This window comes from Peromyscus californicus, unplaced genomic scaffold (genome assembly GCF_007827085.1).
Source record: "Peromyscus californicus insignis strain IS unplaced genomic scaffold, ASM782708v3 Scaffold_12__1_contigs__length_115047231, whole genome shotgun sequence".
In the NCBI taxonomy this organism is placed as follows: domain Eukaryota; kingdom Metazoa; phylum Chordata; class Mammalia; order Rodentia; family Cricetidae; genus Peromyscus; species Peromyscus californicus.
The window spans coordinates 19,637,582-19,781,760 of NW_026294413.1; the positions used below are offsets into that span (position 1 = coordinate 19,637,582).

Consider the following 144,179-nt stretch of genomic DNA (forward strand, 5'->3'; position numbering starts at 1 on the left):
CCATTGATGGAGTGTCTGTCCCCCTAATCATCTTTTTTTCTGTGTTTAAAGAAACTCATTCTACTTGTTTTTGAGGAGGCTGTTGCTGTGTTTGTCATAAACTATAGTGTATGGGATTACGAAGAGGCGGGTGCAGAGAACAAAGCATTTCTTTCTTCTGCATGTAGCAGCTACCACATTTCCCCCGAGTAGCTCATATGCCAACTAGCTAATCACAATTACGTACCAGCCCGTTGAAGGATTTGTTGTTGTTGTTCTTTCTTTTTAATTGACTTCAAGGTATAGAAATGTGGCAAACTTAGATTTCACTTCAATAGAAGCATTGTTTGATTTTCTGCTGGAAGCATTCCCTCGGAGTCAGAGCTTGGCCTAAGCAAAACCTAGAATTTCTGAGACAGGAGGCAAAATCTCTATAAGTGAATTCATTATTAGGCACAATATTAAGAAAACTCACTCCCAAATCTATTCCTTGATTTCTGTTACCAAATGTTATGGGGGGGGGCGGGGGAAGATACCTCCAAGCCCATAGAGCATACACTATGCTCTGTAAGACAGAACCTCATATCTTCACCATACACACACACACACACACACACACACACACACACACACACACACACACACACAACTGGCACCATAATTATGCTTTCAGTATGCTATGTACTATTTAACTAGGTCAGCAACTACCATGCCTTTGGTTTCATTTTTTTTTTATAGAGAGGATTTTGATGCTTACTTTTTAGGCAGATAATGAAAATGGTTTAGTTTCCATTATCCACATGAAACAAGAGGATCATGACACACTTGTGAAACATGTAGGGAACTATAAATTAGATGCCAGCTTGGATGAGAGAATGGTTAAACATCCATTCCCAGCACATTCAGAGGTCAGTGTTGCCTGGAGAAACATACCCAGATTATTGCAGCACCCACATGATGGCTCACAACTGCCTGTAACCCTGGTTTCATAGGATCCACCACCCATCCTGACCTCTGTGGGTACTAGACACTCATGTGGTATTCCTAAGTTTGTGCAGGTGCTCACACTACGGTGTATAATTTATCTGTAAAAAATGAGTTTTTAGGACCAGCAATATTGTGACTTAGTAGGTAAAAGCATTCACTTCCAAGCCTGATGGCCTGAGCTTAATCCCTGGGACCCACATGATGGAAAGAAAACCCACTCCCAAAAGATGTCCTCTGCCCTTCACACATGTGACATATGCATGAGTGCATACATGCACATGCTCACATAAGTGCACACACACACACAAATAAAAGTGTACTGAAATACAGATGATTTTTAACAAATTGCCTGAGACAACTAAGTTGCTTTTGGAAAAAGATAAACTTAGATTTCCATCTTACATCATACACAAAAATAACTTCTAAGTTGACTCTGAATCTTAGAAGAAAATATCAACGAATTCTTCTTTAACCTTGATATTTTGAAGGAGTTCTAATTATGCCTCAAAATCTAGGGGTACTAATAATGAATTTGACTATATAAAAGCTAAATTTTTTTCATGATCAACAAACCCTATACCACCAGCAAAGTCAAAGTATACTTCCAAACTAGGAGTACATGTACTGATGATGCATGATACAGAGTCTGAAAGTCTAATATACAGCAAACTTTAAAGTTAAAACGGTGCTTACTGGGATATTTACAACATCAAATATTTATGTTAGTAAGGAAGAAATGTCTCAAATCAATAATGTTAGCTTCCACTTCAGGAACAAACTAAGGAAGAGGAAAATAACCCAGAGCAAGAAGAATGAAGGCAAATAGTGAAGATTAGAGCAGAAATGGAGTTTTGAAAACAAATAACAGTGAGAGTTAAGGAAACAAAAAGGCAATTCATTGGAGGAAATCAAGTAAAATTGATGACCCCCAGCGAGGCTGGCTAAAGAATAGAGCAGGACACAAAGTAGCAACATCAGAAACAGAAGCAGGGAAACCGGAAATGTAGAAGGCAAGCCTAACACTTGGGAGGCATAAGCAGGAGGATCAGGCGTTCAAGGCCAGCAGGAACAAGAAACAAACCAAAAGCAGTGAAAGAGAACATAGCACTACAGACCGCACAGACAATACAGACATCATAACTATGGACTTAACATTTAAAAACCTTTTGTAAACATGAATTCCTTAAAAACCACACGCTACTGAAAACCATTTAAGTTGAAATAGGCAACCTGAATACTCCCACAACCACTTAAGAAATTGGATTCACAGCTTAAAAATCTTCTGGAAAAAAAAAAAATCTAGGCACAGAGTATTTCACAAGATAATTCATTTCCAGTGTTTAAAGAAGTGACTGTTAATTTATGCAATCTCTTGGAAACACAGAAATCCTCAACACACTGGGACACCTAATGTACCAACTGGACTGACCAGCGCATTCCCCTCCCAAAACCTCACCTCAGCACCCAGTTTTACGGTACCACTCCTGGTATACCGGCCTATACCGGCACCCTGCCCAGTGCTCTGGCCCGGTAGCTCTCTCTTGCCCCCCTGCTTCCTCTCTCCCTCCCACCCTCCTTCTCTCCCTACCTCCTTCTTAAGCTTGCACCTACAAACCTGTAATATCCTCAGCAAAGTATTAGAAAATAAGATCCGACAAAATAAATAACAAATACACCGAGACCAAGTGAGACACGTTGGGAATTTAAAATTTCAATCATAGTAATTTAGTGCATTAACAAGCCTAAGGAAGAAACGACGTATGTTTATTATCAATTGATTTAGAAAAAACCTCTGACAACATCCAACATCTATTCATGATAAAAACTCAATACATGTATAAAGGAGAACTTCTTCCACTTGTAAAGAGTTTCTACACAAAGCCTACCAACTGTGTACATGTATGTACATATCTTACAGCATGCACATTGCACAAAGATAGTCACATTGCACAAAGTTGATAAAAGTGATAAGATGCTCATATTTTATAAAACTGAAATAAAGCTTTTTGTGCTGAGTAGATGGTGTGGATCAGACATTTGCATAAAATGACAATGCTCTCTTCTTCCTTTCTTCAAGAAATAGATGCTATGATATTATCTTCTAACAATCATATTTTTGGTTAAAAAAAGATGTCAAGTTCCAAACTATAGTCTGTTCTACTTTTAAAAATCTTTTCTTGCCAGGCGGCAGTGGCACACACCTTTAATCCCTGCACTCAGGAGGCAGAGCCAGGCAAATCTCTGTGACTTCAAGGCCAGCCTGGTCTACAGAGCAAAATCTAGGACAGGCACCAGAACTACACAGAGAAACCCTGTCTTGAAAAAACAAAAAACAACAACAACAAAAAATCTTTTCTCTAGTTACAAAATAAAAGTTTCTCATTTAAATGGCATTGCTCTAAATGTAGTTCCCACAAATAAAAGTAATGTTATAGAAAATTGCTCCAGAATTTTCCTCACTGATGTCACATTCAAAGTAATTTTGTAACTTAATGAGTATACTGAAAAGATAATATAGTTGTCACTTGTTTATGAAATAAAACGTGTATTTTAGACATGTGTCTTCTTCATTAGATGGGTGTCAATGAAAAGGCTGCACTTACTTCAATCAAAGAATTCTATATTTGCTCCTGTGGAAAGTTTGGGGGATGGAAGTTCAGTTCCTCTCATCAGCCTCTGTTAATACAGTTTACAGCAATTACTACATTGCCATTAGAACACAAAAATTTCCAAACCAATGATGAGAAAAAAAAATGCTTTTATTTTCGTATCTCTTATTTTAAAAGACTTAAGTACTTTTATATTTTCTTTCTGAATATAAACTTAATAAGAGCCAAAATTCTAAGAACAATATGAAGGAGTTATTGATTCAGTTTTGTCCCCTCTGAAGATTTCAATGTTGAAGCCCTAATCCTTATCTTAAAGTGGGATTGTAGAGATGGGGTGTGTCTTGTTTTGTTTTGGACACAATTTCAGTATGTAGCCCAGCCTACTCAGAATCCACCTGCTGATATTATATGCATATATCATATGTGTGCCATCTCTCATACTCCTGAGATAGAGCCTTTAAAAAGTATGTTTCTATTGCTGTGAAGAGACACCATGACCATGGGTAACTCTTACAAGGGAAAACATTTAATTGGGTGGCTTACATTTTCAGAGGTTTAGTCCATGATCATCATGGTGGGACATGACAGCATGCAGGCAGACACGTACCAGAGAGGTTGGTTAGAGTTCTCCATCTTGATCTGCAGGCAACAGGAAGTGAACTGGGCATAGCTTGAGCATATATGAGACCTCAAAGTCCACCTCCACAGTGACATACTTCCTCCATCAAGGCCACACCCACTCCAACAAAGCCACACCTCCCAATAGTGTTACTCCCTATGATTTTACTGGCGCCAATTACATTCAAACTACCACAATAAGGTTATATGGGTGAAACCTAATTAAATATGATGGTGTTCTTATAAAAAGGAAATTTGAAAACAGACATGGGGGTACACAGAAGAAAGTCAAGGTGTAATCACATGTTTTGTTTATGACAGCCATCACTATAGAATGCAAGGAGTTTTCCACTTTATCTTCAGTGAGGATTAAAAAATGCTTAAAGTATGCTAGAAATTATGGAGAAGACAGACATTTAAATATTTGTTTCATTTTTTAGAATACTCAAAATTAGGCCAGATATGATGATACACTTATAATCCCAGAACATGGGAGATGGAGGTAGGAGAATCAGGAATCAAGCTCATCCTTAACAATACAGTGATTGAAGGCCTGCCAGACTGCAGAGACTTTGTATAAATAAATAAATAAATAGATAGATAGATAGATAGATAGATAGATAGATAAATAAATAAATAAATAAATAAATAAATAAATAAATAAATAAATAAATAGAATTCATGTTAAGGTGCAGTGGCACACTCCTTTAATCCTAGCACTCAGGAGGCAGAAGGGGGCAGATCTCTAAAGTTCAAGGCCAGCTTGATCTACAGAATTAAGAAGGTTGAAGACTGGGTTTATAATAAACAGAAAATGAATATAGACCTATATTTTCATGAATTCTTTATTAAACAAAAGAAAACTGAGTTTTCATTTCATATGTCTAAAATGATTCACAATGTCTGCTTGAACTATATTCAAGAGGTCAATGTTTACTTTCAGGGAAGGTATTAATGGAAACTAATTTTTCTAGCTCAACTGCACAAGAATCATGAGAAATGCAGAAGTAAACGTTTTGAAACGGATACAACATTTAATTGGAATGTTCCAATAATCTCCAAACAGGTGATCATTATCCATTGAAAACTTAGAACCTGAAGCCAGGGAACTGGTATCTACAGTTGAATGGAGAACAGAGTCACAACACCGAAGGACCTAACACCCTCTCTGTTACACACAGACTGTCATCGCTTTGCAAAACAAGATTCCTCTTGCACTTATAATTGTTTTGGGGAGTCATATCAGAAAACTTCTTTCCATTAAAAAGTTTTGAAAGTTGCACAATTTCTTTCCATTTTAAAAGTATCCAAGTAATTTAAAAGAAGAAATGTTAATAAATCCAAGTTTTGCCTGATCTTTGTGGGTCTGGTACAAACTGTATAGTGTGTTCCAACCCACTCATCTGCATTACTCATCTCTGTTACTGAATAATTGAAAGTCAGCCTCACATTTGAGCACTTCCTACATTGTCTTCTCATACATTCTTAATATGGTGTCACTATTAAGTTGATAATGTACCACCCTGAAGTTAGAAATAAATAATGAACCTGAGGTGCTGGACGCTGGTAATATGAGCCATCAGTCTCTTTGAGTTCACATCTCTGATCACTTTGGCCAGTGGTTGGGATTAGCTTATCCTCTGATGAACATCCCATAAGCATTTTGATAAAGCTTCTTCCAGAAATGAATTAACTTAATCAGAGAGGAACAAGAGCAGATTTACAGACATATTTGTAGTATATACTAAGAAATATCTCTAACATATAGTTATTATTGAAAACTCCATGAAGCCTTCTCAGGCTGTTTATACATTATATGCTTCATAATTACATAGACTATATTTCTTCATTTATCCGGTCACTTCTTAAGATTTACTGAATACATACTATAAGACAGCACTTATTGGGGCTGGAGAGATGGCTCAGTGGTTAAGATCACTTGTTGCTCTTAGAGAGGACCACAGCTTAATTCCTAGCATTCACATGGTGGCTCACAACCATTCACAAACCTAGTTCCAGTAGATCTGATGCCCTCTTCTGACTTCCACAGGCACCAAGAATAGACATGGTGCACATACATACATGCAGACAAAACACCAATATGCATAAAATTAGTTAATTAATTAAATTTTGTTTTTAAAGGAAGAAAGATAGTGCTTACCAACTAACATGACCAAGTCTGGGTGAAGGGCTGAGGTAGACTTCTTGCTGAAATGATTAGCTGAGCATGTACTCTCAGAAGGAGGAGGGAGGAAGAAACAGGAGCTCTTAGCAGAATACTGTCTCATGCGGTTCTATGTTCAGTACAGCTTAACGGAAAACTGGTTTCCTTAGGGGAAAGGGTGAAGCCAGTTATTGAATGGCAGCTGTAACTCTCAAGGGTGTGGCTGGTTTGATTTTTCTGTTGTATTGAGAATAAGAGAGCAATGTTTCTGGAATGAGAACATCTTTTTTTAAAAAGTGGAGGGGAGTTGCCTGTGCCCCAGGGCACATATGGAAGTCAGAGGACAATTTACAGGAGTCAGCTCTCTCTTCCACCATGGGGGTCCCAGAGATTGAACTTTGTGGCAAGTGCCTTTACTACAACAAAGTTCCCAAACAGCTATGAGATGGCCAAACCAGCCATGCCAGTGACGCAGGGCACCAACAATGTCCACAGCTTCCCTGGATGCCTGTGTGAGACAGTCAAGACTGCCTGGGCTTTTAGGAGTATGAAGCAGCTTCCAGATAGCATAAGACCTCACCATTCACTTTCCACGTAGGGGTCGGAAATACAATAGTAGTGGAACCTAATTTGAACTAAATCACAGATGTGGCATCCAACAAGTACAATTTTATTATGCCCTAATTCCTATTTACTTGCAGACACTTAGCTTTCGGCTAGTGTATAAGTAGCAGAAACCTTCTCTCTAGTCTCCATGCCCTCCCCCATATTAAAAGAGAAGTAACAATCTGATAACACGTTTGGGTTCAAAGTATTATAATAGAAAATAGTTAACTACTCAAAAATAGGTAACGGGATGAATTCATCTTGCAGTAAATTTCAGAAGAAATCAATACCAAAATTTAGATGAGAATGCAAAAAGAAAGGAAAAAAGGCTATAAACTAGAAATAACAAATGAGAAATGAGAAATCAATTTCTTCCTACTATAAACGATGAGGCAGGAAAACCCCAGGTTGGAAAAATGCCCAGAAACAAGAGCGCTAGAGAGCAGGGGAGCTGTTTCATCACCATCTTTTTTAAAGCAGCACTAAATATACACATTTTATAGGAAAGAGTCTTGAAGGATACAGAATTGTGATTCTCTTTTCAAATCATTAGAGCTGACATACCAAACCAGAAATTCCCCCTTTCTCTTCAGTGGCTTTTCATGTGTATTTACTCTGTCATAGGGTTCTGTATTAATATCAGGTACAGAATGTGAGAGTCAGAAGTTCTGTTTAAGAAGCTCTTACCCTGGAGTTCCTAAACAAATTCAGAAGACCTTTGAACTTGATTGGATGAAAATATTGCATCGTTGTTTTCAGTAACATTTAACTGAAATTTAGATACTCCTTTAAGTATGAATATTAGCAAGTATCTTGGTCTCTGACCAAGAAATCACAGATATTTTCATATCACAGTGAAGGTGCTGTAGATATCTCAAAGTATTATTTATTCCTGTCATTCAGTCACAAACACTGGACTTAATCTTACCCTTCTGTCTATAGACACACTCACTGTCCCCAGGGTGACTAACGAGGAACACAGCGCCACCAAATGGTGATGCTGCAGAACTTCATAATAAAATTTTACCTTAAACCGATCTGGGGGATTTGGGTATTTTCAAAGGACTAAATGTCTGTGTCTCCTGCCACCAAACCCTTATGTGACATCCTGCTCCCTGAAGTGAGGCTGTTAGGAGAAGAGTAAGTCAGCAGGGTAAAGCTCACAGAAATGTGATTCCTGCCTGAGAAACGACACAAAAGGGCCAGTGAGATGGCTGAGCTGGTTAAGTGCTCGGCATGGATGGTGGTTTGAATAAGATTGACCCCCATAGACTCATACATTTGAACGCTTAGATACCAGGGAGTCAGACTGTTTGAAAGGATTAGATCGATTAGAGGTGTGGCCTTGATGGAGGAAGTGAGTCACTGGGGGTGGGCTTTCAGGTTTCAAAAACCCAAGCCAGCCCTCCACCCCCACCACCTCCCCTCCTCTCTCCTCTCTCTCAGCTACTGCTCCAGTGCCATGCTCCCTGCCATGAAATGGACTAAACCTCTGAATCTGTAAGCAAACCTTCAATTAAATTTTTTTTTCATAAGAATTGCTCAACTATGTTCATATCCAGAACCTGGAAAAAACCTAGATGCCCCTCAACCAAAGAATGGATAAAGAAAATGTGGTCCATATACACGATGGAGTATTACTCAGCGATTAAAAAAAAAATGACATCATGAAATTTGCAGGCAAATGGATGGGACTAGAAAAACCATCCTGAGTGAGGTAACCCAAACCCAGAAAGACAAAAATGGTATATACTCACTCGTAAGTAGATATGAGATGTAAAGCAAAGGATAACCATGCTACAATCCACAACCCCAGAGAAGGTAGGTAACGAGGAGGACCCTGTTAGCATTTAGGAATCTGTACTAGCCTGCCCTTAGGGTCCTGACAGGATACATCCTCAGCTGCAGCCACTAAGAGCACAAGGCGGGCCTTGCCCATCTCCGTCTTTTTTCTTTTTCTCTTCCTTTGATCTAGTCCCCAGGGACCAGTCTCTGCCCCCTTCTCTGCTCTTCCCACAATAAACCTCCCATGTGAGCCCTGTTGTATGGTGTGACTCCTTGGCGCTTTTAAATTACAACAGACCCTAAGAGGGACATGCATGGATCCCCCTAGGACAGGGAAATAAATAGATAAGCTCTCCTGGGGGAGAGGGAGAGCAATGAAAGAGGCGTCTTGATAGGGCCATTACAGGTTAGGGAGAAACCTGGTGCTAGGGATATTCCCAGGAATCCACAAGACCCCAGCTAAGACTCCAGGCAATAGTGGAGAGGGTGCCTGCACTGGCCTTCCCCTGTAATCAGATTGGTGACTGACTACCCTAATTGTCATCACAGAACCTTCATCCAGTGAATGATGGAAGCAGATGCAGAGACCCACAGCCGAGCACTGGGCCTAGCTCCTACAGTCCAGTCAAGAGAAGGAGAAGGGATTGTATGAGCAAGGGGGTCAAGATCACGATGGGAAAACCCAAAGTGAGCTGACCTGAGCTAGTGGGAGCTCACCGACTCTGGACTGACATCTGGGGAACCTGCATAAGACCAAACTAGGCCCTCTGAATGTGGGTGTGTTATGCGGGGGACCCCCCAAAAGACCACCACGGAGCCCGAATCCCGTATGTAAAAGCAAAGAGCCTTTATTTTCAAGCTTGGGGCTTGGGCTCTCTGTCCGAAGCAGTGATGAGGGCAGAGAGCCTGGAGCCCAGGCAGGGTGGGGTTTTATCATAGCAGAGGTTGAGGTGAGGGGATTTCCAGGTTCAGGACCCTGATTGGCTGACATTTGTCGAGGGTTATAGGGAATGTTTGGAATGTCAGGTATTTCCTTTTCCTGGGTCCAAGTGTTGCCTGCCAGAAGCTGTGTTTGGGCTTCTAAGCCTGTCATGGCTATGTGGCCAAGCTGTTTTGGGCCCACCCACAGGTGACAGTTGTGTGGCTTGGGCAGTTTGTGGGGCCCCTGGCAGTGGGACTAGGATTTATCTCTAGTGTATGAACTGGGCTGTTGGAGCCCATTCCCTGTGGAGGGATACCTTGCTCAGCCTTGATGCAAGGGGGAGGGACTTGGTCCTGCCTCAACTTGATGTGTCAGACTTTGGTGACTCTCCATGGGAGGCCTCACCCTCTCTGAGGAGTGGATGGGCGTGGGGTTGGGGGAGGGGTGGGAGGAGGGGAGGGAAGGAGAAATGAGATTGGTATGTAAAATGAAAAAAAAACACAAACTTTTAAATTAAAAAAAAAAATGAAAAAAAAAAAAAAAGAATTGCCTTGGCCTTGGTGTCTCTTCACAGCAATGGAACAGTGACCCGAGTTTAATCCCCAGAGTCCACAGTAGGAGGAGAGACCTGACTCCCACAGGTTGTCCTCTGAGCTCTGCACACTTTTACCTACACACGCACACACACACACACACATACACACACAATTTTTAAAGACACAAGTGAGTTTTCTTTCTCTCTCCCCACAATATGAACACATATCAACGTATCAGAAATGTATATCCTGGCAAAAGGTTCTTACTGTAGCAATTTGGTCTTCTGACATCCTGATCTTGGAGTTCCAACCTCTAAAAATAAGTGAGGAATACTGTTAGTTTTAAACATCACTCAGCATAGGTTAATTTCTTATGACTTCCCAAACTAACTCAGCTATATTATTTGAGAGAATTTATCCATTTCTTGTTCAGTAAGCTATGCAAACTTTAACTACATCTATGGTAATATAGAATCTAGATTATCAGTTTATGAATTATGGTTTAAGAATCTAGATTATCAGTAGATCATAGATTATGGTTTAAGAATCTAGATTATCAGTCCTTACAAACAAGCAAGCAAACAAAAACTAGACCTCCACTAAAAGTCTTACATGATGTGTACATTGACCTGTCAAATGTATTGCTCTTGTTCATACTAAATGATAGTAGCCTTCATACAGATAAACTGCAAAAAATAAGCTTTTATAATGACTTGACATAAATTTAAATCTGCTGTCATTTAGCATATTTTAAAGTCTCATGCATTATTGTATTAAATGAATATAGTTTTCTTTTTTGTTGTTTTGAGACAGGATCTCACTATGTAGTTCTGGCTGTCCTAGAATTCACTGTGTAGACTAGGCTGGTCTCGAACTCACAGAGATCTTCCTGTTTCTGACTCCCAAGTGCTGGGATTAAAAGTGTGCACCACCAGGCTAGGCCCAAGAATTATTCTTTTTTTTTTTTTTTAAAGATTTATTTATTTATTATGTATACAGAAGAGGGTTGCCAGATCTCATTACAGATGGCTGTGAGCCACCATGTGGGTGCTGGGAATTGAACTCAGGACCTCTGGACCTCTCGAAGAGCAGTCGGTGCTCTTAACCTCTGAGCCATCTCTCCAGCCCCCCCAAGAATTATTCTTAAAGAGGATCACAGACTTTATCATACTGCTAAATGTGCTCATTCTATAAAAATGTTAAGAAACCCTGGTTTTGGTGTAAATGCTTGTTATTTATGTAATCTTGATTTCTGGCCATTTTTGTGTTCTCACTCGGATCAATCTATTATTTCCATAAACTAATTTTCCTACTTTTTTTACCTTTAACAAGATATATCCTACTTCATATGTCTAAAATTTACCATTTCTCATATAAAATTCCATAATTTTTAAAATTGCCATCAAATGCTACCGTCATCAATTTCCACTCCCCCTTTAAGATCCCTCATGTAAGGATTCTGTCCTTATTATGTCATCAGCCTGCAACAGAGTCCCAGCCCAGAAAGTGGACGTGCTTTCCCATGCTCTCTCTTTGTACTCTCTCTGTCTCTCTCTACATCTTTTTGGCGCTCTCTCTCTCTCTCTCTCTCTCTCTCTCTCTGTCTCTCTCTCTCCTAATAAAGCTCTAAAAGGTACCATGGCTCCTGATTCCTCCATTCTCTTCTTAAAATAGATTTTGAAAACGAGTGCACATGATCTTGAATTTCTTTTTCTGTATTTGCCACTTTCAGAACCATCAGCAAAATCTGAAGAAAAGCTTCCATTATGTGGCAGTACTGTATCAGTGCTGATCCCATCATTTTTATAATTATGACGTAGTTACCTACAAAGCTACCCTTGGTTTTAACAAATATACACTGGGCTAGGGATCAGGGGAAAAGGCATCATAGCTACAACTGACTCTTAAATTGTGTGTATATGTGTGTGTGTGTGTGTGTGTGTGTGTGTGTGTGTGTGTGTGTGTGTGTGTGTACAGGTACACAAAGAAAGAAACAGGAAAATGAATGAACAGGAGATAACAAACATAACAAGAGTCAGCACTGGGAATCTGGGTGGAAGCTATTCTGAATTCTTTGTCCTGCTTTTAACATTTCATAAACACAAAATTGTATTAAAGGGGAAATATGGTGCTTGGTCTTAAATCTCCTCACTGTCACACCAAACACCGAAGGCTCTCACACTCAAATTCATACACCACAGTTAGTTTTTAGCTCCTGGTAAATATCCTATATAGACTTTTTTTTTTTTTTTTTTTTTTTACCGAGTCCCTCTTCCTCACTTCAGAATCTGCGCTTCTCTTCTCCCTAATCTGTTATTCCCCAGGGCAGAGGGTGCTCATTTTTAAACATATGGTGATTCTCACTTTCTGCCAATCACTTACAAAAATACAACAAATTAGACCAGTCCTTTGCAGTATGCTAAAATAAGATATGGAAATGGAAAACAGTATGAGTCATGGAGTGTAGGAGTCAGCAGCTTTGGTTGGTCACTGATTGAATTCATGACCTTGGGTGGCATGGGGGGAACACATGACTTGTTTTGTGTCCTGTTCTCCTCAGAATCTGTTCCAACGAGCTCCTGTTACAGTGCAGAAAGGATCGATTTGTGAGTGTGCGTCTCTTTGAATCTCCGTGATTTAAGTATTAAGGAAGTCACCCCAAATAAGCATCCTTATAAATAGTGCTCTTCTGCAAATCCCCCTCCTGGTATGTTGCTTACCATTTTAGAACTGCACATACTTTTCACAAAGCTCAAAACAGGATGAGCATCGGCCTTCTGTGTGCATTCTCTCTGTGGACAGTGCCAATAAATGTTATTAAAGAAAGTTTGGTATTACAAAAGGGGTTTGTTGAATCTTCAGTATTTTCCCTTTACATTTCTAGGCTGGAAATACACACACACACACACACACACACACACACACACACACACACACAAACACACACATTTTTTTTTTTCCTTTCAAGTTTTTACCTTCTCTACCAAATATACTGTTTCTATCTGCTTGGTATTTGTTATTTTCTGGCACCATCAAGCAAGTTTCCTTCAGGAAACTGCTTCCCTCAGCTTAATCCATCAGACTTTGCTCTTTCACACTGTGAAGATCTGCCACTCAAATTGGTTTAATAAAATGCTGATTGACCAATAGCCAGGCAGGAAGTATAGGAGGGGCGACAAGACTAGGAGAATTCTGGGAAGAGAAGGGTGGAGTCAGGAATCACCTGCCAGATGCAAAGGAAGCAAGACGAGAATGTCAAACTGAGTAAAGGTACTAAGCCACGTGGCTAAACATAGATAAGAATTATGGGTTAATTTAAGTGTAAGAGCTAGTTAGTTAGTGATAAGCCTGAGCTACTAGCCAAGCATTTATAAGTAATATTAAGCCTCTGAGTCAATTATCTGGGAAGCAGCTGCTGGATATTTGGGGGTTGCTGGCAGGACTGAAACTCTGTTTATAGATCTTACTTGGAGCTGACCTCAGAGGATGAGGTTCATGAAGTAATACAAGCAGTCTGAGCAGCATTTGTCAAGTCTACAGTGATTGATTCAGGAATGGGCATGTAATACCAATGACCACAGTGCCTTTCACAACTCATAGTAAAATTACTAAAAAAATAGGTGACTTCTTCCCACTGAGCTTGCTAACTCGGGAGAAAGCAAGCTTGATTTTCCTACAGCTTTCTTGCTCATCAGAGGAGAGAGCATTTTAAGGTGTATTTCCATCCCAAATAAATGGCAGAACAGAGAGAAAAGGGAGGCAGTTTCCAAATAACCATTTAATCACCAAAATTGGGTGTGCCTGCAAAGACATACCTGATACTTATAAATGTAGTTTAAGTAAAAATAAAACATTTTAATGTTAACATAGTAAAACTACATACAACAAAAATAGTTATCAGTAAGAGTCACATTTACAATATTCAGTCCATTTGTATTTAACAAACTCAGAGAAAATACTCCATTATCTATCTTAGTGATTTTAAAGTTGTATACCTAATTTACTTTCTATCATAACTAAGGAAAACTGTAACTAATAATTTAGTCTCTAACTCTATCAAAGACCCCAGAAGAATGTAATATTATCTAACAACAGAGACATTTGGTTGCATGGACATCACCCAAAGTTCCTCTGCAAAGTTGGTGCATCTATCTTCAGCCTACAGGCCTAGAATATCCGGTAGACTTTCCAGTGAAGCAGGAAATTTGAAGGACTGTTTTGCCTTATCTTGGCAAAGTTCAGAGTCACTTTCCTGTGAGTCTTGAGTGTCTAGTTTGTACAACATATTGTCAGCAGTCAAAGGCAAGAGCAGTTTCTTTGCCCAGTGGCTGACCTTACCACAGTGGAAGCAAACTCCATATGGAGTTTCTTCAATTCCCATTGCCCTTCTATGAAGTAAATTGGAGCTGCCAGGAGCAGATGTGTCTCATTGTCATGAAAAATCTTGAGTTATTAAATATCTTAAATGTGTTTGAATCTTTGAAGTGTTTGAAAATCATCTGTCAAAATATACCTGTTTAACCTTGAAAAAATTCCTAATGTGACTACAAGTTTTATTATTATAGATTAACTACTAACCTCATTTTTTATTTATGCATTGCATTTTTAAATGAGCTGCATAAGCACAATACCCCAAACAAGTGTAGAAATATACATACAGTATAACAAAAATAACTTTAAATTTGTATCAATATACCAAAATCCATGCCAAAGCAAAATACCTGAAATTAATAGTTGTCTTTTTATCCTATATTCCTGTATTCTCCTAAATGATAACAAACATCAGTAACCCATCAAATAACCAAAGACCACCCACCCCACTTCTTAGGATGTAAGTGTCTTGTTCTCTATTTTGCTTCCTGTTGTCTGTGGATGAAGACATCTTTAGGTGTACCTGAGAAAAAAATGAGGTAATAGCCAAGTCCCGGGAAGACCAGCTGTAACCTTTGTTGATATATATTACCTGTCAAGATTCAGGAGGTCTCCCTTGATCAAACCTGATCCATATTTTTTTTTTTTTTTTTTTGGTTTTTCGAGACAGGGTTTCTCTGTGTAGCTTTGCACCTTTCCTGGAACTCGCTTTGGAGACCAGGCTGGCCTCGAACTCACAGAGATCCGCCTGGCTCTGCCTCCCGAGTGCTGGGATTAAAGGCATGCGCCACCACCGCCCGGCCCAAACCTGATCCATACTAACCTGGAATGAATCCACAGCCTCTTGTTTCCTGTGGAAACAAAAGCAAAACCACTTCTCCTCCCATATCTCTTAGCAGATGTTGTTTGCTTATCAGTATTCAAAAAAATTCAAAATCAACCCAGAACTATATTAGATACAGACTCCCTGTGTGTTTCCCATATTATGTAGATTTTTCTTTTATATTATTTTTACTCTTTCTTTAAATACTTCACTATTATTTCTTAAACCGTTTCCTTCTATGACTGTCTATACCCACATTCTTTCTTTCTTAAGCCTATTCACATTGTAGAACCCACTGGAACCTGTGTAGAGGTCTTTGCATTTGGAACTCTTTTACTGCATATCCTTTAGACTTTTTTTGACTGCATGAGCAAACTTTAGACTGTTAAGCTACACCTGGATCCTCCGAACTGCTCAACTGACTCTGCCTGCTTCTTGGTTCATGAGAGCCAAGCCTAAAGCTAGCAGCCCAGTTGGAGGTGCATGACCTGGAGTTGCATTTGATCTTCCTAACTGTAGAAAGCCTGGACCTGCACTGCCAGAAGCATTTTTTTTAAAGATTTATTTATTTATTACATACACAGAAGAGGGTGCCAGATCTCATTACAGATGGTTGAGAGCCACCATGTGGGTGCTGGGAATTGAACTCAAGACCTCTGGAAGAGCAATCGGTGCTCTTAACCTCTGAGCCATCTCTCCAGCCCAGAAGCATTTTTTTTTTTTTACTTAGCTTGCTGTTTCTATTTAGTGCTGCCAGCTGAATAGCAGTGCCTCTTAACAGAGCTGTGTCCTTCTTCTTCTTCTTCTTCCTCTATTTTTTTTAAAATTTTCCTCATTTTATTTTTTATTTTATGTGTATTGGTGTTTTGCCTGCATGTATGTCTGTGTGAAGGTGTCAGATCTTGGAGTTACAAACAGTTGTGAACAGTTGTGAGCTGCCATATGGGTGCTGGGAATTGAACTCAGGACTTCTGGAAGAGCAGTCAATGCTCTTAACTGCTGGGCCATCTTTCCAGCCCCTTCTATTTTTTTTTTTTTTTTAATCCAGCTTTCTCAGGCCCTAGGGATATTTGAGCCCCACATTGGGCAGCAAAATGTAGTTTTTGTTTTTCATTTTTTGGGTTTTTTTTACTCTTTACTCTTTACTCTTTAACTCTTTGTTCTTTGCTCTTTTCGGGGGCCCACCACCTTGCTCCCAAATAAACACATATGGAAGCTTATTTTTTCTCATGAATGCCCGACCTTAGCTTGGCTTGTTTCTAGCCAGCTTTTCTTAAATTATCCCATCTGAACTTTTACCTTTCTCTGCTTCTGTATATGTTTTCTTTACTTCTTACTCTGTGGCTTGCTGTGTAGCTGGATGGTTGGTCCCTGGAGTCCTCTTCCTTCCCTTGCTCCTTGATCTCTCTCTCCCCTGATTTCTCCTCCTATTCATTCCCTCTGCCCACCAGCCTGCCTATTCTTTCTCCTGCCTTGCTATTGGCCATTCAGCTCTTTATTAGACCAATCAAGTGGTTTAGACAGGCAAAGTAACACAGCTTTACAGAGTTAAACAAATGCAACATAAAAGAATGCAACACATCTTTGCGTCATTAGACAAATGCTCCACAGCATAAACACAGGTAACACGTGTCAAAACATCTACAACAATGTGGGTCACTATGCTTCCTCTCCTTCCCCCTTTCGTCTTTTCCCCTTCCCACTTCTTTCCTTAAGTTGGTTGAGAAGGCTGTAAGTCATTTGGAGTATGTGGCAGACAGCAGGATGCTTATTTTATGTCCATTTTTATCTTCATTCTATTTAACGTATTTTTTTATTTATTCAATTTATTCAAGGTCCAATGCTCCCACCTTAAAATATGCACTTCTCGTCTTTTGTATACATAGAAATGTCTGCACAACGGACCAAGGAGGTACAGGCAAAGTATATAGGATGCATTTCCTTGTTTGTTTTTGGTTTTTATTTTTATCTTTATTTATTTTTTTTTTAAGAAGAGTCTCTCTATGTACCCTTTTGCTGTTCTGGAACTCACTGTATAGACTAGGCTGGTCTCAAACTCACAGAGATCCATCTGCCTCTGCCTTCCAAGTGCTGGAATTAAAGGTGTGTGCTACCATACTCAGCTGGCTATTTCTATTAATGGAGAGCTTATATGAGTTCATCTGTTCCCTGCCTTCCTGGTTGTTTTTGCTCGGAATAGACACATGATGGCCATAATCATAATGGTCGTCTTGTAACCTTGAAGCTGGAACCCATGTATTAATACCAAATTTTCAGCCCTGAAAACACATACACATAAACAACACACACACACACACACACACACACACACACACACACACACACATACGTAACAACAATTAAAAAAAGAAACCTCAAATTTGAATGAAAGTAAAGAAGTACATTGGAAGGGTTGGAAAGAAGAAAGGGAATGGGGAAATTATGTAATCATAATATAAAAATTTGAAATTATGACAAAAAAGAAATGTGCTATTGGCTGGGCATGGTGGTACTCACTTTTAATCCTAGCACTCTGGAAGCAGAGGCAGGCAGATCTCTATGACTTCAAAAGCAGCCTATCTCCACAGTGAGCTCCAGGACAGCTACATAATGAGACCCTATTTCAATACGCACCCAAAACACACACACACACACACACACACACACACACACACACACACACATGACATGTTTAAGGTATTTGACCAGAACTACCTGCATAGGCAGACAATGCTGCTTCCGAAAAGCACAGGTTAATGAATGAAAATCTCATTGTCAAGTACTGGATACTTCCTTACAAGCTATTCATCAGGGAGACCCCAGAGCACCCAAAGAAACATGAATGTCTTAGTTAGGGCTCTATCACTGCAACAAAACATAATAATAATAATAATAATAATAATAATAATAATAATAATAATAATAAAGCAACTTGGTGACGAAAGGGCTATTTCAGCTTGTAACTCTCAGGTCACATGCCATTACTGAGAAAAGTCAGTACAGAACTCAAGGCAGGATCTAATCCAGGGGCCATGGAGGAGTGCTGCTTACTGACTTGCTCCCCATGGCTTGCTCAGCCTGCTTTCTCATAGAATCCAGGACCACCAGCCCAGGGGTGGCTCCACCCATAGTGCCCCCCCCCCCCACGTTGCCCTATCAATCACTAATTAAGAAATTGCACCACAAGTTTGCACACAGGCCAATCTGGCCCAGGCATTTTTTTTTCAGGTCAAGTTCTGTAACATTAATTGCTAAATGGTCTTATTAATAAAACCCGGAGCCAGGTATTGGAGTGAAAGCTGAAAGATCAGAGAGCAAGCCAGCCATGTCTTCCTCAGCCCAAGAGAGAGCTACCTCCTGTATACTCATGACTATATACCTTTCTGTGCCCTGCCATCTTACTTCCTCTCTCCACCCATACATCACTTTTCTCTTTCCACCCAGTTCAATTTCTTCCTGTCTGTCTGTACAGACCTCCAGTCCTCTATGGTTAACTAGTGCTGGGATTAAAGGTGTGTGCCACCATGCCTGGCACTGTTTCCAGTGTGGCCTTGATCTGGATGAATCTCTGCCTCCTGAATGCTAGGATTAAAGGAGTGTGCTACCCCTGCCTGACCTCTATGTTTAATATAGTGACTGGCTTTTTCCTTTGATCCCCAGGCAAGCTTTATTTGTTGGAACACAAATAAAATATAACCACAAAGTTCCCTCTTTTTAAATCACGATAGCTTGTATAAAGTTGACATAAATTAGCCAGCACTAAAGGCTATTGCCATTGTGTTTGGTTGCCCACCATGACTAGATGGTAAAGACTTACTACTAAAGTCTGTTGACTAAGTATTTGCATTTAAGCTGGGCGACAGTGGCGCATGCCTTTAATCCCAGCACTTGGGAGGCAGAGGCAGGTGGATCTCTGTAAGTTTGAGGCCAGCCTGTTCTACAAAGCAAGTTCCAGGAAAGGCACAAAGCTACACAGAGAAACCCTGTCTCGAAAAACCAAAAAAAAAAGTATTTGCATTTATATCTGTCTTTTTGTGTTGCTGTCACCTTTGGTCAGAGTAGCTCCTTCTTCCAGTGAGTAGTGGTTAGTGCAGGATATCCTGATTTGTCAAAATGCCAGTGTAAGTGCTTACGTGACTTCTGAAGTTGACATGGCTGCTGCACACAGCAACTCACAGCAGCTGTAGTTACCTGCACAGCATCAAGCCAGTCCAAATGCATGAGGTCCCATACTTAATAGAGGAGCTATTGTTAGTTGGTGGCTGCAGAAGAAGGGAGTCACCACTGCATGCTCCAGTAGATCACCACCACATGCTCCTTTTCTCACCTTCTTCCCACACTGAAGAATGTTTGGATGGGTCAACTGCAGCAGTTCAGAATCACAAGGCTTTGCCAGTGTGTGTGTGTGTGTGTGTGTGTGTGTGTGTGTGTGTGTGTGTGTGTAGGTAGTAGTCTCAGCTTTTTGCCTTCTCTCTATTCTTACTGTCATGCTCCATTTTAGGCCATTGTCAATCTACTCCTTGGAGCTTCACGTATTCTATTTTGGGTCATTGAATCCAGGTTTCCACACTGGTATCATAAAAATAATTTGTTATATACTCAGGATTGAAACAGCAACAATGATAGCTACCTAAATTAACTAAAGAGTAACCAAAATCTGCGAAGACACTGCAGTGGTTTGAATGAGAACGCCCCCTGTAGGCTCTTGTGTTTGAACACTTGGACCCCAGTTGGTGGTAGTGTTTGGGGAAAGTTAGGAGATGCGACTTTGCCTGGGGAAATTTGTCTCTAGGGGTGGATTTTGAGGTTCCAAAGCCTGGTGTCATTCCCAGTCCTCTCTCGCCTTCTCCACTCTCCTTTCCTCTTCCATCCCCCCACCTCTCCTCTATGTCTGTCTGTCTGTCTCTGTCTGTTTCTCCCTCCCTGTCTCTCTGTCTCTCTCTGTTCTTGGTATTTGTCATTCAAGATGTGTGTTTCAGCATCCTGCTCCAGCTTCCATGCTTGCCTGCTACCTCTGTTCTGACATTATGGACACTCACCCTCTGGAAGAGTAAAGCAAAATCAACCCATTCTTCTAGGAGTTGTCTTAGTCAGGGAAAAGTAATTAATACAGCAGGCAACTCTTAAAGGAAAATAATAGTAACAGATGAGAAGTAAGGTTGTAAAGAAATGAGCTGTAGAGTCCAGGGTGTCGATGGGCATGAGACACAGGGCCTTTGCATGATAGGCAAGAACTTTATCAATACCATTGGCCCTTAAATGCATATTGCTCATGAAGAGAAACTAATATGAAGGGACTAATATTCTATACTTAGCACTATATGGCATCTTGGAAAAGGCAAAGTTACGGAGTCAGTAAAAATGTTTAAATGAATGTGATTAATTTTACATGTAAGATTTAAATTTAAAATAACTTGTTTATTATATGTTGTCCAGTATGTTTTTTGCTTGTAGCTGGAAGTATCTTTTTGTGCACTCTGTAAAACTAGTAATTGAAGCATATATATGTATGAAAATATATATATGAAAATATATTGAAAGTAATTTTAAAACCATGTCTAAATAAAAATAAATAACATTAATATCTTTTTACACTGCAATAATTTTTATTTTAACCAACAGTATGATGGTTTTTGTTTACTACTGTACTTTTAGTGTATCAACAATAATGACATTCTAAATTCAGTAGCTTTTAAAGGAGGAAATTTTCTTTACTAACTTAACAAAAATGTGTGAGCTCCCTCTACTGGATCTGTAGTAGCATAACCAAATGTACATTTGTGTGCGTGTGAGTGTGTGTGTGTGCGCGCGCGCGCGCATGTGTATACAAACAGGCACATGATTCACTTTGCTAATATACAAACAATTTTAATTGTTTTTTCATGATCTTACAAATGTTAAATTATTATATATGATATTGGAAACATTAACATTTCAATATAAATGTTGAAGTTTTATTTGAATTATGATTAAAGGATGTGATACTTCCCCCAAAGTAGTATCACATAAGTGTATTTTTCATAGGAAGTTTCTCTCCATGTATTCAATATGTACAAGAGAGTTTTAGTTTTTTAATTTATTGTGGCTTTCAAATTTCAGGAAACAGAAAGCCTATATGTTGTATTCATATGTTGGCAGTTCATTGACAAAATACATCAATGCATCTATGGAAGCAAAGAGGAATATAAAATATTTGTATAGTTAATCAATGGCTCCTATAACTCTGAGTATTGTGAATGAAAGTTCATGGAGAGATGTTATACCTTATTGAATCTTCCATAATGATAATTAACTTATTAGAACTTCAGGGATCATGGAGAGGTTGGAAATATGCAGGTTTAGAGCCCAATTGCAATTTATCTTGGGCTACCTTAGCCCCTTAGTAGGCGTTCCTTCTCTACCTCTTTGCTTGTCCTAATATCATCATGGTGATCAGATGAAACCTTTTATATTGTACTAACTTAGACTATGAGAATCAACCAAACCAAAAGCTAAGAATATTGTCAGATACCATCTGAGGCCTACAGCGGAGTTCCCTGCTTTGCTGTAACTCATCTCGCCAGAGATTGGGATTCCATGGTCATTGGTCATTCTCTTACAGCCAAGGTGACAGATAATAAAGATTAACCATCACAGAAAACAAGCAGTTGACGGAGTTCAGGAAATACTCCCAAATGTGATACCTTTAGGAGGACTGTTGCAGTTCAAATGAAAATGGCCCTATAAGCTCATAAGGACTGGCCCTATTGGAAGTGTGGCCTTGTTGGAGTAGGTATGGGCCTATTAAGTTTGTCACTGGAGGCAGACTTTGAGGTCTTAGATGCTCAAGCCATGCCCAGTGCGGCATTCTGTTCCTGCTGCCTATAGATCCAGATGTAGAATTCTCAGCTCCTTCTCCAGCATCATGTCTGCCTGCATGCCACCATGCTTCCTGCCATTATGATAATGAACTAAACCCCTGAAACTGTAAGCTGGCCTCATTAAAATGTTTCCTTTGTAAGAGCTGCTGTGGTCATGGTGTCTCTTCACAGCAATAGAAAACCCTGACTGAAACAAAGACCTGCGAGGTCTCCAAAAGAATGCAGGCTATTGCCATTGCTCTTGATTACCAACCATAAGCACATGGTTAGGTCCTATTGCTAAGACACTACACACTTTAGGTGCAGGACATGAAAAACCCCATTTAAAACCATTTTGAACCTCCTCCTTGCTGGCTAGTTTTCATGGTGTTTGAAAGTACTAGTCAAACTCCTAGGTGATAAAAGTTATCTAGTACAAGAGTTGAATCCTGTATGTTATTAAGACCAACTTGTCTGGCAAGATGTGCCCACTTGTAGAATAGTGGCATGGCTGTTATGGGGTAGCAAATTGCTTTCTAACTGGATTTGTGGTCTGCCCCACGGGAAGGAATTCAGGAATGGTAATGTAAACCTGGTCAAAAGCCCCATGCTGAGAAATACATAAGTCCTAAAGTGGGATCAACTATTGTTATTTTGATAAACAGTCATATATTCAAATTATCTTATGAATACTTATGTTTATACCCTTAGACCTGGGCTGATCTGAGATGCTTCTTTTTTGCAGTGGGCAGCAGTCAAGTGATCCAAGTATTGAGAATATGTGACTGTGAGTGCTCAATCTTTAATGGAATATCTTTATCAACTCCTGTCACAACCCCCTCTCTGGCCAAACCAAGGCTCAAGGAACTTTATGGAAGAGGAGGCAGAATGAATGTAAGAAGAGCTGAGGTGGACAGGGGTGCTTTGAAATGCCGTCTTCTGGAAATGACATGACTACTGCACTCATAAACTCCCAGCAGCTGTGGTGACCTGCATATGATCTGCACAAGACCAAGCCAACTAAAATTCTAGCATGGATGGGGGAGAAGCTCATGAAGCCTTATCTCAAACTGAGGAGCTATTAACAGTTGATAGCTGCTAGAGGAAAAAGAATCATTGTATTGGGGGGGTGGCCACTGGATAGCCCCACATCATGAACATGTATATGGCCATCACTAATTGGACTTGGGTTATTAAAAAAAATAAGAACAAGCCATAAAGTTTGGAGGGGGTGCATTGGGTGGCATTCAGAGGGGGCTAGAGAGAGACAATTAAGGGTGGACATTGTGGTGGTTTAAATGAGAATGGTCCCCATAGGCTCATATGTTTGAATGCTTGGTCCCAGTTAGTGGAACTGTTTGGAAAGGACTAGTAGGTGTGGCCTCATTGGAGGAGTTGAGTGACTGGGGGTGGGCTTTGAGGTTTCAAAGTCCACACCAGACCCAGTCTCTCAGTTTCTGCCTGCAACTTGCTGATCAGATATGAGCTATCAGTGCCGTGCTGGGTTGCCTGACATCTTCACTTCCTGCCGTGGTGTTCATGAACTAACCTTCTGAAACTGTAAGAAAGCCCTCAACTAAATGCTTTCTCTAATAAGAATTGTCTTGGTCATGGTGTCTTTTCACAGCAATAGAACAGCGGCGAAGACAAACATGATCATATTTTGTTGTCTACATGCATAAAATTATCAAAGAATAAATTTAAAGCTGGCACTTGGAATTGAGAGTACTCTGGGAACAATAGATGCAGGCAGAAGTTATCTGTGAGCTTCCCTTATGTGCTTAAAAGTGGATCCTTTAAAAGGAACACAACTGTAGTGGATCCTTTCACCAGAGGAACCTGCTAGTGAAAATTAATTTGGGTCACAGAAGAGACTAGAGTTCCTCATGTTGTGGTGACTCTCAACCCTAAAATTATTCTCGCTGCTACTGCATAACTGTAATTTTGCTATTGTTATGAATCATAATGCAAGTATCTGGATATTGGATATGCGACCCCCGTGAAAGGGTTGTTTGACCTCCAAAGGGGTCACAACCCACAGAACTGCTGGACTAGAGGTTGGTGCCCTGCAGGCACAGTCACTTATTCTTCTAAAGGTTGTTGAGCAAGAGTTTTTATTACCTGAGTGACCTTTTACAATCTAACAAGACACCTTTTATTCTCCATGATTTTCCTTTTTCATCCTTATGTAACGTGTGCTGCTGCCACCACCAGGATTTCCTCCTGTGATTCAGGATGCTGTGGAAGCTTTAGTCATCTGTAAGTCTGTGGGATGCCTATGCATACGCACAAAAATCTTGTTTTCCTGCTAATGCATACTATGTTAACCAAAGGATTTTGGAGGTCACAGTGTGTTTTAAAGTTAGTGCTTGGCATGGTTCACACTACTTTAACCACAGTGTAAGTGCTAAGTGGCCATACATTTTTGGCGGCTATGACAGTAGACCGGGCAGCTTTCAATCCTTATGGACAATGTCTCAGGAGAGCATTTAATTCGGCCAATGCACGTTCTCTGTTACTGCTTTCTTCTCTTCATGTTCTGGTCTTCAAAATAATGGCCTTGAATACCAAAAGCTTTGATTTAGGTTCTACATCATTACCTTCGCAGCAGACAGTTCTGTCCCAAGGCATTACGGAAACCAAGAATAACATGCAGAGGTGGACGGACTTCAAAAGAATATTTAATCAGTTCTCCCACTCAAATTAGAAAGGAAGGAAGTGGAACGAGAACACTGGGTAAAAGACACTTTAGTTTTTCAACTGATTTTGGCTTAAAGCACGGAGGTACTGCACCATAACTAGTTGTTGAAAAGAGTAAAGAAAGGATGCGACAGAGTCCCTAGAAGCAACTCTGTAGAGATCATGTGTGTGCCAGCCTGAGAATGGCTCCTTGTCGTGGGATCCCAAGACAGAAGTTTGTGTTTGGCTTCCCTTGGGGAACAGAACTTTTCTTTTTTGAGGGATTCTTCCTTTTTTTTCTCCCCCTAAAAACAGGCTCACCATGTAGCTTGGAACTCCTTTTGCAATCAATGGTGGCCTCATTCGAGATCCTGGCTATACTTCCCAAGGGCTGGGGTTACAGGCTCAAACCACCATGCAGGGCTGAAGTATTTAAGACATACAATAGGGCTGGGCGGTGGTGGCACACACCTTTAATCCCAGCACTTGGGAGGCAGAGCCAGGAGGATCTCTGTGAGTTCGAGGCCAGCCTGGTCTACAGAGCGAGTTCCAGGAAAGGTGCAAAGCTACACAGAGAAACCCTGTCTCGCAAAACCAAAAAAAAAAAAAAAAAAAAACCGCTCAGCAGTTAAGAGTGCCCCCTGCTTTCCAAAGACCCCCAGTTAGGATCCCAGTACCCAACCCAGGCAGCTCACAGCTGCCTGTTAACTTTAGTTCCAGGAGATCCGATGTCTCTGGTCTCTGAAGCCCTTGTACCCACATGCACATATCCACAACACATACACAATTTAAAAAATAAATTGAAAAAACATATTATGAGGGTTGGCGAGATGGCTCAGAGGGTAAAGGCACTTGCCTAGCAACGCTGATAATCTGAGTTTGATTTCAAAATCCCACAGTGGAAGGAGAGAACTAATTCCTGAAAGTTATCCTTTGATCTTTACATGTATGTCATGACATATGTGCCTACATTGTCATACACAATAATAGTTTAAACATATAGGTAATGGACTGTCAGATGTGATATGGTAGAGGGGTGGACCCTGGGATATGCTTCCTACTCCAAACGACCAGATTCTCTCACAAAGTCCAAGTTTTACTCTCTAGCATTCGTTCACTTAGTACACAGTGAGAGCCTACTATGTGTTATGCACATTTCCCAGGACTGAAGACACAGTAGTCATCCAGTAGGCCAAGTCTCTGCTCTCAAGGGCCTCTCACCCCAGCCTTCTTAGAAGTCTGCTTGTTTCTTGGGTCTCTCTTCCTTAACAAAACATGTAAAAGCCTTTCTTATTATGGAACCTTCAAATATATTTAAAATCTGAAAGAAACATAATCTTTCCTCATCATCCAGTTTCAACAATAATGGATTCATGACCACTCTTGTCTCACTGATATTCTACTCTTTTTACTTGTATTCTTTCAAATGATGTTGACAACACAGATATTGTATCACTTCACTGACAGATGCTTTTAAATACCACTGTATTTTCTCCCCTGGTTACTAAGATTTATACTTCTCTGGCATCATTGTAAAAGTTTGTACACTAGACGATTGTGTAATGATTGTGAAATGTACATATGTATGCATCCATGCCCTTTTTACGTTATTGCTACCCACCATAAAGGATAGTAGCTCCATGACACTTTCTGAATTAGAGAAGTAGTTATTAAAATTTCCTATGGCAGGAAGAGAATGTCCACTGAAGGGCTGATGGATGCCTCTCAATCCTCTTATACTGGAAGCACCATAGTCCTGTGGGGGGAAATGACAGTCTGCCTTCTGATTCCAGCTTACATCAGCAGCAGGTTGTGAAGCCCTTTCTTTTACATCACTTATGCTTGCCACAGAAAACATTATTTTTCTTTGCTGGCTAGCAGCAGTCAGTCTGGTTAAGAAAATATATTCCCATATGCATATACATATACATGCACATGCACATGCACATATACATATATGTGTGCAATGACAGTGAAAAAGAGGCCATGAATTTGAAGGAGAACAGGGAGAAATATATGGAAGGGTATGTAGGGAAGAAAGGGAAGAGAGAAATATTTCAATTAAATTATAATCTAAAAAATAAAGTGAGAAGAAAAAGAAAAATACAATCCATTCATAAATATGATATTAACATTATTTCTGGGTAAACAAAAACTCTGGCATTGTTATACTAAAGAACAGTTGCCTGTTCTCAGATTTCAGCGCTGAGAAGTAGGTGCAGGTGTTCTCTTGACTTTAATTTGCCCTGCGATGTTGAACACTCTTCAATAGCCTCTCACCATAGCCTAGTCCACAGAAATCTTATTTCCCTTTTCAACCTCAAAATGACCCAGAGCCATTCTCCTCCTCCACCCAACTTCATATTTCCCTACTTCTTACACCTTTTCAAAGATTTTGGCTCTAGAGCCAGGCAGTGGTGGTGCACATCTTTAATCCCAGCACTTGGGAGGCAGAGGCAGGTGGATCTCTGTGAGTTCAAGACCAGCCTGGTCTAAAGAGCAAGTTCCAGGACAGCCTGGGCTGTTACACAGAGAAACCTTGTCTCGAAAAACAAAACAGAAGAAAACAAAACAAAACAAAAAAACTCCAAACAAACAAAAAGATCTTGGCTTTTATTTGTATCAGGAACATTCTACACACTGTTACATAAACCTGAAATGTTCTGGTATGAACTTCGTTTCACATGGCTAGTTTCTTTTACTAGTTATCTTTCTTAATCATTAAAATTTTCCTATCCTTAAAGAACCTAGGCATGATCCTTCCTCATCTGTATCGCTGTAATGATATACATTTTCTTTCTATGCCTGATGTCTAAATATTTGGAAGATTAAAGATTAAAGATCATTTAGCCAGGTTTAAGCTGAAAAAGAAGCACAGAGAAGAGGTATTAGCACAACAGAAATCAGACAACACAGTACTGGTATAGTCATAACAAATTGACCAAAAGAATTGGAAACCATAGCCTCAGTCATGTGTAAATGGGAATATAATGTATGATAAGTAACATTTCCCATCGATGTGAAAATAATAGACTCCTGAGGGGCACAGTAGAGAAAAACCAGTTCAGCTCTAGAGCAAAAAAGGATGCTGACAGCAATTTTCTAGAGAGAATGAAGAGCTGTAAGACAAAATTGAAGAAAATACAGAATATCTTTTGGATCTTGAAATGCAGACTGGGTTTTTTTTTCTTGTGTGTGGGTTTTTGTTTGTTTGTTTGTTTTCGTTTTTTTCCAAGACAGGGTTTCTTTATGTAACAGTTTCTGGCTGTCCTGGAACTCACTCTGTAGACCAGGCTGGCCTCAAACTCAGAGATCTGCCTGTTTCTGCCTCCCGAGTGCTGGGATTAAAGGTGTGTGCCACCACTGCCCATTGAAGACTGAGGTTTTAAACAAGGCTCTAAAAGCACCATTGAGAGTGACAAGAAGTAATAAGACTATATTCACCAACTATGTGAGAAAACTGAAAGAATTAAGAAGTTAAGTCTGCTAACTCCTGGGGAGGGGGTTGGGGAAATGGAAAGACAACTCATGACGAAAGAGCATGGAAGGATACAAACCTGTAGAAAAATGTATCATTGTTACGACTAGCTGAAACAGTTTCTTACTTCTGCTTCTTTCCGACTTAAAGTGGAGCAAATGTCCTTTAACCATTTTTTTGTTGTTTCAGATATTATGCTAAGTCAAGAAGCATAAAAGGGAATTAATTTGATGCTCAGCATATTTGAAGGCGAGAACGATTAGAAAACTAAATAACAAACTTTAACTTTTATTCTACATCTGGGAACCAAAAGGCTATTAAAAACCATTATCTAGGCTGTCATCGAGGAAATGGAATGTGAGCAATGAGGAATACTATTCCGTGCAAAAGGAACAACATTAACAGTGACTGGGTCTTGAAAGACCAATATATGTTGGTAAATGTGAAGTCACAAATGCTGGGTTCTAAAATGTCCATGCTGGTGGTTAGTGCTCTCTGAGTAGCACCGGTTACTGCACTAGCCAAACTCTACCTTTGAAAAGAGGTCTAAAGAAAATGAAGTAATGAAGTGATACAGACTGAAGGAAAGAAAGCATGGCAGCAGCGGTGGCTAACTGCAGGGTGGGACTCCAGTGTACCATGGAAGGGAAGGAACTGCTGTCACTCTCAGTGGGGAAGGAAAGTTTCTTGGAAGTATAGGGCTTCATTTTGCAGTGGACATTTGTGGTCAAAGGCTGAGTGGTTAAAAATTCAGGTTCAATGATATGTATGTTCTCAGTGAGGTTGGACAAAGAGACATTGTTAATGTTCTGATCTGCCCCTTGGAATCCCACCCCCTGGCGCCCTGCGTCCTCACATAAAAGCCTCATTCTAAGGAAAAACTCCTCCCCTTCCTCTCTTTCTCTTCCGATCTTCCTCCCATGAGGTGCACTCCTTCTCTCTCTCTCTCTCTCTCTCTCTCTCTCTCTCTCTCTCTCTCTCTCTCTCTCTCTCTTCTTCTACTCCTCCTCCTCTTCCTCTCCCCTCCTCTGTCTCTCTCTTTCCTATCTTTCTTTTAATCTCTCTGTTATAATAAACTCTCCATGTGCATCTGGGTTGTGAATTACTGGCTGCCGTCGCCTCTGCCATGCCCACATGTCGTGCATCTGCCCATCATGTTTCCCTGCACACAGGGGATACCTTCGGGGATTTCCGCCCCCCCCCCCCCACGTAATAATTCATAACTGACATCCTGCCTCCTTTTTACAGTTCACACAATGGAAACAAGGACCTATTTTGTGATCTATTTGGTGCCATGTTTTATTTCCTTCATTTATGAGCTTTTTGCTGATGATTTCATTGTTTAAAATGCCCCTGTACTCTATAGGCAATAATGAGATACTCTCCATGGTCCCTAAAAAGAAGCCGCTCTGCCGGGTGGTGGTGGCGCACGCCTTTAATCCCAGCACTCGGGAGGCAGAGCCAGGCGGATCTCTGTGAGTTCGAGGCCAGCCTGGACTACCAAGTGAGTTCCAGGAAAGGCGCAAAGCTACACAGAGAAACCCTGTCTCGAAAAAACCAAAAAAAAAAAAAAAAAAAAAAAAAAGCCGCTCGGAGGTGTTACAGCCCTGCGGTGGTGGCACAAGCCTTTAATCTTTAATCTCAGCACGTGGGAGGCAGAGGAAGGCAGTTCTCGGTGAGTTCGAGGCCAGCCTGGTCCATAGAGTGAGTTCTAGGACAGCTAGGGCTGTTACACATAGAAACCCTGTCTCAAGAAAACCAAAACCAAAAAAAAAAAAAAAGGATGTGATGTATTTTACACAGAAAAGTACATGAATTATAAGAGCTTTGTTTAAACATGTGTTACGGTGCCAGTGAACAGGAGTTCAATATTGATTAATCAACAATACATATAGTGACTTTAAACAGAAACATGATTCTCAGCAATACAGTATTTATAAATTTTATATGTGACACAAAGTTCACCATTTTAATAATTGTATGTGTACAACTTTATGGCATTAGATATAGTCAAACTGTTCAGCCATCGACACCATCCATCCCAGAACTCTATTATCACTCCAAACCGAAACTCTGTACCACTGAGATGTATTTCCCAAGTTCCCTTTCCTTTGCCTCCCATTCCACCTCTCACTCCTGGCGACCAGTCTGCATTCTTTCTCTCTCCCTTGCTCCTCTAACAACCTCGATAAAGACATACTTACCTTTTCATATCTGGCTTGTTTCACTTAGTTAAATCACTTTAATCAATACCTTGGGTATCCATTAGTTTGATTATGATTAAGATACTTTATTTTAGAGCAAACGTCTAGCTTTGTATTGTGTAATCTCAGTTAATTCTTAAAGGACACTCCACTCCAGCAAATTATAAATTCTGTCTCATCAAGAATTTTTTAATGGTTCGCCGTGTGTTTAGATCGTGAAGTATTTTCATTCCATTTGTAGTCTATGGACTTTAGAGTCTTTGCTAGTTAGTCTCTTAATAACATTATATAATAGAATCAAACTTGTTGGACCACCCATGATATATAGGATGCTGATTTGCAAGCTCTGCTTTTAGTACATTGTAATTTCTTGGAGAAAGTGTTGAGTCTTTTCTAAATGAAGAGAATTTAAAACGTAACAAAACTGTCTTTAGCTAGGTTGGAAATCATGAAGGTTAACTCCTGTTTGGGGGGCATCCATAGGCCCCTAGACCTTTGTCAAAAAGTCATGTACTTTTGGATAAGGACACTAATCCTCTGGAGGTCTCAGTGGGTATCAGAGCAGTCTGTCTTTATCCATCGCGTGCACAGGGCAGCACACACAGAATATCGTACTGGGGAGGTGCTGAGGTAACTAAGGCAGGCTGCACAGCGCAGGACACCTGCAAACTGCGGGCCGCCGCCTCAAGAAGCCCTTTCATCTTGCCCGTTCATTCATGCCGACACGAGCACAATCCTCCCCGAGGAAAATGTCTGGGAGTCAAGTGGCCTTTCCATCCTTGTGAAAGAAGACGGCGGCGCTTGTGGTTATTCATTCCGAGGACCGAGGGCGTGAAAAGGAGCTAAGGCCTCGGCCCACGCAAACACAAAACACACGACTACTGCATTCGCTCGGCGTACAGTCCGCCGAATTTGCGTCTCTTCCCGGCATGCTCTGGGACTCGCCGCGAGACTTCAGAGCATCCTCGCGAGATTTACCGGCAGCCATCTTCTTGGGGGTGCTGGAAGCCGGGAAGACCCCCCGAACCGTTCCCATTGAGCCGCCCTTCGTTGTCGCTCCTCTTCACCTCTGCTCCGCCGCGTTGCCAACAAGCACCTAATCCCGGGGCTGAGAGAAAGGCCTGGGTCTCAGCGCGTTTCGGCTGTCCTTCGGGAAGATTCACTGGGGAGCAGGGCGAGGGGGAGGGCCCGCGTAAACCGTTGCTGCCTCCGCCTGGGGCCGGGGTCCGCAGAGGGGCAGCTCCCGGTAGCAGGTGGGCGCGTGGCCTGCGGCGGCGGCCCCGCCGAGCTGCTCGCCCAGCGCGGCTCGCGGGAACCTGCCACCGGCACCTCCCACCGCGGCCCACGCGGACGGCGCGCGGAGGAGGGGGCGGCGGCGGCGGCGGCGCGGCGGCGGCGGCTGCTGCGACCTGGGCCAGCGCAGGCGTGTGACCGGCCTCCTCGGGGCCGCGGTGGATGGTCTCTAAGATGATCATTGAAAACTTCGAGGCACTCAAGTCCTGGCTCAGCAAGACCCTCGAGCCCATGTGAGTACCCCGGGGAGCTGTCCTTGCAGGGATGCCGCTGGGGGACCGGCGGACGCACCGATCGGTGCCGTTTCCTCGAAGTGCCTGTGGTGGAGGCCCAGAGCGAAAAGCAGGGGTCCTAGGGCTCTGTTTCCCTCCCTCCACCTTCGCGTCCAGATTCGAGATAGCAAAAGCTGGAACTGTGCTTTTTTATCGTTGAACTGATCTTTGAACCGGTGTCTACTGCTTTTGTTTTCCCGTTACATGTAGAGTGATACCAAACTTCCCCATACACCTGTGTTTGCTGAGGGCCTTCAAATGGGTTTCTTTGCTTTTCATGAATGCTCGCAATATCATCCTGGTCATAGATTATTTTACATTGTTTCTTTAAACGAAATGAATGACTTTTATTAGGGATTAGGGCAGTTCGAGTTTAAACTTCAGGTTTCACTTACAGTCCCTTAAAGAAAGGCCACGTCTTCCATGTGGTGTCTGGTTCATACGCACCTCTCTTAACTGATTGGAGATGTAACAGGTGCTAATGTGCCTAGTGAACCCCCTCTTTTGCACTCACACCCTACTCACTTGGAGAAGGAAAAAAAAATAAAGTTTCTCTATATGTGGGATATTTAGCAGTTTAAGGAGGAATTCAGTAGTTCCTGCAACCGTTGAAATGTCTTAGGCTGAAAATTTTTAGGAATTTTTTATGGATTTATTCAATGCAAAACATCATAGGTAAATTTCTTTTCAGTATGGTTGATTTACAATAACAAGATGCAGCGGCAGATAATTCACCTATTTAATACATGTATTAGGATTTTACAGTGTGCTGAGGGAAGCTTTGGGGCTAGAATTTAAAATTCCCAGGTTAACAAGATGCAATAAGAATCTATTTCAGCCTTGACCAGTTATGGCCATTGAAATAGTAGAGGATCATGTAAAGGTGGTTAGGATGGGGGCTGCTGGAGCACTTGTTGGAAGCTGTCTGAGCAGGTAATACTTAACAAAATTAAAGAGGAGAAGAACCCTTCTGTGTGATAGTCTGAGGAAAGAAGTATTTGCAGAATGAAGAGTAGATGGAAAAGCTTGGTAGAAGACATGATCCTTGATTTGTGTAGAGAAGAGAGGAAGACAATGAAGTTAACAAGTAGGCAGGGCCCAAATCCTATGGGAGCTTTAGGTCACGGTGAGGAATTAAGATTTTATTTAACATGCACTAGAAAGATAGCTTATTTAAAGCAGACCAGGACTGACTGGACTATAAATATGCCTGTTTTGTGGAGACAGACAAGGAGGAAGAGTGAAATGAAGGGAGGCTATTTTGAAGGTATTGTAGAAAGAGACTGTATTGGATGATAGTGGAGACAGAACCAAATGCACTTCACAAATAGATCTGATAAAACTTGCGATAGAGCAGGTGTGGAAGAAAGGGAAAGAACAATCAAGTATGATGGCCCAAAGTTTGTTTTTACAGCTGGATGGATGATGTAGGAGACTGGAGTGGGGGTTATAAGGTGACCAGCCCTTGGTCTTAGCAGTTTAGTTGACTGGAATGGGATAGAGAGAAGTTCTATTTCAGAGAGCTGGAGGGGATAGCCTAGTGGTGACATATGCAGTGTGCAGAGCCATAGATGAAATCTTCAGTACCCTCCACCTCCAAATAAACAAAAAAGACCTTTGCTTTCAGTGGATTGGAGAGTAACATGTATAGCAGGTGAGAGGGAGGACCCCAGAGCCTGAGGACTAGCCTTGAACTGTGCCACTGCCTCTCACCTATAAGTTGTATAGTATTGGATAAGTTGCTTAACTCAATGTGTGTTTCCATCTTGGAAGAGGGAAAAATAGTGAATATATATAAAGAAAATCTTAGAATACTGCCCAGTTTGTAATTAGCACGTTTCAGATCAACTTTATTGCATCTCATGGTTTTTCACTAACCTACAACATATATACTTATTGTGTATGCTTCTAATTTTTTTTTTAATTAAAACAACAGCATGCTTATTGTAGCAGCTACTCAGATGTCTGTTACTTTCCATGATTACAATAAACAGTTTCTGCTAGTAGAGTCTACACAGTGGTCCTTTCTAATGTACATTGTTGTACAGTAATTTAGTTCGTATTCTTGTTCTTTTAATTTCCATGTGTTCTCTATTCTAGGTGATGATCTATGAAAGCTTAATTATTTACCGTCATGGTTTCTAATGTTTATTTCTTTCTTTCTTTTTTTTTTTTTTATTTTTTAGACAAGGTTTATCTGTGTAATAGAATAGCTCTGGCTGACCTGTAATTTGCTTTGTAGACCAGGCTGGCCATGAACTCAAAGAGATCTGCCTGCCTCTTTCTCCTGAGTGCTGGGATCAAAGGTTTGCACCACCACTGCTAGGCAAATGTCTGTTTGTTTGTTGTTTATTTTGTTTTTTTATGTAAAGAGTTTTTTTGCTTAGTGTTGACGTGTAATTATAAAATACATACTGTTTGAGAAAGTATTATATGAAGGAACATTATATAGTTTTTAGCTATTCATGACACTTTTTTTTTTTTTTTTTTTTTTTGGTTTTTTGAGACAGTTTCTCTGTGTAGCTTTGGAGCCTGTCCTGGAACTCACTCTGTAGCCCATGCTGATCTCGAACTCACAGAGATCCGCCTGGCTCTGCCTCCCGAGTGCTGGGATTAAGGGCTTGCGCCACCACCGCCTGGCGACACTTTTTTTTTTTTTTTTGACAAACCTGAATTTTGAATGTATTAGCAAATTTTTGAGTACTTACTCTGTACTAATCAGAGTGGAAAATAGTATGTGGCAAGGTATGAAATAGCTGTTTTCATTTGTTAGGGAAGACAGATGCTGAACAAGTAATTATAATACTGTGTGGTAAAGAAGTCCAAAGTGCTTTGGAAATACATTAGGTAGATGTCAAGAAAGGGGGAAAATTGTTTGGAAGAAATGAATGAAATTGAAAGAGCAGAGGGAGAATAGAAATGGTTAGGGACAGGAGAGGAGCCAGATCACACAGGACTTTGTTGAGTCGCGTTAATAATTTTGTGGTTATTAAAGCTTTTTTAGGAAGCCTGGGTTAGGGTAGGTGAGTTTGGAGAGTGATGGAGAGTGAGGTATGCTGGGAAGCTTGGCTGCATTTCTAGCCTGAGTGACAGATGTGTGCATCTGTTTATTCCATTATAAGTTCTATAGTAGCAGAGTTCTGTTCTTTTTTCACAAGTCATTGAGAATTTAGATATTAAAATTTCCTCTTGAAGTATTTAGAATTGATGTCTTTTGATTTCAGCCATCTGCTTAGTCAGTCCTTCCTCCACTATTAATGTCTTTTTGGTAATGTGAAATCCTAACTCCCTTCCTTCCCCCCAAAATATGATCTTTGTCATGGTGATTGGACCTTAAAGTTAGCATATAAAGTAATGGGCTTTATTATGGCGCGCGCGCGCGTGTGTGTGTGTGTGTGTGTGTGTGTGTGTCTTTGTTCTTTGTGTTTATTACTCCTCTCTAACTGGCCTTGACCCCACTCTCCCATGTTGCATTCTCCTTTTCTCCTCTCAGATCGTCTTCCTGTCAATGTATATATCATGTGTTCCTTTACTCTCTGTTCTCACCCTCTCCCTGCCTAAGATCTCTCTCACATCCTCACTTGGCCTCTGTCTCTTATACACATACACACTTAACACTTAGAGTCTGACGATGAGAGAAAATAAGTAGTCTTTTTCATTCTGAATCTGGCCTGGTTCACTAAATATAGTGATCATGATTTTATACTTTATGGATGAAAAAAATTGCTCTCTGTAAATGTACCACATTTCTTTATCCATTTATCTGTTGGATATTTCGCTGGTTCTGTTTCTTAGGTATTCCTAATAGTGAAACAATAAATCTGGATGTACAAATGTCTCTGTGTTATGTTGAGTTAAAGTCCTTCTGGTGTATACCTAAGTGTGGTATAGCTGGGTCATAACCATTAAGCTTTTGAGGAACTTCATTCACACTTTCTTCCATAGGGGCTGTGCCAGTTTACATTCCCACCACTGTAAATGACTTGTTACCTTACATGGTCACCAGCATTTGTTGCCATTTGTTTTCTTTATTTATGTATTATATGTGTATGGGTTCTCCATTTGCTGTATGCCTGTATGATAGAAGAGGGGATCAGACAGAAGAAGGCATCATATCCCATCATATCCCAGGTTGTGAGCCACCACGTGGTTGCCGGGAATTGAACTCAACCTCTAGAAGAGCAGCCAGAGCTCTAAACCACTGAGCCACCTCTCCAGCCTGCCTCCTTTCCTCTCCTCTCGCTCTCCTCTCCTCTCCTCTCCTCTCCTCTCCTCTCCTCTCCTCTCCTCTCCTCTCCTCTCCTCTCCTCTCCTCTCCTCTCCTCCCCGTCCCCTCCCCCTCCCCTCCCCTCCCCTCCCCTCCCCTCCCCTCCCCTCCCCTCCCCTCCCCTCCCCTCCCCTCCCCTCCCCTCCCCTCCCCTCCCCTCCCCTCCCCTCCCCTCCCCTTTATCCTTTTTCTTTTCTTTTTTCCTTTCCTTCTTTCTCTCTCTCTCTGTCTGGCGTCCTAGGATTCACATTGTAGCCTGTGCTGACCTCGAACTGCTGCCTTCTGAGCATTGGGATTAAAGGCATTCACCACCACTGCCTGGCTGTCCTTTGTTTTCTTGATCCTGGCCATTCTGCTTGGGGTGAACCAGAATCTTGAAGCCAGTAGTCCTTATCAAGTATTTTTCCTACTGCTGTACACTTTGTATTTTGAGACAAAGTCTCTCATTAACTTGGAGCTCCTTGATTTGGCTAGGGTTAGCTGACCAATGAGCTCTAGGGTCTACCTGTTTACCACCCCAAACCCAAACTCTAATTTTTTGTTTGTTTGTTTGTTTTTTGTTTTTTGAGACAGTTTCTCTGTATTTTGTTGCCTGTCTCTGTAGACCAGGCTGGCCTTGTGGACCTCATAGATCAGTGTTCTCATGTCTGCCATTCAGTTAGCTTAGGGATCTAGGCAAGTGAGCCTCCCTTTTCTTTACTGATAGAATTGGGGAGAATTGTTTCCTTGTACAGTTAGAAGAGAATGAGACACATCTAAGAGTCTGCTGTCTTCCCTCCTTCCGTCAATACTGCTTGATGAACACACATAGCTTACAGGACTCCTACTGCTCCCACTAACGTTTGCATGCATTGCCGGTGTCTTATTCCCTTTGTTTGAGAGTGTTCTCTCTGTTTTTGCAGGTGATGAGACAATGAGGCACTGAAGTTGAAGTTAAGATACTAGCTCACAGTCAGTTAAATTCAAGCCTTATTTATACTCTAGAGCAGCAGTTTTCAACCTGTGGGTCTTGACCCTTTTGGGGGTCGAATGACTCTTTGACAGGTGTTGCTTAAAACTATTGGAAAACAGATATTTACATTATAATTCATAACAGTAGCAAAATTGCAGCTATGAAGTATCAGTGAAAATAATTTAATGGTTGGGGTCATCACAAATTGAGGAATTTATGACTGTATTAAAAATTAAGATTAAAAATTATGACTGTATTAAAGGGTCATAACCTTAGGAAGATTGAGAACTGCTTGATTGAGCAGAACATGCACAGCTCCCAAGCCGTGCATGTAGTATGCTACTGCTGCATGGTAGTGGGGATGATATTTTCTTTCCATTTATGGTATACTTTTCTTCTCCTCGTCCTCCTCCTCCTCCTTCTTTTTTTCCCCCTTTTTCCTGAGACAGGGTTTCTCTGTGTAACAGCCCTGGCTGTCTGGAACTTGATTTGTAGACCAGGTTGGCCTCGAATCACAGAGATCCACCTGACTATGCCTCTCGAGTGCTGGGATTAAAGGCATGCGCCACCACACCTGGCATTACTTTTCTTTTTTAAACTATTAGACTGTCATTCACAGTAACCCCTTTGAAAAGGAACAAGGTTCTAAAAGCATTACATACAGTTTGAGAGATACTCTCATGGAGTTTTTGTAGTACTTTTTTCTTTGCATATGTTTGCTATTAATAAGTACTTTTTAAAAAAACTCATTAAAATTTTTTTTTATCTTGAATTATGGAAAAATTGTTATTTTGCATTTGCACAATGATCTTTTTAGCCTAAACCTTGATTAGATTTTCTTCTTAATTTTTCCTCTATTGCTGAGTAGCTTCTTTGGCATAGTAAGTTAGTTTGCACATTAAGGAAGAAAGACTAAGCAAAAATAGCAAAAAAATAGAAAAGTATACCCATACTTTTCTTACAATTGCATTCTTGCTAGTTTCCACTTGCTTCCTGTTTTTTATGAGCATCTAATTTCTACAAAACTAAACTTCCTTTGTGATTCTCTATCACATTGGCTTATATTCGCCCCTTTTCTCCAATTTTTAAATAGTAAAAATTCATTGACAGTTTATTCTATGCTGATCATTTTGCCTTTATTGAATGTGAACTGGGTTCTGTTAAAGATGACAAAGTGAACTCTTAGGACTATTTAGTAGTACACCTTACTGGCTATGCATATACTTTCCTATCTCCTTTTGATAAATGGCTCTCAAGGTCATATTCTATTGCAGCAGTCTGTTGCTTGAAATCTATGTGGTCTTTCGATAAAAATCCCAGAGCCACATATTGGGGTAAATGCTGAGAGATCAGAGTAACAAAGGAACAAGCCACTGCCACGTCCCACCTTGCCAACTCCACGAATCCTCTGACTGAAATCCTGACCTGAAAGGGGTCCAGCCGAAAAGAGGCTCTCAGCCAAAAAGCTTTTCAACTGAAAAGGCCTTTAGCCAAAAGGGCTTTAGTTCCTGCCTCACACTTGATATACCTTTCCCCGCCCAGCTAGATTACTTTCTTCCTAGTGCTGGGATTAAAGGCATGTGCAGCTACTGTCTGGCCTCTGTGTTTAATCTAGTCCTCTGGTCTTCAGGCAAATTTTATTAGGGTATACAATATATCACCACAGCGGTCCTATGTGAATATAGCCATTAAATGATGGTGCCATTTTGATTCTGAAGCTTTGTATGGTGGTGCTTCTTGACTTTAGATCTTTTATATGTATGTGTTGTATGTCAGTACTAAAATAGAGATCTGATGTGATCTGTTTTTCCCAGAACTTATCTGGGATCTATCTAGTTGGGGATTGACTCTTTCCAACATAACTCTTTAATCACTCTTGCATAACTTATGCCATGCATCACATGCTACATACATGTTTAGTAGTTAACTGTTACTTGTTTTAGCATCATTGTTGGAATCTGGCAGGTGAAAACCAACTTTGCCTCTTACAGTTTGTCTTCTTGTTCTAGACACCTAGAACAATGTGTGTGACATAGACTTCAGTATTAAATGTATTAATTTAAATTTCTTTGTTGACTGAAAATCTGAATGACAAGCTCGTTTGTATAAAATTAAACACTGTGTTACCTTTTAGAGTAGCTGACATGAGCAGCATTAAAAATACATTCTTTGGGTCTATTTCTCTTTTTATTTCAATATTTTAAACATCTATTTGCTTGTGTGTGTGATCAGGCACCGGCACATGGTGGCCGTTAGAAGACAGACTGAAGGAGTGGATTCTTTACTTCCTTGTGGATTCTGGGGATTGAACTCAGGTCATCCAGCTGGGTGGCAAGCACCTTTAGCTGCCTAGCAATCTTACCAGAACCCTCTTTATTTCATAGTACCTTCAGAATTAAGATTTTTTTTTTTCCATTTTGTTTTTTCCTAGCAGGCTGGTCTTATTCTTACCCAAATCTGGAATTTGCCACTATGCCAGGCTAAGATTAGAAGTTTAAAGCTTACAGTTAGTTAAAATAGTTTAGTAATTTTTTTTTTTTTTGGACATAGAGCACTGATGAGTTCAGTTTTACTAAAGAAAATGTTGAGTGTTTCTGTGCAAGGCAGCTCTGTTCATGGAGCTAGACAAAAGTAATAATTCTAATTATATATTAATTTTGATTAGTGGAAGAGTTAATACTGTGTAACTAATTATTGGCCATGATACTCATGTCCATTACTTATTTTATTTCCTTACCTTGATAAATGCTTCTCAAGACCATATTTTATTGCTGAATCCTATTTGAATTTTCCCTTCGAATTTTGAGTTTACTAAATTTAGTGGGGTTTTTTTTGTGTGTGTGTTTTAGCACTTTGACTGCCTTATGGTACTTCTCAAATAAAATTACTTAACATCCATAAACCACAAGATAGGGAAAGTATTGGGAGCAAAATGGATATATTACCTTGTTTGGTGTATACATGTTGAAAATGGCTAAGTCAAGCTTGAACAAATTTCCCAGCTTTCCTTCCTCCTTTCTTTCCAAAGAGAATGAATGAGATGAAGTGGGTGATGATAAACCTTTCTTACCAAATTTATTACCCTCTTACTACCGTCTTTTTGTGAGAAAAAATTATTTTTCGTGTATGCCTTAGTGAGGGTTACAGTTGCTGTGATGACACTTTATGATGCAGCACAGCTTGAGAGGAAAGGGTTATCTGGCTTGTGCGTCCTGTATTACAGTCACAGTTGGGAAACCAAGGCAGGCACTCCAGCCAGGGGGGCCTGGAGGCAGGAGCTGATGCAGAGGCCGGGGAGGAGTGCTGCTTCCTGGATAGCTCCACCTGCTTTCTTGTAGAACCCCGGGCCTCCAGCCCAGGGAAGTCCCCACCTACAAGGGTTTGGGCCCGCCCTCATTAATCACTAATTAAGAAAATACGCTAAGGCTGGCCTGCTTTCACCCAGTTTTGCAGTTGAGGTTCCTTCCTTCAGATGACTAGCTTGTGTCAAGTTAACATAAGACTAGCCAGGACAATGTTCAAATAATCACTTGTACCAAGAAAAAAATTACTTTTAATTTGATTTCTGTTTGTAAACAGTGTAGTAAGTTTGAGATTTCCTAGTGCACCTTTCTGAAATATTTTACTCACATATAAGCAATATTTTATAGTTTTCACTCGTGAGGTTTTACAAAAAAAAAAGATTTTTTCCATGTCTTATAATTAGCATTTAAAGATTTTCATTTTGCATCTGTTAATAGTATCTAGAACTATAGTTGATATCTATATATTATTAACCCATTTTTCTGAAACATTTGGCTTGCTTCAGATTTGCTAAGATTGCTTTTTAGTGGGAGGTCTTCAGGCCACTACAGATGTGAACTCAAAGGGGATAGTGGGAACTCAACTCCTTTTCTTCTTTCTTGTTCACTTCTCAGCTGTGAGTAAGTGAGCACTTTCTGTTTGCCATGTAGTCTCACCTTGATGTGCTAGCCTGCCATAGGACAAAAAGCTGCTTTTGCAATTGTGTGGGTCCCATCTTAAGATACTCACCTAATCCTTAATTACTTCTCACAGGCCTACCTGGTTCCACTTCATAATACCTCACAGTGAGGATTAATTTCCACTTTAAGTAGAGACACCTAAGCCATAACAGGTGAATAATATTTAAGAAAAATTAGACAGTTCCTTACATTTTTTAAGTTAATCACTGTACAGTAAGAATGAGAACTTTCTTGAATTCTTTAGAATGAAAAGCAAAGTGCCTTTTCACATTTTGTCCTTGCACATTCAGTACCTACATAGTTTTTCTACTTTTTTTTTTTTTGGTTTTTCGAGACAGGGTTTCTCTGTGTAGCTTTGCACCTTTCCTGGATCTCACTCTGTAGACCAGGCTGGCCTCGAACTCACAGAGATCCGCCTGGCTCTGCCTCCCGAGTGCTGGGATTAAAGGCGTGCGCCACCCACCGCCCGGCAGTTTTTTCTACTTTTTAAAATGACCAAAATCCAGTTTACTATCCCATGGTTTATGTCACCATTTTGTTCTTATCTTTAGGTTGTTTTCTATATTTTGTTTATATAAATAACTCTGCAATGGACATTTTCTCCTATGTAGTTTCCATGTGGGTACATATTTTATTAGGAATTGACTAATACTGCTTTTGAAAACTTTATTAAGAAGTAGATACTTGAGCAGGGTGTGGTGGCACATGCCTTTAAAATCCCAGCACTTGGGAGGCAGAGGCAGGTGCATCTCTGAGTTTGAGGCCAGCCTGGTCTACAAATCAAATTCCAGGGCAGCTAGAGCTGTTACACAGAGAAACCCTTTCTCGAAAAACCAAAAAAAGAAGATGCTTGAAAACTGGGCCAGGTACTTTGTTGGCTCTTAAGTATAGCAGTTTGGGTAAACTTATTTTATAATGTTATGCATTTTATCATGGTCACCAAGTTCTCTTGTCTTCTTATAGCAGTCCATTTTTGTAAGAAGTGAAAGGTGATAATGTATCAATATAAATTATAGCCTGGTTTGAGTTTCCAAAAAATTTCTGCATCCTGCCATTCCTGCACTCCCCCTGCTATTTTCAAGTTACTTTCTTCAAATATTGCTATGAAAAATTACTAAATTTTAAGTGGAGTCATTCATTACAAATGAAAAAATGGGTGATTAAAAATCTAACAAGCATAGATATGCAGTTCAGCAGATAAATTTATGTTCCTTATAACAACTCTTCTAAATGTCATAGCATACATCTTGAGATTTGCTGTGTGTGATTTTTAAAGATTGTAAGTGTGCTGGCCTTGGTGGCTCACATTTTTAATCATAGCAGTCTTGGGGGTGGGTTGGGGTACAGAGGCTTGCCTGATCAACAGTGAGTTCCAAAATTCGAGGTCATGGCGAGTGGCAAGGAGGAGGAAGGGGAGGGAATAGGTGAGGAAGAGAGACAGGCGCAGGCATACACTGCCTGCCTGACTGCTATAGTTTGGATCTGGAATGTCTCTGAAGGCTCATGTGAAGGCTTGATTCCGAAAGAAGGAAGATGCTGACCCAGGAGTACATTACTAGTGAATAAAGTAGAAATAACCCCAGACAAGGACCTTAACATCCCAGTTATTTTGGGGTTCATTCTGCTGCTGCTGCTGTTGTTCCTTCTCTTCCTCTTCCTCTTCCTTCTCCTCCCCTCCACTACCACTAGACTGCTTCAAGGAAAGACCAACAATAGAGTTAGTACTGAGTGGGCTAGAATGGATAGAGTATTTAAAAGACAACAAACAGATTTTTTAATCATAGCTCGCTTATTCTCTGGCAATTTCTAAATTATTATTATTGTCACTATTATTATTATTATTATTTTGGCTTTTTTGAGACAGGGTTTCTTTGTGTAGCCCTGGCCATCATGGTACTAGTTCTGTAGAGCAGGCCGGCCCTGAACGCAGAGATCCACCTTCCCTTGCTTCTGGAGTGCTGGGATTAAAGACATGCACCACCACTGCCGTGCTGATAATTTCTAGATATTTTTTACTGTACTTGACAAGTTAATCAAATGCCTTCTTGTAATTTGACTTGTAATTCCAATTTGGCAGGACATCTGTTTTCTTAGAAGAATCTAAAGATTAATATCCTTGAGACTTTTTTATTTGACTGAAAAATACCTAGAGTTTTTAAGTTAAATTAAAAAACATTACATATACAGATGCTTTGCCTGCATTTATGTCTTTGCACCATGTGTGTGCATCGGCATTGGAGGCCAGAAGAGGGACCTGGAGTTATAGATTCCTGTGATAGGATGTGGTTACTATGAATCGAACCCTCATCTTCTGGAAGAATAGCAAGTGCTCCTAACTGCTAAGTCATTTCTCTAGCCCTCAAAACAAAACTTTTATTACATCGTGTGTGTGTGTGTGTTTGTGAAAAAAGGACGTTATAAAACACAATTATATAGAGCAATTTTAGATACATATAAAAATCTGTTTATTTGATTTATAGTGGGTTTGTCTATACATTTGTAATGAACAAATGAAGAAATCACCAGCTGATGGATGAGTGGCAAAGGAATTGTCTTCTAGTGACATTGCTCGTTTTCTATTTTACAGTAGTTTTTTAGATTTACATATTATTATATTTTGTTCTGTTTTTTTTTTTTTTTTTAAATAACGTAATTCTTTATTGATTCTTCGGGAATTTCCCATCATGTACCGAAATCCCACTTACCTCCCAGTTCTTCCATATTTGCCCTGACACTAGGCTTCTTGAATGCTAGGCAAACACGCTGCATTCTGAGCTTTACCTCCAGCCCTTGCCTTTATATTTTGGTCTATGGAACCATTTCCCTTGGATAGTTTTGCCTTTTCTTCTTGACATGACTTTTAGTTCCTGAAAAAAATGGATTACCTTAGTTTCTTTTGTAGTGAAGTAGAGTGTAAGGAAACTGGTGGTCAATGGGAAACACTCTTCTTCATTTGTGAATCGGGATTAAAAACTAATATGCACCTAGATGTTGAGTTTTGCTTTGGGCTTTGTAGTGGTTTAAAGGATTAGGAGGTGTGGCCTTGTTGGAAGGGGTGCGTTAATGAGGGTAGGCTTTATATGCTTATTATATGCTTATTATAGTTACAAGAATTATGATTACAAGAATTGTGATAAGCTTTGGCAGTGGGTGGATTTAGTGAAAACTGTAAAACACTAAATGTAAGTTGAGAAAGACAATAGAAGATAAAAAGTACTTGTGTTTACAGATGAACCATATTATTGCAAAAATAGTACATTACCAAAAGTAATCTACAGATTTAGTCCAATAGCCATCAAAATTCCATTGACATTTCTTGCAGAACTAAAAGAAAAATCCCACAAAATCATTTGGAAGCAAAAAAGATAATGAAAAGTCAGAGCAACCTGAGATAAAGGGGAAAATGGAGGTATAACAATAACTGATTTATAATTATACTCAGAGCCACAGTCAACCAACAGTATTGTACCTACAGAGGTTAGCCTGCACAGCTATGGCCTTCTTATTCCTAACAAAGGTGTTAAATTTTTTTTTTTTTTGGTTAAAAAATGACACCTTTTCAATGTATGGAAAACTGATTAGCCACATGAATAAAACTAGATCCCCCCTTTATTATGTGGCATAAAAAAAATAAGTGAAAAACAAAAAGACCCAATATAAGAGCTGAGACTTAGACATACTAGAGGAAAACAGGGAAAATATTTCAAGATCTAGTCGTGGGCAACAATTTTCTGAGGATAAGCTTGGAATAACAAGAATTGACGAATTGGGTGACATGAAATAAAAAATCTTCTGTATAGCAAAGGGAACAATAGAGTGAAGAAACAGCCCAGAGGAGGAAAAATTGCTGCCATTTGTATATCTGGTGGGATTAATATACCTAATATATAAAGAACTCAGACCACCAAACACCAGAAGAATAATGTAACACGAATTCTAAAATGGTCTTTTAATAAAAAAGCCCCAGAGCCAGATATTGGGGTAAATGCTGAAAGATCAGAGAGACAAAGGGACAAGTCACTGCTACATTTTACCTCTAGGACTCCTCAGCCTGAAAAGCTCTCTAGCCGAAAAAAACTCTAATTCCTGTCTCCTCACTCACGCCTTATATACCTTTCTCCGTTCTGCTATATTACTTCCTTCTTAGTACCGGGATTAAAGTCCTGTGTGCTTCCCAAGCAAAGGCATGAGATCTCAAGTGCTGGCATTAAAGATGTGTGATTCTGGGGCTGGAGAGATGGCTCAGAGGTTAAGAGCACTGGCTGGCTGCTCTTCCACAGGTCCTGAGTTCCATTCCCAGCAACCACATGCTGGCTCACAACCATCTGTAATAAGAGCTGGTGCCCTCTTCTGACTTGCAGGGATACCCGCAGGCAGAACACTGTATACATAATAAATAAAAAAAAGTTAATTTTTAGGCCGGGCGGTGGTGGTGTGCGCCTTTAATCCCAGCACTTGGGAGGCAGAGCCAGGTGGGTCTCTGTGAGTTCGAGGCCAACCTGGGCTACAGAGTGAGTTCCAGGAAAGGTGCAAAGCTACACAGAGAAACCCTGTCTCGAAAAACCAAAAAAAAAAAAAAAAAAAAGAAGACGTGTGATTCCCAAGTACTGGGAGTAAAGATATGTGCTACCATTGTCTGGTCTCTATATTTAATCTAGTGGCTTGTTCTGTCCTCTGATCTTCAGGCAAATTTTATTAGGGTGCACAACGTATCACCACAGAATAAATAATCCAGCCAGTAAATGAGCAAGTGAATTGAATAGTTCATAAAAGAAGTTCAGACTTCTTGATCTACTGAGATCTTAGCAAGCAGCTGCTGCCTGCTTTTGCTGCCACAGTGTTGTCTACCACCATACCTTCCCCACCATGGGAGACTGTGTCCTTTAAACCAGGAGCCAGAATTAGCATCTGCTTTAAATTGCTTCTTTTCAGAAATTTAGTCACAGGATCAAGGAAATAACTAATGTAGAAAAATCAGTTTCAAGACGTGGGACTGTTGCTGCAAAAAACCTGATCATGTGCTTTGTAAGCCTTATGTACTGGTTTATTGAAAGAATGCAGAACAGTTTGGAACTGCAGGCTAGTGAAGCTGCAGAATGCTGTAAGCAGTGCTTGATGGGCCTTTCTGGTTGGGTTCAGAAGTTTAGAATGCCAAGAGACTTGGGCAGTGAAAACTAGGGGGAATTAGGCTAGGGATTGTATTGCAGCCTTAAGAGAACCAGCTCTAGGGCCACACACAGGGCTTGCAAAGAATCCACAGCGTCGCAAAGCTAAGACTTTTTATCCGAGGGGTTTTTAGAGAATAGGGAAAAAACTCATATGCATTTTGAAGGTTACTTTCTCTCATGTTACATTCTCTTTCTTTGTTCTACACAGCTATAATATCTATCAGAAACTTTCATGTTGATATAGGCATTACATTTAAGGTCATATTTTATTTGATAAGAAACGGAGTCATCCTGACAACATACATGTAATAAATCTTAGCTTCCTAATTGGTGGGCTCTAATCTCACAGCTGCAGCTTCAAAGAAAGAACCAGTCATAGTTATCTATTTAGAGAGATAGCTTTGTAAAACTAAACTACTGAGGAGTCTAAGAAAAATAAGGAATTTGTTCATATATTCTATATTTCTAAGTATAGTAATAACATTTTAAACTAACGTTTTGTGATGAGCAGAAATGCCAGGCTTTCTCGGACTTTCTGTCATAAATGCTTTAGTTGGAGCTCAGGTTTACCTTAAATCTCCTAATATAAGCCCTCTTGGCATTTTCCAAGGCACAATGACATTGAAAGCGTTTTAAATCTTAAAATATATTTTTCTGTCCTGCGTGTAACTTCTAATTATCTAAAAACATCTGTAACCCTCACTAGGGGTTACACAGTCAAGTTATTTTCTGTAGCCTTGACTAGTCAGAATATAGTTTCACAAATTGAGGTCAGGAGTGGGTGCAAGGACTAAATCATTTGCCAACTAGCAATAATTGGATTTTTTGTGTTTACGACCTAGCCAGATAGCTCAGTATGTCCTTGTGAACTAGACTGCTTTTCCTGGGAAATGTTTATCTTAAAACCCATTAGCAAGGCATCTGATCTAATCTGAAGTTATTTTGAAGCTTTAAATACAGCTGTCTTAAAAGCTGGAAGTACAACTATTTTCCTACGTCCGCCTGAGCTATGATATAAAACAGGTCTTAAGTATCTCACAGTCCTTATGGAACAATAAGCCTAGTTATGAAAAATACCCTAGTATTATTTTTATTCATTAAAATTATAAAGTTTGGGAAGAAATCATCTTCCTGACCATCCACAGATATAAATGTGCCTAGTAGATGGAATATATTCCTGAGATGAACACATTACAATACAGGCTTTGGGGAAATTCCCATAACTGTTTAGTGAAAAATTGTAATAGCACATGAAAAATTACAGACAGAAGCAAACTATTCCATAGTCTGTGGCCCCACAGCCATGCTTGATGAGGTTCCCCCATCAGAGAATTATTCATCTGGTGGGTTGGCACCTTGAATATTAGTTTCCATCTGCTGTATTATGCCATGGCTCTTGCAAGGCTGTTTGGATTATGACAATGGCTACATTCTGCTTGTGTACTGAAAACTTGAGTAAAGCTGGTTTCAAAAATAATCCCTAATTACGTAGCTCTCACCCCTAACTACAGACACTTCTTTTTGCAACAGAGACCATTTCAGTAAACTACAATTTCTAAAAAATGCGGAGAACTAATTGTGGGGTGCTCAGCCCCAATGGTTACACTACAACACAACTCCTGCGCCTAAGGTTCAGGGAACATCTTGGAAGAGGGGATGGAAGGGTTGTAAGAGCCAGAGAGTCCCGAAAGCTGCTCTGAGATTGTCTCCTAGAAATGACAGCAAAGCCTCAACCATGATGCTTCAACAGTTTGGCTAAACAGGGACTGAACTAGGAACAACACTAGACAGGCTAAAGTGGAAAGGGGAAATATCATGGGACCCTACCCCTAGACAAAGAATGATAGAGGAATGCTGAGAGCAGGAGAATTAGGCTTTCCTGGAGGATGAATCTCTTAGTTGGTTATTCAGTATCAGGCGGTCAGTCCTGAAATCATATATGTACAACTAATATTAAATGGACTCATTAGGTTGTATTTGTAATATTAATGTGTTTATATATGTGTGTGTAGCAGTAAAGAAAAAGGGGCACACGGAGGAACTGGAGGGAGCAAAGGGAAGGGGGAAGTGATGTAATTATATTTTAATTAAAAAATATGATGGAGAGTAATCAGAGATGACACCCGATATTGACCCCTCTACTTCACATACCTGAACTAATTGCAGATTTACACCACAAAAAGAAATGCTGGCTCTGATGATTGGGATAGGGTAAAGAAGGAATATGTATTATTAGTCTTGCCATTATGGAAGTCAGTATGGAACATCTTCAGAAAACTAAAATAATACCTACTGTCTGATCTTTCTGTATAACTCCTGGGTATACCATCACAATCAGTAGAGAGACTTGCATTGCCCCTGTTACTGGAAATACTCACTGTAGCCAAATTACAGGATCAGCCTATATGTTCATTAGTGGATAAATAGATGATTTGGTATTTATGTAAAGTAGTAAGTTAGTCAACAATAAAGGTAAGCAAAATTATATCATTTGTAGGACAATGGGTAGAACTGAAGACTGTATGTTAAGTGAAGTAAACTGGACTCATAAAGGAATTATTACTGGTTTCCCATTTTAATTAGAATCTATATTTAAAAAGCAAGCCTGTGAAAGTATCTGGTAAAAGGAAGGAGACTAGAAAGTCTATCGAGGGAGGGAAATGGAGTGAATATGATCAGATTATATATACATTATGCATATGTGAAAATGTCACTGAAATCTACAATTAATATATCTAAAAATGGATTTTGATGGTTATGTTAAGAGTCTATATAAATGTTTTTTTTTTTTTTTTTTTTTTTTTTTTTTTTTTTTTGGTTTTTCGAGACAGGGTTTCTCTGTGTAGCTTTGCGCCTGTCCTGGAACTCACTTGGTAGCCCAGGCTGGCCTCGAACTCACAGAGATCCTCCTGGCTCTGCCTCCCGAGTGCTGGGATTAAAGGCGTGCGCCACCACCGCCCGGCTTAAGAGTCTATATAAATGTTTTATAGTCTTATTTTGCAATGCAGGTGCTTCATAATTTTTAATAGCCTTTATTGTAAGTGAATTAATTATATGCAAATATTTCTACTTTATTTATTAGAATGAAGCAGTATAATAATGAAGCTATAGTAATTAAATTTCATATTCCATGTATTATGTCTTTTGCAATGAAATTTGTTTTTTCTTTGTTTGGTTGTATTTTTTTTTTTTTTTTTTTTGAGACAAGAGTTTCTTGGCTGTCCTGGAACTTGCTCTATAGACCAGGCTGGCCTCAGACTCACAGAGAGTGTTGAGATTAAGGCGAGGGTCAACCACCCAGTTTAAAATTGCAGTTTTTGAAAGAGTAATCCTAAGTATAGAATATAGAATTATGACTTGGATGCAAATTAGGTATTTTCATGAACATAAAAATAAAAAATTGCTGGCCATTGGTGGCACACGCCTTTAATCCCAGCACTCGGGAGGCAGAGGCAGGCCTCTGTGAGTTCGAGGCCAGCCTGGGCTACAGATTGAGTTCCAGGAAAGGTGCAAAGCTACACAGAGAAACCCTGTCTTGATAAAGCAAAAAAAAAAAAAAAAAAAAAAAAAATTGGTCAGAACAGATGTGGGTTTATATCTGTGTTCTAAAGCTATTGAGATAATACATTTAAATTTTAATTCCTACCCCAGGTAACCTCCAGCTCCTCTCTTTGAAGATTATTGAAAATGGAAGCTTGGGTTAAATTCTATCAGTTATCTTCCACTGAAATTTTAAAAAGTTCAGAATAATTGAACAGGACAAATATCTGTAACTGGAGTATTCCTGTGTCCACCTAGCTCCTGTAGCTGCTCAGGCCCAACCAAACACACAGACTTATATTATTTACAAACTTTATGACCTAATGGCTCAGGCTTCTTGCTAACTGTTCTTATATCTTAAATTAACCCATTTCTATTAATCTGTAAGTTGCCACGTGGCTCGTGGCTTACTGCTATCTTTACATCTTGCTTCTCATCACAGCGGCCAGTGTCTCTCTGCCTCAGCATTCCACCTCCCAGAATTCTCCTATGTCTTTGTCCCGCCTACACTATCCTTCCTGCCTGGCTAATGGCCAATCAGCGTTTTATTTATCAATCAATCATAGCAACATATATTCACAGCATACAGGACATCCTGCAGCAAATATCTTTTTTAAAAATACTGTAGTGGAAGCTGGGTGATGGTGGCGCATGCCTTTCATCCAACAGCTCTCTGAGTTTGAGGTCAGCCTGGTCTACAGCATGAGTTCCAGGACAGCCAGGGAGAAACTATAGTGGAATGCCAGTGTTTTCTGTACTGTCGTTACAATTTTGACATTAAGTTAAAATACAAATATGATAAGCATGCTAGACAATTGCTTGCAGCTTTTTTTTTTTTAGGCTCAGTCTGATTCTAGTTTAAATTATTATTAAGTCAGTTTAATTATTTTCAAGAATTTTATTGACTTTCTCCATTTCTTTTAATTTCATCATTTAATATGTACAATTTCCTCCTTATCTAGAAGAGACTAATGCTCTTAATAGCTACTCCTATGATTTCTTTTTACATTATTCAAAATGTTTCTCTTTTGTGTGTATGTACATGGGCATGTTTGCCTTTGTGTGTGTGTGGCAGTCAGAAGACCACTTGTTGGATTACCTTTATGCACTGAACCCTCTCACTGCCCCATTCCTGTGCTTCCAGGGGTAGGAAGCTGGACCTTTACAACTCCACAAGGTTTAAAACTAAAAATATATTCTTACTAGTTGTACTAAGGTTTATTAAGATATTGATGAAGTTTTAGTCTTAGGCTTTTAAGTAATTTTGTGAATGACTATTAATCTGGATAATTTGTCAAAAGTCACTGAAGCTGTTAATTTGGTGGGAAATTCAGATGTTTTATGTTCATTTTGCTCCTTTTTGCTGGAATCTTTCTTTGGTGTCAACTCTTCTCCCACCTTGGGTTCTTTGTGTTGAGTTCTGCTTGCCTGGGCTGCCCTTTTTCCAGTCATGAAGTGAGTGCGCTTGCAGTCACTGCTGATCCTTGTAAGAATTCAGCCACCGAGTAGGTGATAGGAAGCCATCTTGTTACCTCTGGAAGAATATCCAGTGCTCTTAACCACTGAGTCATTTCTCTAGTCCAAAGTACATTTTGAAAAGAAATTTTCATGAAATTTCTCATGTACTATTAAAATGCCCCCCCATTTTGATTATAACTAACTTCAAGTGTTGGTTAAAAATGGAAGTAGAATTATGAGAAAAATTGATTTATAGTTACTGAGTAACAAGTTACCCGGGCACTTAGCAACAAAGCAGGCATTTATGATCTTTAAGCTTTTATATGTCAGGTTAGTTGATATTTCTATCTCTCGTGGGATTGTGGTCAGATTGTTGGAAATAAAATTTGGGTTCTCTTTGGACTTCAGAATCTGCTTCAAGGCTTATTTACATGTACTGTTTGCAAGTTCCCTGCTAGCCATTGCCTTGCATCCTCATTTCATTGCCCTGGCATAGTCTCCATGATGCTGCTTTGCTCTTGGGCCTTGAATATGATTAAAAAGGTGACAGAGACAAAGCAAGGGAGATGCCACAATGCCATTTTCACCCCAGCCCAGAAGAAAGACCTGCCATAAAACCTGCCATGCTCAGTTCATCAGCAGGCCTTCACACTGATGTATTACTCAAGTGGGGAGAGAATTCGGTGGTAACTCTTTGAAGGGAGGAATGAAGAACTGGTGGACGTTATTTTAAAATTACCACAATGGTATAGACTGAGAAGTCTTACATTCCTTACAGTACAGGTAATAAATGTTTTTGTTCTTTATATGAGTGTGTACACATTGCATGTGGAGGCTGTAGGTCTATGTTGATGGTCTCACTCCACCTTACTTTTTATTTTATTTTATTTTTATTTTTTGAGACAGGATCTCTCCCTAAACCTGGAGCTCATTGATTTAGTTAGGTTGGCTAGCTGGCCACAGCTACAGGAGTCTGCCTGTGCCTGTGCCTACAGTGCTGGAGTCCTGAATATGCCACAGCAACATTTTGTTTTGTTTTTATTTATGTATTCATTTTTATGTGAGTGCTAGATATCTGAACTCGGGTCTTCATGCTTGTGCAGCAGGCACTTTGTGGACTGAGCCATCTCCCTAGCGTTTGTGTTTTTATTTTGTTCTGTTTTGAGATAGGGGTCTCTCTATGCAGTCTTGTCTGTCCTGGAACTTGCTATGTAGTCTAGGCTGACCTTGAATGCAGAAATCCACCTGCCTTTGCCTCCTGAGCGCTGTGATCAAAGGTGCGCAATGCCATGCCTAGCTGATCTTTGTTACTTTGATCCCTTACTATCATATATATTTAAAAGTTACTGTTAAATTTCTGTATCATCAGTATCTTTAAGGAAAATCTTTTTTATTTACGTTGTTGGTATGAATTAAGTAGTTGTTTTTGTGCTAAGCCTTCACTTTAAATTTAAGCTAGGTATCTGTTTCTGAGTTAGGATTTCATTGAATGGATATTAGAAGGATCCTGAAAGCAAAGGCATGGGTGTGGGAATTTGGGGAATTTAGAGGCTTTGTGAAATAGTGGTCTTTGAAAAATAAGCTGGGAAGGATAGAGTTCAGAATGTGAACTGAACTGGGTTGCAACTAAGGCCATTGAGAGGTTAAAAAAAAGCTGTGGTGGAGTTTTACAGAAAATAATATGGAAAGTGGATAAAAGTTTGTGGTTGTAACACCAGGCATTTAGAGAAATGACGAGTTGATTATCTGGTTTCTGGACATTTCATTGTGAAGGGGGAGTCCTCTACAGTGGTTAGAAAGAAGTGTGAACTTTCGAGTAGAATATTTTAGTTTTAAATAATGGCTCATTTACTTACTTGTTTAGCAGTCTTGGGAAACCTGCTTAGCTCCACCACCCGCCCTCAGGTTTTTCAGTAAAGTGAGAGCCTTCCATGTATGTAATAGTAGAGCTAGCCTAGTTTATGGAACAGAATGAATTCAGTAAAGGTAGCTATTGCTATTATTTTGTTGTTTAATTTGTAACGTGATTCTTAAATAACACATTTTATTTAGTTTAAGAATTCCTTGCTTTTTTGAATTGGATAAACATGATTTAGGCATCAGAAAATTCCTTTCTGACCTGGTCTCTCTTTTACTTGGAACCTGCTAAGGCTTCCTCACACAAGTAACCATAATTATTAGTTTATACTTATGCATATGTATTATTTATCTGTAACAATCCATGTATATAACCTCTTTCTTTGCGAATGGTAGCATTTTGTTTACACTTTTCTTTCTTCTTCCTTTTTTTTTTTTTTTTTTTTGGTTTTTTGAGACAATGTTTCTCTGTGTAGTTTTTGGTGCCTGTCCTGGAACTTGCTCTGTAGACCAGGTTGGCCCCCAACTCACAGAGATCCACCTGCCTCTGCCTCCCAAGTGCTGGGATTAAAGGTGTGCCACCACAGCCCAACTGTTTACACTTTTCTGTACCTTACTTTTAATATTTAAAACGTTGCTTTTTCTAAGTCTATTCTTTTTGATATTTTGTTGCTTGTCATTTCCATATGTGAATTGAAGTAATTAATGTTTCCAGTTCTCTTCCTTCCCACCCTCCTGCCTCTGTTACGTAGTTGGTCTTAATTATGGAAACTTAGTGCTAGAGGAACTTATCTTTTTGCTTTAACTCATCAGTTTTCAACTTGTGGGTCATGATCCCTCTGAAAACACAAATATTTAATTACGATTTATAACAGTGGCAAAGTTACAGTTGTGAAGTAGCAACAAAATAATTTTATGGTTGGGGAACCACATGAGGAACTGCATTAAAGGGTTACAACATTAGGAAGATTGAGAACCACTGTTTTAATTATTCAACTTTTAGTCCTGTTTTTCTTGACTCTTCATTCTGAAGATTGTGTTTGTATACAGTGGTATTACTACTCTTTCCTGACAAGAATTTGGTGTTGTAATATGACTCAGGTTTTTTCTCTAATGTTAGTAATTGTCTGTAGTGGGTTCATGTTTTTAGTTTCATATTTAATGTGATATTTTTTAATCTAACTTACTTTTAAAAAAAAGATTTATTTATTTATCATGTGTACAGTGTTCTGCCTGCATGTGTGACTGCAGGCCAGAAGAGGACACCAGATCTCATTATAGATGGCTGTGAGCCACCATGTGGTTGCTGGGAACCAAACTCAGGACGTCTGGAAGAACAGACAGTGCTCTTAACCTCTGAGCCATCTCTCTAGCTCCCCCCTCCCCCAACTTAGTTTTTAAAGATAGTTACCAAATTGAATACCACTGGTGCATAAATTCCTTTCCTTGTTTACTTGAATGCTATTTTTATAAAAATCTAAATTCCTAATGCATTTGATTCAATTTCTAGACTTCCTTTTTTGTAGTTTTACATATTGTCAGGGGTGATTTATTTATTTGTGCGTGTGTGTGTGTTTTATGTGCAGAGTGTTTTGTCTACATTTGTGTATATGTGTGTGTACCACACCTTGGAGATCAGAAGAGGGCATTCCATCCTCTTGAGTGGAGTTACAGATGGTTTTGAGCCTCCGTGTGAATTCTGGGAAGTGAACTGGGGACTGCAAGAGCAAGTGCTCTTAACCACTAATCCATCTCTCCAGCTCCAGTGACATGCTTTTAAGAAATTACGTTTTTAAGGCTGGGCGCACACCTTTAATCCCAGCACTCGGGAGGCAGAGCCAGGTGGAACTCTGTGAGTTTGAGGCCAGCCTGGTCTACAGGGTGAGATCCAGGACAGGCACCAAAACTACATGGAGAAACCCTGTTTTGAAAAACCAAAAAAAAAAATTATGTTTTCAAGAAGTGATGCAGCATATAAAATATATTAACATAAGGAAAATATTCATTCAGGGCCTTTCATGAGCCTAGTGTTTTTACATATATTAACTCAATTATATGTCATATTTTGTGAGTTTTAACTTAGTTATAGACGTGAAGTCATTTATGGCTAAGTTTCTTTCAGCATTATTATTATTATTTTTTTTTCTTCAGCTGTGATGCCGATCCATCAGCCCTAGCAAAATATGTTTTAGCTCTGGTAAAGAAAGACAAAAGTGAGAAGGAATTAAAGGCATTATGCATTGATCAGCTCGATGTATTTCTTCAGAAAGGTAATACCTTTGGTTTTAAAATACCATTTGAGTAAGTTATTTAAAATAGTATTATGTGCATAATAGTAAAGGAATTTAGCCCCTGGTTGTGTGAGCTATAACAGCGTTGAATACACATAAGACTGTTTTTATATTTATGGTTTCTTTCCTCAATATCTTTTATACTTACTTTGTTACATAGATTAACATATTAAGAAAACAACTGCCTATTTTAGACAATACTAAAGAAACTTCTTGAAATATTTAGAGCATATTTTTCTACTTTGTTGTACTTTTCCCACATCTAGATAATGGCTAGTTTTGGAGTCTATGTATTGGATGTGCTACATGTCAAAGAATAGTCATGGATGGGAGCAGCTGGCCAAGAGGCTTTTGTCATTCTAGTCTTGAAACTTGAATGAATCATTGTCAGGGAACTTGTACCAGTATACACTGCTTGGAAAGCTATTGGTCAGGATGTTAAGAAACTTGATGTGTAGAACTGGGGAATTAAAGTCTTAATAAATATCTTTTGTTCTGTGAATTTTTTGGTTTTATTTCTAGAGACACAAATATTTGTGGAAAAACTTTTTGATGCTGTGAACACAAAGAGTTATCTACCTCCTCCAGAGCAGCCATCGTCAGGAAGCCTGAAGGTAGACTTTCTTCAGCACCAAGAAAAAGATATAAAAAAAGAAGAGGTGAGAATTCATTGTATTGTGTTGGTTCCTTAAGTTCACAGAAGGAATAATCAGTTGAGTTTTCTTTTCTACATTTTTGTATTGAGTGTCCTAAATACCTGTTCCTCAGTTCAGGGACTTCTCCAGGAGTATTTAATGAACTTAGAATTTAGTTGTAATCATGACTGTGGTTTAGTTAATGCAAAAGAATTAAAAGTTAGCAAAGAAAAACAGTTTGAGAGGAAGTTGGTGGAAAACAAGTGTGAGCATCTGCACTCTGGGGTCACATGGAATGTGCTAGACACGAGTTGTAGCAGCAGCATATATTGTAAGGAAGAAGTCAGAGACTTACTGCTCACTCTTTTGAATTAAAAAAAATTATTCTGTTTATGGGTGTTTTGCCTGGGTGTCTGTGTACCCTGTGTGTACCTAGTGTGTATAAGCCAAAAGAGGGTCTCAGAGTGCCTGGAACTGGAGGTGTAGATGGTTGTGAGCCACCATGTAGGTGCTGGGAGTTGAACCCAAGTCCTCTGGAAGAACAGCAATGCTCAGTTTTTATTTGGATTATTCACCTTCTACCTAACATATAACAGAATTCCAGACTGCCAAGAGAAAAGCAAGTGTTGGTGTAAACTATTGTATTTTCACAAACAAGTACAGTGAGCCATTCTTAAAAGGAAATGATGGAGACACTGTAGATCCCAAAGTTTTCAGAAGGTAGCTGAAGACCAGTCTTCTAAGTAGGCCCTTTTAAAGCTTAGCATTTTGGGTCTGCTCTGCACTCTTCTGTACCATCTGTGGTCATGGAGTCTTAGAGTTTGTGTTCTGTGAATCTCATTAGGATGACTGGAAATTTGTTTGTGTCTGCCCTTCACACGTTTACTCAGAGGTAGTCAAACAGGAACTTTTACAAAGCAATAGAGATGACTTCATACTTAAATTTTTGGAAGTTTTAAATTGCATTTTATAATTTGTATTTACATTTGCTTAATAACCTGAATAATTTAGATTTTTTTTCAGTTTGATAAAAATTAACATGACCTAGGGTGGTTGTGCCAGAGAAAACAATGGCTGACCTTCTTCTTCATACTGTGATGTTTTTTGTATTCAGCTGGTTTTAGTTTGGTTTTCTTGGGACAGGGCCTATGTATTCCTAGCTTGACTGAAAATTGAAGTGTATACTAAGATGATCTCCAGTTCATTGACAATTCCCTTGGCTCTGCCTTCTCCTGTCACCACACTTGACCCAGCCTTTAAACATTTTATTTTTAATGATATTCATGCTTTTGTGTCTGTGTGTAGGTATTGGCACGTGAGTGCCAGTGCCCCCAATCGGATCGCCTGAAGTTTTAGGTGGCTCTGAGTTGTCTGGCATGGGTGTTGGGAACCAGCCTAAGGTCCTCTACAAGTGCAGCATAGCCCCTACATACCAATTTTGCTAAAATTTTGGCTCTCTGTATATGTACTCCATGATGTTGAAAACGTTCATTTCCTGGAACTTAGTTTCATTTAGCTGTGAAATAGAGGTGTTACAGGGTTACAGTGAGGGACAAGTAAAATAGTGTCTATACAGCAGTTGGTATACTGCTTGGCACATGGCAAGTTCTTAGTAAATGCTAGTGCCGTTACTGTTGGGAGATTCTTCTGGTCTTTTTCCTTCCTCCTAATCTGTTCTCAGATTATATAAGTAATAGAGTTTATTGTATAATGATAGATACATGTTAATGTGTAATAATTCTCAAAATTATTTTTAATCTCTGTACCTGAGTATATATATTTTTATACACATGCACACACATGGTCCAATTAGTTTTAGCTGCAGGAGAGGATCATAACGTACTTCTATAACTGTCTTGTAATACCTGACAGCATAGTGGATACAATGTAAGCAGGACACCATTGTACTGATCATTACTTCTTCCATATGGAGACATAAAATTATGAAACTTGCCCGCTGGCAGAAGTTTGGGTTGCTTGCAGTTAATTGTGTGTGTGTGTGTGTACTCAAATGCCCACAATTACATACACACATAACATATGGGAAGGGAGAGTGTGTGTGAGGGTAAGATCAAGCAGTACCTGACACCGGTGACATTTTGTGTCAGCTTCTGAAATATCTGGAAATACAGGTGCATGTTACTATATCTAGCTTTAAATTCTATTTGAATTCTCAAGAACTCTTGAGTTAACTCTGGGTCCTTGTCCCAATGCATGATGATAACAAAGGCTTAGTATCCTATCTGTTGCTAAAGTTGGTATTTTTAATATTTTTCTTGACCAGTTGTGGAAGGTTTTTGTAGATGAGCTTTTAGAATTACTAAAATGCCACATGGTGTGGAAACACCAAAATTTTCTGGTTGGGCATGTATTATAGGATATTGCTCTGTGTGTGCATGTGCGCATGCAAAATGTGTTGCTGTGTATGTTTGTAGGATGGAGTGTTAACTTGTTTTGCTTGAAAACAAATAGAAGGCAGAAGTGCACCAGGTGATCTGGATATCCTTGGGCTTATACTACCCACACTTGAGGCTGAGAGAGAAGGTTTTTAAGTTTCAGGCCAGCCTTGGGTACACAGTGCATACAAGTCTTAAATAAAACTGCATCAGATAGATTTTGTTAATATTTGGTTTTTGTATGAATTGGCAAGAGAATTTGAAGTGGGTAGGAAGAGAAAAACAATTGATGGGGGTGCAAATTGTTGAAAGTGCATTTCTCCAAGTTAGATTGTTTTTTTTTTTTTTTAAGATTTATTTATATATTATGTATACAGAGTTCTGCCTGCATGCATGCTTGCAGGCCAGAAGAGGGCACCAGATCTCATTACGGATGGTTGTGAGCCACCATGTGGTTGCTAGGAATTGAACTCAGGACCTCTGGAAGAACAACCAGTGCTCTTAACTGCTGAGCCATCTCTCCAGCCCCCCAAGTTAGGTTTTTTGATAGGTTTCTATTTAATTAATTCATGTGGCAAACATTCCATACTAGTGGGCTTTTTTTTGTTTTAAGTATAACCTAGAGGGATGCTGGGAAGGCTGACATAAACTTGGATATATGTACTCATAGATTGTCTGCATCAGAATTTCTTTATGTCCCTACTTAAAATACACAATCTTCAAAGCCCTGGAATATTTACAGAATCTATTATTAATATTCTGAATTTTTCTAACTTCTAAATTTTTTCTAATCACATACTAGTGTCCTATGGAATCAGTGTTGTGAGAAGTACAATTTGGATAGTGTAGTAATGACTAAAGGCATATTCCTTTCTAGTAGCTATAAAATTGAGGCCTCCTGTAGGAAACAGTAATATATAGCTGACATGATGCTCTAAAATGATTGTTTCATTTTGTATTATTTGTATATCTTACTAAAACTTTCATTTTGTATATTATTTTCTTGTGTACTTTTTTTATGACTTGTTTAGTACTAATGTGTTCTCTGTTGTATGATGTGAAACCAAGTCCACCAAACAGAAGCATGAATGTATTTTAGACTTTTGATATAAGGAAGAAATTGGCTTTCATATGTTAAAATGAAGACATTTGCTTAAAGTATTTTTTGCCACTGTTATCTAAAGTAAGGGTTTATGACTTTATTATTCAGTTTATATTTTGGCAGACAGTTATAAGTTACAGGTTAAGGGTTGTATTTGATAAAGTAATTTTCCTTGAATATTTGTAAAAATTTTGTTTCTGTTACATAAATTAAGCTTAATATTAAGTCATTGAAATAGTAACATGGCAAAGAATTTCTGTTGATAAAATTGTCCAATTTTTTTTATTAGCTCACAAAGGAGGAAGAGCGAGAGAAGAAGTTTTCCAGAAGGCTGAATCATAGTCCTCCCCAGTCAAGCTCCCGATACAGAGACAATAGGTGATTTGTCGAGACATTCTTAATGTTTAGATTTTATTTTTTATTATTTAGATTGGTTATACTTTACACAGGGACAAGTAACATTTACATTTTCTGTGTTCTTTTGGAATTTTCTTGTTTTGAGATAGGACCTTGCCAATTAGGTGGGTATGACTCAGCAGTCTTACCTCTGCCTCCTGAGTGCTGGGATTACACTGCAGGCATGTGCCGCCATCACCCAGCACTGCTGCTCTTTTAGTGGTTCAGCAAAGTAAAACTAGGTCCTTTTCTACCAAGAACGTCTAGGTCCACTGTATGTGCGGGGAGTGAGATTTAGTTGTTTTGGATATTGCTCTTCCTAACTTCAGATCCAGTGACTCTTAATGAGGGATTTTATTTGGGGCTTATTTTTTTTTTTAGATTTCTTTTGTGGGGTGGGGTGGGGTGGGTGGGGGTTGAAGATTCCCTTTAGTGTGATTAAATTATTTTGCCTATTGTGGCTTCAAAAGCATTAAGACTGATACAAGTGATACTTGCAAATGTGATTGTATGTATATAAGATGCATGTAGATGTCTGTCTGTAGATACATAATTGAATAGATATTGTACAAAAGACTAAGAATTAAGGGATGAGTTGATTTTCTTTTAAAAAGCTTTTAGAATAAGTAATCTGAGTTTTCAGTTTTTGAAGTTGCCTTGGTTTGTATCATGATAATGACACAAGTTACATATTTGGAGGTTTTTTTTCCCCGTACATTTACTTCAGCATTATTCACATAAAAGTAACGATACATTTTTTAGAAGCCGTGATGAGAGGAAAAAAGACGATCGTTCTCGAAAAAGAGATTATGATCGAAACCCTCCTCGAAGAGATTCATACAGAGACCGGTATAACAGAAGGCGAGGGAGAAGTCGCAGTTACAGCAGGAGTCGGAGTCGAAGTTGGAGTAAAGAGAGGCTTCGTGACAGGGATAGAGATAGAAGCAGGACGAGGAGCAGAAGCAGGACACGAAGCCGGGGTTAGTAATCCATGTGTTTGTGATTTGGTTGTAGTTCTTTACTGCAAGAATCCTCCCGTGCTGCCCACTGTACTGTCTTTTATCTTTCCTATCTGCCTGCTCTGCTTCCCAATGCTGGGATTAAAGGCGTGCACCACCGCCTAGCTTCCTACTATGATTTTTAGAATGCCTCTTTCTTTCTTTCTCTTTTTTTTTCTTTCTTTCTTTTTTTTGTTTTTTGTTTTTTGTTTTTGTTTTTTTGAGACAGGGTTTCTCCATGTAGTTTTGGTGCCTGTCATTGATCTCGCTCTGTAGACTTCAAGGGTTTGCCTTATCATGTCCGGAAGACATTATTTTACACCAGTTTTCCGGCTCTTAACAACCTCTACAATCTTTCTGGCTCCTTCTCAGATATTTGGGAAAGGCTGTGACATAGCCGTCCCATGTAGGATTGAGCACTCCAGTCACCTATTTTCTGTACTTTGACCAGTGAGTTATTAAGTAACTTTTAAAAGGAGAACATTTGTGCAAAGTTTGAACTGTGTTATATATTTAGCAAAAACTATCACTGTGGTTTTAAGATCTGGGATTTTTTTTTAATGTGATTTTACAAGTTATTTATATCTTATTTCAGAAAGGGATCTGGTGAAACCTAAATATGACCTGGACAGAACAGATCCACTAGAAAATAATTATACACCAGTCTCTTCAGTATCTAATATTTCATCTGGCCACTATCCTGTACCGACTTTGAGCAGCACCATTACTGTAATCGCTCCTACTCATCATGGTAATAATACTACCGAAAGTTGGTCTGAATTTCATGAAGACCAGGTAGATCACAACTCTTACGTAAGGCCACCAATGCCAAAGAAGCGGTGTAGAGATTATGATGGTGAGTTTGTATTTTTGCCTAATTTCTTTTGTGTATTTTATAGGCAGAAATTTGTATTTCTGTCTAAATTATTTGTTTAGATTGTATAATAATTCAAAGGGAGTTATCTATGATATAAATAGGACAGATTAGCTTTTATCAGTTTATGAATTCCGTTTCATCTTCCATTAGTTCACTGTTATTAACAATTTTGATTGTTTATAATATTGTTGGAATATACCAAAAAAGAGTAAATACCATTTGAGTTACTTTTCAAGAAATCTGCTCACTTGAACATTTTTGGTCAAATCATTCTTTAGAAATCAATGATTATTGGAATATGTAGGACATAAAGTAAACACATCCCATGAAAGATTTTTTTCAAAGCGATTCAAAGACTTATAAGAATTTAAGATTATGTTTAGTATTGAAAGCATAGTTACAATATGGTTTTAGTGTAAAATGAGAGATTTAAGTAATAGATGTATTAACTAATGATAAATATTTGCCAGAAGTTACATGTAAGTTTATATTGTTTTACTTAGTATCCTTATTTAAATTTTATTTTTTATTTTGTATGTTAGGCATGTTATTAGTTGATAATTGCTTATATTATTAGGAATGAAGAGAGCTCTTTTGAAAGTGTAAATTATCATTTTGCTCAATACTAAAAATACTCATACACTGTGTGTTAGCTAGAGATAATTTGTATTTCCAGAGCTTTTCGCATTTATTTCTAATAATCCTTTAATTACAGAAAAGGGGTTTTGTATGAGAGGAGACATGTGCCCTTTTGATCATGGAAGTGACCCAGTGGTGGTAGAAGATGTGAACCTGCCTGGGATGTTGCCTTTCCCAGCACAGCCACCTGTTGTGGAAGGACCACCTCCTCCTGGACTTCCTCCACCTCCTCCAATTCTTACACCCCCACCTGTGAATCTTAGACCCCCAGTGCCACCTCCAGGTCCATTACCACCCAGTCTGCCACCTGTCACAGGTCAGTAGATTAACGTATTTCCTAGTATTTATAGTTGCTCACTTAATCGTCTTTTATGAAATTAATAATTTCATGTTCGTTTTGTTAACAATTTCTAGAGTAAGCCCATACATACCTGGTAGAAACCAAGCATACTCTCATTTGGAATATCATGCACAGTTCAGCCTTTAATAAACTAGTCACTACTGTGATTTGTAAAAGCCTATGACTTACATACATTATGATAATACTGCCTCTGCTTTATAATCCTTAATAGTTTATAGCAAACCTATTTTAGAATAGATTAAAAAGAATATTTACCATTAAAAAGCTAACTTACTTGTAAGAGCTTATTCTTTATAGAAAAACATTTCAGTTGACAAAAGAGAATATTAGGTTTGAATGTATAATAATTTATTTCATTTGTTTGCTTTCAGATGATATTTCTTATTCTTTGGTTTTGACAGGACCACCTCCTCCACTTCCTCCTTTACAGCCATCTGGCATGGATGCGCCACCCAACTCTGCAACCAGCTCTGTTCCTACTGTAGTAACAACTGGCATTCATCACCAGCCTCCTCCTGCTCCACCCTCTCTTTTTACTGCAGGTGCAGTTTTGGTCCCTTCTAAATTCATGATGTAATACAGTTTTAAAGCAGAGTTTTAAAAATACCTAGTGAGTTTAAAATACGGGACAGAATTTCTCACTAAAATTGCACAGTGCAAAGTGGACTTGCATTAATCTTAAATTACTCCATTAAGATTTTTTAGAAGACTTCTATTGGTAACATTTTTTGTTTTTATAGAACTATCATATATTTAAAACACATTAGTTTTATGTTGTTTATTAATGATAAATTATGTTTAAAAGTTACCAAATTTTTTTTTTTTATAATTGTTGTTTAATTACAGTTTTTGTGTTACCAGATACATATGACACCGATGGCTACAATCCTGAAGCACCAAGCATAACAAACACTTCCAGACCGATGTATAGACACAGAGTGCATGCACAAAGGCCTAACTTGATAGGACTAACATCAGGGGATATGGATTTACCACCTAGAGGTATTATGATCAGTCTTTCTTATTTCACAGTGTTAATAGTGGGAAAGCAGGATGGGGTGCAGCATAGTAGCAGGATGCTTGTATATCATGCACAGGGCCCTGCTTGCTCTCTAGCCAAACAAGCAAATGACAGAGAAAGGTGGAAAACATCAGAAGGGATGGTGATGGTTTGCTCACTTGGGTCTCTGGTCTGTCATAAGTTCCATATTTATGAAATTCCCCCAAAGTATGTATTTCTCAGGTAACTTGTTTGTTTCTTACACTTTGTTTCATTTGTAGTCTTTCTGGTTCACTTAAACCAGAGAGCCTCAACCTGTGGGTTGCGACCCCTTTGACAAACCTCTGTCTCCAAAAGTATTTACATTATAATTCATAACAGTAGCAAAATCATAGCTATGAAATAGCAAAGAAAATAATTTTATGGTTAGGGGTCACCACAACAAGAGTCACAGCATTAGGAAGATTGAGAACCACTGATTAGAGTAAGATAGAATACTTAAGTCTGTCCTGTAGCATGAATCTTAAAGGGTCTTATTAATAAAATACTCAGAGTCAGGTATTGGGGTGAATGCTGAAAGATCAGAGAAGCAGAACAAGCCACAGCTAACCTCATCTGGCCAACTTCTCAGCTGATCTTATTTCCTCAAACTGGAAGCCTCTGAGTCCTCATCTGAATGGATCTCAGCTGAACTGCTGCTAAAAGTCTAAAAGCTTAACAAGGCTCTAGTTCCTGGTCCTCACGCCTTATATGCCTTTCTGCATCCTGCCATCAGTTCCTGGGATTAAAGGCATATATCACCATGCCTGGCTGTTTCCAGTGTGGCTTTGAGTTCACAGAGATCTGAATGGATTAAAGGCATATATCACCATGCCTGGCTGTTTCCAGTGTGGCTTTGAGTTCACAGAGATCTGAATGGATCTCTGCCTCCAGAATGCTAAGATTAAAGATGTGTGTGCCACCATTTTCTGGCCTCTATGTTTATCTAGTGGCTGTTCTGTTCTCTGACCCCAGATAAGTTTATTAGGGTGCACAATATATTGGGGAACACAATATCACCACACTGTCCTAGTTTAGATAATGAAATTGTCTAAAACTTGTGCTTCATATGCAGTTTTTTTGTACACTTGACATGTTAAAATTTGACACATTTTTTAGCAAAAGGAAATATGGAGTAGCAGTTAACTCATCTTTTAAATTCTGAGACAGATCTTTAAGCTAAATTATTAAAAACTAGAGTTTAGACTGAGCCAGGCCAGCAAAAGTTCTTTACTAGCTTCAAACTGTGGCAATGGTTCAGTTTGAAACAGTGTAGCAGTTACAAATAACATGATAAAGGAGATGAGAGATTGTTAGACAAAATATTATGGAGGTAGGAATAGGTCTTTTTTCTTAATGATGGCATTTGAAAATTACATTCCAATTTCTTTCTTGCTTTCTTAAGTAGAATAATAATATCAAAACTTCCCAATTGCATATAAATGTTCAACTTAAATAACAGTACCTATGTGGAATAGAAAATTTAGGATTACTTATAATTTGAGGTTTTGTTATATATTGGAATCTATCAGATTCTGAATACCTTCTTTCTATATTGGAAAAGCCTATTGTGGCAGGATATGAGGAACATTCTAATTCACATTTATATTCCCTGAGGTATCACAGAATCTGTCCATGTGTTTACCCTCTTTGAGAGCCTTAATGTGCATGTTTCTCTTTAATACCCTGTTAAATTCTTCCTAACGTAATCAATGGTAGCAGGAAAAAAGTTTTCTTTTTTAGTTGCTTCTATATGTGAGACATACACATATAATGGAAAAGTAACCCCTTAAGATTATTGTTGTTTGTAATGTTTAGTCATCCTGTGAATTTCTCTCCCACTCTGGTTAGTTTACAGAAATTTTCTTTCTTTAGGTCAGCTTAGCACTTAAAAAGGAAAAATATTTATTTTTAATTACTGTGTATGGGTGTGTATGTGAATGGAGGTGCCCAAATAGTCCAGCAGAAGATGTTTCCTCTGGTGCTAGAGTTGCAGGTAGTTGTGAGCTGCCCAACATGGGTGCTAGGTGCTGAACTCAGGTCATCTGCAAGAGTAATTAATATTCCCTTTTAACTGCTGAGCTCTCTTTCCAGCCCTATATTTTCATTAAAAGTCATATCAACATTCCCTGCTTTTACTGGTAACTCCTACTTCACTCATGTTTTGCTTCTTTGCATTGGCATAAATGTATGCTGCTACTGTGTAATAATATTTCCAAACCCTGGTTAGTGCCAAATTAATTTCTAGTTTTTATTGAGAGAAGGAAGAAAGATCCAATCCTTTACATGTAAATTTTTACCACATAGCCATTGGTATTATGGTAATTTCAACTCTTTGTGACTAATGTTGCAAGACACATAAGGTGCTCTTTTTGAGAGATAAATATACACTTAGGAATTTGAATGCTTTTTTTTATAGAATTATAATTGTGTAACAATTATTTTAATACTACTTGTGTTCATCATATGTATTTTTATGCAATAGTTTAAAAATGCATTTTGTATACTAACTTTGCTTTTAATTTGTCAGCTGATTTAGTAACCCATTTAAATTGAGAGTTTGTATGAATGCTCTGTCTTTTTTTCAGTCATTTCTTTTTATCTCAATTTATGTTCTTATCAACCTCCTTTTTAGGTTTCAGATTTCTTGGTCTGGATTGTGACAGTTTCATAAAAAGCTTGTAGTAATACTGTTTAATTATTATGCATTTCTGGTAGCCTGAACTGTGGCATTAGTTTGTCATGGGATATTGTTTGATAATTAGACTTAGGTTTCATACTTTCAATTTTGGTATGGGGTAATCATTAAATAAAACATTTTGGGCCCTTTTGATGCTATGGAATTCTAATATAAGAATGACTTATTTGCCCTCAAAATTCTGCTTATATTTCTAAGGACGAGAACTGGATAGATGTTCCCACAGGTTGATATAGGCAGGAAGAAGAGTTTAATAGATTAAGGCAACTGTCCAGTGCTGTCAGTTTTAACCAGAAAAACAATATGGAACCGATAAAATTGGTGGGAAATGGTATGTGTAGATTATTAGATACATTGCTAATTGCGTATTATAAGGCACTTCTTTGTTTTTAATACTTACTTTGAAGTAAATCTTAGTGAAGGTGAATCTGAAAGAGAAAATAGGTGTAGCAAACACATCAGTTACTGGATGAAAAACATTTTATTGTGTTTCTTAGCTTTCAGATAACAGAAGTATGTTAAAGTGGAAAAGGATATCGGATAGCTTAGAGATTCTCTAAAAGAGCCAGTGAGCTAAGTGTGGGATACAGGACTAAGTCCTGTTGGAGAGAGAGCTGGTCACGTGAGTGTACTAATACACACAGAAACCACAGCTGGCACTTCGATCACCACTAATGCCGACACCATCTTTTCCCACTGAGATCAATATGGCATGGCATTCGTACAAACAGTTCATACAGTACACTGATAAGTTACTCAGCCAGAGAAGGTGACAGTTAAAGTATACCTAGCTTATACTTCTCAAAAAGGAAGGAGGAGGGGTGGAAGTTCACAGGACAGTGAAGACATTGGAAGAATTTTAAAACAGGTGACAGCTGCTCCAGGGTAGCAACAGTGGGAACTGAGAAGATTTATATTTAATAGAGAAAATTGACAACATGGTTTACTAAATGTGGCGCTTAGAAGAGTAATGTAAAGGCTGAAATCAAATACCAGTTTCTGTGTTGGTAATTAGCAAAGTGATAATGCCATTTATTACAAAAACATATTGGTAGAAAAATAAATTTAATTTTGTTAGTGTTTAGTTGTTATCCCTGTAAGTCATCTGATTAGAAATACCCAAATTTAAAGTCTGAGTTCCATGAACATTGCTGATTAGAAATTACTTATTTTGGAATCATAAATATGGAGGTAAAGAATGATAGAATGATCCGCACTGAGTCCTGCATGGTTGACTCACATAGGAACAGACAGCCTTCTTTTGTTTATTTTCAAGTCCTCCCTCATATTCCCCCGAATTCCTGAGAAACACTGGGAAGGAAAGATGAATGAGAGTAGATGAAGAAGGACATTAGGGAGATAGGTAATGGAGTGAGATGAGGGAGCCAAGCTTCCATGGGGAACTGAAAACAATGAAGCCAAAGACCAAACAAAAGGGATGCCTGAAAATCCAGAACTGGTGATATCTAAGAGGGGAAGTAGTCAACAACAGCAAATGTCTCTTGGAGGCCAGTTAAAAACTGAGAAGAAGGACTGGACAGCTGATTAAGATGTTCAAAGCACTTGCTGCTCTTGCAAAAGACCAGGGTTTGATTCCAGTAGCTCACATCTGCTGCCTCCTTCTCTGCAGGCACCAGGCATATCTATGGTGTACATACATGCAGGCAAAGTACACATACATAAATAAATACTGAAAGAACCCCTGACTATTCATAATCTTTAAGTATCAAATAGTGACTTCAGTTATTTATTTTTCTTCCATGAAGAAGTTTAAGTGTAGAAATGCGAGCAGCTGCCAATTTTCAGAGGACCTGTGAATGATTGAGTGTGGTAAGGAAGAAGAGATAGTCGAATGTAGAAATCTCTTAGGGACTCGCTGTAGGATATGTAGAGAGAAACTAGAGTAGTGAAAGGAGAAACTTCCCCAGATTTCCTTTGTAAATATGGTGTAATGTGAATGTAGGAGAATGTGAGCTGTAATAGCCAGTGTTGATGGGATGTTCCAGTATCATAGGAGAACTAGAAAATGGAAGAAAGCAGCAGGGCTCTGGGACATAGATTGGAACCTTTGTCTTTATATTTAAATAGTTGACCAGAGAAATCTGGAAGTAGAGGCCAGTTAAGACAACAGGCTACATAAAAAGTAAGACAAGCTTATACTAAGATTGCTTTAGCAGAATGTTTGTAAAATATTGGTTAATAGATGTTTGTAATTCTCTAGCACTACATTCAGTCTTGAATATTTCTTTTAAAATATATTTTCAATTATGTTAATATGTTGCAATTTAAGCAGTATAATTACAATTTGCTAATTTGCAAAGGTAGTTTGATTGTTATGTTTGAGTTTATAATGTGCCTTTGATTTTAAGACTCTGAACTTAAAGTCTCAAGGTGACTTATTTATATACTTACGTTTGGTTTGTGATGAGAGTGATGACAAAGTGGAGGAGTGGCATGAATTTTGCCTTTAAAGAAGTAGTCTACAGAATCACATTGGGCATGTGAACTTTATTGAGTCTTAGAGCTAGTGTGAAATAAAAACATCTGAAATAGACTACAGCTCCCTTGGACTACTGTATTTGAATGTGTATTTATTTACCCTTTTGCTTTTAAAATATATTCTTTTGGATAGAAAGCCTAAACACTTTCATAGGAGAAGTAGCTGAGATAAACAAAAAACTATTAAGGTCTACTTTCTTTTGTTTTGACACAGAAAAGCCTCCTAATAAAAGCAGCATGAGGATAGTAGTGGATTCAGAATCAAGGAAAAGAACTATTGGGTCTGGAGAACCTGGAGTTTCTACAAAGAAGACATGGTTTGACAAGTAAGCTGACAGAATATTGAAAAATTTGGTTGTACATTGATTATTGCTGTATTATTATGACCATGTAATATTTTCTCTTAAAAAAATTAAGTTATAATGATCCGTAGGCTGTCCTCAGCTACAGTTTTGGTTGTTTTTTAGAAGTTTATGAGTTTGGTTTGGCACTACAAAGCTATTTCCTTAGAAAAGTGGTGTGATAATGTAGGACACATTTTTTACTGTCTCCTCTTCCACCTAAAAAAAGAAATAACCCCTTATACATGTTAGACGTATTATTGAGTAGAAGCTGTGCACAGGATAGTTATGAGCCCAGCATCATAGGAGAAAGGATGTAGAAGATTTGGGTGGAGACTTCAGCACGTAGGCACTTCTGTTAAGATCTGCAAAGGGCTTTTGGGGGGTGGAGAGTCTGAAGAGGCACTGAGTAGATCAGGAAAGAACTTAGAAGAGAGTTAGAAAGCCAGAATATTGTAGGATGTGATGTTACATTTATACATTTTCATTCATGAAGGGAGATTAGGGCCACACTTAATAGTTCAGAAGGAGTAGTTTTTAGATCTGGTTTTGTGATTAAATCTGTGATTTAAGGTAAAAGGGAAAGGGTAGTTTCATTGGATCACAGACACTACTTTTTCATATGGCAAAAGTGTCATGTATATTTCCAATAATTTTATTTCTTCTTAAACTGGAAACAGGTTCAGGTGTCATCTTTATATCAAAAATTAAAATTAAAGAAGTCTTAAAATGACATACCTTTCAGTAAGCTAATTTGCAGAGTAGAAAAAGATTTGTATGTATATTTTGACTAATGTAGGTAGTAGTATCTTTTTTGGTAAAAATAATTTAACAAGATTAAAAGGGGTATGGCGAACCTTCTCAGATGACTTCCATAAAAGATACCAACACCACTAATTTGGAAACTGTTGCTTGAAAGAAAACTTGAAATTTCCTTATCAACTAGTACTTCCTGTTTTGGAGAAAAATTGATTGAGAACATCTATTTTACTTGTAAAAATTTATTCCTTTCTAGTAGTTGGGAGTCAGCATTTATAAACATTGATCCACTTGATTTTTGCTTACAGACCAAATTTTAATAGGACAAACAGCCCCGGTTTCCAGAAGAAGGTTCAGTTTGGAAACGAAAATACTAAACTTGAACTTAGGAAAGTTCCTCCAGAATTAAATAATATCAGCAAACTTAATGAACATTTTAGTCGATTTGGAACGTTGGTTAACTTACAGGTAAGAGGTGTTGAGTTATATTATTGTCGGTAATTATTTAAAGAACTTAAGAAAATTTTTATAGAGAAATTTAGAAAATTGGTTCAAATGATCTTATCTGTCACTATAGTAAAATACCTGAAGAGGGCTAACTTAATAAAGAAAGGAGGTATTATTGTAAGATGAAGTGATGCTGTTGGTTTGGTCTCTGATGAGGCATAGATAGAGGTGGGTCAGAGGGATTCAGTGCTCAGACTCACCCCTGCACAGCTTTTCTTTGTGAGAGCTCAAGGATCCCTGAGAGCTGTGTCTTAGTTAAGATTACTGTTGCCGTGATGAAACACCATGACCAAAGCATCTTGGGGAGGAAACAGTTTATTCAGCTTATGCGTCCACATCACCCTTTGTCATCAAAGGAGGTCAGGACGAGAACTCAAGCAGGGCAAGAACCTGTAGGCAGCAGCTTGTTGCAGAGGCCATAGAGGACTGTCTTACTGGCTGGCTCAGCCTGCTTTCATATAGAACTTGGACCACCAGCCCAGGGAGGGCTCCACCCACAGTGACCTGGGCCCTCCCCCATCAGTCACTGGTTTAAGAAAATGCCCTACAGGCTTGCGCACAGCCTAGGAGGCATTTCTTAATTCCTTCCTCTGAGATGATTTTAGCATGTGTCAAGTTGACATCAAACTATGCAGCACAGCTTGTAAGGGCAGCTCCTCTGTATGATCTGATGACTTCTTCAAAGATTCACACCACTTACCAGAACTGTTGGCACTAATAACTTGCTTTGACCTGTCTTTGTTCTTTAAAACTAAAAAATGTATGAAACTGTTTCCACATTGACATCTAAATCTGTCTTTCCAGGTCATGGTTACTCAGATCTGGCCCCAAAATAAGCTTTTCTCCTGCTCCCTTTAATAAACAAGTAAATAAACAAATAAAAACAAAGAACTTTCTTGTGCTCTTTGGAATAACTGTGAGAGTGACAAAGTTGGTGTGCTGTATAGATAGCATAGGTGTACGGAGCTGTGACGATAATCTCTTACTTGGACGGTCCAGCATTTCACATCTTGAGACATTGACTGTCTAAAGCCATATATTCCTTTAGAAGTAAATTGTCCTCATTATGTTAAATCTTAGGTTGCCTATAATGGTGATCCTGAAGGTGCACTTATCCAATTTGCAACATATGAAGAAGCAAAGAAAGCAATCTCAAGTACAGAAGCAGTATTAAATAACCGCTTTATTAAGGTTTACTGGCACAGAGAAGGAACTACTCAGCAGTTACAGACCACTTCACCAAAGGTAAGAGAGAAATTTGTGTGAAGGCTACTGTTTTCTTGGGTCTTAACAGTGCCTAAGCAGAGGCTTTTGACTCATGTGACACTTGGCTTTACTACTTCAGAGACTTGAGAAAGTTAACTTCTCCAAACTATTCTTTCATTAGAGAAGTAGAAGATGGTGTGTGTAAAGCATCTAGAAGAGTTCCTGGGAAGTAATTCACTCATTAAGTGATGGCTATATATTTTATAAGTCTAAACTACACAGTCATCTTTGGAATTCTTTTTCTTTCTCTTCCTTCCACTCCCCCCCCCCCCCCCCCCCCCCCCCCCCCGAGATATTATAGAATAGTCTGGATGATTTAATTATTTTTCTGTACTTTTATATTCATTTCTTACGAAGATAATTTATACACATTGAGAAGAATTGAAAGATAGTTAAATTTGATTATAAGCTACATTTTAAACTTTCTTTATATGGGTGCATGAGTACAGAATCACCCTGCTTGGATTTTCTCTTCCTTTACTAACTAGCTTGTTTGAATTGTTCCTCTTGTTCTGAGGTACTACAGCCGTTAGTCCAGCAGCCTATTTTACCTGTTGTGAAACAGTCCGTCAAAGAGCGGTTGGGTCCTGTACCTTCAAGTACTGTTGAACCGGCAGAAGCCCAGAGTGCTACTTCCGAGCTTCCCCAGGTAAATAGGTTTTATCAACAGGTCTGCCAAGTAGGTGCTCAGTCAATTAATTTTCCTTGGTGACTAGAATTGGAGTAAACGATGTATGTTCTACACAGAAATATGGTATTTATAAGTTTTACCATAACATTTTCACTATCTTCTGCAAGAGAGTTTAATCTTAAATTCTTTTTCCTAGTTAATACTTAAGAGAAAGGCCTCTTTTTCACTTTGTGGAGATGTATTTAAACAAATTTTCCTGAGAGTGAATTTCAGTATACTAAATCTTACTTTTTCTATTATCTTTTTACTTAGAGTTCTATCTCCTGATAATTATGCAGTAGAGTGAACAGAAAACATTTGAGAAAGGAAGACTTAAGCCATCAGGTTACATGTATTTGATGATATATTGTTTTAAGAACTCACTTGCCCTGCTTAGAACTTTGCATCACTTACTGCTAACTGGGATTCTCTTCTCCATGTCGTTTCTTTCCCAATTCCATATTTGAGTGGCAATTTCTTGTTTCTCCACTCTCAGTCTCAGAAATTTACTTTCCTTTTTCTCCAGCTGTTTCAAGATGTGCCATACCAAATTGGGTTCAGATGTAGTGTCCTACTAACTAATAGATGCCATAGAGTAAGATAATGAGATTCTATATGAAGGTTCACAATGCAGATTGATGAACTGTTACTTTTAAATTATATCTAAGTAATCATTAAACATAGTGTGTTTAATTATAAACATTTTAGGAATGAATGACACTTATTTTTAAGCTTATGAAGCAGGCTTATACTTTAAATGTTCCAATCTATTTTAAAATTTGCAGACTTTCTGCATGTTAATGTACACTTCCAGGAAGGGACTTTAGGAGCTAACTACTTGAGGACAGATGATACATTGTAATTTTTTATGGTTAATATTAAAGACTGTTTTTTGTTATCAACACATACTTCCTCCTTGTTCTTTCTTTTCCTTTCCCCTTTCTCTAATTTTTCCTTGTTTCTCTTTCCCATTTTTTTTTAAGGCCCAAGTTTCTGTGGCTAGTATTGTTATGCACAAACTCAGTATATATTAGTAGAATCAGGATGTTCAAAATCCCAACAGACTTAATATATGTTTGGGGAAACACTGAATATGTCCGTTTTAATCTTTTTAGAATGTAACTAAGTTATCTGTGAAGGACAGGTTGGGTTTTGTATCAAAGCCATCTGTTTCAGCAACTGAAAAGGTAAGAATAGCATGATGTGTTTGTCTTGGCTTCATAAATGTTTGCCAGGTGGCATCTTCATTTGTAATTTTTTTTCATAGCTCCAAACTCCTGCTTCTTAATAGTATTGGTAGCTCTTACTCTTATTTGCTGGAAAAAAAATTACCCTAGCTACCTCCTTTTTTACATCACATTTTAATACTCGCTTCTCTTACTTCTGTGTGCTTCATTCTTTGTTTTCTTTTATGTTTATTTTCTAAAGAGACATTGTGCATTTTAGTTTGAAAACTCTGGTAGTGTAATAGAAAAGGTCATGAGCTAGGAATGTTATCAGAATTTGATCCCCAGCTCTTTGTTTACTAACTGCATGATAATTGGCAGTGCATTTAACGTTTCTGAATCTTTACTTATTGGTAGGCTGGTGATGGTAATATGTGTCTTGCCTTATTTACTATTTATTAAGTAGTCTGTAAGTGGGAAGGATGACAATTATTTTATTTTTGGCAGTTTAAAGTTATTGCTGACATATATTTATATAAGGCTTTACAGTACACTCCCCCCCCCCTTTTTTTTTAGAAATAAGAGGGTAAATACAGATTGTTAAGGCTGTTTATGGATCTTTCTTCTGAATGTTGTTTTCATGTATATTGTTTTCATGTTGCGGTGTTAGGGACTGCCCTGATAACATTGTTTTGTTTGAAATATATGAAACTATAGGATATTAGAATTGAATGATATAAGACTATGTATAGCAAAGCCCCACAAAATGTGTGTTTCTCTGATTTATAGTCCATGTTCTTTCTAGTCTGGAGATTACAGAGGAAGTTCACGGTAAAATGAATCAAGCATCTAGCTGACCTGCCATCTGTTTGTTCTTAGAGTACTGTTTTGTTTATTATTTATTTTGGTGAACTTTGGCATTTCTAGAAATTTGAAACTCAGTCTGCATCAGACCTTCCTCTTGGGCATGTCAGTGCCTAAAATGAATTATTTTCCATATAGAAGTTCATTTTAATTTCTAGTCCTTACTTCTAGAAATGGTTGTCTAAGTAGTATAGTCTTAAAGCCTTAAGGGCACGGTACTTGTATTTATAGTCTACTACTTTTTCTCTACTGCCTTTAGTTTTCTGGCTTTGGGTGCCTTTTCTTAGCTGGTGTCTTGTCCTTCTCCTTTTTAAATTTTACTTTGTTGCCATTCTTTCAGTACTATTCTAATGTTTATTATAGAAAATTTGAATGTATTAGCTACCATTACTTTGTTTAGTTCACAGTTCGTAGCCCACCCCCACCCCCAAGTCCCCCTAGTAGTGTTCTTACTTATTTTTGCTGTGCAGTATATGTTATCTGCCATGCGGGAACTTTCTGTGTGTTGTCTTGTGTCCTCCAACCCAAGGTTTCTGTCTTGTTCTCATCCAGTTTCTTTTCTAGCTCACCCTTTTTCTCTTTGTTGATGTTGCTCTGTCTCAGTCTAGTTCTAGCTTCTTTGTGGTACTTCTCCTGGAGTGCATTTACCCTGCCATTCAAATGTCCTGGTATCTATATACCAGCTTTAGATACTAAATTCGTCATAGGATGTTCATTTTCAAATTTTATTTTAATTTTTTTTTATTTTGGGTATTTTTGAGACAGGGTTTCTCTGTGTAGTCCTGGATGTCCTGGAACTCACTCTGTAGACCATGCTGGCCTCAAACTCAGAGATCCTCCTGCCTTTGTCTCCCGAGTGCTTGGATTAAAGGTGTACCACCACCACCTGGCTTAATGTATTTTTTAAATCTGAGATATGAAAGTTAACATTTGTATTTGGAATTTTTTTTTTTTTTTTTTAAAAGATTTATTTATTTATTATGTATACAGTGTTCTGTCTGCACATATCCCTGCAGGCCAGAAGAGGGCACCAGATCTCATTATAGATGGTTGTGAGCCACCATGTGGTTGCTGGGAATTGAACTCAGGACCTTTGGAAGAACAAGCAGTGCTCTTAACCTCTGAGCCATCTCTCCAGCCCCCTGGAATTTTTTTAAATGGGAAGTTGTGTGATATAATTGAGCTACATTTCATATAGACACTTCAGTTTTTCATTTAGCCATTGGAAATGACGTTAAACAAATTCTCTTGACTATAAAATAGAGATGCTCATAGCCTTTGATTTTAAATTTTGATTTGATGTACAGTTTTGCTAATATAAATCCAAAGATTGGTAGAATACAGGAAGCTTTTCTCATTATTTGTTATCTTAATTTTTTAGTACATTGTCCTCTGTGAAGACTTTCTTGGGTTATTTATTACAGGAAAATTTGACTTATTTAAAAGATTGGCTGCACTTTCTAGGATCTAGAGTTTTTAGCAAAATTGATTATGGATTGTAAATAGTTTTCCTTTTAGCAAAATTGATTATGGATTGTAAATAGTTTTTCTTTGATGTTTGTTTAAAATGTTTCTCTGTAAGATCATTAATTCCTTTATCATATATGGAAGATTAAAATTCGAACTCATGGAGCAGAGTAAATGATGGTTACTAGGGCTCCAGGGCAAGGAAGTTATGAAGATAATGGCTAATGGTTGTAAAATGATTTCAGAACATAGTACAACAAGGTGACCTCAGTTAATAACCATGGCTTTAAGTGTTCTTTCAACCAAAATATGAGGCAGTGCAAGTATTAGTTCAGTTGAACCATTTTACAAGAGATACACACATGCACACAATGTATTATGCATGGCAGACAAAATTTGTTACTATTGGTTAAGGCAAGTTCTTAAGAAGTACCTAATATTGTTGAGAAGAATCTTCAAAATACTTTATAAATGAAACTTTAAATCTTGTTCTTCTCACCAGAATTCTTCACTTGGCCAGTGTTGTAGAATGCATTATCTATGTGCTGTTAAATAGTATTGTAAATAAACATTCCATTTTACTGACTAGATACATACTTAATCAAAAACATTGAGCATATTAATCTTCCTCAGTGCCCCAGATACTTTTAGAATTAAGCTGTTTCTCTTTTCTGCTTTAAAAATATAATACCTGCTAGAGCTACTTACTTTAACATATCTGCATCCTTTTCTGTTAAATTTCAGTTTGAGCATTAGTTATTTTAAAAATGAAGCTTAGATGACTTAAATAATCCTAAATAGTAAATAATTTTATTTTTTACAGCATAGTCTTTTCCTCCCATCCTTAGCAAGAAAATGTTTGGTTTTTACACTTACTAATACTAGGTATGGATGGGAATGTTATACATAAGAAATAGAGATGTGAGAACTAGAGAAATGTCTCAGCTGTTGAGAGTACTTGTTGCTCTTGTAGAGGACCCAGGTTCGTTTCCCAAAACCTACATGGTACTTTACAACCATCCTAACTTCAGAAGGTCCAGGGGATCCAGTGCCCTCTTCTGACCTTCTTGGACACCAGACATGCACATGGTGCATATATGTAAAATACAGGCAAAGCACTAATACATATAAAATAAATCTAAATTGCTGTGGGATGGTCTGTATGTCAAATGTGTTGCTGATTGGTCAATGAATAAATCACTGATTGGCAGTGGCAAGGCAGGAAGTGTAGGCGGGACAAGGAGGAGAATAGAGCTGGGAAGTGAAAGGCTGAGTCAGGGAGACACTGCCAGCCGCCATCAGGATAAGAAAGATGTAAAGTACCGGTAAGCCACAAGCCACGTGGCAAGGTATAGATTAATAGAAATGGATTAATTTAAGCTGTAAGAACAGTTAGCAAGAAGCCTGCCACGGCCATACAGTTTGAAACCAATATAAGTCTCTGTGTTTATTTGATCGGGTTTAAGCGGCTTGGGACTGGCGGGTGAGAGAGATTTGTCCTGACTGTGGGCCAGGCAGGAAAACTCTAGCAACACTAAATGAAAAAGAAAGAAAAATGTATTATTGGAGTATAACCTCTTAACAGTTTAGAGAATTGATTTTTGTTTTGGTCATAGGAGATATTAATAAAAGCATAGCAAATTACAGACCTTTTAACTCATCTTCTGGGTTTATATTTGTTACCAAAACCTGGCGAAGGATATTATAAGAAAGGAAAATTGCAGGCTAACATAGGCATAAATAGTCCAAATAAAATACTAGTAATTTCCAGTGTATGTAAAGTACGTACTATATCATAGTCAGGAAAGATTTAGTCAAGAAACTCAAGATGATTTAACATCAGGAAATGTGTTTAATTGACCACATTAGCATTGTAAGGGAAAAATGAAAACCTTGCATGACTTCTTGGGAGAAGAACATTTGGTGAAATATTTAACACTCTTGCAAAGTAGGAATAGACAGAGACTTCCTACCTTGATGAAGAATGTTTGCACCCCACCCACCAGAACTAACATTAAACTTAATGGTGAAACATATTGACTGTCCCCCATCTGTCAAGTTCAGGAATGAGACAAAGATGTCCACTCTAATCACTTTCAGTTTTTTCTGTAGGGTTTAACCAATATAGTAAAGTTATAAAATGAAATAGTCATTTTAAGGATTTGAAAGGAGGAAATAAAACTGTTTATATATAGGTGACATAATTATTATTTGTGTAGAAAATCCAAAATAAACTTTCAAGCAGTTGAGACAATGGGTGATTACATTGTAGTAAGATCGTCACTAGTTAAGCTAGTATTATGTCACCATATAAAATTACAATACATGAAAAAAAAATTGAAAAATAAACATATTGTGTTTACTTGTAAAGGCCGTGGTTTGTATTCTTAGGAATTGTAACTTAGTCTTGTCTGTTGGATTTGTCGGCTTTTCTTCACTGTTTGCATTTTAGATGTATTTATTAATTTCTTTATTGATAGTGCTAGAGGTCGAACCCAGGGCTTTGAGCATGGTAGTACTGTACTGGAAGCCTTCAATTTCATATGTAGTTCTAAGGCTGGCTTTTACTGTGCTTCCAGCTCCCAAGTGCTGGATTTACAAGCATTTGCCACCAGGTCTGGATACATTTATCTTGAAAAATGTGGATATTCTTTACTATTCTAGTACCTAAACTCTAGAACTAAATAGATTCAAATAAAAAGCAGTATTTGTAGTCCTACAGTTCATTATATCCAAGACATTTTAATCTTACGTCTTGGCACCTTTGGCCCATGTTTCACCATTGTTGAAAATAAAGTTATACATGTAAGCTCTTTGCTGTTTTTTGTTTATTGTTTAATTTTAAATAGGAGCCCTTGAGATTGAGGTTTTGTGGAACAGTTTATCATATATCCTATTTTTGCAGAAGGAAATCACTGGATAGGAATATGGATGTGGTTATAAGACAGCTTGTAGAAACAAAGAAGTGGTCTATTTTCATCAGATACAAACTTTGAGCCAGCACACCTAAGTCTGATATGAAATGCCAAGATGGTTTTAAAAGCTATGTTCCTTACCACTGTAGTGAGAAAATGCTAATGGTTAAACAGATTATTTTATTTTTTATATATGTGTGTGTGTGTGTGTATGTGCGTGTGTGTCTGTGTGTCTGTGTGTGTGTCTGTATATGATACTAGAAAATATAGTTGTGATACTCACATTTCCAAGTTATTTGAGTGTGGAAAATTTTTTCTACTCATAGCTGTTTAACTTGTTAGGGAATTCATATGAAGAAACATTATATTTAAAGTACTTAAAACAGTGAGACTGTTTTATGTTTCTCATTAAGTTTTCTCTCCTTTGTATAATCATTCAGTTTAGCATTTGTCACATGGTAAACTTGCATCAAAGAAATTCTCCAGAATTACTCACAATAGTCACTAAAGTTAGACTATAAACTAAATCTGTATTTTGTATTCTAATGAATGCAGGTACTTCATAGTTACTGTTTCATGTTTATTAGTGATATGTGACAGTCTTTAACCTTGAAGAAAGTTACACATGAAATTTTGATATATGTATTTATTTTCTTTTACCTTTTAAACATCAGGTGTGCTCTCTGTAGGTAGAATAGTGACAGTTTTTATTTCATTTAGATTTTGAGACATTCATAGGTGCTTGGAAGAGTAATGAGTTGCCCATGTTTTTTTCCTCTAATTTCATGATGGAAGATTAGAAAGTGGTCTCCAGATTGCTGTATTTATGCTATACCGGATGTTAACATAGTTAAAAATTAGGGTAATATTTCTCATTTATACTTTTACATCTTTTGTATCATGCTCTAGCCCAGGAACGCTTAAGGCAATAGAAGCAATACTATTTTCTCTGGAAAACCATGGTGTTTGGTTACTAGTTTAGATTTTATAGAATATGTTGATACTATCTTTTCTAAGAACCCATCACCTCATGGAACTTAGTGAAGGAAATAAGTTGCCTGTCAGAACTGCCCCCCCTTTTTTAAAAAATTAAACCTGTGTTTTAAAGGGTATTCAATCTATAATCATTTAATTTGGTGTGAAAATATTTATTATTATTATTATTTATTATGTGTGATTGTACTGTTTTAGATACTAACAGTATAGTGATAAACCAAGTGAAGAAATAATGTCTGCTCATTGCGTTTGTATTTTAGATACTATCAAGATGAACCTCCCAGTTTTATAGATGAGCACACTGAGATTACCCCACCTCTCAAGTTTACTTTAACCAAAGTCACATAATTCTGTGTTAATAAGTCTTATATTCAAGAATCGCAAAGAAGAGAAAGACTAGGTTTTTGTTTCAAGGGCCTTGCAGTGTAGATAGGAAGGAAGACATCACTATCAGGTTTTGTTTGTTTGTTTGTTTGTTTTTATTAAATAGTTGATGTTACCTAACAATATTTAATGGTATTTTTATATCATGGCTTAAGGAATAAAAATCTGTAAGTATTGGACAGAAAAGAAAAATGATTAGTGCTTTGGCTTGTACTGCATCTGAACTTGGCTTAAGAGGTTAAGATCACTCCAAGCAGGAAGAATGTGGCCTGCAGGGAATGGGGAATGATTGCTGCATTTATTTTGGAACAATAAATTATAGTGATCATACTAAAGTATTTGTAGGATGACATTCAGTTTTTCTCTTGTGCTTTTCTTTGTTTTTCTGGGTTTTTTTTTGCTTCATTATATTCACAAATATTTTCTGAGAAATACAGTAATAGCAGTCTTTTTTCCCCTTTGATTTCATGGTTTACATGTTCCACTTTGCTTTTTTGTTATAGATATTAAGTCACCAGGAATTTTTGTTTGTTTTAGTGCTTATTATCAGTCATATCATTCAAGTCATGAAATATGATTTAGTTATTGTAACTATATAATACATTTAATTCAACATGCTAATTTTAGGCAGAAATGCTTTAAAGTTTGAATTTCTGAGAAAGCGAGACTTAAATTATGAATGATTACACTTTTTCCTAAGAAATTGAATTTGTGTTGGTAGGTGTTGTCTACATCTACTGGCCTTACAAAAACGGTGTATAATCCAGCTGCTTTGAAGGCTGCACAAAAAACCTTACTAGTTTCTACCCCTGCAGTTGATAATAATGAAGCACAGAAAAAGAAACAGGTAAGCAGAGGTGGTGTAACATATAAAATCTGCACACAAGAAGACCCTTACGATCAGGGTGTGTGTGTGTGTGTGTGTGTGTGTGTGTGTGTGTGCGCGCATGCACGCAAGTGTGTGTGTTAAGGCACTTATCCCAGGGTAAGACTAGATGGATTGATCTGTGTGTAGCAATAAATACTCTCCCCCACCCCCTTTTTCTGTGAAGGGAAATTTCTTGTGTTTGGTTGTTCACAGCATACATATTCTAAGCTTTACAGATAGAAACTTAGTTTATTGCTTTTGTTGCCATACTTGTTCAATTAAAACTTCCTTTCTTCTCTTGTATTGCTTTATCTATCTTTAGATATCTTAGATATCACTCAAATGATATTTTGATTCTTCTAGGAGGCACTGAAACTTCAGCAGGATGTAAGAAAAAGGAAGCAGGAAATTTTAGAAAAGCACATTGAAACACAGAAGGTAAAACAGTGAAGTATTTGGCAAAATTACCAATGTTCTTATTTTTACTAAATTTAACCTATTTTATTCATAGTGAAAAGCAGATTTACTGTACTTGGTAGTGGTAAAAGTGAAAAACTTAGTGTGTCATTGTTATATATTAATTTATTAGCATTGAGGTTAAAGAAACTTATGAAGTGTGGATGTAGTTTATATGGAACTGGTTATCAACATGAATTGAAAAATTTCATTTGGCTCTATTACTATATAATAGTTTGATCAGCAAATAATGAAATCTTTTTCTCATTGTTGATAAGTTCTTCATTAATTTGGGATTCTCTACTCCTGTGTTATACAATAGAGTAGTCAAAAGCCACATCTTACTGATAGAATTTGTCTAGTTTAAATTGAGGTGAAAATGATAATTGCATACCAAATTTCAAAGATGTAGTGTTGTAGTTAGAAGTTTCTCTGGTCCTGGCTGGGCCCTGCAGTCCTGTGGCCTGCTTATAAAATAATCACACAGAGGTTTAATATTATTTATAACTGTTTGGACATTAGCTCAGGCTAACTACTGACTAGCTCTTACACTTAAACTCAGCCCATTTCTGTTAATCTATATATCGCCACGTGTTCCGTGGCTTTACCTGTGTGCCATTACATGCTGCTCCCTGGACAGCCGGCTGGCATCTCCTCACTCAGCCTTCCTTTTCCCAGAATTCTCCTTGTCTGCTTATCCCACTTATACTTCCTGCCTGGCTAGTGGCCAGTGTTTTATTAAACCAGTGTACAAAGCATTATCCCACAGCATAGTATGAAGGGGGAAAAAAAAAATCTCAGAAATTTTTTTTTGTTGAAATGTGAATTTACACTAGGCTAAATTAATGAATTAATTTGACTTTTTCCCTTTTTATCTTTTTAATGTGATTGATAAAACAATCAAATTATATGTGGACATGGAGAGATGGCTCAGTGGTTAAGAGTATTTACTACTACTATTCCAGAGGACCAAGTTTGGGTTCCTACACCAGTATCAGGTGGCTCATAATTGCATGTAACTCTAGCTGCAAGATACCAGACCCTCTTTTCTGGCCTCCATGGGCATCTGCACGCATATGGCACAGGCACACACACATCAATTATAAAGTAAATCTTTAAAACTTACTTAATGTGGCTGGTATTTCTTGGATGACATTTTTGGGAGCAGATTGCTCTAATTTATGATATTTAATTAGAAATTAGTTCTTGATGTATTCTGTAATGAATGTTAGTAGTAGAAAAATGTAAAATTACAGAAACAATGTTTTGTTGGGGCACAGTGGTGCATTACTGTGAACTTGGCCCCTGGAGAGGCTGAGGCTATCAAATTGCTTAGTTTGAGGCCAGTTTAGGCTACAAATTAAGACTGTCTGAAAAACTTACATTAAGACTAGAAATACGGCCTTTTCTTATTTTGGATATACTTCATTGAAGTGAATCACAATGCTTTATATAGAAAACTGAAGCCATCTTAACTCAGAGAACATAATTCCATGTAATCTCCCACCTCCCTTATCTTGTTCAAATCTTGTGTTCTAAGAGAACCAACTAATAGTAAAGTTCTTTGCAAAGTAAACTGGTTGTAATTACGCTACTGTTAGCAACCAAGTCTGCTCTTCTATCTTTATACACTTAGACTGTCAGCTTTGTCATGAACAGTCAACTAAAAATAGTATTTGTTTTAACTGTTTTGCTCTATTTGTTTGGTTACAAGTAGTAGGAGTAAGTCTCTTACACTTCTGCTTTAAAATTTGCCAGATGCTTATTTCAAAACTGGAGAAAAACAAAACAATGAAGTCTGAAGATAAAGCAGAAATAATGAAAACATTAGAGGTTTTGACAAAAAATATTACCAAGTTGAAAGATGAGGTCAAAGCTACATCTCCTGGACGCTGCCTTCCAAAAAGTATAAAAACGAAGACTCAGGTATTCTGTTTTGTTATCCATATGACTACTTATTAAGACTATCAAGCATGGGTCTGGAGAGATGGCATAGTGGTTAAGTGTACTTGTTTCTCTCCTAGAGAAACTCAACTCACTCACTTGGCAGCTAACAATTGTCTGTAACTCCAGTTCCAGAGGATCTCACGCCTTCTTTTGGGCCACATGTGCACTGAATGCACATAGTGCACAGATATATGTGCAGGCAAAACATCCCTACATAATAAATACAAATAGTCTTTAGAAAAAGAGAGCTTTAAAATAAAAAGATCAAACACTATTTTTAAGGGTTTTTTTTGGCTGTATACTTTGTTCAGAATCTGACTATTCATAACTCTCCTACTTCTAACACTTGTGAAATCTGCTATCAGAAAATAATTATGGATAATTTTGGAAGGGTAGTTAGGGACAAAGTGCTATGGGTACTTGATTGTATGGTCAAGAAGTTTGAGCTATGTATTGTAACTAGTTAGTGATATAAAGGTTAATGACAGGAAGTAACCTAGTATCACTGTCTGAAGATTTTGCAAAGGGAAAAAATGAGGTATACTATTCTGAATGATCCAAACAAATGAGCAAGATGTTTTCCAATGGTAACAAACGATAAAATACAGGTGGTGCAGTATTTATACTTCGTGTATGTGTGCGTGTGTAACCACACCGATAGTTCTAATTTTCATCTAAATCACATGCTTATTCTTTTTTAAAATTCATATTCTACTGCCAATTTCGATAACGACAACTTGGTCTCATAACATCAGTTTATTCATTCAAATAGACCTACAATCCATTCAGAATAGTTCCAAAATTGCTTCAGTACTGATTTTAACAATTAAGTTGGATTCATATTTTATTTGTATTCTTTACAAACTAATTGCCATTAAAGATTAGGTCAGACTGTGATGTTGGTTTTCTTCTAGTTCTTTTTGTAAATGCTGCTAATTAGATAAAGTTAGGTCTATTTCTGTTACTTTTCAGTTTTTCTGGTTTTTACTGGTTTAAGTTTTTTTTTTTTTTAAGTAACTATTATCAACATGGTTCAGAAGTACATAAAAAGATACACATAAGAGACTTCTCTCCCACCTCACCCCTGATACACTATACACCACTCCTTGTTTGTAACCTTCATTATTAGTTTGTATTTTATCCTCAAATCTAAGATATATGCATTTACCTTCATAAAGACCTATTAACACTACATATTGCTTGTTAGCCCTTTTTTCCCCCAGAACTTACTACATTATTAGTTCGTAGAAATCATACCTTGGCTGTGGTATAGACAAGAATTTTAGGGAAATCAATGAGAATAAGAATTAGGATACTTTTACTATAGTAGTATATCACATACTAGATAAGAAATGTTGGTTCACATGGTGACACATACCTGTAGCCCTGACATTTGTGAGGCCAACACAGGAGAATCTTGACTGTGTAACTAGCCCCTGCCAAAAACAACAGAAAAAAAAAAATGATGTAAGTGAATATGAGAAAAAATATCTTATAAAAATTTTATAGAAGTTCAGAATATTAATTGTTATTTGAAACATTAATGACTTTTTCAGATGCAGAAAGAATTGCTTGACACGGAATTGGATTTATATAAGAAGATGCAGGCTGGAGAAGAAGTCACTGAACTTAGGAGAAAGTATACAGAATTACAGCTGGAGGTAGGTTTTATTACAGCTACACAGTTCTCTTGAAAGGAGCAGATACAATCATGGTTAACATGAAAATGGTTTTTTGGATCCTGTTAACAATTACTACCATGTGTGGTTTTGTGTGTGTGAGTGTGTTGGGATAGGTGCGAGGAAAGAGAATAATTGATTTTACAAAACTACTAGAGAAAATTAAAAAAGAAAACAATTTTACATTTGCTTGTTAGTTATTCCTTTGCATATGGATGTCAGAGGACATTTGTAGGTTGTGTAAGGGCCTTGAACTCAGTGCTTTGACCCTGAGACATCTTGCTGGCCTGAAAAGCCTACTGCTTCTCCCTCTACCCCCTGTTGTCTCCATTTCTAGTAAATTTTAGTTCTTTTTTGTTTTTGTTTTCTTTTGCTTCTTGAGTTAAAGGCTTTTTAGATATTTTTATGGAAATAGTCTTTATATGTGTGAAGTCATATAGGCATATTGTGTTGAATTGCTAAAGAACAGACTTAGAGTTCTAAATGTTTAAGTGCATGCTTTTTAAAGTTTTGCCTATAGATGGTGCTGTGGGTGTTTTAACAGAGAAAATAAACTGCCTTATAATTTAGTTACATGGTTGTATGAGAAGCTCCTAGTGAAATTGATCTCTATTATAAAACATGGATGCTTAATAGTTACTAAAATGTTTAAAAAATAACATTTTAGATTATTTTGATTAATTTGAGTATACTTTCTTAAAAGTTTGTTGACACTTTTTTTTTCTCGCCTTATAATGCAGTAGAACTCTGTTTAGTGCTTTGCAAGTGTTAAAGATTTAAGTTTTGGCATCTACTAGACATATCCTAGGCTACGTCTTACCCGAGAGTTCGAAAAAGCTATGAAATGTCCTAACATGTATATACTTGCATTCCCTTGAAACATGATCCGGTTTGCCTATATGTTCTATCCTAAACAATAGGTTTCTTATATTAATTTTAAAATTGTTTTTTTCATGTGACTATTTCATGCCATTAGTGATATATAAAGCAAAATATCATTGTGAATTTCTGACATGATTTTAGTAAATAAATAGGACAAAAATTTACTTTTCCATGTTTTGCTTGTTGTAATTTAGCCAAAGGTTAAATAATGTTTTCTGGTCTTTTATGATGACTCAGCTTTGTTTTTTCAGTAATGTTCATATATGCAGTATTATAGTAGATGCCAGAATGTGCTCATCATAGTAATTCTGTTATTGTTAATAGAGACTTGTGAGCAAAGATTGGAGATCAAATACATTTTGAAAAGCATTGGATATGCTGTTTCACTATAGGATTTCTTGGAGTCTTTTAGTTTGAATCTCCAAATTATAAGCTTGCTGAAGCTTAATTTTCAGGGAGTATCTGTGTGTCATTAAATACTCTGCAAGGCATACTTTGGATATGTTTAATCTTAATAACCTTTCTCCTTTAAAGGTTATTGTTTATTTTAATATTTTTTTAATTGACTAGTTAAGAATTGTATATGTATATGGTATATAACGTGATGTTTCAATATATGTATGCATGGAATGAGTTATCAAAGTAATCTATTCATCACCTCACATATTCAAATTCTTATGAAAATATATCTAAAAATTTTCTTCCCTAGCTCTTTTCAAGTGTATCATCTGCTATCATCAATTGTACTTACCATGCTTTACAACAGATGGTAGAATTTATCCCATTGTACATTTTGACCAGCATTTCCCCATTCTCCATACCAGCACAGTCCTTGGTAATAGCCATTCTTCTGTTTCTATGAGATTGCTGTTGTAGATTCTGTGTGTAAATGAAATCTTACAGTAGCTGTCTTTCTGTGCCTGGTTTATTTCATTTAGCATTATTATTTGATTTTATATGTTTACTTTTTGGTAGTCAGAATTTTATGTTTTTAGTTGGATGTCAGATATCCTTATCAGCATGTTCATCATTGTGCTTGTCCTGCTTCTAAAGTATGTATTTATAGTTACTCAAATTAGAAATATGGAAGGAGTCTTGATTGATTTCACCCTTTGTTCAACCTCTGTATTCACTTAATTACCTTATTTTAGATTAGTTGTTCCCAAATTTTATTTTACTTTATTTTTGAATAAGTGTTTGCCTGCATATATGTGTGTATGTGTGTCACATGCGTGGATAGTGCCCATGGAGGCCAGAAGAGGATGTTGTATCTCCTGGAACTGTCAAGCACCATGTAGGTGCTTGAAACTGAACCTAAATCCTGTTTAAGAACCTATGTCAGTAATTTACCTGTCTAGAAATTGAGCTTGTGTATGTGGTTTCTATGTATTTGTTTACGTTCCATGTGTGCACAGGTGCTAATGCATGTACGGAGGCTAGAAGCCAAAAGTTAATGTTGGATGTCTTCCCCAAGCTCCACTGTCCTTTTTTGTTGTTGTTCTTTTTGTTGTTTTTTTGAGACAAGAATTCACTGAGCCTGGAGCTCACTGATTAGGCCCACCAAGAAAGCCCAGGGATCTGCCTGTCTGTGTCTCCGTGATGCTGAGATTACATATGTACACTATGATGTTAGCGTTCTGTGAAGAGACACCATAACCACAGCAACTCTTACAAAGGAAATCATTTAACTGGGACTGGCTCACAGTTCAGAGGTTTAGTTCATTGTCATCGTGGAGGGAACCTTAGTGACATGCAGGCAGACATGGTGCTGCAGAGGTAGCTGAGAGTTCTACATCAGGATCAGCAGACAGCAGGAAGACACAGTGACACACTGGGCCTGGCTTGAGCATCTTGGACCTCAAAGCTCATCCCCAATGACACATTTCCTCCAACAATCCCACACCTACTCCCACAAGGCCAAAGCTCCTCATAGTGCCACTCCCTATGAGCCTATGAGAGTCATTTTCTTTTCAACCACTACAGATGCCCTTGTTACGTAGGGTGCTGGGGGTTGGACTTAGATTCTCATGCTTACGTGGTAAGTACTTTAATGACTGTGACAACTGTACAACCTGTAATTGCACTTGAGGTTAAGGACTGCCAACGTAGGAGTTGATGAAATATTTGTGTAATGAAGTAATAGTGATCCACGTGAAAGAAATGGTATGGTATAATGTTAATAGTCTGTATTCTATGGTGTGATCAAAATAATGCATTTGAGGAAACATACTAAACCAGTGGAGTCAGCAGACAATGAAATAGGAGCATTTATTTGAAAATTATATAAAGCTTGAAAGGTTAGAGTATATAGTTCAGGGTAAAAATGTGTTTATTATTGATGTAGGTCATGCTGCAGTCTGTGTTAACTAGACTTTTCAGGGAACCAGTCTTCTTGTTCTTGTTGGCTTACAGCATGAACTTAGTTGGGCGGAAGAAGGGTGACTTAATACAGGTGTATTCCTAATTTGCTCAACAAATAAAGCCAATGGAAATATATCAAAATCTGAAACTCTACACTCAGAAACACAGAGTTAAGCATTTCAAATTAGAGGCCTAAATGCCTAATTACCTTATGTGTAACTTCTGCATCTTCTTTTTTCTAGGCTGCTAAAAGAGGAATTCTTTCATCGGGCCGAGGTAGAGGGATTCATACAAGAGGTCGAGGTGCATCTCATGGCCGGGGCAGGGGTAGAGGTCGAGGACGAGGTGTGCCTGGACATGCTGTGGTGGATCACCGACCCAGAGCATTGGAGATTTCTGCATTTACAGAGAGTGATAGAGAAGATCTTCTTCCTCATTTTGCGGTACTTTCTTCATCACCTAGCAAAATAATACTAATAATTGTTACTCAGGTTAATAGATAAAGTTATGAAATTGATATGTAGGGCTTCCTTAATATGTAGTAGTCTTTTATTATTAGTTATAAAATAGAAACAGGGTCTTTTTGTTTGTTTGGGAGAAATTTTATTATTCTTTTTATTGTTTTCCTCCAGACAGGGTTTCACTGTGTAGCTCTGGCTATCCTGGAACTCTCTCTGTAGACCAGCCTGGTCTCAGACTCAGAGATCTTCCTGCCTCTGCCTCTCAAGTGCTGGGATTAAAGGTGTGGGGTTACCACCAACCAGCTAAAATCTTATAATTCTTAAATTAGATATGCCTTTAAATACTATAAGGTTAGTGATTTAAGCCTGTTTCAGAGAGAGACCGTATGAGTAGATTTATGTTGATGATTTAAAGAAAAATTGGCATTTTATATAGGCCATTTAGATTTTTAAATATGAAATTAAATATTAAGCTCTTGATAGTGCTGACTAGAACTGAAGCAAGATACATTTTTGATGTATGATTTAAAAGTTGCCTTATTCAGATCAAGGGTGTAAGTTAAGAGAGTTTATCTAATGATAGAATGGCTTAAAAGAGAAGGAGATTCTAGCCTCTGTCTGTTCATCCATTGTTTATTTGGACTTCCTGGGATTCATTAGGCTAATATGCAGAATGGAGATTATACCCACCTTACTCTTTCATCTTAACTATTTCAGTTTTTAGTGTTATCCAGAACTGAAGTTACTAAACATCAGTATTACCCTGAATAGTCTGGTAATGATATCAGAGAGAGGAAGAATTGTCAGCTCTTTACTCACAGAGCTTTTGGATACATTGGTTTGACAGAGATCAGTTGAAATAAACTACAGCTTATTAAACACTTACACACCTCAGTGATTTGGAGGGACATGTTTGACCCTGGCGTGTGATGAAGAGATCAGTGGAGGAAAGTTTGACTGAAGCTGAGAACTAGAATTTCTGTTAGGAATTTATATCTCTGTGTTTGGCACTCATATTCCGAGCTTACTGTTCTGAATGTAAGGAAGTTTGAAAAGAAACACTTGGTGTCTATGAAATAACTAAAGTGGTGCATATTCAAGGCTGAGGAGTCTGGAGCACACTGTGCTAATGGATTCAGAGGCTTAAAGAAAGAGAACTAGGGGGTTGGGGATTTAGCTCAGTGGTAGAGCTCTTGCTTAGCACTGGGTTCGGGAAAAGAAAAAGAAAAAGAGAACTAGAAAGGTGCTTTAGAGATACAGCTCAGCTCTTCCCTGCTTTGTGTCCCACTTCCACAGAGGAAAGGAGATCCAGATCATTTAAGTGTCTTGTGTATAGTTACTGAGCTAATTAGGGACTAGCAATCAATATGCTGAAATAATCCAGTTTGTAATAATTGTATTTTGCTGAGACTAAGACGTTGAGAAATAAATATTCAAACACTTAGAGTGGAAATTGTTTCATAAACTTGGAGATTTTGAGCAAGTTAGTAGTGGTAATTAACACATGAAAAACACTATTGTTAGGCAAGAGTAGACATTTCAAAGTTTAGCTTTTTTATCTCTGAGCATAAGAGAGGAAGAGAGAAAAGATCATTGATAATTAGAACAGTTGTGGTTAGCAAATGCTTTTTAAATTTATCTAGTTAAACCAGTAATAATAGTAATAAAAATAGCTGAAACTTAAAGGGAATGTTAGGAATTCTTTGAATCACTACTGATTTAGTTAGGGTTCTCTAGAGGAACAGAACTTATAGAATGACTCTTATGTTATTAGAATGGCTTACAGGTTGTGGTCCAGCTAGTCTGAGACTGGTTGTCTGTACCAACGGAAGGTCTAGGAATCCAGTAGTTGATGAGTTCACAAGGCTAGATGTCTGAGCTGATCACCAAAAGTAAATCATTAATGCCAGAGAAGGAATGGACTTGCTAGTGAGAGTGATAGCAAGTAGGCAGAGAGCCAGCTTCCGTCTTCCTTATTTTTTATGTAGGCTGCCAGCAGAAAGTGTGGTCCAGATTTAAGGTTTATTTTCCTATGTCAAAATACCTGGGTTAAAGGTGTATTTTCCCACCTCAAAGATCTGTATTAGAAGTTGGTTGTCCCACTACAAATGATTTAATTAAAAACAAAAATCAAGAACGAAAAAACCTTACAGGTGTGCCTCATCCTTCAGTTTTAGTTAATTCCAGATGTAGTCAAGTTGACACCAAGATAATGTCCATTGGGGGTGGGGAGAGATTAAGTAACTTGTTCAAGTTTAAATAAAGTTCACAAAAAGTTGTAATTAAGGAGTTTGTCTGTAGTTTTATTTGGGGTAGGAGGAATATGTTAATATACAGCAAACTAATCTTTGTGTGGTAAAATTGCTGAAATTGCTGTTTAGAAAAAATCTTCCTTTATGTGGGAAAAATGCAACAAACGCCAGTCAGTGATAGTATAATATGCTTAATATTTAAGTATTCTAAATGGTGTAGCCATAATGGAATGCATAGTAAGTGAACCCATGCTCAGTTAATGTTAAACTTGCAGTCAAAAGGCCTGGACCTTCATCTTGATAATTTGCTTGACTGCTTGGAAAAATTGCTTAAATTCTCTGAATCTTTCCTCCCTTTTATTGGAAATGATACTAGAATTTCATAGTTCTGGTGATTCAGTATGGTATTTAAGAATAAATTTACCTTGTCCTGAGGTTGGAGTAATAAAGAAGGTTGGTAAGCAAGCTCAGGCTTTGACCATTGTTTATTCATTATTTCTCAAGTAGAGCATAATGTCACTGATTCTGGGAAGTATAGGATTAGAGCTGAGATCGAAGATAGGACTAAATGAAGTAAATTATTTGTCTGTTAATCTGTATGAATGATTATATATTCTGGGTTATGCTTATTACTTCTAATGCTGTTGGGGGTTTTAGATGTTTCAAAACACTTATTTTGAGGAAATAATTTGTTAATTTACAGCAATATGGGGAAATTGAGGATTGTCAAATTGACGACTCTTCACTTCATGCGATAATTACATTCAAGACAAGAGCAGAAGCAGAAGCTGTAAGTGTTAAAATAATTAAAACTTCAGATTTAAATGATTATTATTTCCTTAAGATTTTATATAAGTTATTTTTCAGGTTTACTGAGTTAATACTTTGACAGAAGGTAGAATATTTGAAGTGCAAGTTTGTGTTCACAAAAAGTCTTTATTTTCTTAGGAAATCTGTATGTAATATAATATAATGTAGTATAATAAATATAATATAGTGTGTATAAATTAGACACCAAGTTGAATTTAAGATTGCGTTTACTTGAAGATGTCATAAGTCTTTTTACAGTTAGGGCCACCACTCTTCCCACAGTTTACTGTTTTGTCTGGTCCAGAACAAAGTCGATATTGGTAGAATGAATGGTAAGAGTTATCTAAGGTAGATGCAGAGAAAGTATAATTCTGTTGCCCACCCTTTTTATTTAGCCTTTACCTACTAGTTCCGGGTCCTGGCAGGATGAGTTCTAGAGAAGCATCTCTAGTTCAGCATGCACCTGAATAGACTGCTGCTGTTTGTCCAAGAGATGATGTGTGACTCTAGCTTTTAGAGTCCTTGTAATATAGTTACCTTAATCTATGTGCTTTGAATTGTCTTTGTTGTTGTTGTTGTTTTATTTTTTTTGAAACGGAATCTTTATGGCTGTGTAGCTCTGGCCATCCTAGAATGCACTGTGTTGTTCAGGCTGGCCTTGAACTCACAGAGATTAACCTGCCTCTGCCTCCCAAGTGCTGGGATTAAAGGCTTGCACCCCGCCATGCCCCTGCCCTGCTCCTTTCGTCTTTCAAAAGACAACCCAGAAGTAACTTCAACTTATGTCTGTGTGTGCATGTTTACATTGTGTGATCACACATTTGCGGGTGTGCCTGCATGTGTGTTCATGGGCTTGTAGAGACAGATCGATGTCTGATGTCTCTAAAACAAGGCAACAAACTGTCTTGTTTTAAGACAGTTCATCAAACAGGTCTTTAGCTCCCTGTGTAACTAAGGATGATCTGCAGTCTTTGGTCCCCCTCCATCTCCCGAGTGCTGGGATTCCCGCAGTGTACCACCGTGTCTGGCTTATGTCGTGATGGGGACCAAACCCTAGGCCTGGCTTGTAGGGTAGGCAGTCTAGGAACTGAGCTAGCCATGATTTTAAAAATTAAAATTGGTTCTAAATGAAGGATTTCTCCCACATATTAATAATACTTTTTATAAAACATAATTAGAAATTTCCATGTTTTTTATACTTTGAAATAATTTGAGTACTTTTTCTTTTCTTTTTTTAAATAGAGCTGAGGACTGAACCAGGGCTGGACTAAATCCCCAACCCAGAGTAATTTTTCTTTTACCTATGAATTATTTAAAAAAAATGTTTTCTCCCTGAAGGCTGGGCTTGGTAGCACATACTTCTAATCTCACTATTCAGGGCCATCATAGTTAATTTGAAACTAGCTAGGGCTGCATAACAGAACTGTCTCAAAGCAACAACAATAACAAAAGCCAAACCAAACAAAAACAATTTTTCTGGATGAATCTTGATAATTTGAAGATTTTGAAAACAGTGGATTTTTACCTGTGTTTGCACTTAGATGGGGTTATTCTTGCTTTGTGCTTTTTTTAATATTTAGTCCTACTCCTATTAGCATTACTACACTACTTTCCTTGAGTATCTTATAAAAAAAAAGTACATGTAAAAATACTTGTACAATGCTTGTTAACATTTTAAAAATGTCTGTGAAGTTCTCTCTAAAATGTAAATTTCTGTGAGTGCTTGCAGACCTCTTGCGGCTCTTAGTACACTGTATAAAAACAGTGCTAAAGCTCACAGTTTATCATTAACTGACACCTGTTAAAGATCTTGTGGTGCTGCACTTGGCCATAGGTTTCTAAAGGTCACAAGTAAGAATAACATCAGTTAATGACAGTTATTGTATAAATTAGTCAAGAATGGATTTAATTCATTATAAATTATAAATTATAATAGATGTAGGAAATAGAACAAAGTGGAATTCAGAAATAGGTATGTGTATGTGTGTGTATTGTGCATATTTATGGATTTTAAAGGATCATAAAAGAGCTGTTTAAAAGCACAAAATAAAACATTGAGTAAATGAAGTATTACCTTAATGCAGCGAGGGCTTTTTAAGTAATGGCATGATATTTACAAAGGAAAAAGCTGATAAGTTCTGATAATAAAAATTTAAGGCTTTCTGTTCAAATCAAAGAATAACTACTTTCTAGAAATATAATAAAAAAAATCGAACTCTCTGGGAAAAATATATTCCCATGATTATGATACAATTGTGTTGTGTTAGAAAAATCCAAGCAGGCTACATTGTTTAAAATGTTAAAGAGGGGCTGGAGAGGTAGGTGGCTTGGTGGTTAAAAATGACTACTGCTCTTGCAGAGGACCCCAGTTGAGTTTCCGGCCCTCAGACAGCTCACAACACCTGTGACTCTAGCTCCCAGGGACCCGTGTCCTCCTCTGACTTCCACCAGCACTGTCCTCTGTCCCAGGTTATTTGTACAGTGGTGGCTGTCTCTTAGTCTCAGGATAATGACATCATGAGTAATAATTTTTTATACTGTGTGGCTTAAAATTTGAATATTTTAAAAAATATAAAATGAAGCTGGATGTGGTGGTACACACCTTTAATCCCAGAACTAGATGGGTAGAGGCAGGCAGATCTGAATTTGCGGCCAGCTTCATCTGCAGAGCAAGTTCCAGGATAGCCAGGGTTACACAGAGAAACCCTGCCTTGAAAAAACTAACTAAACAAATAAGTAAACAAACAAACAGAAACTAGTTTTGAAAAACCAAGATAAATTAGATAGATAGATAGATAGATAGATAGATAGATAGATAGATAGATAGATAGATGGATAGATGGATAGATAGACAGATAAAATGGATGAGTTACAGAAAGAATTGTTCATGTTTTAAATTATCTGAAATACTTAAAGGTTTTACTACAATGGAAATAATTGAAACTTAATGTTTCTTATAAGAAAAGCTTACGTTTCTTGAATTCAATTTTCATCTTCAGGGAACAAAAAATTCAAAGTTATTTCACAGATTTATATAGCCTGAATTGTTAAAAGTTTCTAACAAAATTCATTAAGATTAAAAATTAAAAACATCTAGTTTTTAAAAACGTCCAGTAACAAAGAGCAATGGTAATAGTGGTTTTGGAGACCACTGGGTCCTCCATCCAGTTAAAAAAAATTAAAACTATATAAAGTTAAAAGTTAACCTGACAGCCGGGCGGTGGTGGCGCACGCCTTTAATCCCAGCACTCGGGAGGCAGAGGCAGGCGGATCTCTGTGAGTTCGAGGCCAGCCTGGTCTCCAAAGCGAGTACCAGGAAAGGCGCAAAGCTACACAGAGAAACCCTGTCTTGATAAAGCAAAAAAAAAAAAAAAAAAAAAAAAGTTAACCTGACAAATTTGAAATGCGTGTTGAATATAGAGATGGATAAAATGAAGGTAGTTAGAAATATTTGTCGCCGGGCGGTGGTGGCTGGTGCACGCCTTTAATCTCCCAGCACTTGGGAGGCAGAGGCAGGTGAATCTCTGTGAGTTCAAGGCCAGCCTGGGCTACAGAGTGAGTTCTAGGACAGGCTCCAAAGCTACACAGAGAAACCCTCTGTCTCGAAAAACCAAAAAAGAAAAAAATATTTGTCAGTAACTTATTGTACAAGGTGTAGTGTTACAAACTATATTGATTCCTGAGTAGGAGGCTGAGCAGGAGGATTGTGAGTTCAAGACTAGGTAGAGTTACACAGCAAAGACCTTTTTTCTGAAGCAAAAACAATTCCATACCCAGAATTTACTGTAAATATGGCCGATCATAATTTTCTACTTTTCTTACTTCTGTTTTTTGGCTAAATAGAAAAAAATGTTTCATAGGTATTTTGCATGTGGCATTTGTCATTCCTAATAGTAATCTGATATACTTTATATAATGATTTCAGCTTCAATTTTCAGTTTTTTCGGAACTAAAAAATTCATACGTATCTATTTAAAATTTGTATGGGGGGGACATTAATATCACATACAACATATTCAGATACGTTGAATATGTAATTGTTGCTACACTTCATATTATTCTATACTTTCAGTCTGTGCTATAAATCTTTGTGACCATGTGTTACTTTACAATGTTGCTAACACTGATTTATGTTCATTCTTGTTACTTTAAATGTGGTGTTTCCATACCAGCTACTGACATAGCAGGAGTGTAGACCTGAACGTTGAGGTGCAGCTGTCATCCCCAGCAGTTACAAAGTGTTTTCTAGGAAATGCTGTGCTTTTCTGTAGATGAGTTGAGAGCTGGGATGTTCAGTTCTGAAGGCGTTTCTAGTTTGCCTTAGTTAGGCATCATTTTACAGATATTTTGATCAGTTTTGTTAAAGGTTTCTAGTTAATAGTTACTCTATATATATCAGTTACAAATTAACATTAACTTTAACAGTGATGTAAAATTCATTTAGTCTGTTGATTTTAAAATAGACATTGATTTAGAAGCTAGAACCAAAATCTTGATGTACATTTGGGATTGTTGTCTAGATAGTAGTTATCATTGTACTGTAAACTGGCAGACATTGTTTTCTACTCAGATTTTGGCCAGGAGTGAAATAGTGCTTGCTTATGAGAAAGTGTTGTTTGCTTTAAAAATATTTTCCATCACTAGTATGATTTTATAATAGTAAGTTGAAGGATAAGTGACCAAACAGCAAATGAATAAGCAGCTGTCTGAGTTTAGCTCTTTAGATATGAGATGTTAAAAAATTTTTTTCTTCAGAAATGGTTAATGTTCTTCACTCCATATTCTTTATTGTTTTAGGCTGCAATTCATGGAGCTCGTTTCAAAGGGCAGGATTTAAAACTGGCATGGAATAAACCAATAACTAATATTTCAGCTGTGGAAACGGAAGAAGTTGAACCTGATGAAGAGGAAGTATGTTATTTTTTTTCACTTGTTTTCCCATCATTATTCATAATTCATTTATAAAAGGTGATTTTTTTTTTTTATGGCTGTGATTTTAACATAATACTTTTATTCCTAAGCCATATTCCAGCCAGGGGGAGATCAGATAAATGCAGACAACTTTATATTTTATGGATTAATGAGAATTGTTGATTGCTAACCCAAAAAGAATATGTGATATGTCAGTTTTCAATTCCTCAGGAAGATAATTATTCATTAGATTTGTATCCACAGGAAATCTTGTAATAATGTTACATTTTAGGGTATTTATTTTACTCAATTGCTGTATCAACATTTCAGCCTTCTTTTTAAATTCATATTGCTTTAGTACATTAGAGTGACTACCTGCTATGTGGTAGATTTTGTGATAGGCACAAAAATGAATAAGACACGGTCCCTATCATCAAGGAGCTTATAATCTGGAAAAGAGGGTGGTGGCAGAAATGGAAGAAACTAATTACAATAACAGACATAGTGATGTGCCAAATGAAGATCTGAACAACATGCTATCAGAACCCTCAGGAAAGAATGATTGTGTCTGTCCAGAATAATCTTAAAGGTCTATTACCAATAGAGCTGAGCCCTGAATGATAAAATAGTGTTCCATAACTATGTGCTGGGGCTGGGAATGTAGCTGAGAGAGGCATTTTTAGCAGAACTCTAGCTTCAGGATAAGTATGGGAGATTGTATTTTTCTCAGCTATTCAGTGGGCTAAAAGGTATGGCAGATAGGACAGTGATTTTATAAAGTCCTTGAGACAAAAAGATTTAAAGTAAGCAATTCTGTTTTGCTTAATCATGAAAAAAGTTATAGGAAAAAATTGAAGAAGTTAAAAATAAAGGCAAGGTAAGGAAACAAAAAGATTTTGTTTTACATTTGTTAGATTTCCATAATGGTGCTTTATTTTGTTTGAAGAGCATTTCAAGTCTGTTATGCATATCCATAGTCAAATGCAAGAATAAATGTGTATTTGAAACTCATGTACATGATTTGTCATTTTATATTTTAGATTATACCTTTGTCCTTCCCTGAGTTTGAATTGAATGGGGAGAAAAGCAGGAGAGCTCCTGGTATTAGGTATTTTGAAGTTTGGGAAGCAGTCTGAAAAGCTTTTATGAAGGGAATGGGGAAAGAAAGAGGTGGTGTTTTCCTTCAAAAAAATTATATATAGCAAATAATTGAAATTGTGATAGAATTTTTCTAAGTTATTGGTTGTTTGAGTGTTGAGAGTTAGGGTAAGTCAGTGAAAATGGATGTATTCCTTTTTGAAAGAAGCATTGAGCAGTATTTTGAAGTACAGCAGATGGCATGATTTGTTAGAGTAGGAGAAGTGGCATGTCCAAAATCTTAATTTGATATTTATTGCTTACTTCATGTAAGCAATAAGACATACTGTAGAGCTTGAATGGATAAGGACTGCTTTACTTTGTGTTCTGAAATGTATTAGCCATAGAGATAACCATTTGTATTCAACTCTTGAGAGAGAAAGTGTTTAAAAGTGTTACTTTTTTTTCTTTTTTTTCTTTCTTTTTTCTTTTTATTTTTTCTTCTTTCTTTTCTTTTTCTTTTTTCTTTTTTTTTTTTTTTTTTTTTTTTTTTGGGTAAATTCCTAAATACATCTTAACCTAAAGTTTCAGGAAGAGTCTTTGGTGGATGACTCATTACTTCAAGATGATGATGAAGAAGAAGAGGACAATGAATCTCGTTCTTGGAGAAGATGATTTGACTGATCATTGATCTACATATGCTAGAACTCTACCTGTGTTTCATTAGTATTATCTAATGTACTTTTACATATTTGTAAAAACAATTTTTGGTAAAATATGATGAAGATGGATTTCACAAATAGATAAAAGAGAAGAAAACTACCTTCTGATCTTGTATTTTGAAAGATTGATGTTTGCATTTTATTTCAGTAAACATTTGCTAAAGACATCACAATAGAACATATGCAATGTTTTTATTACATACTTCTATTGAACATTACAGACTTCTTTGGGTTATTTGTAAATTGATGAATAGATTTGAATACTTATGACCCAATACTTGTTATAACATAGAAGATTTTGTTTTACTCCAAATAAGGAATGAATTTGCATTTAAAATCTTAATGAATGTTTTCAAAAATGAATAGATGACATAGTACCCTAAAGTCTCCAAGTTATGTATTCATAATATTACATAGTAGTATGCTTAGGCTTTACTATGTATTAGCCATTTGTTGGATTTGTGTATGTATTTTATCACATGGGTGTTAATGATAATGGTGTATGACTGCTTTACGTGAGTTCTTATGCATCTGGATGCTAAAAATAAAGTGGAATGGTCTCTTAAAAGAAAAAAAAAAGAAAAAAAAAGCAATGAAAAAATCCATGACAATGTTCCTTGATTTAAAAAAAAAAAGAAAAAGAAAAAGAAAAGAAAAAAGAAAAAAAAAAAGAAAAAAAAGAGAAAATGAAACAGACCATTCCAGATGGTGATCCTTCCCCCTAACTATCAAAAGGAGCTATAATCACTAAATAATAATGGTTACTGGTACCTTTATGATGATGTACAATCCAATGTTTAAAATTTATACCACTTCAGTTTGGTTTGATCATATAAATTTTCAACAGATGTCTTAAAATTTAAAAGCAGGCTGATTAGTTTGGAACCAGACTTCAAGTAGCGCTAACATTTGGTGAATAAGACAACTTCATATTACATTTTGGATGTATGAAAGAAAACTTGACCATTTGAAGATGTATGAATAAAGAAATGTACTATAGATACTACTTTAGGAAAACACTGTTTGGTAAGTGTTCCAGTCTGATATTTTAAGTGTGCGTTTACTATACTTATATAAAAATCTTTCACATTTGCAACAATATTGTGATTTTTTTTTTTAAGTGGAATTCTCTGGCACGTGAATATAATTAATTGAAAGTTAACCAAACCTTTTTCAGGAAATAAATATATTCTTTATAGAATGAGGGTAGGAGATTACTATATTTATCTTTTTAAAATCTTTATATTCATTTCAAATATTTCTGCTTCTCAAGATTATAGTGAATTTTTTTTTTTTAAACACATTTTAACAAAACTACTTTCTTCTATTTTGGGGCCAACACAATCAAAACCTAATCCCAGCAGTACCATTCTTCTGCCGTACTAGAACTTGGATGGTGTTTTTGTGTTTTTCCCCCTTACACTGGGGTTATAGTTGTTATGTTTTTTATGGCAGTACAATTTTATAGGAATGTTTTTACTTGCAGTTAGTATACATTTATATATAAAATTTCAAACTCAGATTCCATTTGATAAATAATGACTCTAAAGTTTACTTAGACTGTTGTATATTTTTATGTAGTCTCTTGTGTGTTTACTATGTGCTATTCTGATTCATTAGGTAAGTTTGTTTTCTTTTCTTTTTAGTAGTCGTGAAAGATGCCAAATTGGCAGAGGCTCACGTTTCTTCTCTTTACACCAAACAGGTATTATAAAGAAAGTAAATCTTTCCAAGGCCAGTTAAATCTCCATTCTATTTTTGGCTTTATGATTAGATTATAGCTTCAATTTTTATTGTAAATTTCCCTAGAAAGGTAACTGAAATTACCAGTTCTTACCAGTTCTTAACTTCAGTTAAGCTTATAAATAGCTCATCAACTTCCCCAGGCTGAAATTGCCTAATAACTTAAGAATTTAAAATATTTTGAGGCTTGGTGCTTTGAATGAATCAGAAGACCAACTATGACTTGATATGGTCCCCTCGCATGAGGATTACATATTCCCAGTATTCATTAGATTCACAGTTGTACTTTTTAAGAATTAATCTGGCTTTAAATATTAATGTTATTTAGTGATGCGTTGCTATTGGGTTTTTAATTCATGAGTATGTTTATAAATACTAGTAGTCTACTCCACGTTTTATTTTTCATTTAAAACCCAAGACACCTCTTTTAAGTAGATGCTAGTTCTTATTTTACTAATAAGAAAACAAGCTGCTAGAAGTGGAGTAGCTTACCTAAAGTCCTAAGTGAGTGAGTGAGTGGAAGTACTACATATAGGCATTGTGATTTCAGTACCAACTTTACAACAAAAGAAAATTACAGAACTCTGCTGCTGTCTCCTTTTTTCTGATCAACCATGAGATTGTGTTTATAGTAACCATGATAGTCTTTACCTCAAAATACTGCACGAATTAGTAGACGTCTTGGTCATTAGACAGTTCATATGTTTACCCTTTTAAGAAGCACTTTGTTCATATCTCTGTTGAAATATTAAATGTTGTAATATAATTTATCTGGTTTATATGTTTGTCTTCCCCACTAGTGATTGCAAGCTCCTCTAGGAAGGGGACCATGTCTTATTCATCTTTTTATCTCTAGTGCTTATAGAAAAACCTGGCTCATGTGAGCATTTAGATGTTTGTTGGATGAAATAATGAATGGATGCATATTTAAATTTATAGTAATGAGGTTGACAATTACCTCCCTTGTTAATTCTTATCAATTTTTTAAAAATCTCTGGATAGTCTCCTCAGTCACTGGGGCCATTTTATTAAATGATAGGGTTATGTGTCTCATCATAGGGGTTATAAGTGATGGAGGTAGATACCTCTAATCAATCCTGATATTTCCCCAGTTAAGGCATCTAGATTGTGTCATATTAAATACTGTAGTCATTTCTAGGGGTTAATTTTTCTTTGTTTTTTTTTTTTTTATTAGCATGCATAGTTAGAAATGCTGAGAACCACCAAACTAGACCATCTTACTAAATTTTATTTGGTCCATAGGTGACCTAGTTTAGAGAACTGGACAAGGATTAAGAGATTCATCTTTTGTTCTTAGCTCTGTCGTAGCTAACTCTGTGGACAGGTCTCTTGCCTTACCCAGAGTTTGTTCCTTATATATAAAATGAAAAGAGTTGTACTGAATGATGTCTCTTTTTATCTCTCTACTGTCCCTGATAATACATTTGTGTTTGAGTCCAAAACAATTTTTTATCTGTAAGCCATTTATTCCTACCTGATGTTCTTTTTCTCATCAATGGAAACCACTTTGCTTTGATTATAATTATTTATATAATACTTCTTGCTAAAGTTTTGTAGGTATGTTTCCAGACGCTTGCATTTGCCAATACAAGTTGAATTTAGCCTATAAAGTGCAAGTAAACTCCTGTATTTACAAGTTCTTCCCATTCCCATTTATAACTTTCCTTTTTGCTTCTAAAGTTGGTTTAAAATAAAAGTATTTGTTTATTATACCATTTTCAACAAATTCGGATTTATACCCTCTTTTCCATCTCCGTTTCTTCTTCTACAGTATGTCACCTAGAGGTAGAAACCTTGTTAATTCTACAGCTCTCCTGTTTGCTGCTTTGTTGTACACCTCTGGTTATCTGGTTGTGCAGTAGAATTGGGAGTGGGAAAAAGATTGAAGGCAAGGCAGGCAACTACAGGGAAAATTATATATTTCTGGTTAAAAGATTGATTAGGATTACTTCAAGGGATGGTTGTCACTTTGCATATTTTTAATCTATAAACAATGTTTTAAATGTTATTGGATAATTGTAACTTTTTTTTTTAACAAATAAGTAACTGATGCCCAGACACTTATTGAAAACATGTTGCAAGGAGTAGAAGACTATTCCATAGGTTCTGTTTTATTGTAATATTGTCAAATGTAACAAACCAATAGTTTACTATGAAGATAAGACTTCAGTGTTTTAGCTGATTACTTGTAGCAAGTATGGCTAAGTCTCATTGAAGAAGGTATCTTGTCATCAGAACTGTTTTTCTGGGGAGTGGGAAGAGGGGCTGTATTCCAATTTTACTTGCAACACTAACCATTGGGTATAATGGCTCAAAAAAAAAATCAAAGGTTTACTTATTTGGTTTGTTGAAACATCAGTGGCTGTCTCAAAGTACTATGCAGATCTTACCAAAATATATCCCTCCCCCACAATGATTATAGGCTAATTACAGAAAAGTAGTTTTAGTTGTGGCATTTATACAAATATCGATAGCCCTAAAAAGTTAGTGAGCCTTGAAAACACAGTTGTCCTAAAGGAAGTTTTGGATTACTCACTCTGGGTTTTTCTCCCAGAGTACTTGTTCTTCTAAAATTCTATGAACTAAAAGTGGACACTTAATAACATAGATTTTAAACCGCCAGTATAAAATATTTATAAGTCAAAAAGAAAACACCCTTCTCTTAGAAATAAGGAACTTACTTTTTTCAATTCCCTGAACTCAAAGAGCTTGCTCTACAGTATGCATGTGATCCTGTAGAAAAGAGTGGTATTATTTTTGTCTCTTACCCCACAGAATCGTAATCTTCTAAATAGCTACCCAGTTTTCCTAGGAAAGGAAAAAAATTGCTGGCCATGATTACCATTATCAGTAATTTCTAATGAAAGCAGATATGCTTAGTAAAAAAACTTGATATAGTTTGTTAGTATTTTGTGTTCCTTACTTGAGTGAAAACATTTTTAAATTTTACTTATTTGTATCAACTTTTTATATTTGATCTTTTCTAAATCTCCCCTCTATTTCTTTATTTCATCCACTCATCTTACCCACCTAAAGTTAGTCTTTCTTCGTATGCCAGGCACTGTCTCATTATGTGTTCCTTTTGAACAGTTTGGTTGTTGCACTTGGTGCTTGGTTTAGGGTTTTGTGTCATGTAGGATGATTAAAGGAAGAAATGATCATTATATGGAGTTTAAAGAAATAAGGTATCCTAATTATTTTGAAAATCTTTGGGAAACTTTAAGAAATTTGTTTTTGCTTTTGGTTTATTACAGTGACTTGAGGCTTGTACATGATTTTTAATTTTTTTTTCCCTACTCACAGCTCTATGTAAAAATACCACCTGAGCAGTCAGATTTTCTAATGCCCCTCCGCCCCCAATGACAGCTATTTTGTAGTGCTGTGATCTTGACACCTAATGTTTTTAGAAAGTATGGTGCAGAGAGGTTTTGTTAAAAATCATTTTAGTCCAAAGGTAATTTTTGATACAATTTGTAACTTTAATTTCGATTCTTCTCAAGTAGGCTTTTTAAAATGTTTTAATAAGTTAGAGTTAGTTCATACTGCAATTCAGTTTTTGGGTTCTTCTGATATTTATGTATTTTTTAATAAGTGTTCTCTTTTTCCAGCAGAGAGAGAACATCACTGCCTGAATTTAGCTTTGTGACTACATGAGCAAGCCCTGTCCTGTCCTGTTGTCGGAGACGACTGTTAATATCACCATCCTGTCATTTGGTTTGCCCTTTTCCAATCTGAACAGATGTTTACATGTACTGTGATGACCATTTTATCTTTCCAGTCTGTACGAGTACATCTCAGCCCAGAGGTGTTATCAAATGTGTGAAGTTTCTGACCTTACTCATAAATGTTTTCTTTCCTTATTTTATAGCAATTTAATTTGTAAAACACCCTAAGAAGGAACAAGGACTTTTAGTTTCCTAATGAGATATATTACATGGCAGCCAAACTGAGAATTGTGTCTGGGAAATCTATAAAGCCACGAGAGCATTAATTGAACAGTTTAGAATGAAGAAAATGAATTAAAAAGTTAAACATAAGTTTGGCTTTAATTTTTCTTATTTTTAGAATGTATTTATTGAATTAGGATAGCCACTAAAAATAATTTTGAGAAGACTATAAAGTACTTTTCACATATTGCAATGAATTTGTCTGTTTTTGTGAGTGTATTAATTAATTCATGTGATTGCCAGGGCGACTTACTCCAGTGAACTTTTTGTTGTTGCTCTTCACTCTTCAAAAACAAGGAAAATAATTTTATTTCTTTTCAAGTAATAAATGATGACCTATGGGTTCTAAAATTGAACATCTACTTAATTTGTCTAATTTACACAGTTTTCATCACTTGTAATCAAGACATCAAAGACAATCTTACAAGCAAGGGGAAATAGTGTTACGTGTTTTTTTAAAGACTAGTTTTCAGCTGCTTTAAAGTGTATGTGCTAATAATAAGCAATATAGCTTAAACTTAGAAAGTGGACAATTAAAATTCTCATTCTAAATATTAACAAAATCCTTTTTATAGCACACCAGAATTATTTTTTTCACTAAGTTATTTTGAGTATTCATTCATAGATTCTTAGAGGTATTTGAGGAAATCAACATAGCCATTCTTAGAAAAATCCAAATTATATTGATTCTGCCTTTTTTTCCTTCCTTTTTTTAAGTTCTACTCAGTCATACTTTCTTATACAAAGCTGTTATCCTACAAACACTTTTTCCCTCTTGAATATGCATTGTGGTTGTCTTCATGAATAATAAAATGTAACAAACTCATTAGTCATGTTATAAATTAATCTGTCTTGATCCACATTGATTATACATGCATGGTTAAAGGAAAAGCATGTATTTTAAGTAATTATTACCTAATAGCCTACAAGGCATTTTGTTTACCCCCCCCCCCCACTTTTTTTTCGTTGTTGTTGTTTTAACAAATTTTCAGATAGCCATGAGGAATTCATACCAGAATAGTTTATATTTTTTATTTTCAAAGAAGTCTTTACAATGGTAATGTTGTAGCTGCTTAAGTTAGAGCCAAAGAACATTGTCCGAAGAGACCATACCTGCAAATAACTCTTTTGATGGGTTAATTGGTGAATGCTACATGCTGTCACCTTAAAGTTATTTTGCTATTACTTTTTCCTTTTGCTATTGAATCAAAAACAAAGCAAAACAAAATGGAATATGCCCTTGGGAATCAGAAGTCAAGTTGACGTCTCCTTAAGATCAGTGCATTTTTTGAAAATTTTTGGGAAAATCAGTTGGTCAGTTACATTTAAGTCCTTATACGTTGGTTACTAAAGATTCTCTTTTAAAATTTGTTCCTGAATAAACTCGTCGTGGAGTGATGTGTACATAACTGTACAGAATCATTTTTGTGTAATTGAATGGAGCAGTTTACCTCTGCATGACTGCATTAAGGAAGCCTTTTATATATCTTTATATTTTTCAATATACTTAGATTTTACACTTGGTCGCTCTAGTCATGCTATATTTGTTGTTTTTTTTAAATAGAATTTATAAATATTTATGCTCAAAATACAGATCAATTAAATATTTTTGGTCTTGTTTACAAGATAATACTTTAAAGTGATACAGTCCCCTCAAGTGTCTTAGGAAACAGTCATTGGTGCTATAAAACCTTTCAGTGTCATTGGATCTGTTGTCTAGTCTTTGCTAGGCTTTAATCTATTCTCGCTTACAGTAATCCACTAGCCGCAGAATTATAAAGTGGTATGTGTTGAATCGGGGTAAGAGCCCAGCCCCATTAGAGAATAATTTAAGGAAATGATGCAGAATGACTGAATCCTTATTTGTGCCCAGCTTCTCCCAAAAGAAATAGTTTATTTTGATAAGAGGAAGGCTATTAATTTGATTAGAATTTTAAAATGATATATTCAAGCATGGTTTTTTCCTCATATTTGAAATGGAAAACTTTTCTAGTCCTAAAATAATTATGTAATTTTACTCTGCTTTAAATTCTCATCTGTCCTTTACTCAACTGAAGGCAGAGTATTTCTTACAGATATTTACAGAATATTTGATGAGTTATAAAGAAATGAGTTATTATTCCCTTGATGTATAATTTTCATTTTTGACCCCAAGATTTTATTCTAGCACCTTAGTGAATGTTCTTAAGATACAGTTAAGTATCAGCAAAGCATTCATACATGTTTACTTTTGATTCTCAGAATCCTAAACCTGTGATAATACTTCAGAACATACCATCTGGCACAAGATTTTCTTTAATAAGTGGTTTATTTTAACTCAGTTTCTATGGACTGTTGTTGAATCTGAAAACACCAAAGGAGTCTTTTCTTGTTTGAAGACTGGGTTGTTCCAGTGGTTAGTACCTGTGCCCATAATTATCCCATTTCATGAATGCGTGTTGGCATGGGGGAAATTCCCTGCTCTTTGAGTGGAGCGAAAGGAACTGGTTAAGCTGTAGCAGCTTTCTTGTTTATTTTTAAAAGTGACGATAAAACTTGAACTGAAAAGGTAAAACTTGAACTAGAAAATTACTCTTGTATGCACAGAATGTTTATAGTAACTGTGTTTATGTGGGTTGTCAACACTTCTATTATTTATAGTTGAATTATGTTGTTTTGTTTATTAAATATCCATGTTTATTATTTTTATATTTTGGAAATTTTAAAAATAAAATAGTCTTAATAAAAACAGTTGTTAATGTTTTAAAATTATCCTACATCTTACAACAGTTATATTTATATAAATAAGATTTGTATCCACTATGCATACACAGTTGAGATTTCTGAAACTATTAGTGAAGAAATAGCCACATGTTTCTGCTTTCACTCTTTACTCTCTGTTCTCACATGAAGTTGTTTAAGGTCAGCCATGATTCCAGTGTGTTAGCCCCAGTGCCTCTTTCCGTTTATGCATAAACCTTAATTACCATTTGTCCTCTGTACTGCTGAATTTCCTCTTTATTCCATTTGGTGGCCAAAAAGTTCTTCCTGTGTTGAATAAATACAAAATATTGCAGTGATGACTAAGAATGGCTGCTATGGAGTCTGAAGGTAAAATTATATATAAAATGCTTACATTGTGATTCACAAATTCATAAAAATGTTTTCAGAAGTTCCCCTTGTAACCTGATGGTGATAGAGACCCCCTTTCCCCACCTGGTCTGTGGGCCCTTTTCTCACATTCAGCATGCTCCTTTCATAGTTAATTCTGTTACATTACAAGTATTACATATTCTTTTGTGTTTCTTTGTAGCTGTTCATTTATCACGTATAAAAAGCTTGATGGTAACCTGTCTTGTTAATTGTGACAGAGTTTGGGGATTAAAAATACATCTTTATCTTAAAGGTTATAAATCTTGATAATCTATATAAAAGTTAAGTTTAGTTTAGTTTTTTTTTTTTTTGGTTTTTCAAGACAGGGTTTCTCTGTGTAGCTTTGCGCCTTTCCTGGAACTCACTTGGTAGCCCAGGCTGGCCTCGAACTCACAGAGATCCGCCTGCCTCTACCTCCCGAGTGCTGGGATTAAAGGCGTGCGCCACCACCGCCCGGCTTAAAAGTTTAGTTTTTAAACAGTAATATTTCTTAATAAAAATGGTGCTTGATGAAATTGTTAAAATTTGTAGCTACATACATGTAAACACACACATACACACATGTACACAAATATTTAGCCAGTCCTGTGGGTATTTTTCAGATTATGTTGTCAGTTTCTACTTTACCCAAAAGTATTTCTTCAAAAGAATGATTTTTTTTTTCTGTTTTAGTCTTTTTAAAAAATTACATGTAATGATGTAAGGAAGCTAGAATTTTTTTCTTTTCTTCCTTTTTTTTTTTTTTTTTTTTTTTTTTGGAGACAGGGTTTTTCTGTGTAGCTTTGCGCCTTTCCTAGAACTCACTCTGTAGCTCAGGCTGGTCTCAAACTCACAGAGATCTGCCTGGCTCTGCCTCCCGAATGCTGGGATTAAAGGCGTGTGCCTCCACAGCCCGGCTTTTTTCTTTTTTCTTTATTCTGCTCCCATACAATACATCTCAACTGCAGTTTCCCGTCCCTCCACCTCTTCCTTCCCTCCCCCTCCTTCCCCCCCTCCCGCCCCAATCCACTGCTCCTTCGTTTCCCTTCAAAAAAGAGCAGGACTCTCAGTGATACCAACCAACCATAGCATAACAAGATATAATAAGACTAGACACAGACCATCATATCAAGACGGGATGAGGAACCCAGTAGTAGGAAAAGGGTTCTGAGAAAGCAGGCAAAGGGGTAAGAGACACCCTGACTCCCACTGTTAGTTCCACAGAAACCCCAAGCTGAACAACCACAGTATGTAGTTAGAGGCCCTGGTGCAGAATATCTTTACCATTCTGGTTCTTTATGACACTCTCAACTACTAATGTTTACCAGTTTTTAACCTGGAGATACAATTTGCATTTGATCTTTTACAAAGTATAGGCACACCTAGGAGTCAGAAGTACAGTCTCGCTATTAGTGTTGTTTTGTTTTTTTTTTTTTACAACATAGTTACCAGAGTTTCTTTTTCTTGGAACTGACGTTTTTAATAATTTTTATGATGTTATTAAATATTTTAGTATAAGATATGGTAAATGCTCATTTTTATTCAAACAACTGATAAAATCCAGGATGGAATTTCCATCTCTAAACCGTGTTCAAGAATACACAAAGACCTGCCAAATAGAAATTTGTTAATACATTTTTAAATATTTTAAGTCTTCTAACCTGCTTTTCTCTAGAATAAAAAGTGTATTTTTATTGAAGTCCATGCTGATAGACACAAAACATTAAATAGACGGTGAAAGAAGAAAATAAGCTAATAAATAGTTGTACTTCTGTCTGGTTCTCTTTTTTTCTAATGTTATCAAAAGAAAAGGCTGTTTTGGTGTTTCTAGAGATGAAATCCAGGGCATGCTCGTCAAGTGTTCTACTCCTGAGCTCCATCTCCAACCCTAGAAAAGCAGTTAAAAATAGATAAGTAATCTATTTTGTTTGGAAGAAAATTCCTTGCAAATCATGAATATTTTCCGGGTTATCTACCTGATGGCAATGTTTTTATTTAACTAGGAAAACTTGGTATAAAAAAGTATGACTGTGGTTTAAGTAATTGAAGGTTTGCATTGTTGAGTTTTACATTCTCAGTTACTGATACACTGTATGCTTAAAATGTGCATTATTGGAGTTAATGTAATACATATTTTATTCAGTGCTTTGAATATCATGATTCTTAGCGATTTTGGGTACTTTGGAGGCATAATCACCTGTGCTCCAGGCTGATCTTGAACTTGCTGTGTTATCTCTGGGAGACAAGATGCTGACATGCATGCAGCTCAGTGTCTGTACCTGTGGGAAGGGGCACTACCGACTGAGCTGCGTCCTAGTCGTTCTTGCTTGGGGGGAGTTAGAATATGAGGTTAATGAAGTTGCTTAGTGAGCAGAAAGGACAAGTCACATTTTTTTTTCAAAGTAAGCTTATAAAAGTCTTTGATATTTTTGAAGTCATCTAATGTTCAAATATTTTTATCCCAAAGATCTCATTTAAAGAAGCAAACAGGAAAATTTAGAAATTATGCAGAAATTGCTGTGGTAGAGTGGAAGGGCTGTAGTAATTTCAATAAAAAAGAAGGTTGTTTAAAAGTTATTTGGTGACTGAGCTTACTAATTGTGACAAGCTTCACACGTCACTTGTAATAATACTAAATGGGGCAAAAACTACATCTATTAAGCATTTTATAGAAACTTACTTTTGTAGCATTCTTTGTTTTGGCCACCAACCACCTCCCAAATCATGACACAGAAACTTATTATTAGTTATAAATGATGGGACCTTATCTTAGGCTTGCCCCACCAGCTTTTATAACTAATTTTTAACTTGTTCTCTTGATCTACATTTTGCCTTGGGGCTTTTTACCTTTTTTTCCTTCTGTATGTCCTCCTCTGGCTGGCTGGCTGGCCCTGGGCGTGTCCCTCTCTACCTTGTTCTCTCCTTTCCTTCTCATTCTCCCTGTCTTCCTCCTACTTATTCTCTCTTTCCGCCAGCGCTGCCTATCCCTCTACTGCCTGGCTAAGGGCCATTCCGCTTTTTATTAGACTAACCAGGTGCCTTAGGCAGGCAAGGTGAAACCGCAACACATCTCTAATAATTAAATGCAGCATAAACAAATGTAGCACATCTTTATACCATTAAACAAATGCCGCATAAAGAAATGCAACACATTTTGCCTAGTTAGTGAACTATTCCATAACATGCTTTATTGTTTTTTTGGTAACAGGAATAGTTTTTTTGTTGAGGTGCAACCCCCAATTTGACAGTGCTTATGGAAGAGTAGAGCCTTGGAAGATGTCCAGGGTGAGAAAAGATAAGAGTTCTGTAATGTGCATTGTGAAAGCTGTTTTAGATTGCAAGCTGCCTGGAAACAGGCAGTACAGTTTGATTTTCCCGCCTGGTAAGGTTTACTGGTGGTTAATGAATATTAAGACTCCATGAGAAGGAATGCATTGGAGAAGCACTTCTGTAGAGGACCGCTTTCCTCCTGGACACAATCAAGGTAGAGTGTACACTTGCAATCTGAGTGGTTCCAAAGTCACCATTTGGTTTTTGTTGCTTTTGTTTATTTTGAGACTAGCCTCACTGGTCCTCAGGCTGGACTTGAACTCATGGTCTGAAGTCATCATCTTGCCTAAGCCTCCTGACTAGCTGGGACCACCGGTATGTACTTTGGCACTTGGCACTTTTAACCTTCTCTGATACAAGGACTGGAGTATGATTTATATTGTTACATTAAAGCTTAATGCCAACCATTGATACATACTCAACCTAGATGAATTTCTAGAGATAGTGCTAAGTGAAGAAAGGCAATTTCAAAAGATTATTGTGAAATTCCATTTATATGTAATTCTTGAAATGTGAAAGTGGTGAGTAGATTGATCTTTGCTATAGTGTTTGAGGTGGTATAATAGGAGGGTAGTAGATGTGACTAAAAGGGCTACAGGAACCCCCTCTTAATGATGGAACTCTGTCATTGTCAGCATCCTGCTTGTGGCTTTGTATTACAGTTTTAAGATCTAATAGATTGGGAAAATTTTAATTTAAAAGAATTGTGAGATCTGTATTTTTTTGTTTCAAGATAGGGTCTCTCTAGCCATGTCTCATGTGCCTCATGCTACGTAAACCAAGCTGGATTCAAACCCAGAAATCCATCTGTCTCTGCCTCCTGAGTGCTGGGATTAAATGTGTACACCACCTTGCTTGCTCTATGTGTATATGTGTGTTGTTGTTATTTAGATTTATGTCTATGTGTGTGTGCCTGGGTGCTTACAGTGCCCATGCAGGCCAGAAGAGGGCATTGGGTCCCCTGGAGCTGGAGTTAACAGGCTGTGCGGTTATGTGGCTTCTTGTAAATGAATCTAGGTCCTCTAGAAGAACATCAAGTGCTCTTAACCCCTGAGCCACCTCTCTTCCCCCAGATTCCTGTTACTTTATGTCTGCATATAAATTTTAAATTAGGTTTGATTTAGAAAAGTACTCAAAGAGCAACATTTTCACTACATTTTGAAATTGTAGAATCTGGAGAAATACCTTGGGATGAAATGTTCTACCTGTAAAGGATGAATGCTTGCAAGAACTTGAGCTATACTCTCCTGGAAGAGGGAGCAGAAAGATCTTGAGTCAGAAATAGTAGATAGCATCAAGGAAAGCTGTTCTCCAGACACAACAGGACAGTTTCACATATGAACTCAAGAGATTGTGACAATTTGCACAAGATGTGCACAAGTTGCAGCCATACAAAATCCCACTGTATAAGGGGGTACGATGGGGGAAGATTGTCACAAATTTCCACTATTAGCTGAGAAGCTGTTGACAATTGTTAGCTGCTAGGTGAGGAAGAATCAGTTTTTGTTGTTTTAATTGTGTGACCCCTCGTAGGTCCACCATAAGCCAGGGCAGGTTCTACTAAGATTAACTGGGCAACACAAACTGCACTTAGTAGGAAAGGGGGAAAAAGTCTGATGGAAGGGTGGAAAGGATGGTTATGGGAGGACTTGGGTGGTATGTGAATATATTCAAAATTGTATGAAATTCTCAATAAAATTAGGCTTTAAAACGTTCTTCATTCTGGAGGCAGAGGCAGGGGAATCTCTTGAGTTTGAGGCCAGCCTGGTCTACAGAGCAAGTTCCAGGACAGCCAAACTTGTAGCCTTTCTCGAAAAATCAAACAAAAATTATTTTTTAAAAGAGAAATTAGAGGTAGAGAAAAGTGACAAATGGAGTTTGTTCCCGGAGATACTGAAAACTCATTTCTCCTGTTTACAGTGTCTAAATGGAGTGACTCCAATTGTATGCTGTTTATTTTTCCATTCCTTTTGTTGCTTATAGCTGTTAGACTGAGAAATGGGTGATACCTGAGGAAGTGGGTGATAATTAAACTAATGAATGTTTGCTTTACCTTACCAGTCCTTACTTAAGCTATGGAAAGTTGAACCCATCCAAAGGTGGTAGGAGAGAGAGAGAAGCAAATGTATCTTTGCAACTTACCAGCTGGAAGGAATGAAACATGGTCCTGGGGAGGTGTAAAGCCTCAGGGAGTAAACTCAGGCAGTGTAAATAGGCTTCCTGAAGGAAGTTCAGTTAATATCTGAGAATAGCAACAGTTCAGTAGAGGAAAGCAGTCTTATAACAAGCTTTTTTATTAGTCTATGGTAATAACATAATTAGTCTCATTTGTATTTATACATGTATATGGTATAGTTTGATTATATTCATGCCCATTACTTTCTTTTGTTCCCTCCCACTGATCCTATTCCTCTTCACCAGCTCTCCCTTTCTATTTTCATGTCTGTGTGTGTGTGTGTGTGTGTGTGTGTGTGTGTGTGTGTGTGTGTGTGTGTGATATCATTCTCCAAAGAGTTTAATTAGGGTTGCTAACAGGATTATGGCTAGCTGTGCCACTGAAGAATCTCTCTAGCAACCATTAAATAGCCTGTAGTTACTCAGAGAGGTGAAGCCTCATGAGCCCTTCCCCATACATGGTGGTTGGAATGTTGCCTGAGTCAGTCCTTTGCATGTAATCACTACTGCTGAAAGTTCAAAGCTTAGGTGGCCATGAGATACCTAAAAGACAACATTCTACTCCTTTCTCACTTCTTACCTCTTCAGCTGTATTCCCTGAGCCTTGTGTGTATGCGTGTGTGGGGTGAAATACAGGTCCCTTTTAGGCCTGAACACTGAACAGTCACAATTTTGACTAGTTTGGAATTGCTGTAGTAATGGAGTCCCACTGTAAAAGAAGCCTCTCTAACTGAAGCTGACAGCAGCACTAACCTACTAGCAATTCTATGTGCACAATATGCCATTTAGCAAATAACAGTCACTTCTGCACTATATACCATGACCACCCCAGGTGTGGGCTTTTGACCACATTTACAGTGCCGGACATTGAATTCCCTCCTGTGGAGCAGTCCTCAAATCCATAAGGTTTGGTTGGTTACCTCTGTAACTCATGCCACTGTTGCACTGGTGTGTACCTAGCGGTCGGTAGTGAAGCATGCAACATCCACAGCTGAGTAAAACTTGCTGGTAATTCCCACTAGCAGTCTTCATAGCACCTTTCAATACCAATAAAGCTAGCTAGTAGAGAGCAAGCCTCTAGTTCAGTTTCAACTTTATCTAAGTCCTATAACAACAAAAATGTGTCTGCTGCAGTAAGATTTTAACAATCTTGTTCTGGTGGGCAACCAACAGCAGTTTAGGGGGACTTGGGCTTCTCTGACCAAAAACTCATATGTAGAGTGCCTACCCCTGGCATTGGGGGACTTTGATTTAATCAGTGGTTTCTGGGAGAAGCTTTAGCCACTCAGAGAAAATACATTATTGGTTCATAAAAAAAAAATGGCTAGGGGGAGCAAATACAGTGCACTTGAAACACTGAAAAAAAGTCACTATGACTGTAGTGTAAAGATGTAAACCAAATTTTGGATGAGAATCTTAATTTAACCAATAAGGATGAGAGTCTGGAGGTTAAGGGTAGAAGGAACGCTCCATTTAATCTAGGTAGGATAGGATATGCCATGAATTCAAAGAGGGAGAAAGGTATTGTGTTCAAAGTGAAAGAACATGTTTTGGGAATGAGATACATCTTTAAAGGTCTATTTGTAAAATGGTTTTGTGTAAGTTTATATAAACTACAGGCATGAAGAAGCCCATGGGAGCCTAAAGAAGGCATCAGATACATTGGAATTGGTTGTTGTGAGCCATCATGTAGGTGCAAGGAACTGAACCTGTGTCTTCTGCCAGAGCAGTAAGTGCTTTTAACTGCTGGGCCATCCCTCCAGCCCCTCCCCCCATTATAGATATGAAAGCCAAAGAATGTTAAGGATATGCAGACGGAAAATATATATTTAAAGTTTTTTTTTTTTAATGTCTTGCTGTGTTGCCTCGGCTGTTTTTAAACTCTTGAGACTCAAATAGTTCTTGTACTTGGGCCTTCAACATAGCTGAGACTACAGGTGTCTGCCATTGAAAATGGCTTTCTTTGGGGTTTTTAAGTGTAGCAGAAAGATATGAAAGCAATTTGCAAAGCATGAGAAACAAAGGGAAGTCAGAAACTTAATCAAAGTAGCACAAAAATTGAAGGAAGTAACCAACTACTCTAATTGAAATTAAGGCCCACTCTGTAAGATGGAATCCATATGGGTCTGACACTACTCAGGTGGCCAAGAAGCTAAGACTAGATAGGTCATCAGTGTAGGGGAGAATTAAATACTTTTCTGCTAAAGAAACAGCAATAAAATGGCTCCTAATGGTGTTCTGCTATACTCATAGAGCAGTGCTATGCTCAGTCATCATCAAGAGAACCATCTTGAAGTAGGTGAGAACACAGAACCAAAACTAAACAATGTACAGAAAGTGAGAGACTTTGGAACATTGTCCTAAAAGGGATGACTTCATCAAACCCCTCTCAGGGCTCAGGGAGCTATGTGCAAGAGGAAGTTAAAAGTCAGAGGGGATGGATTACTCCAAGGAAATAAGTGTCCTTCAGACTCCAAGGACTGATGCACATATGAACTCAGAGACTGGCAGTGTCTTAGGGTTTCTATTGCTGTGGCGAGACACCATGACCATGTCAACCCTTATAAAGGAAACATTTCATTGGGGTCACTCACTTGCAGTTCAGAGGTTCAGTCCATTGTCATCATGGTGCAACATGGCATGCAGGCAGACATGGTGCTGGAGAGATAGCTGAGAGTCCTACATTTTGCAAGCAATAGGAAGTAGTCTGAGTCACCAGGTGTGGCTTGAGCATGTATGAGACCTCAAAGCCTGTCTCCACAGTGACATACTTCCTCCAACGAGGCTATACCCACTCACTCCAACTAAGTCACACCTAATAGTGCCACTCCCTTTGGGGTCTGTTTTCTTCCAAACCATCACAGGCAGCATACACAGTGCTAGCACAGGTACAAACCAGACGGTGCCAGCAATGAGAAGGGGACATGGACAGGAGATTCTACCCTTGACCAAGAAGCTATATGCAGTTGACACTTGCCATGCTAGATATGGCAACTTGACAAAAAAGCTAGAGTCATTTGAGGAGGGAGCCTCAATTAAGAAAATGCCTCCATAAGATGGGGTTGTATGCAAGCCTGTATGGCATTTTCTTACTGATGAGTGAGGGCTCAGCCTGTTGAGGCTGGTACTATCCCTGAGCTGATGGTCCTGGGTTCTATAAGAAGCAGGCTGAGCAAGCCAGTAAGCAGCAACATCCCCGCCCCCCGACTCCCACACTCCATGGTCTCTCCATTAGCTCTTGTCTCCAGGTTCCTGCCCTGTTTGAGTTCCTGTCCTGACTTCTTTCCATGATGAACAGCCATATAGAAGTGTAAACCAAATAAACAGTTTCCTCCTCAAACTTGCTTTTTTGGTCATTGTGTTTCATCATTGTGGTAGTATTCCTAACTAAGACACCTGCTTGCAGAGGAAAATTTAGTTTTCTCCATTGGAGTCTCCTATTAACCACTCTTGAGGGTAGGACTCATGTCCAGTAGTAGATGGCCAACACAAAATGAATTAAATGTTGCTTTTTTAGACTTTCTGTCTCACCACTTGGGGTAGTTTTTTACTTACTAGTCTTTAGCTTATATTATGGTTTCTGATTTTGTGCTTCTATGGAATTGTGTTTGTTTGTGTGTGTTTCTGTTTGTTGGGCTTTAATGTTTGATTTTTGAAGTGAAAAAAGAAAGGACATGGAGTTGAATGGCTGGGGAGGATTTGGAAGGGTTGGGGAGGGGAAATTTTTTAACAGAAAATTATGTTCTTTGAAAATTTCATGTATGTGTAACATGCATCATGGTTATTATAACCTCCTTCTCTAATCTTCCCACCTCTGTTGACCTCCTTTCTTCCCTAAAAGTCCTTTCTACATTCATGATTCTTTTTTTTCTTTTTTTTAGTAGAAATGTAGTTTGCTGCCTAGTCCCCACTTCTATGATTTCTGGCACCCCTCATGCACACTTTTTACTGTCCTTCCTAGTTATACTTGGGGTTAAGAATGCTCAGCCTCTTGTCTCATATTGTTTTGTTTGGCCAATTTTCTGTCTCACTGATCTTTTGCTTCTATATTATGGTTTCCAATTTTGCCTTTTAAAGTTCTCTTTATGTGTCTTTCTTTCTCTCTGTGTGCATTTCTTGTGGTTTTCCTTTTTTTTTTTTTAAGTTGTTTTGTTTGCCAATTTGTTTTCTAAAGAGAGAAAGGGTGTTAAGGAGGTGAGGTGGATCTGGGAAGACTTGTAGGAGGAAAAGCCATGATCAGAATATATTGTATGAAAAAAATTCAATTAAAAAAAGGTCCAGCTTCAATTACACCCCTCTTCTATGAATCTTCTATGAAACTCAATGAGAGACTCATCAGGATCTCTCATTGACTCTGTCCTGCCAACCACAAAGCTGCATTGTAATCTGAGGAAGTCGGGGATCCACCCTAACTTAACTGTCAGTGTGTTCCTGTGGCCCAGTGCACACCATCGTTCAGGGCCAGTCTCGAACATGTTTCCTATTTCCTGTCTGAACTCTTCAGACTAGAGGATAGGCAACCATTTTCTTATCCTTCCCATAAGGTGATCCTTTTCCACTTTCCATTTTTTTCTGCCCTAATCTCTTATTTAAGGAAAAAACTCATGAATATTCATGCAAATAAGTACTCAAAGGAGTGGCAAGAAACATGAAATGACAAAAATGTGAAGGGTTTTAAGTAACACAAAGCAAGCAAGCAGTGGGCCAGGGAGTGGGGAGAGAGGAGGAGAAGAGAAACAGAAGCTTTGAAAGAAGTTCTAGTGTGTGGTAAGAACTTTGTCATCCAGAGGTATTGGGGAGCCACTGGAACTCTTTGAAACTTAGGAAAGAATGGAAGGGGGACCTGAAGAATCATTCCATTTCCATTAAAAAAAAAATCATGCAGTGGTGAGACGGAGGCAGCAGAAGCAGCATAGGTTGCTTAGGAAAGTCTGGATGTCTGGGTTGAGCACAGCGTTGGTGGCTGTGTGGTATCCAGAAATCTTATCATTGGCCTGGGAGCCAACTTGTAGTCCAAAAGGATGAGTTGACTTAGTTTCTGATATATTGCTCTTTGTGATCTTGTGGATTTCAAAGTGGAACTATCTAGTGGATATGTCTAGGACAATCTAAGGCTGAAGACAAAGACCTGGTAGCCATGTCTATGAGTGAAATTCTGTATTGTGCACATGTAGCAGACTAAGGATAGAAGCCTGGTGAATTCCACAAGGGCTGCAAGACAAGAACGTATATGTGGCATAGATGTAAGAGTTTCTAGCAGAAACTAAGGGCAGCAGGGTCGAAAAAGTCGAGGAAGGAGGGAACTTTGTAAGTGGTAGCTGGCTAAGGGGCCAGCCCTCACTCAGTAGATCAGGGACTGAAGAGGAAGGGTGGAGGCAGTGCAACTGCACACGCACACACAGGAGACTTTTCTGAGGGTCAAAACTTAATTCTTCATTTATTTTTCTCTTTCTGCTGTTCCTACTCTGTTCTGTTCTTTTATCCTGATGTTTTCCTTCTCTCTCCTTTTTTCTACTTCTCTTATTTTTCTCTTAGACCTTTTATACCTCGTAAGACAAAAATTTCTACACAAGAAAAGATTACCTTACAACCATAAGTTACATAGTTTCCAAAACAAGTTAAAATCTTTACACAGGAAGAAATCTCATTATGATCACAAGTTTACATGTTTTTCTTAGAAGCCTACAAGTAGTTAAATGTTTTTCTTTGTATTAATTTTCCCACCACAATATCTTCACCCCAAAGGAATATTCTTTTGTAATTTAACAAGGTTTTAAGCAAGTCAAGTATATTTCAGCCAGTTCTTTTTGTACTGGCAGACAGCTGTTTGCAGTTACAAAGGATCAATCATTTTATTATTTAATCTCAAAATGTAATCTTATAGAAAATCTTAAAAGAATTACAAATCAAAGCTTTTATATATAAAAACCAGTCATTTCTACTTTAAGTCCTTAGAGTACACATCTACTCATCAACAATTTTTTATGAAATCATACCAGGAAGCTGAGGGCAAAAATGGGTACATGAAATTAATCATCACCTTTGGTTGCCAACCTATCTTTAGCAATAAAGGCATGTCCCCTAGTAATAACCAAGCTGCCTTTGTTCTTGTTCTTTGACCTCAATGATTCCCCCTTCAATTAACAAAACTGTGCCTTTCTAAACTTTACATTGTTCCCCAAGAGTTTCTACACAAAAAAAACACTTAAAAAAAAAAAAACCATCTTAACCTAACTTTACTAACAATCTACATTTCTAAATTCTATGGCTGATGGTTGAATCATTAATCTGCTCCAGCAGCAATGCTTGGAAAGAGTCAATCACTTTAAGTACCAGTGACACTGCCCAATGAGGGGCTAGAAAACCCCCCTTAGAGTTTTCATACATCTCATAGATTATGAGAGACGTGATCTTGAGGGCAATAAGCAGGTCAATGACAACATGAGGCCCTCAGGAAACTTAGTCATCCAGGTTCTACTCCAAGGCATACCCATTGTGTGTATGCTAACCACTGAGCCATTTTTCATGAGTTCCAAAGCTGTTTCCTGTTTCTCTTACATGGTCCGCAACAGTGGCTTGTTTAAGTAAGATGTCAAATATGATCAAGATAGCCAGAGCCTACAGATCTGGAAATGTGTAAACTCCACAGAAGAGAGTGATGTAAAGTGAAGAGTAACTGGGAGGTGAGACTAAAACAATGATGTGCACAATGAATCAAAGGTAACATTTAAGGTGGTGGCTCAATGATTGTGGGTAAAAGAAGAGTAGCTTTTAGGATGATGGATACAGTTAGATAGACATTTGTGAGCATATTTTACAGAGTGAAGGGAAAGGGATGGAAGGAGGGATGATGACTGTGAATGCTTTTGTTTATAATTGGTGAACCATTCATGTTGCACTGTATAAAGGGATGTCTGACAAGGGCTATAAAAACAGCTATAAATAAATGATGGCCAAAGCCACATCTTTTAAGATATGTTCAGACATGATTGAATGATTTCTTATTGCTAGTGTAAAGAAAATTTCCAGGTCAAGAATTCATTTATGATAATGCCCCCAAATAGTTGAATTTTCACATGAACAAGTGCGTAGTCCTTGAATTAGGCTATTTTGATGCATGTAACCATGACTTACCATAGTTCCTTTAAATAGTACAAGCCCCTCCTCCATCACGTTATTTCTTGTTTTAAAGTTTGTCAGTTATTGATCACTAGCCCTATTTTATTCAGTTTATACACACACACACACACACACACACACACACAGAGAGAGAGAGAGAGAGAGAGAGAGAGAGAGAGAGAGAGAGAGAGAGAGAGAGCAAAACATGTAGTTATGTTGCTTTTCCTGTCTTCCAATGATCAACTCCTGAAATATTTTATCAAAGGAGATAATTAAAATGAAGTGATTTGGGAGCTTAGAAATGAAGGATGACAGTTGCTGCTGTCGGGGACTGATGTAGATGCTGATCTGGGAAGAGGAACAACTGAAACACTTGATACTTGGACTTCAAGGGGATCGCACAGGGCTGGTTGTGAAAGTGATAAAACATGCTGAAGGAGGGTGCCTAAGAGCTGGAAGTGGGAGAACCTGTCTCCTTTCCTGCTTGGCCTCCACTTTAGAGTCTACCATAGTCCTTTCAACTGGAAATCAGTTGTCAAAGCAGTCTGAGAATTGTCAGACACCAAGTCCTGTTTATTACAGAAGAAAAGCTAGGAAGATTTACCTACTGAAAGACAGTAGGTAAATACCTGCCACAGTTGCTACCTGCATTTCTTCCTGTGATTGTCAGCAACTAGGACCACTAATATCTTAATTTGGAAGCCCATCCTTAACCCCATGCCTGAAAGGCACATCTCCAAGGCCACTGTCATAAGACAACTGCACATGTAAGACACAGCGATGCAGATGGACACATGGAGCCCAAGTATTGACCAAACATCAGGGACAACTACTTCTTTCACAAAAATCAGCTTTCTTTCCAAAGCTATCATTGCTATTTTCTAATAGTTTATTTCATTTCTTTTCCTCAGATGACAAACCTCTGTGTACTTCTGTGTCCAAGATCTTTCTCTTGTCCTTTTTTGTCTATTTGCAGGCAGTGGGAGTGCTTTTCTTTACTTTTAGTTTCATTTGCCTTTTTCTAGGAATGAGTATTCTGGGTGTTATTCTTGGAGAATATTTTTCTGTTTCTCAATATATTTTATTTCAACCCCTTGTGTTTTTTTTCTCACCCCCCCACCCCCCGTTGACTGACTTGGAAGAAACAAGTCTATTCCTCTAGAGAGTTTGCAGCTTATGCTGAAGCAGAAAAGAGTAGCTTATGATTACTTTTCAGTAATCTTGTTTTCTTTGGCATGCATTCTTTGACATGTGCACATTTGTGCATGGTAAGATAGGGAATCTATAGGAATTGAACAGATTGAAATACCACTAAAGCTGTTCTGAGCCCCCAGTTCCTCTTTGTACTAGGGATCAGTGTTTGCTCAGTGAAAAGTAAAAATTAATAAAATACTGCCTCCATAGTGATGGAAAAAAACCACTTTATGAGAGTTACTTATTATTTCAATTTTATGCCTGTTTTTCTCAGCTGTGTCTTAGACATGCTAAGAAGCTATGAGAAAGATGCAAATGGTTATACTAATCAGATTTTATTTGATTTGTCTTCTATTTTTTAAAGATTTCTTTTTGTCTTATGTATATGAATGTTTCATCTGAATGTATGCATGTACACCAAATCTATACCTGGTGCCTATGGAGGTCAAAGGGGTTTTGGATCCTTCAGAATTTACAGGCTGTTGTGAACCTCTATGTCTGCACTAGGAACTGAATATGGGTCCTCTGTAAGAACAGCAAGTACCCTTAACCACTGAGCCATCTCTTCCATCCATATTTTACTATTTTTAATGCCATGCTTTCAGAAAGTACTTTACTTTTGGTTAAAAAATAGAATATATAAAACAGTACACAGATATACTATATAATAGCATACACACATATATCTAAATCTGTTATCTGGTTAAAAAGGGCAAATAGTAGTTGAAAATGTTACTTTTGTAGTATATGTACATTTATATGTATACATATATAGATGCACATTATTGAACAGCTATTGAATTAAAGTATATTCTAATAAGTGTAGTGTAAAAAGGGACATAGCTAGTTGAGTTCTGGTTCAGGTTCTGAATACTAACCAGCTCTGTGACTGAAACAGTGATTTAGTTTCCCAGAGACTTGCTTGGCTTTCTGCAGCAAGAGAAAAGGAACTAGATCAATGTCGCATTGGAGAACCAACTCCTAAAAGTGCTGAGTGCTAACCAGTGAATTCTAAGGCAGAGTTAAGACTTAGTGAGAAAGAGCACCATGACTGATTAACGCTATCGCTTTGGGTTCAGGAGGTGAAGAACAGGCCATATGTTCCGTATATTAGCTGTCTCCCTAGACTACATTGTCTTCAAGGCTGCTGTAGTCTGCTATATAATTCAATTTATTTGTCTTCTAAATTTAAATTTATAAACATAAAACAAACTGGAAGAACAAATTTTGGGGTTCCTCGATCTGAGTATGAATTTTGGAAAAACACTTTTTCTTAGAAGTAGGAATAAAAAGTAGTTTCTGCCAAAACTTTTTGGGAAGTGTTTTAAGATAATGTAAATGTATCTTCCTTCACCCTTTCATTCTCTCATGAAATATTTATTAAGTGCTAACTTTGAAATTGACACAGTGCTGGGTATTGAATATTTGCCGAACTGAATTGAAATGGGGATTGAAAGGTGAATAAGATGCAGTTCTTGCTCTTGTGGAGTTCATGGCCCAGTGGGGAAGGCAGACATCCTGGGAGATAATTATCACACAGCTATTAAATGCTGTAATAGTCTTGTGAAGCTCAGACAATGAAGTGACTAACTTGTCTCAAGGAATGTGCCACAGATTCCTCAGAGGCACTGTCATCTGAGCTCAAAACGAGTAACAATGTGTCCCTTCAGAGCATGTCTTATGTATTTTGACATTAATGAAAATAAAATTTCTCTTGACAAATATTTGTATTTTGGAGGGTTATTTTGTAAAGATGGAGTCTAGAAAATTGAATTCTTATTCATTAGTAGTTATTTTGCTAATTGTTGAAGAAGCTATGGCCAGATGATGTGGGCCTGGAAATGTGATTTGACTACCTGGGAGATAAAGGGATGAGGGATTTCAGATGAACACTTATATGTCCCTGGATGAAGACTTTGGGAGAGCATTCACAAGAGAGGTGACAAAGGTATAAACCAAAACTGGAGGCTCAGAGGAAGGGAGGAACATGGGCTGACTGAGAAGGGAAATGGTAGCCAAAACAAAAGGCTTCTCAGAACCCTGAGCTCCTCCAGGGATATGAAGATAGAAACACATCATATGATGACATTAAAAATAAATATGAGTGGCACCAGCAGGAGTCTGTCTTCAGAGGAGTGGTCATGTGGTCACCATGGAGTGACCAGTCTATTGTGTACCAGCAGCTGGAAACATCAAAAGTTAATACATGTGAAAAAGATGACATAAAGAGAAAGGAATAAAGATTGTGTTGTGATCTCCAGAGAAGTGGGAAAATTCTCAGACCAGGGACCTTCTTAGAGGTCCTTCCATAATTGCCTTCTCCCTGTGAGCTAAAGGAAGCTACAGAAACCACAAGAAACCACTGTTCTGATCATCACCATGTGCCAAATTTGTCTGCTCTAGACTGTCATATGATTAGACTTATATGACTAAAAAATATCCAGTTATGAATGGCTAACTGTATCAGGTAGACAATCACCAATGGAGATGTTTTCATGGCATGAGTCTTAATTTTTATTAAGAAATACATGTCAGGCGGTGGTGGTGCATGCCTTTAATCCCAGCATTCGGGAGGCAGAGCCAGGTGGATCTCTGTGAGTTCGAGGCCAGCCTGGTCTACAGAGTGAGATCCAGGACAGGCACCAAAACTACTTAGAGAAACCCTGTCTCGAAAAACCAAAAAAAAAAAAAAAAAAAAAAAAAACCCAAACAAACAAAACCCATACATACATTGTCCCTCACTGAGACTCTGAGTTGTGAGTGTGTATTAACATGCCTGTAGACAACACTTAGTAGCTGGATTTTCTTTGTACATGGCCTGTGCCCATTTTGGCAACAGATGAGCCTGCTTGGGGCCGTGTGATGGCTTTTTGTAGCTGCCTGATTCCTCTCTTGTCTGAGCAGCCAGTTTATTTAGTCCAGTAGTGAAAGCACTGAAAATACAGCCTTTTTTTTTTTTTTTTTTTTTTTTTTTTTTTTGCTTTCTGAAAAGATAAAACCAGCTGTGTTAAAGGAGTGACACATACCTGAGGTTCCAGATGGCATCGCATGGGCACTGTGTCTGCCACATGAGGCTTGTGGGTATATAATCTGCTTTTAAGCTGAGCACACTGTGGAAGCTGCCCTGTGAGTTATCATTTTCTGATACACTTCATGAACTTGTCTGTAGATTGTGTCGGGGCTGATAGCCAAACCATATGAATCGTACAATCAGGCAGGGTTGGATGCAGTTAAATTAAGCTTTTAATTCAGACACATTCTTTTCACTTAGAGTGTGTGTGTGTGTGTGTGTGTGTGTGTGTGTGTGTGTGTGTGTGTGTGTATGTGTGATGTATGTTTAATTTTGGCTATTTTTTCTTGCCTTTTTTTGTTTCATAATCTAAAGGAAAAATCTACAGAGCATAGAGTGAGTTTTCTTTACTATATAAAGAATGCTTTATTTCACTCCAAAGGTTAGAAACTACTGAAGCTATAAATGCACATTATAAAATATGTGTAAGTCCAAAGACTCAGCAATCCAAGTCCTGGGTATATAAAACTCCACAGAAGTAAAATATATACTTACCCAAGTAGTGTACAAGCAGAGTACATACCAGAGCAAATGTGTAAGTAGAATAGTAGCTCAAACCAGAAAATTTATGCTCATTAATGGTAGAATATTCTAGATATATAATAAACTGTCATATAATGAAAAAGAATAAGCTACCATTTACACAACAATATGAATAATAAATAAAATAAAGCAAATAAAATATTCAGCAAAAATATCATTTCTCACCCCAAAAAAGGACCCCAGACCACAATGTGCAGATTTTATATGACTGAATTTATATAAAGTTGAAAACAGGCCCTGTCAAAGTGTGCACATGGAACGCTGAAGAATGCTTCTGTTGGAGGGCTTAGGTGGACAGGCCTGCTCAGGGCTTCCATGGTCACACTTCCTTCTTGATATGGGTGGTGGGCACACGCTGTCTTTGTTTTCTATGCTTCACATATAACATGATGATTGTGCAGTTTGTAAATGTTCGTACTTTTTTCTTATCTCTTTATGGTCATGGAGATTTAATCTGAGGCCCCATACATGCTGGGTAAGTACTCTACTACTCAACCACATTCCCTGCCCTATTTTTTTTTAAAAATTAAATAAATGTTTTTACAAGGGCTTAGTAGCAAATATATTATTCTAACCCTGTAAAAATGAGTTTAATAATTCTTATTTTTTTTTGAGAGGGGACTCAGTCTGTAGACCAGGCTGGCCTTGAACTCACAGAGATCCACCTGTCTCTGCCTCTCTAGTGGTGCACCACCACTGCCCAGAGAGTTTTAATAATTATTGTCATAAGCTCATAGGTTACAGACACACACAGACGTATGCATAACACACATACACCAGACATGGGAGAGAGACAGACAGGGAGGAAGGGAGGGAGCGGGGGAGATTGTAAAGTTGTGTTAAAAAGAACTGAGAACAGTGGTTCAGGTAACTGGTTTGGATAGAACTGGTCAGCAAGAAACTGAGCGTTGCAAACCATTCTGCTAAGAACTCACAGGAACAGCACAACCACATGATACAGGGGAAGCAAACAAGCACAGGTTCTGATGTGTGTTAGTCATTGGCAGTCATTGAACATTAGAGCTCAGTGATACTGGAGATGAACACCTGAAAACTCAGGGAAATGGTCCTTCAAGTTCCCCAGGTACTGGTCGCCATGTGCCAAGGCTCTATGAAGAAAGGAAATTTCTTCTCTACTCTTTGTGGTCTCTGTACACTGGAGGAGGATGCACTTAAAAATTACTGGCTGTTCCAGCTTCACAGAGGGACCCTGTCTTGCTAGAGATTTAGGATGCCTTGAATTCCTTTCTATTGTACTTCACTTCCAAATTCCCAGCTTTCCTCCATTCCTAAGGCTGGTGGTCCTCAGGGCTCAGCCTTGCAATCTTAGGTACCTTCCAGTGCAGGATAAACATAATGGGGTTAGCTAAATTATGAATTCTGATAATATAAATTTGGTACAATTTATATATTTCTTTTATCTTTTCGACAGTTTAGGCTGGGGCATAAAGCATAATTATATTCTTAGCATCCTCCCTTAGAAGTTTTAAATCAGTTCATGAGGCTTTCAGCACGGCTTCTGCCATTTATCCATCAGCATCCAGTCCATTTAATCCCGGACTCTCAGCCCAGCAGCCCTAGCCCCTGTTGTGAGTGATTGGCCTGCTCCAGTGCTCCCAGCTTCTCCTGTCACATCGCATTTGCATAAAAGAGGACAGATAACCAAATTTGAGCACACAAATGAAAATGCTAAGCGCTAAACCTGTCACAGTTGTTGTTCAACTAATTGTGAAAAATTTGATTTGCTTGCCTTTCACTGTTTGTCATGTGGACCCCCTTCTCAAATGCACCTTGGCTCCAGCCTCCGCCTGTGTAGCTTTGGAACTCTTGAGTGCAAGCAACCCACCCTTGGGGTTACTTACCTCTCCTACTAGCTTTTAATGTTGGCTCATCTTCTGGACTAAATTAGGCCACCATGGCAAACAAACACATAATTAAAAAAGGAGGAAAGACAACTGCACTCACAATTCTTAAATTGATCTCCATAATGTTAGTGAATGCCTCTATGAGCCTCCATTCCAAAACGTTATTTCTTTATATAACCTTCTGGTAGGAGAAATTAGATGGGTGTTGTCTCAAGCTTTATGTGATTTTAAAACTTATGTGCTATTTTGTTTCTTATTTTGTGCTCCTTAAATAACAAAAAGTGTATAATGGGTCCTAAAAAGCATATTCCTATTCCTTAATACCTGACCTGACATAATGGTATACATTTTTAATCAAGGTTTAAAATGATTCCATTTGAAATAGTATTAGAAACAATGGATAAAATTCCTTTGCTGCCAACACTCAATCACAGGAGCTGTGTTTAAATGGTACGTAATGTGAGTGCTTTGAAAATTTGTACTTGTAATGTGCACAGTCTGTTTCAGTATTTGTTATAAAGATGCCCAAGCTATTTTCTTTTTACAAGCATTAGATTGGTAATTTCTTGATGCCCATTAAAATAATACATGTGGTGTGTCTATAGTCAGTACTTATTTTCCAGAATCACACTGGAAAATGTCCCTACTGTTTAAAACACCACCTCTCCTTGGTTTCTGTGTTCTTTCCTATTGTCCTAGATGTGTGAGTTCAACATCAAGATAGCATTAACTACTGTTGAAATGTTTTAGGGTTGAATATGCCTTAAGTTGCCTTTGAGGATTGGAGGACGATAAGCTTGAGACTAGGTTAAAATGAAATATGACATTATAGTGACAGTTGGCATGTGGCATCAGTTATTGCACCATTCCTTTGGGAATTTATTTTTCAGTAGGCCATGAGAAGTGGATTAATGGTGTATATGTGTGTGTGTGTGTGTGTATGTATGGATAATGGTATATATATAAAACTACCTTAATAACCCAAAGAAAGCTACATGCTGAAACTTTTGCCAGAACTCTGTGAATGCTGAACATTTGGATATCCACAATCTTCTGAAAATGTTTCATCTCAACTTAGATCAAAGGAGCTTGAGTGTGGTATGGGATCTTACTACCTTAAAACATGAACGGCAAACTTAGGACTTGAGTTTTTATTCTCTTTTGACAGAGTTAAGGGAATGATTTTGCTCCATCACTTTTTGTCATTATAGCTTCTGATTATGAATTAAAATCACATTGAGTTTCTACATACAAATTCAAGTGGCTATAAAGGATCAGCAATGGTAAATGTTACTTTGTTGGATTGTCTTTTGGTTTCTCTAACCCAAGTATCTGGGAAAAACTCTCAAAAATAATTTGCTGTGCAAAAGAAGGTCAAATAAAAATTTTTATCAGAGAAGTCACTTATGAAAAAACTACACAGCCTTAGACAAGGGATTAAACTTAAGACTATTCTATTTTTATTTTAGCTTAAGTTGTGTTATTTCTCTGCTATAAGACTTTGTGTTCCTCATTCATGATTTGATTTTGCCTTGTTTTAATTATGAATTATATAAAACTTTGGAGGCAGCATCCATACTGTGGGTAATAGTTTGAATCTTGTGTCATGTTTACAGCAGCTATGTGGCCTTTGTCATTCCTGCGATCTTCCTTACTTAATGGAGGGGATGGCGCCATCTGCATAGAATACCGTTACTTTATTTTTGTAAAGATTTATTTTATTTCAGAGAGAGAGAGAGAGAGAGAGAGAGGAGTGTGTGTGTGTGTGTGTGTGTGTGTGTGTGTGTGTGTGTAGAGAGAGAGTGTGTGTGTGTGGGGGGTGTGGGTGTGTGGAGAGAGAGAGAGAGAGAGAGAGAGAGAGAGAGAGAGAGAGAGAGGAAAGAGAGAGAGAGAGAGAGAGAGAGAGAGAGAGAGAGAGAGAGAGAAAAAGAGAGAGAGAGAGAGAGAGAGAGAGAGAGAGAGAGAGAGAGAGAGAGAGAGAGAGAGGTAGTGTCCACAGTGCCAGAGGCATTGGATCCCCTGGAGTTGGAGTTGCAGGCAGTTGTGAGCTGTCGTGGAATATTAGTTTAAGATGTGTTACATTCATTTATGCTGTGGAATATTTGTTTAATGATGCAAAGATGTGTTGTCTTCTTTTATGTTGTATTTGTTAACTCTGTAAAGTTGTGTTACTTTGTCTGCCTAAAACACCTGATTGTTCTAATCAAGAGCTGAATGGCCAATAGCTAGGCAAGAGAGAGAAATAGGCAGGGCTGCCAGCGAAAGAGAATAAATAGGAGTGGAAATCTCGGCTAGAGAGGGAAGAGTGAGGAGAGAGAAAAGGATGAGAGGAGAATGCCAGGAGCCAGCTAGGAGCCAGCCACACAGCCACACAGCCAGCCATGAAGTGAGAAGGAAAGAAAGACATTTAGAATACAGAAAGGTAAAAAGCCCAGAGGCAAAGCGTGGAAGAAGAGAAACAGGATAATTTAAGTTAGAAAAGCTGGCTAGAAACAAGCTAACCTAAGGCTGGGCATTCATAAATAAGACTAAGTCTCTGTATATTTATTTGGGAACTGGGTGGCAGACCCCCAAAGAGTGCAAATAAATAAATAAATAAATAGACCAACTGCAGTGAGCCTCTGGAAACAGTGATTTGAACCAAACTCAGATCCTCTGAAAGAGCAATACTGGTTCTTAATCAATAAGCCATCTCTCTAACGTGTTATTTTAGATTAGAATTTGATAAAAGAAAAAAATAGTAGTTACAGTGAGTATGGGGCTAGTACAGTACTTTGAAATTTTACTTTTCTGAATTTTATTTTTAATTGATACATCAAATTGCATATATTTGTATACTATGTGATGTTTCAGTACATTCATACTATGATGGCGAATTTTGATTGGATCATCAAACATGATTTCTTTGAGAAGATTAGGTTAGTAAAACTTACCTGTAGGTATGTCTATGAAAACATTTCCAAAGCAGAATAACTAACAAGGGGAGACCCTCTTTGAATGAGGATGACATCATCTATTTGGATGTGGCACTAGACTGAATAAAAGGAGAAGCAGGAAGAAGGTTGTTAGCACAGGCAGCCCCATCTCCGCTTACTGATTACCAAGAGCTGAAAGCCATGCTCTGCCATGTCCTGTCTGCTATGATGGATTGAAATCTCAAACTGTGAGCTAAACTAAATCCTTGTTCCTTAAGTTGTTTTGCTTAAGCGTTTTGTCCCAGCAATGAAAGTGACTGGCACCTATGTACTGCTCAGTGTTCACATCACAAAAGGCATACCTGTTTCTTCAAACAGTTACCTCAAAATGCATTACTTTTGCTTCAAACAATCTAAAGTTTCTAAGCAGCCACATTTAGCATTTTATCATATTAGATGATGTTCCATAGTTTACCTAATAATTCCCCAACTATTCATATTATTAGTAGTTTTCCAAGTTTGTGTGTGTGTGTGTGTGTGTGTGTGTGTGTGTGTGTGTGTGTATGTGAGAGAGAGAGAGAGAGAGAGAGAGAGAGAGAGAGAGAGAGAGAGAGAGAGAGAGTGAGTGTGTGTGTGTGATGCTGGGGACCAAACCCAGAGCCTCAAACATGTTGCGAGTTTTCTACCACTGAGCTGGATTCCCCACTCCTTCTCTACGTCAATGAACTCATCTGTATCTTTTCTTTTAGGCTCCTTCCCTCTCAGCCCCACCTTTTATAGTTCTCAAAGTTCTCAGAGGTGATATTCAGGACACATATGATAAAGACTTTATTTTTATGCAATTTCCTTTACAATTTTGATTACATTTATTTATTGTGTGTTTGTCTGTCTTTGTGGGGGCATACACCTGCTACAGTGCATGTGTGCAAGTCAGAGGAGAACTTCTGAGAACCCGTTTTCTTCCACCATGTGGGGCCTGGGGGGTGAATTCATGTTGTCAGACTTGGCAGCAAGTTGCTTTACCCACTTAATTATCTTGCCAGTCCATCTGTTACCTTTTTAAAATTAGTTTATAAAATTAGCACAAAGTAAAGGGTTTTCTGACAGCACTGTGTCCATCAGTGCCTTTATACTTTGTCCTAATTCAGCACCCCCCCCCCCCCCCACCCCGTGCACTCTTGCTCTAAGCTAAGGGTTCTGTTTCTTTTTTTTTTTTTTTTAAAGATTTATTTATTTATTATGTATACAGTGTTCTGTGTTTGCCTGCAGGCCAGAAGAGGGCGCCAGATCTCATTACGGATGGTTGTGAGCCACCATGTGGTTGCTGGGAATTGAACTCAGGATCCCTGGAAGAGCAGCCAGTGCTCTTAACTGCTGAGCCATCTCTCCAGACGGGTTCTGTTTCTTATCCCAGATAGTCCCGCTGCCATTTTGCGTTCATGCCACGTGTGCTTACTCCATTCCTATAGTAAGTGATGTTGCAAAATGATTGTCCCCAAAGACAGAGCCAGGATCCACTGTGATGACCTCAGCCCACTCAGCGTTGTCTTTCCAGCGCTTCCTGCCTGTGTCTTCATCACCTTTAGTGAGCGTCCAGTGTGAATTCTCTGAACTACTGCTGTGGTCTTGCAGTTCCATGCCCAACAACTCCTTTCTTGCATATTTCACAGTTGGGTGGTTCTTCTCCTGACTTTATCTTATGGCACCATTAGAATTATTCTTCTATGACTTACTTAATTTTATAAATAAAGTTACAAATTTTTATAATTTAAAGGATTATAGAAATTGTCATCTACCAAGTTGTACTGTTTTTCTGTTATTCTCCTAGGACAAGGTATGGCCTGGTCCCAGGAAAGGAGGCTTTCCACTCAGAAAGGTCAAGGTCAAGTCCTGACACTGATACTTAACAAAGTTGTGTACCCTCAAATAGATCCTATCAACCTCAGTTCCTCATCTTTTGGATAAAAACAACTGTGCCACATGACTGCTGTGACAGAAGACACATATAGTGTTCTCTAATATCAAGCATTCAGTGAGTAATAGCTTACTTACTCCTTCAGTCTTTATGACATTCTTGCAAACTAGAATCTATTTTTTGCAAATACTCTTCCTCTACCATCTGTAAACCATTGTGAGTGACTGAGATTCCCCTGTCCATCCTCCCCTCAATTTAATGTTTTGTTCTTGGGAATAAGTTTTGCATATTGATCCTACATTCTCAGCAACACCGTCTTTCTTTGTGAGTTTATGATATTCCAGATTACTGTTTTTACATACATAGAATTTTTTAAAGTATCTAGCTTAAAAATGTGGTAAAATACTGAAGTAATCCATCAATTAATATGGAATATGAGTTCTTTGGAGAAGAGATGGAAAAAGAGAAAAGAAATTGTTTATGGGATCACTTCTCTTCCAAGAGACAAACACAATTTCTGCACTTGGTGGCTCTAACATATATTCACAGTCTTTGTATGGACAGGAAATGTATGGCAAGAGAAACAGTTTCTACAGCTCTTTGGCTACTTAAGTTTACAAAATACTTTCTATTCCCCTTGCCCTGTCTAAAGTTTTCATTGTAGAAAACTCTTCTCTGATCTTAGGAAACTTGCAGGTAGGTTAAGAAAAGCATTTGTAAAACATAATAAGCAATGATTGTGGATAATGCCTCTACAAAAATGTGTCCTAGACTAGGATGTCCAAACTAAAGTGGTGAGGGAAATACAGCTTGTTCACGAAAGCATTAAGATGGGCCTGGTGACGTGTGCTTTGGATTCCACTATTAGGGAGCAGAGTCTGATAGATATCTGTGAGTTTGAGGCCATCCTGGTCTGCATAGTGATTTTAGACTAGGTAGGGCTACAAAGTGAGAACCAATCTTAAAACATAGTAAAACATTAAAAATTTAGGTGAAACAGCAGCAAAAATACCACTACAATGTTAACAATTATTAGGGCTATTCTTGTTTGTCAACCAACTTGACTATATCTAGAGTTAACTAAAACCCAGACAGCTGGGTACACCTGTGAAGGATATTTATCTTAATTAAATCATTTGAAATAAGAAGACCCACTTTTTTTTATTAACGTAATTCTTTTTATTGATTCTTTGGTATTGAAAAATTGCAAAGACACATAAAAGAAAGATTTCATCAAAAGAATTAATAGACCCATAGGACAGACACAAACTGGAACTAAGATAACTGAAAGCTTGAATATTCATTTATTTCAAACTGGAGCAAAATGCTAACTAAGGTAAGAGACAACTAGTTTGGGAGAGAATTATGAGCATGCTTTTCTGTATGTGAGTTACGACAGTCAAGGAATATAGTATGCCTTGCTGAGGTGAGTGACGAGAGGTGTGGATTTGGAGACTGAATGTGAGTCGTACATAGAAGGGGAGTTAGAAATTGATGAATAAGATTCAGGGGATAGACATTTGTTTTAGCCGTTTGACAGTGAAAGGTAAAATAGGCTACTGAGGTAGCACAAGGAGGTGGGAGAGTTAACTAGAAAGCATTGTTTTGTCAAGGAAAGAGGAGAGTTTGAAGAATCCAGTGGAGTAGGGACACCTTTTTTTCTACGGGAAAGATGGTTTCTTGTTGGTTGTTCCCCCGACTAAAGCAAGTTTTATCAGTCAGCCTCATATATTGAGTTAGATTTGAGAATTGGGCAAAAATTGTGTTTTCCTCTATGGACGGAATTCCATTTCTTGAATCTGGGGTGTTGGGGAGGAGCCATCATTGATGTTTTGCAGTGCCCTCTCTGATCATCCACTCTGGAATCTGCTTAAGACGATGACAGCTTCTTCTTGAGAAGTCATAACTGCCAAGACCCAGTGACCTGAAGAATGATTACTATGGTCATTTGTAGCAGACACCCTATGCTCCCATGAGAGCTGGTTCCCTCTTTTATGGAAGATGAGTGAGTTGTCCCCCCACCCCTCTGACATCCCCAAGGATGACTGCTAAGCATTATGTACAGGCTAAGGTGATGAGTAGAGGTACCGTATGTTAGTAATGACTCAGTATTCTGGCCTGTTCTTCTTACTCATGACAACCAATCATGGACGGTTCACTCGGCTAGTTGTTTCCTTTGCTGTGCGGGAATTTTTGTTTTCATGTAGTTCCATCTTTTGATACTTGGAGTTAGTTCTTGTAGTATTGATGTTCTATTAGGAAAGTTCTTGCCTACCCCAATATTATGGATGATATCCCCTGTTTTCTTGTAGAAACAAGCTTTTGGTTGTGAGAATGGAGTCCAGCCCCAGTGTTCTTTATACCTGCTAACATGTAACTACCTAACAGTAATTACTAACACTACATTCTCGCTGCCTGTCAGAGCCACCTAACCTTTGAGCAACCATGCATTAAGCTCTGTTCATTCACTCATAATCCCAGAGTGAACATTAAAGGACACTGCTTGTTACTGAGGTCTTATTACAGATGGGAAAACTAAGGATGAGAAAGATTTAGCAATTTGTCCATGGTAAATTCATGTTCAAAGTCTTAACTGTTTGATATTAGATTCTCCATGCTTGAATACCCCAAAATGACTTTCTAATGTGTTCATGAAGTGTAAGCAGTAAGGAATATTCTTTATCATGGATCCTGAGATTTTTTTTCTAAATATGTATGTATGTCTGTTTATTGATTGATTGATTTAGTGTGTGTGAGAGTATGTGTGTGCATTTATGATGTGTGTGTGTGTGTGTGTGTGTGTGTGTGTGTGTGTGTGTGTGTGTGTGTGTAGGTCAGAGAACAAATTTGTAGAGCCACCTTTCTCTGGGTTCTGGGGGTTGAACTGAAGTAGACAGGCTTGAACAGCAAGCAGCTTTGCCCACTGAACCACCATGTTGGCCCAGATCCTTTGATTTCCAGGAGTAAAGACTGGCTGTTTCTTCTGTTACATTTTACAACCACAATTACATCCACCAAACCTTCAGACTTGAGATATTTTTATCCAGTAGAATTAATGAATCTTCAAACAAGACTTTTTTTTATTATCATTAAAGGAAAGAACACAACAAAGTGAGGGATGTAACCCAGTGCTGCTGTACAGCCTGAGGAACCCGAACCTCAGCTCATGTGTAGCTGGGCTCTTGACTTATGCTGCAGAGAAGGAATTCACAATGAGTTAGATGAAGCAAAATGAGGGTATATTAAGACAAGGGCTGTATACATTCAAAGACAGAGTATGGGCATAAGAAAAGAGATGCTATTGCTATTACTTAGCAATAACTGTGTGTGTGATTTTGGGGGCTGTTGAAGTGACATTGTTTAAAGGATGTGACTCACAACTAGGTTCAAAGATTAAACAAGGTTTAAAAATTAAGTAAAAAATGTCTGAGGTTGTTTGCTTCCTTCTTGTGTCTTAGATGACCTCTTGTAAATGAAGTTGTCTGGTGGATGATGACTGTCCAGGCTTTTGGAGGAGAGTGTTGACCAAGTTAAACGTCAGTGGTTACAGGTTTGACTTACAGTTTGTACACGTTCTTCATTAGCTGCTTTTGTGTTCTTGTTTGAGGCATATCCCAGTAAAGGGGGCATTGTCTCCCCACAGGCAGTGGTTTTGCCAGCTGTGCCAAAATTCCTGACTCTAGCTGTAACAGTGGCTCAGTAAATTGGGAGCTATCCAAGCCTGAGGACCCAAGTTCCGATCTTTAGTACCCACACGAAACATTTCCCAGCTGTGGGGAGGCAGAGGCGGTGGGATCCTTGGGGCTTGCTGGCCAGCAGTCTTGCCATGATCTTCAGGCTCAGTGGGAGAACCTGTCTCCAGAAAGGGTGGCTGTGTGCGCACAAACGGGACTAATAAGACAATAAGAAGGAGGAGGGATAAGAAGGAGGAGGGTAGGGAGGACAGGAGAATATGCTCATCATACTGCGTGTACTTACATGTACGTGTGCTTGTGCAACACACACCATGGGCAAGAAGTATATGAAGTGGACATAAAAAGGAAGGATCGGGTTAGGTTTGGCTTTAAATATAGGAGAGTGATGGAGGAAGACCTCTGATACCCCCAGTGACCTACATACAAATACGCACGTAATGTACCTCCTATATATGTGCACATACACCCCTCCCTTGTACATGAAATTCTTGACTCTCAGTCAGTAAGAAATGTAAACCAGACTTGGTGTTAGGCTGGGGAATCTTTTCCTTTCTTGTGTCCCTTAATTTCCTGTCTATCTTGCCTCAATGGCAGTTAGTGAAGATGAGAATCCTCATCAGCCTCTGAGCAGAATGCAGAAGAAGCCTGGCCAGAGTGGGATTCCACTGGGACCCCGAGAGCTGACTGACTCTTTGGCTGACTGTTTACACGTGGCATGGAAACCACAGAGAACATGAGGAATCTTCCATTTTGAAAAGTTTCAATGAGCATTGACTAGCACCTCTGTTGTGCAAAGGACAACGGTGGCATTACAAGGACTCCTGGATGAATGCTTAGAACACCTTCACCTCACAACTAATGATGATGTCAGTCATAACATCTGGTATTTCTGAGCATTAAAATGTACCAGTACACCAAATCTACTTAACAATGTGTTAAATGCCCGGGCATTTCACATCCATTTCTCACCTTAATAGTTTTCTACTGTAAATAGAGATGAATTTTCTGAGGCACAGAGAGGTCAGGTAACTTAGCTAAAGATGCACAGTAGTGCAGATAGCTGAGATTCAAGCTGAATTATGTTGGACACTAAGACCTGTGCCTTTTTTTCTATACCAGCATTTCTAAAGATGCTTTCGATCTATACTTGTGGTATTTAGGGACTCAAATGTGATGCACTATAATCATCTATCATTGAGTTGTCTTTTTTTTTGGTTTTTGTTTTTTTCAAGACAAGGCTTCTCTATGTAGACCAGACTGGCCTTGAACTCACAGAGATCCGCCTGCCTCTGCCTCCCAAGTGCTGGGATTAAAGGTATGCGCCACCACTGCCCAACGAGTTGTCTTTCGTAGTTACTTTCTTCTTATGGAAAATGATGCTGGTTTTCTATCTGCAGTAGTGATATGTAGTTTTATTTAAAATATATGTATTCCACTCGGGAAAAGTCAACAGATAAAGTAGGAACATTGTGAGAAATGTGGATGCTCCAGCGTAAGAAGCACTGACTGCAGTAGCTCACACCCCATTATGACTGATGCAGGACTGAAGGAGGGCTGGACTATACTGCTATAAAAACAGCCCCAGAATCCAGCAGCCCAAGGATATATAACCAACGTTATATAACCAACATGATCAGAGGGAGTGCCATGGGGAAGGATATCTGTTTTATGTTAGTCACCCGAGAGCAAGGCAGGCTGAAGCTCTGCTACCTTGTCACTCAACCTGAGGTGAGAAGGTTGAGAGAAACCAGGCTCTGGAGAGGTTCAGGACCCAGGTCTTAGCCTGTTGTCTCTCATATATTACATCTGGACAGCAGTTTCGCCTCTCTCCTTGCCTACCAGCACCCCTCCCACCTCTCGTCTCCTCCAGATCCACTCCTCCTCCATCTCTCTTCAGAAAAGAGCAGGCCTTCCAGGGATTTCAATCAAACATGCATACAAGTTTTAGTAAGACTAGGCACAAACCCTTATATCAAGACTGGACAAGGCAACCCAGTAGTAGGAAAAGGATCCCAAGAGCAGGCAAAAGAGTCAGAGACAGCCCCTGCTCCTACTGTTAAGAGTCCCAAAAGAAGACCAAGCTACACAACCATAACATATATGCAGAGGACCTAGCTCAGACCCACACAGGCTCCCCGTTGGTGCTCCAGTCTCTGTGAGCCCCTATGAGCCTGGTTAGTTGAGTCTGTGGGCTGTGTTCTTGTGATGTCCTTGACCCCTCTGGCTTCTACAATCCTTCTTGCCCCTCTTCTACAGGATCCACTGAACGCCACCTAATGTTTGGCTGTGCGTCTCTGCATCTGCTCCTGTCACTTGCTGGATGATGCCTCTCAGATGACAATTATGCTAGGCTCTGGTCTGTGAGTATAGCAGAATACCATTAGGAATCATTTCATTAATTGTTTTTTTTTGCCAGTTGTGTTTGGTTCTATCCTAGGTCTCTGGGCTATCTTGCCTCTGGGTCCTGGGCCTCCATGCAAGTGTCAGGCCCAGGCTCCCTCTCCTGGCGTGGGTCTCAAGTTGGACCAGTCATTGGTTGGCCACTCCCACAAGTTCTGCACCACCTTTGCTTCAGCACATCTTGCAAGCAGGACAAATTGTAGGCTGAAGCTTTTGTGGCTGGGTTGGTGTCCTAGCGCTGCCCCTGGAAGCCTTGCGTACTTACAGGAGATGGCTGGTTCAGGCTCCCTATCCCCCATTACCAGGAGTCTTCGCTAGGATCTCACTCGTAGATTCCACAGAGTTTCCATTGCACCAGGTTTCTACTTTGCCCTCGAAATGCCCCCCAATTCCAGTTGTCTCTCCCAGGGATGGAGGGAGAGAGATTAGAGCTTTTGATGCCTACCCGACCCATTCATATGAGCACAGGCAGCCAGGACCTATGGAGACAATGCATATTGTCTGGGGACTCTTACTATGGGTTTGCTACCCAAATCTAATGTATGAAAATCCAGGCTTATGCAGCAAATTATTCCTACAACAAAAGGGTTGTTTTGCTAAACAAAGGACTCCTTACAAGGAGTTCTTCAAGAGTAAACATTGTCACTGTGGGGTGTGAGAAGCTCATTCCCAGCTTTGTAGAGACTACTGTGATGAAGAGTTGTGCCTGTTTTACAAAGAAGACAACAATGTGACTATTTTAAAATGTAGGCATTGATCCCATAACATTAAGAGTAAATGGATGTTTTTTCTCCCTGAGAATACAATGAAAGCAAATTAACTTAAACTCTAACATTTAACAGGTATGACCCAGGGAGCCAAGAACATTTCTACAGCGATTATTTTAGCTCTCCAACTTTTTGTTGGCTACCATATTGGTACCTAACCTATCATGGTTATTTATCATCTGCTGGAAGAGATGTCTTCCCTAGTAATTCTTAAAGGACAAAGGCTGTTATCTTTGTCTTTCTATTATCTGACAGGACCTGGCTCATAATAAGTACTGAGATCGATGTTTGCTGAAAACTAACTAAACACCTTCTTGAATCTTTCAAACCAAATTTCCAATGCAAAAGGCTTTCCTAGTGAGTTTTACCTCTGCCACTCATGACTTTCTTTTCAATTTATCACTCTTTCTCTTCAGCTGCACCTTCACTAGGCTGAACACTTAATCCTAGGTAAATAAGAAACTTCCAGAGAGCCAAGACATCCTTAAATTGTGGATTCTGTGACTGAGTGAGAAAAATGAGTGTATCCATACAGTTAATAAATAAATTCTAGGCAACCTTCACATAGTTGCCTAGTTTGAAAGCACTAAGGACAATTCATCAGCCGTTACACTTTTGTTAAGTACTAATCAAGTTTATTTTTCTCCTCCACGTATAGCAAGTGAGAAGAACTGTAATTGTAGGAGAATGCCAAAGCCCCCATTAGATTGTCTTGAAGTGCTTGTGACTTTAATGTCAATGAAGAATGTATGCTTACTATGTTTAAATGTCAGTTTCATAAAAGCCGTGTAACTTAAGCAAGATTGTCAAGTAGTGGGATGTGGATTTGCAAAGAATTGATTTCTGGCTTCATGTTCCCACTTTCTGGGCATTTGTTTCTTCAAGTAAATTTCTCTTTCATTTCATCCTGAAGGGATGTACTGATGCACATAGAAAATTCTGTATCACGTGTGCTATTGGGAGCCCTGGATCCCCAGTGACCCTTGTCCCCTTGATGTAAGCTTATGCATCATTTCACATCCTTGAAATTCATGTGACAAGACACAAGTGTGGCCATGTTTGCATTTGCCTGGGAGAGTACAAAACTCAGAAAGCAATAGGAAGCAGATGCATTTGGTTTACTCGGATTAGCACTTGAGCTGAAGTAATAAAGGACCTGCCAGTAATTAACTACCTCAGAATAATGGAATGATGGCGCAGAGCACCGAGAGAGGCCCAGCATAGCTGAGGAGGCAGGAGTTGGGCTTTGAAGTACCTTTTCCCTTCCAGATGTTTGCTTTTGGTACTTGTGAACAACGCTGTTCTTCAAAAGTGCCTGGATCAGGCATTTTTGTTTAAATAAAATACAGGACTGGAGTACAGTATAGTTATATACTTCCAGTATGTTTTGGAACATTTAGTTCAGGAGCCTTTTTTTTTTTTTTTTTTTTTTTTTTTTTTTTTGGCATTCCGTGTTAAGCGGAGAGGATCCATGCAAATCGAATTTCCTGTGAGTAAAGGTATGTGTGGGACCAGCCATTGTCTAGAACACAGGCCTGCAGATCTTCCCCGGCTCATCTTACTGTAGTCCGTTTCAAACAGCACTTAAAGCCATTCAGATGGAGGGGAGTGAAGAGGGATGAAGAGACCAATTAACCAATTTTTCTTGGCCTTTCCTCACACACAGACACATTCTGTACAACACCCCAGTTTTGATGTATTATTTTAATTAATCCTAGTCTTTTGATTCCTGCAAAAAGAAGGTTAGCAAATGTAACAGTGCTCGGGAGTTTCTTTATCGTAAAAGACACATAATTTCAAGCATTTAATAAGGTAGATTTATTCTGGGTAGTTTAGCTTGCACATTCACTCAAACAGCCCTCCCCAAAGACAACATTAAAAATGTGATTAGTTAGCTGCCATCAATAACACAAAATAGGAAAATGCTCTCTGAAGGGACAGCTTTGTGGAGGGCACTGCACAGTGTGTAGTAAAAATATATGGCCTAATAAGTTTACATTTGCAGGCTCATTTGTTAAAACTCTTGAATTTCTAATTTGTGTCGGAAAGATAAATGGATGGAGCCACGGTAAAGTGTGAGATTAATACTGATGGATGGGGACTCAGTTTTTTGCTGGCCTCTTAGTTCCACACAACCCAGTAGGCAGTTTATAGGAGAACCAAATGTAAATACAAAGGAGGGCGTTATTTACTCTGGTGGAGACCAATTACTAGCTATTTTGTTCTGTTCAGTCCCATAGTTAAGGAAATTCTATATAATTTAATTACTGTATGTCAGCAATCAAAGCCTGCAATTTAAAATTTGATGTTTCTAGTGTTGGACCCCAGAAGCTTCCTTCTGTAAGGAGCAGTTAGTCTCCTCTATCTCTTCGGATTTCACAGAACATTTCCTTAAATAGTTTTGGATGAAGCATGGGAAGAAGGTGGAGGTTCCAAGGGATCACGTAAAGAGAATGAATTTTTCTATAACCAAGGAGGCAGGATAACAAAGTGAGAGGTCACAAAGGGGCATTTAGTGCCTCTTGCCACTGTATCCCATGTACCCACTGCCAACCAGGGCACAGGGGCACAGCCCACAGAGCCTCATGCAGCCCCCTTGGATGGAGTTTTCTAAATGTCTCCTCAACTTCCTGCAGCCACATCTCTGATGGACCTCAAAGCAGGGACAGCAACATGGCTCCGAGACCGAGAAGGAGGGAAGACGACGCTGAGACAGTACAAGCCAGATGTGGTGGCGCACGTCTTTAATCCCCGCACTCGGGAGGCAGAGGCAGGTGGATCTCTGTGAGTTCAAGGCTGGCTTGGTCTATAGAGTGAGTTCCAAGACAGCCAGCGCTACATAGAAGGACCCTGTCTCAAAAAACCCCAAAGATACTTAGTACACATGTAAATTGTAGCTTCTTTATCTAAAGCCAGGCATATTATATATTTTTTTTGTTAGAAAGCATGGTGAAATTTTTGTGCAGATATTTTTTTTCATTTTTCTTTATTAAGAAATTTTCTACTCACTCCACATGCTATCCACAGAGCCTCCTCCTCCCTCCTTCTACCCCCCAGCCCTCTTTCCCAAGCCACCCCACATCCCCACATCCCCCAAATCAAGGTCTCCCATGGGGAGTCAGCAGAGCCCAGCATGGCACACTGAGCCTAGGCAGGTCCAAGCCCCTTCCCACTGCACCAAGGCTGTGCAAGGTGTTGCACCCCAGGCACCGGATTCCAGAAGCCTGCCCATAGACCAGGGACAGATCCAGATCCCCCTGCCTGGGTGCCCCCCAAACAGTTCGAGCCAAACAACCGTCTTCCGTGTCCAGAGGGCCTAGCCCAGTCCCACAGGGGCTCCACAGCCACCAGTCCACAGTTCATGGGCTTCCACTAGTGTGGCCGGTCATCTCTACACGTCCTCCCATCATGATCTCGACGTCCCCCGCCTGCAGGATCTCTCCACTCTCTCATCAATTGGATTCCCGGAACTCAGCCTGGTGCCCAGCTGTGGATCTCTGCATCTGCTTCCATCTGTCACTGGACAAAGGCTCTATGATGACAGCTAGGTTATTGTGCAAATAATTTTTGCTCGAAGAGCAAATTCCCCTTCTTTCCCTTCCTTTCTTTTTTTTTACCCCCATGCTGCTATCATCTCTTTCTTCTTCCTCCTTCCTTCTCTCCATATACATGTACACACATGGTGTGTGTGTGTGAGTGTGTGTGTGTGTATGTGTGTGTGTGGTGTGTGGGGAGTAATGTATATATGTGTGGGGGGGGTATGGTGTGGAGGTATGGTTTGTGTATGTGTGTGGTTTGTGGTATGTGTGAGATGTGGTGGTGTGTGGTGTGTGTGAGACACAGACACAGATACACACCACACACACACCATACTATACCACACACACACACACACACACACACACACACACACACCACACACATACACACATCATACCAAACACACACACACCACGCACATATACGCACACACCATACCACATACCACACACACATACACATACACACACTGTACCACACACACATTTCACACATATTACAAAATCCAGAAAATAGTCTCTAGGAGGAAATGTCCAGGCATTCCTGAATTCTTAGGAGTTATCTCAGCAGATCCCAAAAGGTAGTATAGTACAGAGGAATTAACTAACCAGAGCAGAAGAAAATCTAGGAGTTGGCTCTGGTCTCATGTTTAAAAGCTGTGTGATAAAAATCTGAGTCTCATTTTCCTCATCTCCAGAATGGGAGACATATTTCTACAAGGGCTCTGTGAAGAGGAAATGGGATAAATAGAAAAGTGGCTATGGTAGTTTGAATGTAATTGGCCCCCATAAGTTCACAGGGAGTGGCATTATTAGGAGATATGGTTCTGTTGGAGTAGGTGTGGCCTTGTTGGAGGAAGTGTGTCACTGTGCGGGTGGGCTTTGAGGTCTCATGCTTCACTCAGTGTGACACTCAGACCACTTCCTGTGGCCTGTGAGTCACTGTCAGCTCCTTCTCCAGCACCATGTCTGCCTGAGTGCTGCCTTGCTTCCCACCATGATGATAATGGACTAAATCTCTGAACTGTAAGTGACCCACTTTAATTAAATGTTTTCTTGTATAAGAGTTGCTGTGGTCATGGTGTCTTTTCACAGCAATAGAAACCCTAAATAAGACAGTGGATTAGAAGGTATTCGTCTCCCTATCGAGCATTAACTAAACTGAAAAGTAGTATTAAAAAAATAAAATGCGCCGGGGTGGTGGTGGCGGCGGCGGCGGCGGCGGCGGCGGCGGCGGCGGCGGCGGCGGCGGCGCACACCTTTAATCCCAGCACTTGGGAGGCAGAGGCAGGCGGATCTCTGTGAGTTCGAGACCAGCCTGGGCTACCAAGTGAGTTCCAGGAAAGGCACAAAGCTACACAGAGAAACCCTGTCTCGAAAAACCAAAAAAAAAAAAAAAAAAAAAAAATGCAAACAAACAAAATCAAAACAAACAAACCCCACAAAAGCTTACAGGGCTTGTGGGATGGCTCAATGGGTAAAGATGTTTTCAACCAAGTCTGACAAAAATTTTTTTTTCCAATATAGTATTTTTTGTGATTATCTGGGGATTTCACATAATGCATCCTGATCATACTCACTTCCCAGTACTCTCAGCTCCACCTGACCCCACTGTTGTGACCTCCTCCCAGAAAAAAAAAACAAAAAGAAAGAAAAAAGAAAAAAACCTCTAACTCCAGTTTGTGTTGCCCTTATATTCACTGGAGCGTGATCAAATTCCCAGTGGCCAGCCCCCTGAAGAAAACTGA

The 144,179-nt window shown here is 38.1% G+C and overlaps 1 protein-coding gene across 10 annotated transcripts; it reads left to right on the top strand.

The window, feature by feature from the left end:
• The first annotated feature begins 30,215 nt into the window (after positions 1–30,215).
• Rbm26 (RNA binding motif protein 26) lies at positions 30,216–107,852 on the top strand. 10 transcript variants are annotated; one of them, XM_052732518.1, is made up of 24 exons: positions 30,216–32,126; positions 55,542–55,660; positions 56,204–56,340; positions 60,104–60,192; positions 60,973–61,190; positions 61,804–62,064; positions 62,801–63,040; positions 63,487–63,627; positions 63,932–64,087; positions 69,536–69,647; positions 70,730–70,889; positions 72,009–72,173; positions 72,721–72,843; positions 73,980–74,051; positions 81,378–81,503; positions 81,888–81,962; positions 83,739–83,906; positions 85,484–85,588; positions 89,092–89,292; positions 92,266–92,352; positions 97,170–97,283; positions 98,946–100,108; positions 100,729–100,787; positions 104,455–107,852. In XM_052732518.1, the coding sequence occupies exons 1-22, from the start codon at positions 32,056–32,058 to the stop codon at positions 99,033–99,035; spliced, it is 3,030 nt and encodes a 1,009-aa protein (XP_052588478.1). In that variant the 5' UTR covers positions 30,216–32,055; the 3' UTR covers positions 99,036–100,108; positions 100,729–100,787; positions 104,455–107,852. The 10 variants fall into 10 exon arrangements, with proteins under 10 accessions (XP_052588478.1, XP_052588481.1, XP_052588482.1 ...); XM_052732513.1 differs by having other exon boundaries at positions 31,962–32,126; positions 72,712–72,843; XM_052732516.1 differs by having other exon boundaries at positions 31,962–32,126; positions 72,712–72,843; positions 104,458–107,852.
• Positions 107,853–144,179: the final 36,327 nt, after the last annotated feature.

What these genes read in the sequence shown, in the direction of transcription:
- Rbm26 (XM_052732513.1), top strand. Translation starts at nt 32,056, where the DNA reads ATGGTCTCTAAGATGATCATTGAAAACTTCGAGGCACTCAAGTCCTGG. An exon ending in AAGATATAAAAAAAGAAGAG is followed by an intron (nt 56,341 to 60,103) that starts GTGAGAATTCAT and finishes TTTTTTTATTAG; the next exon opens with CTCACAAAGGAGGAAGAGCG. An exon ending in AGCACATTGAAACACAGAAG is followed by an intron (nt 81,963 to 83,738) that starts GTAAAACAGTGA and finishes AAAATTTGCCAG; the next exon opens with ATGCTTATTTCAAAACTGGA.